The 138,979-nt window shown below is 52.2% G+C and overlaps 6 protein-coding genes across 8 annotated transcripts; 3 read left to right on the forward strand and 3 right to left on the reverse strand.

Moving 5' to 3' along the window:
- Positions 1 to 11,469: 11,469 nt before the first annotated feature.
- Positions 11,470 to 24,963, forward strand: AGTRAP (angiotensin II receptor associated protein). Its single transcript, XM_066375077.1, has 5 exons — positions 11,470 to 11,614; positions 19,904 to 19,938; positions 21,241 to 21,346; positions 22,177 to 22,372; positions 24,262 to 24,963. The coding sequence occupies exons 1-5, from the start codon at positions 11,588 to 11,590 to the stop codon at positions 24,375 to 24,377; spliced, it is 480 nt and encodes a 159-aa protein (XP_066231174.1). The 5' UTR covers positions 11,470 to 11,587; the 3' UTR covers positions 24,378 to 24,963.
- Positions 24,964 to 31,440: 6,477 nt separating this feature from the next.
- Positions 31,441 to 52,815, forward strand: C3H1orf167 (chromosome 3 C1orf167 homolog). Its single transcript, XM_066372625.1, is given in 23 exon segments — positions 31,441 to 31,510; positions 33,347 to 34,367; positions 35,258 to 35,417; positions 36,328 to 36,394; positions 38,340 to 38,390; positions 38,822 to 38,871; positions 38,921 to 39,009; positions 40,336 to 40,378; positions 40,380 to 40,512; positions 41,177 to 41,345; positions 42,384 to 42,523; positions 42,879 to 42,976; positions 43,085 to 43,238; positions 44,013 to 44,056; positions 44,058 to 44,181; positions 45,587 to 45,734; positions 47,305 to 47,530; positions 47,532 to 47,672; positions 47,675 to 47,730; positions 49,658 to 49,756; positions 50,161 to 50,239; positions 51,886 to 52,011; positions 52,013 to 52,815. Coding segments are annotated over 23 exon segments (3,327 nt in total). The 3' UTR covers positions 52,052 to 52,815.
- Positions 52,724 to 66,180, reverse strand: MTHFR (methylenetetrahydrofolate reductase). 2 transcript variants are annotated; one of them, XM_066375080.1, is made up of 12 exons: positions 66,063 to 66,180; positions 63,544 to 63,789; positions 62,215 to 62,453; positions 60,892 to 61,002; positions 58,427 to 58,620; positions 57,483 to 57,733; positions 57,077 to 57,211; positions 56,702 to 56,882; positions 55,870 to 56,052; positions 54,815 to 54,916; positions 53,983 to 54,102; positions 52,724 to 53,678 (listed from the first exon to the last, which is right to left on the reverse strand). In XM_066375080.1, the coding sequence occupies exons 2-12, from the start codon at positions 63,774 to 63,776 to the stop codon at positions 53,451 to 53,453; spliced, it is 1,977 nt and encodes a 658-aa protein (XP_066231177.1). In that variant the 5' UTR covers positions 63,777 to 63,789; positions 66,063 to 66,180; the 3' UTR covers positions 52,724 to 53,450. The 2 variants fall into 2 exon arrangements, with proteins under 2 accessions (XP_066231177.1, XP_066231176.1); XM_066375079.1 differs by lacking the exon at positions 66,063 to 66,180 and adding an exon at positions 64,060 to 64,200.
- A 116-nt stretch (positions 66,181 to 66,296) lies between these two features.
- CLCN6 (chloride voltage-gated channel 6) lies at positions 66,297 to 101,435 on the forward strand. 2 transcript variants are annotated; one of them, XM_066375078.1, is made up of 23 exons: positions 66,297 to 66,537; positions 67,318 to 67,377; positions 71,278 to 71,343; positions 71,666 to 71,731; positions 75,109 to 75,175; positions 78,285 to 78,391; positions 78,938 to 79,064; positions 79,668 to 79,735; positions 80,700 to 80,758; positions 82,623 to 82,755; positions 83,334 to 83,447; positions 83,696 to 83,862; positions 84,422 to 84,545; positions 87,466 to 87,592; positions 87,865 to 88,018; positions 88,225 to 88,384; positions 88,473 to 88,579; positions 89,616 to 89,802; positions 91,045 to 91,202; positions 91,378 to 91,534; positions 93,203 to 93,310; positions 93,439 to 93,564; positions 98,484 to 101,435. In XM_066375078.1, the coding sequence occupies exons 1-23, from the start codon at positions 66,451 to 66,453 to the stop codon at positions 98,562 to 98,564; spliced, it is 2,610 nt and encodes an 869-aa protein (XP_066231175.1). In that variant the 5' UTR covers positions 66,297 to 66,450; the 3' UTR covers positions 98,565 to 101,435. The 2 variants fall into 2 exon arrangements, 1 of the variants encoding a protein (XP_066231175.1); XR_010750180.1 differs by lacking the exons at positions 93,439 to 93,564; positions 98,484 to 101,435 and having other exon boundaries at positions 91,412 to 91,534; positions 93,203 to 93,306.
- A 2,414-nt stretch (positions 101,436 to 103,849) lies between these two features.
- NPPA (natriuretic peptide A) lies at positions 103,850 to 105,302 on the reverse strand. The gene is made up of 3 exons (XM_066372011.1): positions 105,074 to 105,302; positions 104,639 to 104,965; positions 103,850 to 104,129 (listed from the first exon to the last, which is right to left on the reverse strand). Exons 1-3 carry the CDS (start codon positions 105,194 to 105,196, stop codon positions 104,118 to 104,120), a joined length of 462 nt encoding a protein of 153 aa, XP_066228108.1. The 5' UTR covers positions 105,197 to 105,302; the 3' UTR covers positions 103,850 to 104,117.
- An 8,661-nt stretch (positions 105,303 to 113,963) lies between these two features.
- NPPB (natriuretic peptide B) lies at positions 113,964 to 115,227 on the reverse strand. The gene is made up of 3 exons (XM_066372012.1): positions 115,046 to 115,227; positions 114,603 to 114,837; positions 113,964 to 114,027 (listed from the first exon to the last, which is right to left on the reverse strand). The coding sequence occupies exons 1-3, from the start codon at positions 115,169 to 115,171 to the stop codon at positions 114,011 to 114,013; spliced, it is 378 nt and encodes a 125-aa protein (XP_066228109.1). The 5' UTR covers positions 115,172 to 115,227; the 3' UTR covers positions 113,964 to 114,010.
- Between the last annotated feature and the right edge of the window lie 23,752 nt (positions 115,228 to 138,979).

Raw genomic sequence — 138,979 nt, forward strand, 5'->3', positions numbered from 1 at the left:
GAAGTTCATGCCCCTTGAGAATCTAATGCAAACACGGACTCAAAACATCCACACGTCACCCACGTGCACCCACTTTGCTCCATCTTAGTGGTTCCCGGGGCTCCCAGAGACCGTGCCAGGACCCCCACCCCGCACTTCTGCCACAGAGCCCACTGAGGAATTGGGGGCACCTCTGAGGTTGAGGTGCTTGAAGCTAACCCCTATAGGCCTTACCCATGTTGCCCACCCAGACTGTTTGTCCATGCAGAGCTGGCTCTAGGGGCCACCCGAATCCCCCCACCTGACATCTCACACCTAGCCAACCTTCTGGTCCAGGGCAAACCAAATCTCAAATGACAAAAGCCCTACCCGTCCAAATTCCTTGCAGGCCTGAACAGCCTGAGAGGGAGGGGCCGTGCCCACAGGATGCCAGGGCTGTTTACTCCTCTGGGAAAATCAGTTGGGGTCAGGGGTCTGGCACCAAGGAAGGCAGACTCATCTAGCAGAAACCAAACACGCTTGCTCTTGTCTCCTATTCAAGTTCGATGGGCATGGAACTCTCGCGGGGTGGGCCAGGGAAGCTGAAAGAGATCAAAGCCAGCTCTTTGGGAACCGAGTCCCGTATCTGCCAGCGGTTTTGTCTGTTCGAGAGCAGACAACGCCTGCTGTGTGTGCCCCACATGGTGGCTGATCAGAGATTGTGAGAGGGCCCAAGGGTATGGCCGCAGGCGGGAAATCCAACAATCAGTCTGGGGGGCAGCAGGTAGATAGCCCTGGACATTAGCAACGGAGAACAGAAGGTTGGGACAAAGCTGACGGCCCCACGGAACTCTCACTGCCCACCAGGGGAGTTCCGTGGGTGGAAATTCGGGGTCTAGCTGTCTGTTTGCCATTGCTGTCTCCACGGGGCATCTACAAGGTGGGGTGGAAGTGGCAGTGGAATCCTCTTATCTCTGGAGTTAGGAATGCCAAAACCACTCAGTGTCTAACAAACCTCCCTGCCAGAAAGTGCTTCCTTAGGTCTATCTTAAGTTTCTCCTGCTGGTGCAAAAGGCAGTTTCCTCTAATCCAGCCTCAGCAAACTTTACCAGAAAGAGCCAGATACATATTTTAGGCTTTGCCCCAGTAAAACTATTCATGGATACTGAGGTTTGAATTTCATATAATTTTCACATGTCACAAACTACTGTTCTTCTCTAGATGCTCTAAAACACATTTAAAAATGTGAAAACCTCTCTAAACTTCTGGACTATATACAAACGGGCACTGGGTTGGGTCTGCCCCTCAGGCCACAGTTTGCAGACCCCTACCCCAGTCTACTAGTCTCAGCCTGGGCCGCCCCTTAAAATAATCTGGGGAACTTTCAAAGGCACTGATGTCCGGGGCGCACCGGCAAAGGCTCTGGTTTAATTGGTCTGGGTTGTGTCCGGGTTCCCTGTGTTTGCAAAGCTCTGCAGGTGACTAATGTGGAGCTGGACCCGAGCGCTGCTCTCGTCCCACTGACTGTGGGAGTGCAGCTAGTGGCCAGAGTTCTGCTCTGCCTCTCACCACCCTCATGACCTTAAAAATGCTCCTGAAGGTCTCTGTGCCTTGATTTCTCCATCTGTATACTGAAGACAGTAACTCTTCCTTCATCAGGGTATTGTGAGCAGTAATCGCAAAATCCTTAGAACATGCTTCAAACAGCGCCGAACACACAACAAGCACCCCGGGTTAGCAAATTTATTTTATAGGATAATTTTTGTAGGTGTTCTGTTCTTTGCTAATGATCCATCAGATATTCAAAGATCATTTCTAAGTTACCATTCAGACTCTTTTCCCAAAGTGTGTCCCCCGGGACACTGGGGCCAGGAGATGCTGCATTCGAAAAGAGGACAAGGGATTCAGTGGACAAAGAGGTTTGGAAAACTGCTCTGGACTCGGCTGGATGCAGCAGGCACAGCCTCTGGGCAGAGCTGCTGGCGTGTGTGGCTTTGAGATAATGGGTTCATGAGTTTTTAAAAATATACCCCAGTGGAGGGAGCTGAGCAGGGGCCCCAGTGGAAATCAATAGCTGCTGGGACAGTCACCTGTGCCCTCCTGCATTCCTCCTGGGAGTCTCACGGCCATTCCCCAGAGATACTCACCCTTCCCACGGGGCTGCCTTTCCATGATGTGTCTGGTGACACTAAGAGTGGCTGCAGAGGCTGCTGGGAATGCCCTGAAGGTCAGAGGACAGAAGGGCCAAGCCTCATGGGAAAGTGACAGCTTCACTCACACTTCCAGGAGGAACTGGGACAGGGTCCAAATGCAAAGCCATGACCCCTTCACACCATGCTCCACACACCCAGTGAAATCGAAGGTTGAGTGGTGGGCACACAACTCCCTGGAATGGGAGTCCCTTTGCAGCTGTAGATGGTGAAGATACATGCAGCCCTCAGGGAATACGTTAATAAAACAGAACAGCAAGGATAAATGGGTGCTGGGAGAGGTGGTGGGAGGGGCCCAAAAGCAAACCAAATTTTCTGCTCCTCCGGGGTTGCACAGGCTGGAAGGGGCAGCATCATCTCTATGATGACCTTCATTCTTGTGGCAGATTGTGAGGGGGATATGTGAGTGTCCATGTGCACCACGCGCTTGGGGAGGAGCCGGCAGGAACTAGCAGTTTACAAAACCAGGGGTGTCCATGGACAGGGAGTGTACTTTCTGTAATGTCAGGGTGGGTGGTGTGATTTAGAATCTGTGGCCTCTTCTGGGTGCAAGAGCCTCCCTAGTCCCTCCTTACTCCCTGTGTGCTCCAGGACCGGCAGTGTGGCATCAGCTGGGAGCCAGGTGAAGATGCAGGACCCTGGGCCCCACTTGCTGAACCAGAAGCTCTGGGGGGTGGGGCCCAGCCATGTGAGTTTTTACACGTTCTGGGGACATTTTTATGCACCGTGAATGGAGAGACAGTTCTAGGATGCAGAACTTTTTGGGCCAGGGACATTCGGATGATTCAGGGGCATTTACATTCAGGTGTGAGTTGGCAGTCCGGTTGGCCCAGTTAATAACCAGCAGTGATGAATTGCAGGCTCCGAGGCCCTGCCCCTAGGGCTGGAACTGGTCTTTATTTTTAGAGAAAACCATGTGGGGCACCTGGGCCTGGGGCCCTCCGTGGCTGGGTGTTCTGACTCTCCGGAACTTTCCTGGGGGTCTGCGGCTGCTCTGTGAAGTGGGGCAGTGGGTGGGGGGGGCGGGGAGGGCGACACCTTTGTAGTCCTGGGTTGCATGTGCTCTCCCAAGCTGTTAATAAAGGGGTGATGGTTAATAAGCTGGCTCTTGCGTCTCTCTGCGCCCCCCAAGGGTGTGGTCTGTCTGTGCAGGACATTTGGAGGGTCTCCAAGCCTAGTATCTCCCCCTCCATGTCTCACTCATTCACTCACACCTCTGAAGGAGTGCTGGCTCTGAGCCACTCAGTAAACAAGGCAGACAGGGTCTCTGCTCCCACCTGGGCCTCAGCCTGGCCCTCTAACCAGACTTATTGGGTAGGAGTTTCATATTTTTCTCTCGCTCCCCATTTTAGGGTTGGAGCAGCTAGGTCCCAAAGAGATTAGGAGGCGGATCACAGCAGGCTGGCCTCCTGGGGCAACCTCATTTCCCTGCACTGGGTGGCTCAGTGCAGAGAAATACAGACGCCAAACTCGGCAGGCGGGGGAAGAACAACGCTGGGCCTGTGCAGGCTCAGCAAGGAGGGTGGGCTGGTTTACCACCAGGAAGATGTGACATCTCCTGCCTCTGTGGCAGCTGTCGCCAGCACCGCTCAGTCCCCCTGCTCTCTTGGGACCCTGTCCATGCTTTTGCTTTTCGTGGTTTCAGTTACTTGCTGCCAACCTTGGTCCGAAACTATTAAGTGGAAAGTTGTAGAAATAAACAAGGCATAAGTTTTAAATTGGGCGCTGTTCTGGGTAGCGTGATGAAATCTCGCACCATCCCGCTCCATCCCACCCGGGACACAAGTCATTCCTCTGTCCCTGTACCCACGCTGTGTAGTATACTCCCTGTTAGTAGCCATCTTGGTTATCAGATTGACTGTTGCTATGCTTATGGTCATGTAACCTTTATTTCTCTGACTAGTGTCTCATTCACCTCCCTTCATCTCATCACGTAGGCACTGTACCTTCTCATATCATCACAAGAGGAAGGGTGGGTCCAGGACAAGATTTTTTTTTTGTACAGAGACAGAGTGAGTCAGAGAGAGGGATAGACAGACAGGAACGGAGAGAGATGAGAAGCATCAATCATTAGTCTTTCATTGCACGTTGCAACACCTTAGTTGTTCATTGATTGCTCTCTCATATGTGCCTTGACTGTGGGCCTTCAGCAGACCGAGTAACCCCTTGCTGGAGACAGCAACCTTGGGTTCAAGCTGGTGGGCTTTTTGCTCAAACCAGATGAGCCCGCACTCAAGCTGGCGACCTCGGGGTCTCAAACCTGGGTCCTCTGCATCCCAGCTGATGCTCCATCCACTGCGCCACCGCCTGGTTAGGCCAGGACAAGATATTTTGAGAGCAACCACATAAATTTTTATCACAGCATAGTGTTACAGTTCTATTTTTATTAGTTATTGTCATCAATCTCTTAATGTGCCTAATTTACAAATTAAGCTTTATCAAAGGTAGGTATGTTTGTATAGCAAAGAGCATAGTATCTATGGGGTGCAGTATAGACAGGGATCAGTACTATCCACAGTTGCAAGTGTCCACTGGGGGTCTTGGGACATCTGAGGAGAAGGAGAAATGGATAAGGGGAGACTGTACATGTTTAGAGAGGAAATGCATCTATCCAAGTACAACCCCAGCCTCTGTTTATTAGGCTGTGTCCACTGCATGAGGCATCCATCCTCTTGTATAGCTGGAAATTGTTGGACCGCGTTTTGCAGAGGAGAAAAACTAAGGCATCAAGAAAGAAAAGTCCACTTGTCAGAGTAGTACAGTAGTCACAGTGCTAGGGGCTCACCAAAGACCCTCCGATTCTAAAACCTGATTATGTTCACTGAACCCGTTACCTCTCAAGGTAACTGAGCACCTACTGGTAGTTGGTCACTATCCTCAACCCATCCCCACTCCCTCCCCAGCTCACCCAGGATTAACAAGATGGCTGTCGGGGTCTGCAAGGGATAGGAGCTCCTTCGGGCTGGCCCCAGCCTTGGCCTGCCAGACCCAAAGGTCATGCACCCACCTTCACACTGCCTCCTGGAGGGGCCCCCAGGTTTCCTCCCAGGGACTTCCCAGCTGGCGGAAGCTGTGGAAGCACCCTGCCAGACCCCACCACCTGCTTCCTCATTCTTCTCTTATCTCTCCCCACTTGAGCACAGGCTCCCATACTGCCCCCTGGGGGGGCCTGCACCCAGCCAGACAGGAGGCCGCCTGCAGTGAGCCAGCCCAGCAACAGCCTGAAAGCAAACACCAGGATAAACCCCCTGGCAGATAGACATCTTGGAGGGACTCTAGGCCTCGTATTTCCCCCAGGGCCCAGTGGCCATACCTGGCCTTGTTTGTGTGTCTGAGCAATCTCTAAGGCACAGCCTGAGCTCTCAGATGCCTCCCTCGGAATTCCAACGCCATCCACGCGGAGAGATGGGAGGCTGGACGGAGGGCAGGAGGTAGCAGCTTGAACTCTGACAGAAGTGGGACAGAGGGCCAGAACCAGGCAGTGGGAGGTGGGAGGCACCTATTTAGTGAGAGCCTGCATGTGTGTGCACGCACATACACAGGACAGGAGGAGGATTGCTGGGGTAAGATAAGGGGAATGAAGAAATGCCATAGGACAGAGTCAGAGAGCCACTGGGGGATGGGCTGTCTTTGCCTTGGGCAACAGCCTCTGAAATCCACTCTTTCTGGCTGGTTTCTAACAACTAAAGGTCACAGGCAGACTCCTTTTCTGCTTTTTCACACTCACCTAAGGGTCCTAGGATGTTCTGATGGGTTCTCAGTTGCTCAACTTGAGCACATAGGTCTCTGGAGGGGGAGGGTAATATCACTGAGTGTTTGGTGAGGACTTGCGAGAGGATGGGACTCACCAGAAGCAATTTGCATAGGACCCTGATGAGATGGTGAAGCCATAGGAAATTGGTTGCATTTGAAGGCTCAAGGAGGAGTATCCAAGGAGCCTGGCTGGGCCCAGAAAAGTCAGCAATGGATGCCGCTGTTTGAAATCTGTGGCTGTTGGGACAAAGAGTTCTGAATCAGTCCCTCCTTCGTTTTGGCTAGTCAAAAAAAGCAAGTGTGTCCTCTAGTGAAGGGGAATCTTGCGCCTCCCAGCAATGCCCAGGCTCCTCCAGAAAACCCAGGAAGCAGGGAGCAGCAGACTCGCCCACCTTGACTCCCTCCAAGCACCTGCTCCCCCCTGGATCCCGTCTGCTTCCTGCTTTGACTGAATGGTGGTACGGACACAGTGATTTTACTGACGAGTCATAATGTCGTTTGATACTTTCAGAATCTTGGCATCAACCAGAGAGCCTGGGCCAAAGGACAGGGGCTTAAGTCTGGGAGCCCAGAAGAGCCATCCCGACTCCCACCCACAGGGTTCTATTCTTTCTGTTCCTCCACTTCTGCCCTATTTCCCGCCACCTCTGTCCCCAGCAGCTGGCCTCAGAAAGAGAAAGAACGTCGCATCCACAGATACAAAGAATAGCATTGACCAACGAAATGCCAGGCCTTCCCCGACCCTGCCAGAAGTAAGGCCAAGGAACACAGAGCCACCGTGTTTGTGACAAGCTGAACAGAATCGCTGGAGGTCAGGTCCCCAGACATTCAAATCCCTGCGACATTCCCTGTGCCACCAAGAGCCAGGCTCTGCCCTCCAGACCCTCTCTGATGTGGACGGCCCGGCTTTCTGGCAGGCGCACTGCCTCGCAGACCATGTTTTGGTTATCTTGTCCGTTCCAGTTTGATTTACCTACTTGGGAAAGGAAGTGGCCAGGCCACATCAGAATTGTTGGGTGTCCAGTACTTCGAGGGACCAAAGGACAGTTGGAAATAATTTCAAAGCCTTCCATATTTGATGCCTTTCTGCCTCACACGTTTCTGGGCTTGACTATTACTGTCCCTATTTTCTAGATGCAGAAAAAAATTCAGAGATTAAGTGACTACCCAAAGTCACATAGATGCTGAGTGGCAGTGCCGGAGGTGTCAAGGTTGGAGACGCACAGCACGCTCAGATGCTGAGGCCTGTCTCCCAGGCGTTGCTCCTAGGAACGGGGTAGGGCTGGAGTCTTCTCTCCATCCAAGGGGCCTCTTCCCGCTGTTTGCTCCTGGCATTAATCGTGAGCCAGGAGGTGCTGAGAAACACTGAGTTTTTCCCCTTACCAGCAGGGCAGCAATTTGCTTAGTGAGCATTTACAAAGTGCCAGGAGCTGTGCCAGGCCTGCTGTGTAAATGATCTCACGTGATCCCCACCATCACCCAGAGACTAAAGAACTTGTGCAACATCGTTCTGCTAGGAGGGGACAAGGCAGGGATCCAAAAAATACCTTTACCTAAATGACGCATGTGGTTGCTCCATCAGCCATTTCCGTAGCCATCAGCATTGACCAGGTGACTTTCTGGACAGAGCCTGGACTGTTAGTGGCATCCTGATGACAAGCAGGGAGTTTTATGGCAGGTCTTCCGGGTGCCTGTGACAGGAGGAAGTGGCGCACACAAATGTGCTCAGTCAGTGGATATCAGTTCATTCCCTGAACGCCTACTATGTACCAGGCAAGGGTTGAGGTTGCAAGACTCTCCTAGGACTTATAGTCTAGGTAGATGCAGGCAGACAATAAACAAGTAAACAAGTAAATTGATAGGGCAATACCTTCAGATATTGATAAGCGCTACAAAAAAAAATACAACCAATTTGGAAAACAGTTTGGAAATTTCTTAAAAAGCTATATATACAACCACCATACTGTCCAGCCACTTCTCTCCTAGATATTTACCCAAGTAGGTGTTCAATAGCTATTCCCTAAGTAAATGAATGAATGAACGGATGAAGGAACAAGTCTATTCTGCATGTCAGTTTCTTTGTTGAAGGTACAAAGAAAGGCTGAGACAGAATTGATGAAGGGACATGAAAAACTTAAACTTGACTTCCAAAAGTATACACAAAAAGCATGGTCCTCCCCGAAAGCCTTGTGGAATGTGCTTTGTGGGGGTCCATTTTTTCCTTCCATAGTCATGAAGGGTCATAGCAGGAACTCTGGCTCCTTTGAGAATAGTTTTACTTTCCTTTGTTCTCTGGGTTCCCTCCTCACCCCAGCCAGCTGGGTCTTCCCTCCTTCCCCTCCTTCAGGCCTCTGGCCCCAGCTGGTCCGGATGAATGCAGTGTCCCTGGGTAAGCTGCAGGGACATTCCACAGACCCAGCCTCGTGCTTCATTTAGCTCCAATCTGTCCTCCCCTCCTTGCCTTCGTCCTTTGCTTCTCAGCCCTGGCAGTATTTCACTTCCCTGTGGGCAGCAGAGCTGGGTGGCTGAATGTCAGGGTCCTAGAGCCAGAGCTCCTGGGTCCCAGCACAATTTCGTACAACCGGTGACTTGCCTTTGGGTAAGCCTCTTAACTTCTCTTACCCTCAACCACCTTCCTGTAACTCTGGATAAAAATGGTGTCTACAGCATGTTGATGTTGTGAGCGTTTACTCTGAGTGCTTTTCCCACTGTCTGCCACAATATAAGTTTTTAATAAATGTCCACTCTGATCCCAGGAATTGTTTGCTTTGCATTTTCTGCCTACAAGGCCATTGCATTCTCATTACAGACCTACAGGCTTGGATTAAACACCTCTAGGATCTGGGGTGCTCAGGGTGGGGAAGATTTCTTAGAAGGAAACTGATAAGTAATAATCTAATAGCAATATTATAATACCCACCACCTATTGAGGAATTTATCTTTTCTAAGTACTCTGCCAATAACAATAATGAACTATAATTAACTAATCATTAATGATAAAAAATATAGCCAACTCTGATTTAGTCTGTCAGGCTCTGTTCTACGTGCTTTTTCATGTATTAACAAACCCCAACAACACTTTTGGGAAGATACTGTTATTATCCTCATTTTACAGATGAGAAAACGGAAGTACAGAGAGGCAAAGCAACTTGCTCCAGTTCAAACGGTAAGTGGATAAAGCCAGGACTCACACTCCTGTTGCTCTGGTCTGGAGTTGTGCCCCTGTGCTCTAAATCCCAGGAAATCAAGTTAGATGTGGCCATTTGGCTGGTCTCTACAGCTCACCAGTTCTCAGTTACAATGGCAGGTGCTATGTTCTCTGCCCTGGGCTGGAGGGCTGCTTCTGCATTTGGGGCATTAGATTAGGCCAGTGGGCCCTGCAAAAGTCCCTGCACCCACCCAGAAAAATCCTTTGTTTCTGGAGAGAGTATGTGTCTTGATATGATCTCAGGACCCACCCAGGCAGCTCCCAGGTTCCCACATGGATTTTCCCCTCCTGGAAACAAGTTCTCAAATGGACCCCAGGTGACTCTAAAAAATGATAGCTAGTATTCTGCAAATGAAAGTATTCTCTGGTTGTGGGTGAAGGATAGAGTGGGGAGGAGGATGGAGAGAGTGGGAACTGATGTTCCTTTTTGGGGGTGGTCAACAGAGTCTGAGATGCCTGGTGAGACAGACTTTTCTTTTTCTTTTTCTTTTTTTGTATTTTTCTGAAGCTGGAAACGGGGAGAGACAGTCAGACAGACTCCCGCATGCGCCCGACTGGGATCCACCCGGCACGCCCACCAGGGGCGATGCTCTGCCCACCAGGGGGCAATGCTCTGCCGCGACCAGAGCCACTCCAGCGCCTGGGGCAGAGGCCAAGGAGCCATCCCCAGCTCCCCTGCCATCTTTGCTCCAATGGAGCCTTGGCTGCGGGAGGGGAAGAGAGAGACAGAGCGGAAGGAGGGGGGGGGGGTGGAGAAGCAAATGGGCGCTTCTCCTTTGTGCCCTGGCCGGGAATCGAACCCGGGTCCCCCGCACGCCAGGCCGACGCTGTACCGCTGAGCCAAGGGCCGAGACAGACTTTTCTTTCGTTGATTTCTTGCATTCGTGGTTAAGGGAGGAAGAGGATATCAACAGAATCAGTCTTCTCCAGTCTTCTTCTTTCTGGAGACAGCTGTGCCCTGTAGGTTTCCTGCTGGTCTTCCAGCCAGATTTTTCTAAAACTTTCACTATCTTTTTTTTTTTTTTTTTGTATTTTTCTGAAGCTGGAAACGGGGAGAGACAGTCAGACAGACTCCCGCATGCGCCCGACCGGGATCCACCTGGCACGCCCACCAGGGGCAAGGCTCTGCCCACCAGGGGGCGATGCTCTGCCCCTCCGGGCGTCGCTCTGCCGAGACCAGAGCCACTCTAGTGCCTGGGGCAGAGGCTAAGGAGCCATCCCCAGCACCCGGGTCATCTTTGCTCCAATGGAGCCTTGGCTGCGGGAGGGGAAGAGAGAGACAGAGCGGAAGGAGGGGGGGGGGTGGAGAAGCAAATGGGCGCTTCTCCTTTGTGCCCTGGCCGGGAATCGAACCCGGGTCCCCCGCACGCCAGGCCGACGCTGTACCGCTGAGCCAACCGGCCAGGGCAAACTTTCACTATCTTAACTCGAGTTGGTGCCAACCATTGGCCCCTTGTGAATTGAAAATAACAGTATCTTATATGTACTGTCCATTTACTAAGTGCCAGTTTATTTTGACAAAAAACTTTATCCTTCACCAAATTTAGTTTGGCTCCTCTGAGTTCCCTTCTTGACTAGGTCTCCACCCGGCCTCTGTGTCCATCCTGTTCTTGCTGGGCCTGCATAGCCCAGTTTTAGCAAGAATCTTGACCTTGATGTCTGATCACCCCCACCCCCAGTATCTGATCAAGTATTCCCCCGCTCCCCCAGCACACACTTTGATGCCTCAGTCCTTTAAGAGAAATCCTGTCAGGTCAATGTAGCATAATCCTACCTGCCCCTGCCATCTCCCCTTAGTAATTTTCTATCCACTGATCCCCACACTCTGCTGCTTGGCTATAAAACTCCATTTGTTCTTCTGTGTTCATAATTAAGCTTAATTTCTTTCTGCTCTTGCAATCTCTCTAGTGCAACAGTCTTGAATGAAGTCTTCCTTACCATTTTAACAAATGTCAAAATAAATTTTCTTTAACAACATGAATTCATTCATTTATCCTCATAAGGATCCTATGAGGTAGGTCCCCGTAAATGTCTCCACTTTAACACTGGGAAGTAGAAAGGAGAGAGGACGCCCTAAGGAATGAGACACCAGCTGTTGCCACATCTGCAGTTTACACCTGGACACACACCCCCCCCTCAAGTTCTCCCGCTGCAGGTGGTCCCATCAGTCCACCTGCTGGGATATTAACCAGACAAACTATTGTGAGCCCTTTGCGACAGAAATCCTGGTGTTGTACAGGCACCCCGGGGAACTGCGAAAGCTGGCGCGAAGCGTGTGCAGCCCGACGCCGTCTCCTAGCAACCCGACAGCGGTCACGTGACCCGACCACGTGGCCGGGCGTTGAGCTGGGGTTGGAGCCCCAGCAGCTGGCCCCGCGGGACTGGCAAGTTTTCTTTCGCAGTTCGCCGGCCCGGAGCTTCCGCGTCCGTCGCGCAGGTGCCTTCCGCCTAGGTCTGGATGGAGCTGCCCGCGGTGAACTTAAAGGTGGCGAGGGGCGGGGCGGGGGCGGCCTCGCCGCAGGTGGGAGGGCGCGGGGCGGGTCTCCCGAGTGTGGGGGCGTATGCTTTTCCAAAGTAGGAGTGTAGAGGCGAGAGGACCGGGAGTTTGGGAAAGAAGATGGGAAAGGAAGTAGAAGGCGCAGACCCCAGGAGAGAAGGAGGCGGGCAGACAAACCGGGGCAGGGAGTGGGGTGGGCGGAGGGCACTGGAGGCGGTAGGCGAAGGAAAGGGCCCCTCCTTCCCGGACTCAGCCCTTTCCAGCTGGGAGGGTCAGCCCCAGAGGATCGCTTTGGCCTACACGCCCAGAATTCCGGTAGAGGAAGAGGAAGGCGCTGGGGAGGGGCCCACAGAGAGCCCGAGGGGAGCGGGGGTTGGAGCGGGACACCTTCCCTGCACCGAGAGCGAGAAAGAGCGACTAGATCTTTTACCTGGCCTCCCAGCACCGCCTGGTAGCCTCTTTTGTTTACTAAATCAGGTTAAGAAAATTAGATTTCCCAGAGAAGTTTTTTCCAAAATATATAAACCCAGGGTCCAGCCTGACCAGACGGTGGCGCAGTGGATAGAGCTTCCGACTGCGATGCGGAGGACCCAGGTTGGAGACCCCGAGGTCTCCAGCTTGAGCGCGGGCTCATCTGGTTTCAGCAAAGCTCATCAGCTTGGACCCAAGGTCTCTGGCTTGAGCAAGGGGTTACTCCGGCTGCTGAATGCCGGCGGTCAAGGCACATATGAGAAAGCAATCAATGAACAACCTAGGTGTCCCAACCAAAAACTGATGATTGATGCTTCTCATCTCTCTCCATTCCTGTCTGTCTGTGCCTGTCTATCCCTCTCTCTGACTCTCTCTGTCTCTGTAAAAAAAATGAAAATTAAAAAAACCCAGGGTTCTTATTTTTTAAGAAACATACCGTATTTCCCCATGTATAAGACGCACCTTAATTTTGGGGCCCGAAATTTGAAAAACAAATGTATTACATAAAGTTATTGAACTCAAGTTTTATTCATCATTAAACAATGAGTGCAAAGACAACAAGCACAAAAAAGTGGGAAATGCAAGTAAAAAAACCTACAACCACTGTATAAGACACATCCAGTTTTTAGACCCCAAATTGTTAATATTTTAAAGGGTGCTTCTTATAAATGGGGACATATGGTAAACTCCAGTAGAAGTTGCTTAAAAGCAGAAAACCCCAACTTTCACACTGTGGGCTTCCTGGGGTGTCTTCATTGCCTGAGCTCAGCTTCTCAGGAAGCCCTCCACCATTCTCCCTGCCCACCCCCAGCCCGCTGTGCTGTTTGGTTGTGTTGGCAACAGAAAGCAGGAGCTTTGGTTAAGAGGCTGTGAACCTTGGACCAAACCTACGGTGGGCCTCGCTGCAGTCAGTCTCCCTTGAGACTATATCCAGGAATAGTCACAAATGACAAAGCATTTAGCAGGCAGTCGTGTCTGGTACTAAAGGAACCCAGGCGATAAGTGACTACAAAACAACAGGTCCTGCATTTGTGGGTTATGAAATGTGGTCTGTGGATGTATGAGTTCACACAGGCAGACTTCGTAATTACACCCGCTTGAGCTAACCTCCTGCTTCCTGTCAACAACTGCGTGGAGCTCTGGCTGGAGCAAAGGAATGGGCTTGGGGTGATGTGTTAGCTAAGAAGAAATTTACAGGAGAGCAACTGAGCTCTGTCGGTATCCATACTCATTCTGTTTCCGGCTGGGCACGGTTAATGCCAACTGCCTGTTCTCTGATTAGAGATTTGCCTAAAATAATGCTGAGAGACAATCAGGTGACGGGCAGAGGTGCAGGAATTGAAAGGGGCATCTGTGGTATGCCAGGTTATTTATTTAATCACAGCAACCTTCCAAGAAAGCTGATACTGGCATCTCTTTACAGATGAACAAACCTCGGCTCAGATCAGGTAAATAATCTGCCAAGGTCCCACAGGGATTAAGTGGCAGAATCAGGGTTTGAACCCACCTGGTCAGACTTTAAAGTTGTGTCCTTCCTTAGCCAGTTAGTTAGGGCTGACTTCTGCCTTGGCAGTTCATGTCCATCAGAAGCACTTAGTCTGGTTGGGACTTTTTTTTTAGCAACTTTATGGGCCTGACAGGTGTGAGCTGTGGGGCTTTTGGTGCCCAGAATGAAATGGCTAGTCCTTCCCTCGACTTGGGAAATAAGGCCCCTGTCTCATAAGGGTCTTAGTTGCTTCTAATCAGGGACATGTAAGTGCTGGGACGCCCTGAGGGACTAGGGTTGCCAGGGATTATAGAGAACAACCAGTTGAATTTGTATTTCAGATCAATAATGGATAATTTTTTAGCATAAGTATATTCCAGGCAATACTTGTGACATACTAACAAAATATCCAGTATCTAAAATTAAAAATTAACTATGTGTTCTGTGTTTTTGTTGTTTAATCTGGCCACCCTATGGAGCACAGCTGTTGATTCCTTGTTCACAGGTACTTAGATGAGACATTGTTAAATCAGGGCCCCTGGGGAGCTGAGGAAGTGCACCCCTGTGCCCCTGCACTCCCTCCCTGTGCCCTCATTTCGTATACATGTTGAGCATTGGCCGAATGCCTGCTTGTGCTCAGCCAGATTGGGCAACGGTGCCAGATGAGAAGAAGCAGTAACCCCAGGCCCTTTGCACAAAGGGCAAATGCCCTCTCATGAGGTAGTTACCAAGCTGGAGGAATGATATTGTGACAGGCTTAGAAAGGACTAGGCGCCTGACTAGGCGGTGGTGCAGTGGATAGAGCATCAGACTGGGATGCAGAAGGACCCAGGTTCGAGACCCCAAGGTCACCAGCTTGAGTGTGGGCTCATCTGGCTTGAGCAAAAAAAAGCTCATCAGCTTGGACCCAGGGTCGCTGGCTCGAGCAAGGGGTTACTCGGTCTGCTGAAGGCCCGCGGTCAAGGCACATATGAGAAATCAATCAATGAACAACTAAGATCTTGCAAGGAAAAACTGATGATTGATGCTTCTCATCTCTCTCCGTTCCTATCTGTCGGTCCCTAACACTCTCTCTCTCTCTTAAAAAAAAAAAAAAAGGACTAGGCTTGGGTTCTTGAGGCCTTATTGGAAGAGGCCCTGGAATGGGTTCAGGGTAGTGGAGCATTAGGGTTAAGAACTCAGGACAACCTGACCAGGCGGTGGTGCAATGGATAGAGCGTTGGACTGGGATGCAGAGGACCCAGGTTCGAGACCCCGAGGTCTCCATCTTGAGCGCGGGCTCATCTGGCTTGAGCAAAAAGCTCACCAGCTGGCTCGAGCAAGGGGTTACTCGGTCTGCTGAAGGCCTGCGGTCGAGGCACATATGAGAAGGCAATCAATGAACAACTAATGTATCTCAATGAAAAACTAATGATTGATGCTTCTCATCTCTCTCCATTCCTGTCTGTCCCTGTCTCTCCCTCTCTCTGACTTTCTCTCTGTCCCTATAAAAAAAAAAAAAACAAAATAAACTCAGGACAGCTGGGTATCAAGGGCTGGCTGCCTGGTAGGCACTGTGTTGAGTGCTTCACAAACCTCTTCACCTCCCTATACCTCTAGATGCACACAACCCCATGAAATAGGAATAGTGGCCCTAATATACAGAAGAGCAAGCAGCAGTTCTGAGAGGTCAGGTGATTTGCCCAAGGTCACACAGCTTCTGCATCACAGATCCAGGATCAGACCCACATGTTTGGCTCCAGTGCTCTTGCAGTCAACCACTGTCTGATTCCGTCTCCTCTCTAGGGTCCCTTAGCCTCGGCCACCCTTGGGGCTCTCACTACCTCACGTAGCAGATTGTGTTTGCCTGGGACTGGTAGGAATATATTTCATATATTGACCTGTATGTTGATCTGCCGTCTGTCCACCACCTGTTTGGGAAGTTCTCCACCCCCAATTCTCCACCCACAGGTACCCAATCCCCCATGGACCCTCTAGTGGCAAAAAAAAGGGTCTAAGTCCAGATCCACATGACCCCTTGGTTTCCCCTTGGCCTTCCCTTCTCCAGGTTAAACCTCATTTCTACCCACCCATCCCTCACTCTTCTAGATCTTGACAGTGTTGCCCAGGCCTTGGGGCCAGACCTGCATTCACGGCCAGGCTTTGCTACTTATTAGCCGTGTGACCTTGGGCAGGTATCTTAACCTCTCTGAGTATCCATTTCCTCACTGTAAAAATAGGATAAAAGTAAACCCTACTCCTAGAGTGATAAGAGAAGGATCCAATGGTCCAGGAGGTGGCATAGCATTACATTTTTATTGACATAAAAACTCAGACCGATAGACTGACTCTGAGATTTGCATCTGGGCTCTCTTGTTTCTGAGTCTTACGGTTTGGGCCAATTTACTTCATCTCTCACAGTCCCAGTTTCTTCATTAGTAAAATGGGATTACTACTCCCCCATACAGTTGCAAGGGTGACATGGGTCAAGTGTTCCGGGCAGCGGAGGCACGTGGCAGGCAGATCCTCGTCAGTAATAGCAGCAGTTGTGTTGTTAATGCTGTTCGCAGCCGCCTGCCCCACACAGGTACTTGCGATTATGAAGTGGATACATACAGGGACCTGTCTCTGCTGTTGAGTCCCCTGCCCCCCACCCCCCGTGGGACACACAGGGGATAGGCATCGCCCCCATTTCACAGAGAAGCTACCTGGGGCTCAGACACAAAGGGGCCTGGTCCCTGGACCAGAACCTGGGCCTCCAGTTCCTGTTCCAGCATCCTGCGACGCCCTGCTACCTTGGCTCCTGTCCTCCCTGGTCTTCTGAAACACTGATGACACCCTCTAGAAAAGAGCTGGGCAGCCCCTGTGTGAAGCGTCCAGGAGCTCAGGTCTGTCCGCCCCCTCGCCCAGCCAGGAGACTTGGCTGCCCAGGCACATTCTCAGATGCTGGCCCCTCCCTCCCCCATTCTCTGTAGCAGTACCTGAGCATTTCAGGTGTCCCCTGGTTAATGGAGACCTCCCCCCGTGCCAGAAGATAGTTCTTTTGTTCTGAGATGAGTCACTGTTCTCCAGGGCTGCAGGGAAGGGCAGGGCCCTTTGGCCAGGTTTCTTGTTGGAGATGATCTGGATATAGAGCTGGGCGGATGTCCTTTCCCATTACAGAGATGGGTAAACTGAGAAAGAGAAGGCTTAGTCTTCTTTTCCCCAGGGCTTAAGAGAAGTAGTCAGATAGTGCTAAGTTTCTGACGTGCCTGACCTGTGATGGCACAGCGGACAGGGCTTCAAGGTGGAATGCTGAGGTTGCAGGTTCAAAACCCCAGGCTTGCCTGGTCGAGGCACATAGGAGTGGCAACTGCTATAGGTTGATGCTTCCCACTCCTCCCCCCCCCTCCTCTCTCTAAAAATCAATGAATAAAATCTTAAAAAAAAAAAAAGATGATGTCACACACAGGTGACTGTGCATCTTTTGAGGATCTGCAATATTTCTAGGTTACGCTCTTCCCAAAAGAGGTGGCATAGTTTTAAACCTTAGCCAGGTTCTCATTCCGTCTCACAGGCCTTTCCCTCTCTAGGAAGAATCTTGATGTCACAGGTAACACAGAGTGACTTCCCTGCAGGCTTCCCTGTGGCTCCCCTTTCACCTCACATGGGGCCATTTGTTAAAGACCTATTGTGTGCACCATCTAGACCTAGAAGCCAGAGCACAGGGACCGGCCTGAAACAAGCCAGCAGCGGGAAGGGTGTGGGGTTGATTTTCAGGGGGAAGGTGGTGGTGGGAGCCGCCTCGCCTGTGCCTCCTTCCTCCATGCCTTCTCTTAGTCTCAGAGCCAGACACCCGTACAGCTGTGGCTTGCCACATGGTGTGGCCTTTGGCAGGTCCCCTCTGTGGGCAGTGGTTTCTGTTAGACCTAGGGGACAGTGGTTGGCTCTTAAGATAAAGATCAGAATTCTTACGCCCCTGAGGCCCAACCCTGACCACCCCCAGCTTCCTGTCCCTCCCCTACTCTCCTCTTATCTTCTACTCACATTGGCTTCTTTTTAGTTTCCAGAATGTTCAAGATTTCCTTCTGCTTGAAATGCTCTTTTCTGTCTGCCCCTACTTAACTCCCTGCTCATTATTCTCATTTTGGCTCTCCTGTTGTGGAATGAGGTTTCTTTCCCATCGCTGTTACTTTCCTTCAGAGCAGGGGTCTCGTTGGATCCCTCATTCCTAGAGTGTGGGATTAGTGAGTGTCTCCTGCTCAGGAGGGCCAGGCAGGACAGGGCAGGGCCACATCTGCTCTGCTCACCATTGAATATAAGCAGGTATTAGGCATGTTGGGCTAAACCAGTAAATGTTTAAGAAACTTAGATGACTTCTTTTAAGCCTCTGGCGAAAGAAAACCATGGAAGACTAAGCCTTTCCTGCCTCAGTTTCCCCATCTTTGTAATGGGAGAGCCTAATGGTCAGATGACACCTGGCTAACAGTGGGGTTTGAATCCTGGCTCTCCTGCTGACCAGCTGTGACCTTGAGCAGGTTACTTACCTCTGAGCCTCAGTTTTCTCACCATGAAATGGTGCCTCAGAGGATTTTAAGGCTTAAAGGAGTTCGTGTACAGGAAGTACTTAGGATGGTGCCTGACCCATAGGAAGTGCTCAAGAATGCACAAAGATAGATGATCGTGAAGATTCCTTCTAGAGCTGGCCTGTGATGTACAGACCCAGCTCTTTCAAAGTCTCCGGCTCTTCTTAGAGTCGAGCGCAGCAGTCCTTACCAAATTCCTTTCCTAGTCTTCTGAGTTTGGGGGCCGTGGAGTCAGGCCTCTTCTGGTTCACGGGCAGGGGACACTGGGGTGAAGATGGGGTGTCCCCACCATCTGCTCCGGATTTCACCTCCCCCCACGTGTGGAAGATGTCCATGTTTGTTGCCAGCCCTGTGGATCTTCCAGCTAGAGCCCCCGGCCTCCAGCGTGAAGGTTGGGAGCCCTGGTTCTGGAGTCAGATGTACAGTTTAATCCTAGCGTTTCTGCTTGCCATTGGTGGGATCTCGATCAGCTTCCTGCTACTCTGGGCCCCGCTGTCTCATCTGCAGAATGGGACTGATAGCAGCATCTGTTCCAGAGGCTGCAGTGAGGCCCAGAAAAGGTGGCATGGGGCATTTGACACAGGGCCTGGCACATAATTGGTGTGCAATAAATAGTGACTCTTCTAGAAATGCTTTTCCTCCTCAGCCAGACTTCTTTGTTGCAGGTGACAACCTCTCTTTTCATTCTTTCAACAGACTAGAAACCTGGGTCAGTCACTGCAAATCCATGCCGGGTCCTCCCTGGCTCCCTGGTCCCTGCATGTGCCCTGCCGCAGGCCCTTGGCCTGCCACTCTTCCAGCTGGACCCCTCCTTAGGCTCTGAGTTGATCTCCCTCAAGGGCCCCGGTGCGGCTCCTGGGCTCCCCCAGCCTCAGTGCCATCCACACCCCCTCAGTGACTGCCCCGTCTTCCCCCTGCTCAGGGCTCTGGGACCTGCCTCCAGGCCTGTGCTTCCATGTGCCTGCCCGCTCTGGGACTCTTCGCTGTCCCTCCTGTTGCCTGGTTGACCCTTGCCCACCTGTAGCAGCAGCACCAGGGTTCCTTCCTCCTGTGGGAGCTCCGGCTGACAGCTGCCCTGCCCTCCATAGCGCCTGTACCTTCTTTGTTTGCTTTCCCATCAGCCTTTCTGATGTGCGGGAGTAGATGGAGACCAGTTCCCATCGAGAGGACTGTTACTCTCAGGACATATGGGACAATAGAAAGGGTGGACTATTACAGAAATCTAGAAAAAAGCCAGAGGAATGTTTTTCCCTTAACATCAATCATACCAAGTTGCTTCCTTGCAGAAGAGCCTCCGGTGACTTTCCCTCAGCGCACTCAGGATGATGTCCACGCTCCTTACCGAGGCCCCAAAGGCCCCGGCACCCAGCTGCGCCCCCACTCGCCCCGCACAACACCCTGCTCCAGCGTCCCAAGCAGTCAGCCTCTCTGAGCTCCCACCACCACCCCTGGCCACTTCCCACCAAGGTCTCCTCCCATTCCAGAGCAGATTCCCTGCTGCTCATAGGAGCCTCCAGCCTTTGGAAGCAGGAAGGGGTGTGGGTGTCAGCTGTCCCAAGGGACTAGGGAGCGGTGATATGACAGTGTCCCCTGGCCTGGCTTCTTCTCTTTCCCCAGCCCTGGCTTACTCACCATTGCTGCTGTTTCCTTTCAGCCGACATGTATGAAGCCCTCTTAGGTGCTAGGCAGAGGCCTCCTGTGTCTTCTGGCTCCTGTGGGCTTCCCCACCCTCGACATTTACAGATCTCTTCCCCTCACCCCCACTTTGTGCCGCAGGTGATCATCCTGGTTCACTGGCTGCTGACAACCTGGTAAGTGACTCCACAGGTGTCTGCTTCTGGGCCCACCTGTCCCCCAGCCACTTCCAAGACGGAAGAGCACCTTTGTCAAGCAGATCATCAGCAGGCTCCCCACATCCTAAGAATGCTGGTGGGGCAGACAGTTCCCAGAGCCGTCGCCATCACTGTCTTCTAGGAGCTTTGAGCCTTCATCCCAGGTGGCAAGGTCAAATACAGATTTCTCAGTCACACTCCCCTAGCTTCTGGGTTGGTGAGTCTGGGCTGTGGCCCCAGCACTTGCTTTCTTAAAACCCCCAAACAAGATTACTCAAAGACTATTGAGCCCAGCTGCATCCTACACATAACTGCTTTGCATGTGTTCTCTGGATGGTACACTTTAGTGAATGTTGTTTAAGTGTTTGAAGTGCCTCACTGCAGGCTGGGGCAGTTGAGGCCTAGTGAAAATGGTGGATAAGAGCATGGCCTCTTGAGTCAGATGGCCTGAGTTTAAATCCCAGCTCCTCCACTTAGCAGCTGTGGGATCTTGGGCAGGTTACTTGACCTCTCTGGGCTTCAGTTTCCTCCTGTGTAAAATTAGGGTAATAACAGTGCTTCCTTCCTAGAGTTAATACAAATGCACATGCATGAGTTAATTTAAAACACTTAGAAATGTGCCAGATACTCGCAAGAACTCCGTGTTCATTATTATTTTCATTGTGTTGACACATAAATAAACATATCAGTTAGTAGCAATACCCTGACAAATAAAATAGGGTGGGCATTGTGTTAGAAAGTGATGCGGCGGCATTTGAAATTGGGTGGTCGGGGAAGGGGTCGGAGTTAACACTTGAGCTGAGATTGAAGTGACAAGAAGGGGCCAGATGTTCAGGGTAGAGGGAGTAAGGGGGGTGGGGGCTGTGTCACAGCACCTCCCACAGGACCCCTGAGGCCATGGGGAAGAGTCTGTTTTATTTCAAGTGGGACAGAAAACTGTTGAAGGACATTTAGCAGAGGAGTGATGTCCCCAGATTAACATGACTGGTTGCTATTTAAAGAATGGCCTGGAAGTAAGGAGACCAGTGGGGAGGCTGGGCCTGTAAATCCTGGCAGGAGAGGGTGGTGGTTGGGACCTGAAGGAATCCATTTTAGAAGTAGAGCCGATGGGATTTTGCTGACGTTCCTGGCTCACAGCGGGGAACAAGTGGCCTGGCAGACTCTGGCCTCTTCTCAGAGGGTCCCTGAGACCCTGGAGCTGGAGGGAGGTGATCTGTGAGAGGGGGTGGGCCCCTGAGGGGCAGTCACCTGCCAACATGACGTAGGTGCCTCTTCCTGCAGGGGCTGCCTTGAGTTCTCAAACTCCTATGCCTGGGCTAACTTCACCATCCTGGCCTTGGGCGTGTGGGCTGTCGCTCAGCGGGATTCCCTCGATGCCATAAGCATGGTGAGCTGGGGAAGCCGTGCGGGGACCTGACTTCAGGATGACCCGGGGCCCCTGCTCTGTGTTCCCCTTACCTGTCCCAATCTTCTGTATGTTCCTTGAGCCCCCATTTTCCATTTTCTGAGCCTTGCAGATAAGCCCGCCCGGACTGCAGCCCAGGTTCGTGTTCATTAGCCTGGCCTGCCTCTCTGCGTGCCTAGCTCAGAGGCCCGAGTCTGCTCATTGTCCTGCCCCAGAAAGGCATGGGTGGGTCCCACCGCTGCCCCAGATTGGCCGCTCCCCGAGGGCAGTGGAACATGTACTCAATAAGCACCCTGCCTCTTTTAGGAGGGAGGGACTTGGCTGAGAGACTCGCAAAGAGAGAACCCCACTACTTGGTGAGGACAGAGTGGACACAGCCCAGCTAAGCTGTCCCTCTGCAGGGGTGTTCCAACATCCACTAAGCCCTTAAGGGTGGTGGCTGGGGCCTCAGGATAATTGAGGAGGGATTTCCTTGGTGGTGGGGACAGAGTGAGTGAACTCTGCAGTACCTTTCATCTTGGAGGTTCTAGAACAATCTTGGGCCTGCTCATAGCCTCCAAGGGCCCCGGTGGAGCTGGCAGCTGGGTCTGGACCTCAGGGAGTCCCTGTTCCATCCCTGTAATCCCGTTGGGCATCTGGTCAACAGGGTCCCGCCTGCTGGCTGGTTCTGTTTTCCAGCAAACCCTAAGGGTACCATTGGGCTCAAATGTAGCTTCCAGTCTGGTATATATGGCGGAGGAGCACGGGATATGACTGTCAGTGTGCTCGTAAACTCTGGTCACACCTGGGCCCTGGGCCGGCCTGTCTTGCAGTTTCTCGGTGGCTTGGTGGCCACCATCCTCCTGGACATCATCTACATCGGCATCTTCTACCCACAAGGCAAACTCACGGACACAAATCGCTTTGGTGCCGGCATGGCCATCCTCAGCCTGCTCCTCAAGCCCTTCTCCTGCGGCCTGGTCTACCACATGTACCGGGAGCGCGGGGGCGAGTTCCTGCTCCACGTGGGTGAGGCTGCCCCTCTGGCCGGCTCCCAACCCCCACCAGCCGGCCACGTGCCGGCACTGCGTCTCCCAGTCTCCTCCAGCTCTGCCTTGCCGGCTACACCAGGAGGGGCTTGACATGCGCACTGTGTGCTGGGCTAGAAGGTGTGCCTGGTCCCGGCTGCAGGAGTTCCACATTCCCCCAGCTGTTCCAGCCTGGTGTGACCTGTCCCTGGCATCAGGCTGTGAGCACAGTTGGGGGTGGTGGCCAGGACCCCACCCTGAGCTCAAGCTGGGGGGTGTGATGTGATCCCACAGGCAGCTCTGGGCAGTCTGCAACCTGAGGCTTGAAGGCACCTGCAGGGCCACCCTCTCCTCTCAGCTCCCGACCCCATTCCTGGAGCCCCCGCTCCTGCCCCTGGGTTCTGGATGGCCAGGGAGAGATGGTGCCAGCATGGCTAGGAGCCTCAGCTGAGGATGGCACGGAACCAAGGCGCCCACCCTGCCGGCGGCTCTCTGGCCTTAGCCCTGCTCCTTACCATGTGGCCTCGTGTTCTGTCTGAGATGCAGCGCTTATGGTGGCCGAGCCTTTTCCTTGCTCTCTCTGACATGTTCTCATTTCCTTTTATTTTTTATTTTATTTTTAGCGGGAGAAAGAAAAACATTGACTTGTTGTTCCACTTACTTATGCATTCATTGGTTGATTCTTGTATGTGCCCCAACTGGGGACTGAACCTACAACCTTGGTGTATTGGGACGACACCCTAACCAACTGAGCCACCTGGCCAGGCCTTACTTCCTCTCTCTCTCTCGCTCTCTCTCTCAGGGAGAAGTGGGGATAGGTGGGTGTGGGCTTCTACCTTTCACCTTTGAGCAGAGGCCCAGGGTGACCTGTGACCCTCCTGGGGGAGCAGCAGGGCCAGGAGCTGGAGTGGCACCTGCCTGGGCCAACCTCAGCACTGCCTGGGCCTGCCCTGGGGTTAGGGAGAGCCAGTGACATTCCTCCCATTGGATAGATGGGGAAACTAAGGCCCAGAGCCCTTGGGACTTGTTCAGGATCTTAGGACAAATGAGCAGAGTAGGGATAGGCATGCAGGGTCTGGGCACGGAGAGCCCCGCCGCCCGCCTTGTACCCCAGCCCCAGCTGTCTGGGCTCTGCAGCTGCCAGGCGCTGGGCCTCTAGACAGAGCTAACTGGTGCACTGTAAGAATTTTTAAAACATGCAGTACCTGACTCTTCAGTCAGAGGCACTGACCTCTTTTCCCTTAGATTATCAAATAAAAAAATGACAACAGCCAACACAACAATAGCTGTGCGGTATGAATGAATCAAAATTACATTTAAATTCTTTTGTCAGATGGGCAAAAAATATATTTTTCGGTGGGCTGCAGAATTTTAGTAATTAGTTTATGTGTACAGTAAGATGAAAAAGTTGAAGGTCGCTGGGAGAGAGTAACAGTGTCCATCCTGCCTGGGCTGGGAGCTGGAGGGGAGTGTGAGCCCCGGCCGGACGGCCCTGCGCCCAGACTCCTGAGCACACCGCTCGGGAAGCGCTGAGACACGGGCTCAGCCCCAGCTCTGGGGTCTGCGGGCTGCGTTTGAGTCCTAGTCCTCAGCTTGGAGCTGTGTAATCTCAGACAACTGAGTTCTTCTCTCTGACCCTCAGTTTCCTCACCTATAAAGTGGCAACAATAAAAATACCTGTTCTGTATGTAAGGTTATGGGAGGAGTAGACAAACAAGAACGTGCAAAGGGCTTGGTGCCTGGGGCTGTGGCTACCGCTCCTGTCCTGGGAGCCAGGACACCAGCTCTGGCTGCCTGGTGGCGGATGGAGTAGAAATCGGTTGGAATTCCATGGAATGTCCTAAGGCCTCACCTTTCCTTTTTCCTTTCTCTCCAACTCCGTGCCCCTAGGCTTCCTGGGACCTCCACAGCAGCGCAGTGCCTACCAGACCATCGACTCACCAGAGGCGCCCGCAGACCTTTATGCCAGCCCAGAGGGCAAGGGCTACACCCCACAGGGGTACTGAAGCCAACCCAGCTGCACCTTGCCCCTGCTCAGCGGCCAGAATGACAAAATATAGGGGAGGTCTGGTCAGCGTGGCCTTCCTTGTGCCCTGGACGTTGTTCTAGGGCTGCACCTGACCCCCCTTTCTTGGACCTAACATGGAATGTGCCTCCCATTCCCATCTCAGCCCTGTCCCAAGCTCCCTGAGGCCTCCAAGTACCCCACTGGTCCCCACTGCACCCCTTCCAGGTACCCCACTGGTCCCAGGCTGGTCACTTTCCTCACCTCTACCCACGGCTGCACTGTGCAGACCCCAGGCCAAGCCACTCCTGAGCCAGGCAGAGTCCAACCTCAGGACCAGCGATGGCCCCAGCCAGGGCTCCCCCACCATTTGCCAAGCCCTCCCGCAGAAGGTCTGTGAGCTTCGGGGTGTGCTCCGCCCCAGGAACAGTCTGGCATGGGGATGAAGTCCTTGTGCTTCTCATACCTGGTCATTTGGTCCTGGAAACCTGGGGCTGGAGGCAGGAGGTGTCTGCTCCACCTGAGACCCACCATGGCCCCCAGCTGCCCCTTTCCCAGCCATGGCATTAAAGTTTGGGAGTTCTGTAGCTGGGTGTGTATTGAGCCATGTTTAATATCCCAGTTGGGCTGGGCCTTGGGCCTGCCATTCCTGGGAAGGATTCTGTGAGTCCCCAGGGCACCTGGGCTTAGGTGCTTGTACTGTTGAGGCAGGAGGTGGCAGGGGCTCAGGACCAGCTGGGCCTGCCATGCTGAGCCCCCAGCAGAGGACGCTACTATTTTGTGTGGCACATGGATGTCTGTTTCTCTGAATCAGCTGGCTCAGGTTTGAATCTTGCTCTGCCACTGACTGGCTGTGTGCCCTCGGGCAGCTTAGCCTCTCTGACCTCCGTGTCTCCTGGACAAGAACAAATGCTGGCTGGAGGTGATGCTGCACGCAGAAGGGCTCCAGTGGCAGCAGAGCTTTAGTGGGTTTTCCTGAGCCTGTGATGATGTTGGGTCAGGGGACGACAGGCGGGCGACCTCCTCCTGGCTGACCCTGTGTCTAGGCCTCAGAGTTGACTGAACAGACACCTATCCAGAAACTGAGGGTCCCTTGGCCAGGACCCCACCCAACTTTGATTGGGATGGGCACTGACCACTGGGCCCCAGGTGTCCGGCCCATCTTGGCTTGTCCTCAGTGGGAAGAGGTCAGGACCTGGTGCGCAGCCCACCCATTCTCCTGTCTGCATCTGTTCCAGCAGCAGACTCTGAGTGCTCAGTCTGTGGCCAGGAGCCCTAGAAGAAGGGAACATGGCCTTTGGGAAGGGACTTCTGCTCTGGGGCCAAGGGATGCTGAGTGCGGCAGCCTGGTGTTCAGGAAATGGCCTCACTTTTGGGGACAGTCAGACAGACAAGCCATGGTACCTTCAATCTACTGAATTCACTGTTGGCAGTACAAGTGAATAAACAAGGTTTGTCTCTGTTGACATTGACCCTTCCCCCCCAAATGTGAATAGAAAAGACTGTACAATGGCAATTTGCAATAGGACAGCATTAGTGTGAATTTAAAAATCTCATCGTAATACCATGTATTTTTCTTGGAATGTAGATGTGATAAAATATAAGAGTGGGAACCAAAGGACCCACGTCATGTTCATGACTGTGGTGGCCATGGGTAGGGAAGGGGTGCAGCCTGACAAGAATGGGACTAAACCCGAGTTCCTGGCATGTGGGAGGCTTGCAGACTGTGTTCCTGCATCTATGCTCTGAACACGTCAGGTTTCCAAAGGCGAGGGAGGAGCCGTGGGGGACAGATTAATAGAGGCTGTGCCAAGCAGAGGGGATAGTATACTCAGACACCCCAGTTCTTCCTAGTCATAGAGCCCCACTGGTCAGATCTTTGGGGAGGGGGCAGAGAAAGGCTCCTGTCTTAAGGGCTGTCCCCAGAAACATACCCTAAGACCATGATGGCGAACCTTTTTATAAAAACCGCCCACTTTTGCAGTGCTGGTCAACCTGGTCACTGGTGGGCAGTAGGGGAGCAACCAAATGACTGGAATGCCCACTAGTGGGCGGGAGGGACCATGTTTTTATAAAACATGGTTCACCATCAGGGCCCTAAGATGAAGTATGTGACTTGGTGCAAAGTAAGGGAGCTGTGCTTTCTTATTAGTCAAGGGCTGCTGGGGATGGGGGTGGGACTTAAACTTCCAGGCTACTCAGGCTCCCTGACCATGGGGGCAAAGTGGCATCAGAAGCCTGAGCACCATCCTGTGAAGTGAGGGTCATCAGAGGCACGCAGAATCTGTGGGGACCCGCAGTGTCGCTTCCCCTTTCCACATAGCAGGTCTCATAGGGGGAGCTAACATTCATTCAACAAGCAATCAAGAGCCTATGGGAACTAGGCAATGTTCTGGGTGCTGGAGATACCACAGTGGTACCCGGTAGAGTCCATCTCACATGAGATGGAACAGTGCCCAGCATGTTGGGGGCACTGCCAAGAGGCCAGTGTGGCTGGAATCGAGGGGAGGGGAAAGGAATGAGGTCAGGAAGGCATCAGGGCCCAGTGGTACAGGGTGGTAGGTCATTTGGAGGATTTTGGCTTTTCTGAGATGGGCAGGGTTGGACATGGTCTGACTTACACTCTGAAAGGACAGTGTTGGTGGCTTGGGCCAGGAGGTGGAGGTGGGGTGATGACAAGTGGTCATGTGGAACAAAACACTATGCCCTGGTTGTCAGTCTCAGGGGGCAGACTCAGATCCTGCTGCCCACTGAGTCTTGGTGGTGGAGGAGCCAAGGGGAATGTACCACGCTGGATGGGCAATGCTTTACTCACCGAGAGGAGACAGCAAGATCAGCTTCAGTAGAGGGCATCCATCCCCCAAAGCCAGCAGACCTTCCCCAGGCATCAGACTTGGGAAAATTTGCTTACTCTCATGCCAAGGTGGAAGGATCCTGTCCCCTCCTCGAGGAAGACAGACAGGGCAGTGGGGCTGGCCAGGTGCCATATGACACACATGCTTAAGCAGAACAAAAGGGCATACATTGAGCCTGAAACGGAACGATGTTCCCATTCAAGGTGACCAGGTGGGCACAGGCTGTGTGGGCTCTATCTCTTGGTAAGGAAGTGTCCACATCCAAGGCCTATTATTATGCTGCCAGGTGGGGTTGGAAGGCAGCGTGCAGGAGGCTGCCTTTCCTAACAGGGCAGCTCCTGGATACTCTTCAAAAGCAGAGCAGCAGGATTCACTGATGGACCGGATGTAGGAAAAAGAGAGGGGTCTGTGACTGCAAGGTTTGGGGCCTGAGCAGCCAGGGGCCAGAGCTGCCACTAATAAAGAGGACAGCAGGAAGATCAGGTGTAGGGCAGGGCCAGGAACTTAGTTTCAAATGGGCCCCACGAGGTAATGGGGCTTCCAACTAGAACTTCTCACCACCATGTTCTTCAGAAAACACCAACTTCTGTAAGGACTTGGAAGTAGTCTATAGTTTATGGTGTCTGACATTCTAAAAATTAGCCCCAGGAAGCAAATCCCTCTGGCCTCTGGTCTCCTGGTGAAGAGAGCTGAGGTCACTTGTCTAGTTCATAAATACTGTATTTCTTGTGTTCACAAAGCTGAGTCTTCCCGATGAAGAAGCCAGAGAAATTGTCCCTCCATGGGGGAGAGGCGACATTCAAAAGAAAAATGGCAGAGAACTTTCCAAAATAGAACAACACCAAACCTCAGATTCTGGAAACCAAATAATCACCCAACAGAATAAAGAAGAAACCCACACTTACAGTCCTCACAAAGGGACTTCGTTCACCCACTGCTGTATTTTCCACACCTAGAACAGTGCCAGAACCCAGTAAGTGCTTCCTAATAGGGGCAGAATGAATGGACGAGGGAAAACTGCAGAACACCAAACACAAACATTAAGATCCCCTAAGCAGCCAGTAGAAAAGATCATCCTAAAAGGAATGACAATTGCACCAGCAACAGATGACTGTAACAGCGGCCTCAACAGACGTCAGAGGACAGGAATGTTATCTTCAGAGTGGTGATAAAAATAACTGTCCACCTAAAATTACGCACTAGCAAGTTAGCGCTCAGGGATGAGGGTGAAATAAAGACATTCTGAGAAATGATGATAGAGTTGATCACCAACAGAACTGCAAGATGGAATCGTCTAAAGAATCTTTTTGTGGAGGAAGGACGTTTTTCCATAAGGAAGAAGTGACGAGCATGAAGGAAATAGTAAACATGGCTTAGGGTTCACTACCTTAATGATATATTTCAGAAGGAGTTGACCAGACAGAAAGTCTTTTTCTTTTTGGTCTGGAAAGAGGCTAAATACTGGATTAACTTTAGACTTTGTCAAATTAAATACAGTACCCATATTAAAAGGTCTTAGAAATCACCACTGAAAGAACAGAAATAGAATATGTAGGTTCCAAGCCACTTATAGGAGGAAAATGAGCAAAAAAGGTAAAAAAGGAGAAAAAACAACAATGAAGTTTGACTACTAGCAAGCACAAAAACAAGATGGTTTGTATAAATATGTCATAATCATACACTGGTAAATGATTTTTTTAAAAAATTCCAGCCATATTGTGTTCATAAGAGACATACCTAAAATCTGTGGACACAGAAAGGCTGAATGTAAGAGGATGAAAAAGTTAAACCAGGCAAGTAACAACCCAAATAGAGCTGGTGTAGCTGAACTAGTTATTATCAGACCAATCTGACTTTAAGGCACAGGTATTACTGGAGAGAAAAGAGGGACAAGACCTGAATACCAAAAGGTCCAAGCCAGCAGGTTTAGGAGGAGATATTAGATGCACAGACTTCAGAAGGAATAATCACCCATCTCCTTCAAGAGTTGCTTTAGAGCAGGGATCGGGAAATTTTTTGGCTGAGCGAGCCATGAACACCACATATTTAAAAATGTAATTCTATGGTAGCCATACAACCACCGGACCGTGTACCTTACGCATTATCCAATAAAAATTTGGTGTTGTCCCGAAGGACAGCTGTGATTGGCTCCAGCCACCCACAACCATGAACATGAGAGGTAGGAAATGAATGGATTGTAACACATGAGAATGTTTTATATTTTTAACCATTATTATTTTATTCATTAAAGATCTGTCTGCGAGCCAGATGCAGCCATCAAAAGAGCCACATCTGGCTCGCGAGCCATAGGTTACCGACCCCTGCTTTAGAGTTTAAAATGCTTTCTGGCATTTGTTAAATATCTGACTCTTACATCAAACCAGAGAGTAGTGTTACTACTCCCCTTTTACGGATAAGGAGCAGGTGATTCAGAGAAGTTAGGGACTTGCCTAAAGTCACACAGCGGTAGAACCAATCTTGATCAGGTCTTCTGACTCCGGACCCAGTGCTCTTTTCTCTTCCGGCGGGTGTTTAGAAAGGAGAAACAACACAATCTAGACTGAGGAAGGAAAGGGCAGGGAAGGGTGCTGTGGGGAACCGAGTGGACAAGGGTTGACAGGTAGAAATTGCCTAGTGGGAAATGGAATTTGGTTCAAGCACACAGCGCCGAAAGCAGTGCATAGGTGGATTCCAGCCAGTTTCGGAGATCCTGAAGGCCGGCAGTCTCAGACGTCTTGCACGCACAAGAAGTTTGCATGCCTCCTGTGCTTTGTTACCTGATGCACAGTGCAGGGGCCAGAGCCCTGGGGCGGATGACGCGCACTCCAGCGAGCACACCCTGGCCACGCCCTCGGTCATACGCATGCGCAGACAGTGGCGGCCGCCTTCACAACTAGGAGGAAGGAGGCACCCTGTGTACCCCTCGGGGCAGCCGCGGGACAGTGGGCGGCACGCTCTCTGACGTTGCAACCCCTCCCCCGCCACCCTTTGGGATCGTTAGCAGTCCTGCTCTAGGTCCCCTCCAGGTTCAAATCCCACTGGGTGAAACAGGGCCCGTTGAGGAAGACAGACGCTGGGGAGTGCCAGTCCAAGAGGGCAGAACTGACTGCAATTTATTTTGTTGGAAGGAGGAGGGAGGCTCTGCTGTCCTTAATTGGACAGGTATTGTGGTAAGTTTACACGGTGACAGATTACTAGAATTAGTGGGGTGATCACATCATAAGATATAAAAATGTCAAGTCACTCTATTATACACCTAAAGCTAATATAACTGATATAAAAATGTATACCAACTATACTTTTTAAAAAAGTTTGCTGACCCCTGTCCCAGTTACCTGGCCCCTAGTTATCTTACCAACCTCATCCCTACTCCTCTTCTCTTTCTGTCTCTGACCCAAATACACTAGCCTCCTTGTTTTCTTCCAAAATGCCCAGTATGTTCCAACCACAGGGCCTTTGCACTTGCTGTTCCATCCCCTTCAACTCTCTTTCCTTCTCTCCTTCCTTCAAGGCCTGCCTCAAACATCACAGCCCTTCCCTGACCACTGTCTCTCAGACTATAGCATCCTCCCCACCTGCTCCTCTCTTTACTCTGTGAGATTTTCCTCCATGACTGAGTACCACCTAATGGACTGAAAAAATTTGTGTTTACTTTTCTCCCTCTGGTGGACTACAAGCCAGTCTCTCTCTCTCTCTCTCTCTCTCTCTCTCTCTCTCTCTCTCTCTTTCTCTCTCTCTCTCTTTTTTTTCATGCTGTATTCACAGCATATGGAATAGTTCCTGGCATACAATAGGGGCTCATACACTGTGGCAGGAACAGGACTTTCTTCGTTGAGCACCTGGAGCTTGGAGCCCATGTTTTAGAGAGGAGGGAGGGAGAGTGGTCTGGAAGTGGAGACAGGGAACAGAGCCTCACTGTTGTTGGGGCTGGGCAAGGACACTGGAAGACAAGAGAAAATGACTCTGGAAACAGGGTGGTATGAGGGACAGGGCGAGGAGACTCCAAGAGGGGGACTGCCTAGGACAGCTAGGGCTGGGCTCAAGGACAAACGGTGCTGGTGAAGGGTGGGGTGTGGGCCGGGGCTGAGCTGTGGCCTGGTGGGAGCTAGGGCACCCTGTCCTCGCCCTCATATCTCATCTGATCAAACAGGCTGCTGGCTGTGGTGTGGACAAGGACACTGCTGCCACCCTGGCTTTGCCCTGGAGCCCATGGAGCTGAGACCTGACGCCAGTCACAAGGAGAATGTGCCCCCCAGGCCTGCGACACCCCTGAGGCCAGGCAAGAGGCTTAGCGGGAGGACCCTTACTGAATTGGAGGTGGCAGAAGAAGGGTCCCCTCTAGGTAGTGGCCCAGATGCCCTTTCCCAGACAGACCATCCTAGAGCCTCGCTAATTCCAGAGATTAGCTGTATAGGGCCAGCTGGGCCAGGACAAAGTCTTCCCAGCCTGGGGCTCAAGGGAGGGTTAGGAAGCCAGGAGGGGAGGTTAGGAAGAGGGTGGACCAGGACAGGGCCTGGCTGAGACCCCTGGCTGAGAAGGGGCTCACACAGGTCAGTCTGTGCCAAGCACAGTGGGCTGGAGAACCTCCAAGCTCAGGTGCCTGGGGCTTCAAGAAGGCCACAGAGCTGGTGCGGACAAGGGTGGAAGCAGCACAAGAAAAAATTCAGATTCAGATTCACATGACAGTTTCTCTGTGTTCTAGCTGTGTGACTATGGGCAAGTTGCTTAACCTCTCTGAGCTTTAGTTCCTATCTACAAACTTTTATGGCCTATACTATACTAGCCAGGCCTTCCCAGGCATTGCACCAGCTCCCAGGAGGCCCTGTCTCCTGTGGAATGGCCCTGGGGGTTGGGGTCAATCAGTAGCCGCAGTCCCCAGAGCAGCTCACTTTCAGCTGTTTGATATGCTGGTTCTTGCTTTCATCTCCAGCTGCTGCCTCCGCCCCATCCCTTCTTTGGTCAAGCTGAAAATCAGGGACTCGTCCTTGACTCTTTCCTTTTCACCTTTTTCTTCTAAGCCTCCACCTCCACAGCGGATCTGAATCTGTCCCCTTCTCTCCACCCTCCCTGCCACCCCTGATCCCAGGCTGGGCTGTCCATGCCTGGGTCCCCTTAACAGCCAGCCCCCTGTCCATCAGCTTCCCTCTCCCCTTCTCCTTGCCTCTGACTCTGCCCCATCCCTGCTCCAAGCAGCCGGGGGCAGAGTCAGACCATGTCACTGCTCTTGGTCAAGACTCCCAGGCACTGCCCATTTGTCCACAGAGCTGACACATGTTACCAGAAAAGAGGCCTGGCCCTTTGGGTACGACTAGGGCCAGCTGGTAGCATGTGCGTTCTTGACTTTGTGCAGGACAAATTTCACAACACAAGTTCTGGTGATTTTTGAATATGTTTATTAAAGGTGGGGGCAGTGAAACAAGAAAGAATAGCATAGAATAGAGGAAGCAACAGGAGAAAGACCAGGCAGGGCTGCACTGGCCCTCTGGGAAATTTATGGGAAAGAAATGAGCGTACACTGGGAAGTCAGAGAAAAGGGGGCTTTGGGGACAGGTTTAGGGGGTTAGCCCAGAACGAGCTGCCGCTGCCCATTGTTCCCATGGTTGCAAGTCTTGTGTGTACCCTTAGCGTTTAGGACATGTACATCTGTGGGGGGAGGGGGGAAGGAGGGGGAAGAGAAAGGCACCAAATGCTCCCTGGGAGTTTAGGGGAGGATTTCAATAGAATATTCATCAGCTTTTCCAGGTGTGTCCTTTCAGGGTTGTGATCTCTACTGACTGGTCTGCCAGGCAGAGTCCTTAGTCGCTGCAGCTGGTTCTGAGTTGCCCACCTGGCTTTGCTCCTTTTCTGGCCTAGGTGTGATCTCTAGGAGGTCACCTTCTGCATCTGGCTATAAATTTCCCTGCCAGTTTGTTCAGTTATTTGTCTCAGTTTCCCCATTCTGCTTGCTGAGGGTTCTTCCCGGCTTTTTACTATCCTGCCTCAATACAGACCTCTGAAGTCTGGCTCGCTCCTCCTGCCTGGGACCCTGTCCCTCCCTGAGTCTGATGCCTAACAGGCCCCACCTGTCCTACGCACCCCATTCCACCCCCAGCACATAGCTGTCTAATCTCTCTAGAGCAACAGAGACTCCTGAAGAGCCTGGGTGTCATCCTGAGCAGTGGACATGGCCGCTGTGTGCCCAGGGCCCAGGCTGAAAGGAGAGGGCCTGCCACCACAACCTCCCCAAGGGCAGTGCTTCACCAGGCGCCCTGCGAAGTCCAGACCAACCTGGCCAGCCCTGGGCCCCGCCTGGGCCTCACCCGAAAGAGTGGGACTGGCCAGCTGACCAACTCAAGCTTCCGGCAGCAGAGCAACCTGCAGCCCCTGGGAGTCCTCCCCCAGGGGGAAGCGCGCAAGTTTGCTGTCCAGCAGAGTAACGTGAGCACAAGGGACACCAGCTTGGCTGAGTGTGGAAATCACAGCAGCCCCCACCTCTGGTCCAGGTCGCAGAAAGGCTTCCCACATCACATGATGCCCCGGGGAAGCCCCCTACCCCGAGGGCCACAGGCTCACCCAACCTCCTCCCTGAAGCGGTCCTGGCTGCTGACCATAGTCACCCCCTGCCCGGACTTCCGGCCTACTGTGCACTATGCCCCTGTCTATGGGCACACGCGACCAGGCCCCAGCTCCTGGTGTGGCGTGGGGAACTGGACCTCCCAACGCGTGGAGGAACCCCTCACCCTGGAGGACCTGGCCATCCCTGTCAAGAGCCCAGCTCGGGCCCCATCCCAACCTTCCACCTCTCAGCTGCTGGCCTCCGTGCAATGCCCGGAGCATGAGACAGCCCGCCTCATGTGCCAGTGGACCCAGGAGCCCCCAGGTCCCTCACAGCAGGAGCCCTGGGCCAGCAATAGCCAGATCCTCACTGTCTGCCCCCAGCCCAGCCACCCTGTTCCTGCTTCCTGTAGCAAGAGGAAGAAACACCCCCGAGGTCTCAGGGAAACTGTGAATTTCCCAGAGACACCAGGGGTCCAGGTTGGTCTCTCGGACTCTCAGGCCAGCAGCAAGCCCCTGTCACCACCAGAGACTGCTTTGGAGCTGCTGACTGGGGATTTCCTTGAGCCCAAGGAGGAGGTCCTTCCTGCCTATGTCCCAAGGTAAGGAAGAGTCCTAAGGTGAGGAGAGAGGCCTGCACACAGCAAGGGAAGAAGTGGGGGCTCCATTCCCTCGAGGAGTGGGCAGCAGAGGGACCAGACTCTGCTCCTCCACCTTCTCCAGAGCAGTCCGCAGTGTCCGGTGTCCTCCAGGGCAGGAAGCAGGGAAGAAGGCCCCGAATGGGCAGGTCGGCAGGGAGGAAGAGAGGGCAGCTTCCTGCCAGCCAGCCATGACCCCAGCCAGAAGTGCCCTGCAGGTGGGGGGCCAGAGGACTCTGGGAGTGGGATTTGGGGGGGCCCCCGTGGGCTGCTGCCTCTCCCCAGAATTCTCACTCCAAGCTAGCCAGATTTGTTACTACCTTGTCATTACCTTGGGCAGGCAAGCTGGGCAGCGGTGCCCTGTCCTGCTTGCTTCTTGGCCTGAGAGCTGCCTTGTCCATTTGTTTTCCAAGAACAAAGTCCGAAACACTGAGCCTGGAGTCTGCAGGACAGCCCGGTGAGGCTTGGCTGCGGGCTGGGGCAGCTCCTCTCCCATTGCCTGGAGAGGGGCTGGAGATGCGGCCCTTAGGCCCCACCCACACAGGATTTAAGGGTTGGGACCCCCTCCACACTGTCCCTGCTGGGGATGACAGGGGCATCCAGGGCCCCAGGAACAGGGACACAGGGACTTCTGCTTTTGGAAATTGTTACTGTTGTGGCATTCTCCCGTCTCTAGGGGCTATCCAGTCTGAGACTCCCAAACCATCAACAGAGGGAAGTCCTTTCTGCTGCAGCCTGGGGTGTCACCCCTGGCAGTGCTGGAAGGGTGACTGGGAGCTGCTGAGTCCCTAGCTATCCCTGGGGCTGAGGGGGCAGGCCCAGCCACCTGCTGATCAGCCCTGGTACATCCCTAGTCGGCAGCTGCTGTCCAGATGTTTCAGAGCCTGGTGGCACATGGTGCAGAGGTGGCGGGCTGCTGTGGTGGCGGCAGTGGCCCTGGGCTGCCTGCAGCTATTGCACAGGGGCCTGCAGGCACTGCGCTGGGCACTGTGGCTCCGGGAGGATCAGCTGGAGGTGGCATAGGACCGACACAGGAGGGCCTTTCTAGCCCAGAGCTTCCAGAAGGTCAGGGACCTCCAAGTTGGGTCACAGGGAGGAGATGTTTCTGGGGCTGGAGATTCTTCTGGGGGACAGGTTATCCCTTTTGAGCGATCACCAGTAGAGTGGGTGGTTGTCCGCCCAGATGCCTGAATGAGCTGTGCCTCTGTTCAAACCCTGCTTCCACAATTTACATTCACATTTTCTGGCTGTGTGGCTGTGGGCAAGTTACTTAACCTCTCTATGCCTTAGTCTTGTATCTCTAAGATGGGATAATAATAGTACATAGTTTTTAGGTTGTTGTCAGGTTAGATAAATAAAGGGACTCAGGACCCCACCTTGCACACAGCTAGCCCTCTACTGTTTGAGTGGTTGCTATTTTTCACTAGTGGTTCACAGGCCAGGACTGGGAGGGCACTTCTATGTTCTTTTCTCCTTGGGAAAGGGGTGTTCTGGGAGGACCCAGCTCCTGGTTTGGTCTCCCAAGAAAAGCCCTGAATCTTGGGCTCCATTTCTCCTTTCATTCATGCAATTCCAAAGAGGCAGGGTAATAATCTAATGGGTAAAACCACAGGCTTTGGAGTGTGCTACAAATGTCTGGCTACTGGTGCTCCCTCTCAGACCACATTTGAAATGAAGCCAACGTCCCTCTTCCCTTTCTTTCTTGATCCAGTGGTGAAATCTGACTCAGCAGCGGAAACAAGGGCAGCTCCACATCCAGACTGGGCCAGGACCCCCACCCTCGGGGGGAGGCCAGAGCCAAGACCCCACAGGACTGAAGCCACTAGTGGACTCTGCCCAGAGAAGCAGGTAGTTGGGGACACCCCAGGTTGGTCAGTGCGGCCTGGGCCTTCCCTCCTTGTCCCCCATTCCCTGCCCCCACAAGAGAATGAGGATGCAACCAGCAGAGGTGGTCAAAGATGTGTGCAAAAAGATGTCCATCACAGCATTATGTAATTTGTAAAAACTTTGAATTAGCCTAAATGCCCAGTGAGTGAGAAAATTATGGTTTAACCATGTGATGAATATTTGGCAACCATGCAACATGATATTTATGAAGCTTAAAAATCTTCTCCCCACTTTCTTTTCCTTTATTTTTCATTTCAATAGCTTTCATTTTTATTTCTGATCATGACAGTCATGCACATTTGATTTGAAAAAACATCCAAGGCCCTGGATGGTTGGCTCATCAGTGGAGTATCAGCCCAGCGTGTGGATTTTCCGGGTTCGAGTCCCTGTTAGGGCGCACAGGAGAAGTGACCATCTGCTTCTCCACCCCTTCCCTTCTCTCTTTTTTCTCTCTCTCTCTCTTCTCCTCCCCCACAGCCATGGCTTGGTAGGAACAAGTTGGCCCTGGGTGCTGAGGATGACTCCATGGCCTTGTCACCTCAGGCACTAAAATAGCTTTGTTGACAAGCAACAGAGCAACGGCCCCAGATGGGCAGAGCACCATCCCTTAGAGGGCTTGCCGGGTAGATCCCGGTCAGGGTGCATGTGGGGAGTCTGTCTCTGCCTCTCCACTTCTCACTTAAGAAAAAAAAGAAAAAACATTTAGTGTAGTTGGAAATTTTATTTTCCTCCCCATGTGTCCCCCTTCCTGGAAATATTTTTATGAATATTTGTATAGAATTTTTGATGACAAGGAAAAATGGTTATGACAATGTTAAATGACAAAAAAATAAACAAATAATATCTAAGATATTTTTTTCTATGCACCTAAAACAGCACATAAAAAAAAACAAAAAGACCAGAAGGACAAATACTAAAATGTCACACAATGTAAAGGACTTAATACTGCCAAACTGTCCGCTAAAAAATGGTTAAGATGGTAAATTTCTTTTTTTTTTTTTTACAGAGACAGAGAGTCAGAGAGAGGGACAGACAGACAGGAACGGAGAGATGAGAAGCATCAATCATCAGTTTTTTGTTGCGCATTGCAACACCTTAGTTGTTTATTGATTGCTTTCTCATATGTGCCTTGATTGCAGGCCTTCAGCAGACCAAGTAACCCCTTGCTGGAGCCAGCAACCCTGGGTTCAAGCTGGCGGGCTTCCGCTCAAACCAGATGAGCCCGCGCTCAAGCTGGTGACCTTGGGGTCTCTAACCTGGGTCCTCAGCATCCCAGTCCGACGCTCCATCCACTGCGTCTGGTCAGGCAAGATGGTAACTTTCTGTTACCTGTTTCTTACCATTCTTAAAAATAAAAATAAATGTCTTATCCCTCACCACTCTCTAAAAACTAAAAGGCAAATAGTGCTGATCTCTGAAACAGTAGAATTAAAGTTGGCTATTTTCTTAATTTCTCCTATTTTCCACTACCATGTACTTTTGTTCTTATTTTTAATTTAAAAATGCATTTAAAATAATTAAATAATATCTATTTTAATACATGTTTGTTGTAAAAAGTCTGAATAGTATTGAAGAGAATGAAGCCAAAGCAGAACGCCCCCCCCCCCTCCCAAGTCACATGTAATCAGGGATAAGTGAACTAAGTACCTGGAAAGAACATGGGGTGGCTAAGCGCCCCTTTGCTCCTGGGGCAGGCTGCATCTGCCCCGGGCTGGGATGGACAGGTTGGATCATGTGCCCTCCCTCGGCCCTGGGCATCAGCTTCTCTCTGGGCAACCTCACTCTTAGTCTAGGCAGATGTCCCCAAACTACGGCCCGTGGGCCACATGCGGCCCCCTGAGGCCATTTATCCGGCCCCCACCACACTTCCAGAAGGGGCACCTCTTTCATTGGTGGTCAGTGTACTGGAGTACTGTATGTGATGGCCCTCCAACAGTCTGAGGGACAGTGAACTGGCCCCCTGTGTAAAAAGTTTGGGGACCCCTGGTAGGGTGTCTGAGGGAGGAGACAGGAGCCGGCTGATTCCATCATGTTCTGGGCTGAGACCAGATGGAGGAGACAGGAGAGTCCAGATCCTGCAGGCCCTGCAACAACTGGCTGGTGAGATGTGGGGCCCTGGGGAAGCAGGGCAGACAGTCTGGGCAGGGCAGGTAAATGATTGTTTATTGAGCATCTACTCTGGCTGCTGCCTGGACACCCTCTCATCTGAGCCTCACAGTGACCTCGGCAAGGTGTTGTGCTCATTTCACTGATGCAGAGGGACTGAGGCACAGAGGAGTTAAGTGGCCAGCTCGAGGACACACAGTATGAAATTGTGTGCCACTGACGCTGGTCCAGGCCCAGCAGAAGCTTGAGGGTGAGATCTGGAAAGTCCCTCAGACATCATTCACTCACGGGAAAACTGAAGTCCAGAGATGTGGAGGGACTGGCCTGAGGCCACACTGCCTGGTGTCCCGGGTGTCGGTGGCCCTCCTGGCCCCGGTCCTCCCCTCTGTTCACCTCTCTCCTCTCTCTCATCCATCCCTTTACAGTCTTCCTCCTGTGGTGCCATCAGAAGGAATGGGCCAGGCAGGAGAAGGGGGTCCAGGGAGAGGCCTCCTGGCCACACTGAGGACTCAGAGCTTGGGGAGGTCCCCCCCCAGGGCTGGTGCTCTCCTACTGCAGATACAGCCCGGGTGGCCCCACTGGACCCCCAGCCCTGGAGAGCCTGGCTCCACAGGTAGGCGGAAGTGGGAGGGTGTGGAATTTCCCTGACTTCCCACTGTCCTGCCACCATACCATTTCATCCATAAATATTTCTGTTGCATCTCTGAAAGATAAAGGCTCTTTAAAATAACAGGACCAGCCTGACCAGACAGTGGCGCAGTGGATAGAGCGTCAGACTGGGACACGGAGGACCCAGGTTTGAGACCCCGAGGTTGCCAGCTTGAGCGCAGGCTCATCTGGTTTGAGCAAGGCTCACCAGCTTGAGCCCAAGGTTGCTGGCTTGAGCAAGGGGTTACTCAGTCTGCTATAGTCCCCCGGTCAAGGCACATATAAGAAAGCAATCAATGAACAACTAAGGTGCCGCAACAAAGAATTGATGCTTCTCTTCTCTCTCCCTTCTTATCTGTCCCTGTCTCTCTCTATCTCTGTCACAAAAATAATAAATTAAAAAAAAAACAACATAAAAAAACTCATGACCATAAGGCCATGCTCACACCAGAAAAATTAACCGTAATTCCTTAATAACAGCAAATATTTGGTCAGCATTCGAATTCCCCATTCTTTTATAAGCATATATCTTGTTACAGTGTTTTTGAACTGGAATCTAAATAAGGTCCCCATGTTGTAATTGCTCAAGAGGCTGTTAAAGTCTTTGTCATTGATGGGCTCCCCTGAATTTTTTTCTTGCAATTCATCTGTGGAAGAAACCCAGTTGCTTATCTGGTAGTTTCCCGCTGGGGTTTTCAATGAGAAGTTTTTAAGAAAGGGAGCTGACCTCCACTGGAGTTCAGTGGAGGTGTGAAGGCTGAGGGGTTGACTAGCGGAGGGAGAGCAGATAAGAGCTCCAGCCTCAGGGAACAGCATGTGCAAAGACCCGTGACAACAAAGCACAGAAAACTCAAAAAACAGCAGTCAAGTTCAGCCCTGTTAGTTCAGGGTGGGGGCTGCCGGGGGTGGTTTGAGATGCATTTGGGAAGGTGTGTGTGTGGTGATAGGGGGACTTGCAGGTTTGGGGAGGATTCATACAAGCAAGGGGGCTGCCACAAGAGGGTTTTAGCAGGGGAGTAAAATGATTTGAGATTTGAAAAAAAAAACCCTACTCTGTTTATCAGTAGGAACTGAATAGAGAGGGGCCAGGAGTGGATGTGGGCAGTCAGGTAGGAGGCTGCTAACGCCATCCAGGCACCCAGAGGTGATGGTGTCAAGCCCCATTTTACAGATGAGAGCTGAGGCCCAGAGAGGCAAAGTGACTTCCCCAAGTGGCGAGTCTGGCATGTGGCAGGCGGCTGTAGCTGCAGTGTTTACGATTAGCACTTGCGCTTTCTCTCAGCTAGTCCAGGTGCTTCAGAGCCTGGCAGTGTTTGGTGAAAAGCGGGACCCAGTGTTCAGGACCACTGGGCTGACCACCAGATGGGAAGCCCCAGGATGTGCCTGAAACAGTCAATGTGGGTGAAGCAGCTCCAGGCCTCAGCTGGGGCAAAGGTGACACAGCTGTCCCTCTGCCGGCAGAGGGCGGGTGAGCAAGAAGCAGACAGCGGGAGTTCTCTTCCCTCTCAGCCCAGCAATCTGCGGCATCACTTACACTCCTTCTGCTGGGGGACCAAGCTGAATTATGGATTGTTGTAATGGGAGGTGGTGGAATTGGGAGCTTTCCCAGGGGTGCAGCCCGGTGGGCCTAGGAGGGTCCAGGAGGGGTCCCTGGAATGTGTCAGCCTTAGTTGGACCTCGTCCCTATCATGAGCTTCTCTAAGCAAGAGAGACTTTGTTCATCTCCCGCCAGGAAGGGGATATGGTCCCTGGTCCTGGGAAGCTCCTGGGTTGAGTGAGACACATGGCTTCTGCCCCCCACTAAAGCCTGACAGGGGAGGACAGGGTCTTTGAGGTGTTCTGGAGAGGAGGGTTGGGGGGTGGGGGAGAGAGGAGGGTTGGGGGGTGGGGGGGAGAGGAGGGTTGGGGGGTGGGGTGTGAAGCACCCGTGAGGGCCGAGGGTCCCAAGGGGGGCCTGAGGCAGCAGCCATCAATGGCTTTGGGCAGAGGAAGGTCACGGGGACATGGCTGATTTGTCTCTTGACTGCTTCTCAGGGAACCAGGCTGGTGCAGAGGATAGAGCGCCAGAGTGGGATGCAGAGGACCCAGATTTGAAACCCTGAGGTCGCCAGCTTGAGCCAAGCCCTCTGCAGTTCAGCCCCTGGAAGAGCCACATCCCATGGCCTGGGGCGGGGTGGCCCAGGCCCAGGGGCTGCCCCAGGGGCAAGGCTAGGGTTTCCTGCAGGAAGCCTGCCCGAAACTGGCCCTCTGTTGTATACTGCTGCTCTGGAGGACAAGGCTCTCCCAGTGCCAGAGGGCCGAGTAGGTGCCCCCAGGCTGCGGCTGGGGGTTGGGGCAGGGGTGGGCACATGAGCAGTGCTCAGCACTGGGAGGATTGTCCCGTTTGGACCAGGCTACGTCCTGCTCCTCCCAGTGGCTCCAGCATGGGGCCTGGAACAATGGTGCCCAGCGGGTGGGGGGAAGGGGAGGTAGCCCAGGGACACTGAGACAGTGACTAAGCAGAAAGCTATGGGGACCGTGAGGTGGCCGGGGGCACAGGCACATAGTTCTGCCATGGTGGCTGGAACCCAATGCAGAGGTTGGTGTAATGCTCCTCTCCCTCCCCAGCCTCTAGAATCATCTCTCCCCGCATCTCCCGGCTAGATGGGAGCCTTCTGGTGGCGGAAACTGTATCTGCCTCCCAGGACCTTGCAGGTGCCCAGCCTGTGGTAGGCACGGAATAAATACTGTAAATGAATAAGGAAGGAGCCTGCTATGCCCCTGCCCCCATTTGCCTCATTATACAGCTAGAGGAACTGAAGTGCAGAGGGGTCAAGCAGCCTGCTTCAAATCACACTGTGAATCAGGAGCAAGAAGGGGGATTCAAGAAGGTGGTTTTGTGTGAGGGGAGTGGTGGCCTCAGGAGGGGCCAGCTTCCCTGACAGGATGTCGGGCAGAACATAAGCCAGAAGAAGTTGTAGGGTTCAGAATTCTGTCCTTGAAAGCCATATACCTAGCATCCATTAGTGCCACACCTATTTGGTCCACTTGGACCCTCAATCTCTTTTCATGCACTCTTGGAACTGCAGGGAAACTCAATTCATCATGATCCTTCAGAATGCACCTCTCCCACCCCTAGTCCATCCTCTGGCCTCTGTTATCAGACAGTAAATATCTCCCTGTGAGGTATCTTTGCTGCCTGATGGTCCAAGATGATTGTTTGGATCTCAGCTCTGCTGCTGTTTGGAGTTTGGGGAAAGCCCCCAAGCCTGTTTCCCTGTTGGTATTACTGAGCAGAGGCAGAAGTACTAGTGTAGTTATGCATGTGGCCTCTTGAGTCTGGGGTCCCTGGGCCTGCAGCCCAGTTCCATCCCTCATCATCTGCGTGGCCCCCACTGACCCCGTGAGCATGTCAAGGATCGGCCAGGTGATCGGCACAGGAGGAGTGGTGGTCTTGGTTTTAGCTGCTCAGGAGAGTCACCCTGAGAACTTTGGAAAAAGTCAGGAGGCTCAAGCCACACCCCAACCGTGAAATCAGTATCTCTGGGGGTCGGACCCTAGTGGGCATCGTTATTTCTAAGAGCCCGCCACCAGTGGTCCCAGGGTGCAGCTGGCTTGGGAGGCAGTGGTGCAGAGCTCTGGCCCCGTGTTTGGCACCTGGTGGTGCTCTTTTCCAGGGACCCAACTGGAGGTGGGCCCTGCTTGGCAGCCAATCTAACCAGGGGATGAGGCTGGGCCCAGGGACTCACCTGTCCCCTTCCTATAGCTCCTTCTTCCAGGGCCTGCAGCAGCAGAGGCCAAGGCACATCCTGAGAGCGTGGTGCTAGAGTGTGTGGGGTCCTGGCACCCCGTCAGCCAGTGCCAGGACTGCCTCAGCCCCAGAACCGCAGGGCGGCATGCCGGGAGGAGACAGCTCACTGGGCTACAGCACACCCTGCAGCTCACTGGAGAAGGTGAGGGGCAGGGGTAGGGATGAGCCAGGGTGAGTAGGGGACAGGTGGGGGGAGATGGTAGGGCTGGGTCGGGGTCGGGCACCCAGGACTCCACACCCCCTTCCCCAGGCTTCCAGGACCCCAGCCCTCCTGGGGACCCTTCAGCTGAGCTTTCTACAGGCAGCTGGGCAGAGGCAGCAGTGGCAGTGCCTTTTGCTCTGGAAGGTGCAGGCCCAGCAGTCCCAGGGTGCAGCCAGGTGGCACCAGTGCACCCCGCAGAAGCGGAAGGGACCCTTCCCTGGGACGGGTGAGCCATGTTGCCCACTACTCTGTGGACTCACTGTTTCCCAAAGGCCCCTTTCCTGTCAATCCTTGACCATCACAGCGGCATCCCCTTAGGGTCTGCATCCCAGGGGGCTCCCCTGTCACACCCCAGGCAATCAGCCACCAGACTCATATCATCTCTATTCCCCCTGCCCTCCTACTGTGCCCTGTGGAGGGGGTAGGACAGGGTGGGCACTCGTCAGGGCAATTGTTTCTCTCAGAGATTTCACAACTGTTGTTCGTTCATTCATTCATTCTTTCATAGCACAGTACTCGAGTCCGTCTGCCTGGGTTCTAATCCCAGCTTTGCCCCTCACTGGCTGTGTGATCTTGAACAAGTTACTTAACCTCTCTGTGCTCTCATCTTCCATTTGTATGGAGTAATAATAGTATTCATTACAATGGGAATCAATGAGATGGGGCATAGACATCCCCTAGCACAGTGCCTGGCATGTAGCAAACACTCCATTCATAGCACTATCTATTGTAGAGGTTGAATACAGGACCTGGCATTGGATGGAGGTCTGGGGTTCCATCTTAGCCCCACTACCTGTCACTGTGACCCGCAGAGTAGTGTTTCAGCCCTCCAGCCCCCAGCAACCCACTCTCCTCCAAGATGGAAACAGGAGAGGAGACAAGTCACCCCAGGACCCTCTTTGCTGCTGCAGGAGGGGTGGGCGAGTCTGGCCCCTGGTGGCAGTGACTGCTGTTAAGATGGACACTCCCTTTCCCAGCATCCTCCTCAGCTTGAGCCACTGGGCAACAGCACAAGGGGCCCCAGAGAGAGATGGCTGCCTGCTGGGCCTGGGAGCAGAGCTGCAGGGCTGTGCTGGGCCAATGGCGGCAGTGGCTGGAGCAGAGACAGCAGGCAGAGCAGGGGCCCAGGACCGGGCCAGAGACAGGTGCCAGGTGCCCTGCAGCTCTGGCACTCTTTTTTTTTTTTTTTTTGTATTTTTCTGAAGCTGGAAACGGGGAGAGACAGTCAGACAGACTCCCGCATGCGTCCGACCGGGATCCACCCGGCACGCCCACTGGGGGGCGATGCCAAGGAGCCATCCCCAGCGCACGGGCTATCTTTGCTCCAATGGAGCCTTGGCTGCGGGAGGGGAAGAGAGAGACAGAGAGGAAGGAGGGGGGCGGGGGCGGAGAAGCAAATGGGCGCTTCTCCTATGTGCCCTGGCCGGGAATCGAACCCGGGTCCCCCGCACGCCAGGCCGACGCTCTACCGCTGAGCCAACCGGCCAGGGCCTCTGGCACTCTTGCTGGCAGAGTAATTAGGGGATGGGGACAGGGCACCAAGGATGAGGAAGGGCCAGGGTCCACCAGGGAGACCCAGGAGTCCATAGCCTCCAGCACAGAGCCCAACAGTGGGCCCCCAACAGGGCATGCCCAGGACCAGCAGAACAGGACCTGGGGGCGTGGACACTCGTCCCCACCTCCATTCCCTGGCTGTATGGACTTGAAACAAGCTCCTTAACTTGAGTCTCAGCTTACTTTCCTGTAAAATGAGGATAACAGTAGTACCACCCCACTGGGGGCTGTAGGCATCCTGTGAGACAATCCCCCAACATGCTTGGCTCAGAACCCAGCACCTAGCAGGCTTCTTGTTCATCTTCATCCTCGTCATCCTTGCCTGGCTTTCAGAAGTCACAGGTCTGGACACTGAGTCATGGTGCTCTCAGCGCCCAGCACAGGAGGTGGCATTTGGGAGGCGTCCCACTATACCAACACCGCATGTCAATGGGCTGGCAGGTGGGGGCCTGCTGTTCTGGAGAGCTCATGTGCTATCCACAGGAGACAGCTGCTTCTCCAGCCCAATTGTCCAGTTGCCCAGAAAGGCTGGCCCAGTGTTGCCAGACCTTCTAGTTTTTTAAAGAAAAGCTAGAATTCTAGATTTTTATGAAATTCTCAGGATTCCTAAACATTGCCAAGAAATTAAAACAAAACAAAACAAACAAAAAAACCCTCTATGAGTTGGGTTGGCCTGGTTATCTGTAGAACACCTATAACCTAAGCAGTGTGTGTGTGTGTGTGTGTGTGTGTGTGTGTGTGTGTGTGAAAGAGAGAGAAGGAAGGAGGGAGGAATATAGGGAGGAAGAGAGATGAGAAGCATCAACTCGTAGTTGCGCCACTTGAGTTGTTCATTGTAACCAAAGCATTTTAACTTAGACAGTTAAGGTGGCCTCCTCTGTTCCCACGTGGGTAGAGGGCTGAGGGCTGGTTAAGCAGGGGCCCGCAGTCACCCAGGATGCAGGGACGAGGCTAGTGCGAGCACCCAGTGATAAGTCAGCGTCTCCCTGTCCACAGGACAGCAGTTCCCGCATGAACAGTACGGCTATCAGCGGTGGGAGCAGGGCCTCCAGGGCCTGCGGAAGGCCGTGTTCCAGAGCCGGCAGCAGGTGGCAGCTCATCTGACACACAGGGCAGACGAGCCAGAGTGGCTCCTACTGCAGAGGTAGGTGGGGCTGGGAGTGGGTGGCTGTGCGTCATCCACACCCCAGGAAAAGCAGGGAGAGAGCCCAGGGGCCAGGGTTATTTCTGCAGCTCTAGGGGAGCCCAGGCTAGAGGCCTTGGACCTGGGGAGTGGGGTACATCAAGGGAGACCCCAGTCTGGAACCGTACAGACATGACCACCAACCTTCCATTATCTGCTTTGTGCACTTCACCTCCTGGCCTGGCCTGTCCTTTGGTTTCAGAGGATACGATTAAGACAGAAATGAACACAGACATCTATCATAACCTGTGTTTTAACACTGCGTGGTGTTTGAGGAGTCAGCACAGGGGATGTCTGTGTACAGGGACCAGAAGAAGAGAGTGAAATCTTGAATAGAGCCTGACCTGTGGTGGCGCAGTGGATAAAGCGTTGACCTGGAAATGCTGAGGTCGCCGGTTCGAAACCCTGGGCTTGCCTGGTCAAGGCACATATGGGAGTTGATGCTTCCAGCTCCTCCCCCATTCTCTCTGTCTCTTCTCTCTCTCTCTGTCTCTCCCTCAACTCTCTAAAAATGAATAAATAAATTAAAAAAAAAAAAGTACTCAATAAATATTTTTTTAAAAAAATCTTGAATAGAGATGTTCTAATAAAACTCACATACCATCCTTTTTTTTTTTTTTTTTTGTATTTTTCTGAAGCTGGAAACAGGAATAGACAGTCAGACAGACTCCCGCATGTGCCCGACCGGGATCCACCCGGCACGCCCACCAGAGGGCGACGCTCTGCCCACCAGGGGGCGATGCTCTGCCCCTCCGGGGCGTCGCTCTGTTGCGACCAGAGCCACTCTAGCGCCTGGGGCAGAGGCCAAGGAGCCATCCTTAGCGCCCGGGCCATCTTTGCTCCAATGGAGCCTTGGCTGCGGGAGGGGAAGAGAGAGACAGAGAGGAAGGAGAGGGGGAGGGGTGGAGAAGCAGATGGGCACTTCTCCTGTGTGCCCTGGCCGGGAATCGAACCCGGGACCTCTGCACGCCAGGCCGACGCTCTACCACTGAGCCAACCGGCCAGGGCCCGCATACCATTCTTTAATGCACATTTAAATAGTAAAGGGCACAGATGCTGCTTCCTCCCACTGCTCAGTGACAAATTTGCAAACATTCACAGTGTCCCCACAGCCAGCAAGCTGATGGCCGCAGAGTGGCTGACCTCTGTGCTTTTGCATTTCAAGGTTGTGGGCATTTGTTGGCCCCTCACGGCGTGGGGGACTGTGTTCTCCTCACTGACCTTGTGCCCCAGAGCGGACTTACAAGGGGAGGCAGGGTGGCTGTCCACCAGTGGATCTGAGACTTGAACCCACAGCTTCTGGGTCGACATAGGCTGCTGGGCAGCATCTGCCCCCGAGCTGGAGTGTGTGTATGCACCAAGGTCCTTAGTGAAAGTGCTTTCCCCATTATGCATCGGTCCCTACATTTTTAAGGCACAGGGTTGTGTAGGTGAAGCCGTGTATAACCTAGAAGACTGTGTGTGTGTGTGTGGGGGGGGGGGTTACAGGTGTAATTTAGCAGCTGGGTGCCTCTCTGCTCCTGTTCCACAGCCATTTCCAGGCCTGGTGTGGATCTGTGAGAGATGCAGGGAAGCTCCAGGCCCAGTATCGAGCCTTCCAGGCTGGGCTGAGGAGATGGGCACTGGGGGCTGCATTCACTACATGGCGGGATGCCCAAGTGGCCGCAGCCCGTGCACGTGAGCATTGTGTGGCCCAGGCCTCCATTGCTACCTGGAGAAGCCATGTGCAGGAGGGCCAGGCCGACAGGCAGGGGAAGCCACGTGAGGAGGGCCCGGGCCCAGCAGGCCTTTGTAGCATGGCGAGTGGCCCTGGACCAGCATTGTGAGGCCCGCCAGCAGGCAAAAGAGAGAGCTCCAGCCCAGGCCCAGGTGGCCCTGTGCTGGATGCTGTGGGTACATGAGAGTCCTGCCTGCACCAGCTCAGCCCAGCCCACGCTGCCCGGAAGCTGAGCACCAGGTGAGTGCCCTCACTGTGCTTCCAGCTCAAGCCTTGGGCATGTTTTAGCAGAAGTAGTGGGTATTCGGTGGCTGGTGCCAGGGCTCAGGAGACTGGGGTGGTAGGAAGGGGCGGTCTTGGTCATCGCAGCTAGTCCTGGGATCAGATGCCAGCTCTGCACGCTCCAGCTGTGTCCCCTCTTGGGCAAGTATAACATTAAAAGTCAAAGGAATATAATAGGCCTGCTCTGCAGGGCGGCCCAGAGATTAAAGATAACGAATGTAAACATTCAGCTCAGGGCTGGGGCCAGACACAGAGATGGACACAGACACGGCTGGTGCTCAATAAACTGGGGTTCTTGTGCGGAAAGGAGAGGCCAAATGTAGCTGGCAGGACTCTCCTTTCTCTAAACAGGATGCTTGACCCTGTTTGGATAGCCTGCTGCTCTTCATGCCTATTTTAACCTGTTTTCTCCAGCAGAGGAATGGGGGGGGGGTGTAGGAGGAGGAGGTGCAGGGCTCTGGGATTTGCCTAGAGGTCTCCTCCTGCAGGGCACCAGCCAGGGCTGGGAAGGGCTCCCTACAGCTTCCATAGACCCTGTCACTGATGGCCTTGGGTGTGGGCTCCTCCCTCTCTCTCAGCCTCGGAGAAGCCTGGGCCCAGTCAGCCACCCAGGGCTGTGTCCAGCGGGTTGCCATCACCCAGCTCCAGCAGGCTGGGCACAGGCACCTGCTGCGGACCCACTGGGTTCAATGGGGATCAGCACTGCTCAGAGTGTGTCTGGAAATGCCCACGGAAGCCCAGGAGACCAGCACAGCCCTCCCTGGCCCAGGGCTGACCTCAGGCACTGGCCCAGGCTGGCCAGCAGGGGGTGCCAACTGGCACTGTTGAGCACTGCCGCCCCATGGGAGCAGGTGAGTGAGGTGGGGCCCAGGTGGAGTAGGAGGTAAATGACTGGGGGGCTAGCGACCTCAGAATCAGCTTGTTCCAGCCCATAGTGGCAAGTTTGGTTAGATGGTTCTCCAGGGGCCCAGTAGCCTGTGGACCCCACCCCTCCCGAGTTCTTACACAGCCTCCTGGCTCCGGAAGACGGCTCACTCCAGTCCATCGGCAGACATTTACTGGGCACCAACTGAGCAAAGGCTGGGGTCACAGTCTACGAAGCGCCTAAACTCATTATGTGTCATGGTGCAGTCTAGCATCAAGTTAGAAATATGAGATGGTAGCAATTTTTGTCGTTTTTATTTTCTTAGTGGAAAAATAAAACATGCTCGTTACAGAAATAAAAAAATATAGATGAAAAAAATTTTTTCTTTCATAACATTCTCTACCCAGAAGTCTGTCTCTCTGTCTCCCCTCTTCTTACTTAAAAAAAAAAAAACAAAACAAAACAAAAAAAAAAACAGGAACGAGGGTGCTGAATTCCAGGCCCCTTCCTTTGTGCCACATGGCCACACACGCCCAGGCAGCCCTCATCTGACATCACGAGCAGGTATTATGCCATCTTATGGTGCACAGAGTCCCTGGGAAAGCCTGGGGTCTGTGTGAACAGTGGCTGGAGGCTTAGGCTCTGGAGTCAGGCCACTCCGGAGAAGTGAGGCTTCAGGCAAGTGATTTAATTTTGTAAAGTCTAGGTGAGAGAGCGATGTCGGCCCTACTGGCCGCACCTGGTGCAGGTAAGCTCTGGCCAAGTGCTGGGTGCTACTGATCCACCCTGCTGCTTGCATCTCCAGCCCCAGGGGAGGATGGGGGAAGGGCAGTGGTGTGTGCTGATGGTCTCACTACTCTTGGGCACCTTCTCCATCTCTTCTAGGAGCCTTGGGCTCACAGGAGAACATGTGGTCACGTGAACTGTCCCACATGTGCCCACACAAGGAGGAGGCAGGAAAGGAAAGGAATCCTGGCCAAGCCCATCTGGTTCAGGTTTTCCTCTCTGGCTGTTTCCTAGGCCCACAGCTGCAGGCCACAGGGCACGGGGCCCATGCTGCCCAGCCCAGCACATCACAGCCTCGGTGGATGAAGTGGACGGAATCGTCCTGGGCTCAGAGTAAGGAGACCTGCCCCCGGGGAAAGACAACGTCTGAAGTGCAGGGGTGACAAGGCCACCAGCCCTCAAGGGCCTGGAGATGAGCTTTGCACTCCTTGGCTATTTCATCATCTGTATTTAGCTGTATTTTTCCCACCTGTTCCTCTTCTGGACTACCTCAGCTATTTTCTGAAAACAGTACGTTCTGCCCTGCCTCACCTGTTACTTCTCTATGCGCAGCAGCCCCGGGCCCCCTGGCTTCACCAGATGTGGTGGAGGGGGTGCACAACAATGAACTCAGCCCTTTTGTTCTCCCCTCTTCGTGTGCTCAGCTTCGAGGCATCTGCCCTCCAGAATGAGTGTGTTAACCTTTTCTGACTCGATTCCCCTTTCCAGGCAACAGCGCTGTCTGGCTGTGGATGCAGTGGCCTGGACGGGCGAGCGCTGGCCTCCTCCAGGACCAACCAGGAGAGGACTGCGGCTCTGAAACCAGTGCCCTCAAGGGCAAGGGTCCGGTGGATGAGAGGTGGCTGGGGTAAGCAGTGGAGTGGAGAGGGTGGGGTTGGGGCCCAGGGCCTAGGACCTTTTTTTTTTAAAACTGTTTTTAAATTTTATTTTTTTAGGGTATGCTATGTGATTTTATACATATACATATATATGTGTACATATATATATATATAAATGATTATCACAATTCATTTAACACATCCATCATCTCACATAATTATCATTTTTTTTGTTAGGTGAGAACTTTAAGTTTTCTCTCAGCAAATTTTTTTTCCCCAGGGCCTAGGACCTTGCCTGAGCTGTGGCCAAGGCTGGGCCTCTCTGGCCAGTGGTTATCCCCACGGGATCTTGGAGGAGCTGGCCCAGACGCATGGCTTGGCTCTTTCTCCTGGCCATGAAGGGGTCATGATGCTCTGGAACAGGCATCCTCAAACTGCGGCCCCCTGAGGCCATTTATCCGGCCCCCCGCCATACTTCCGGAAGGGGCACCTCTTTCATTGGTGGTCAATGAGAGGAGCACTGTATGTGGCGGCCCTCAAACAGTCCGAGGGACAGTGAACTGGCCCCGTGTAAAAAGTTTGAGGACCCCTGCTCTGGACGGTCAGAATGCACACAGGCCCCTCCCCCCAGGAGGAAGTACCTATGACACTGGCACCTGGAGACACTGCTCTGCCTGCTCCAGGGCTCCCAGCAGGCCGGGTGCCTGGCAGCGATGTGGCAGCACTGGGTAGATGCTCAGGGAACACGGTCACTGGTGAGTGAGGCGGGCCCCTCCTCCCTCCCCAGCCTCACACCGGTGTCCCATCTCATCCCAGTCTCAACCCTGACGCCTAGAGTGAAGTCTCCCAAAGTATGGTCTTAGGACCTCCTCTGTCTGAAACCTGGGACAGGCTGAGGATTCTGCATGTTCACACACCTCAGATGACACGCTCCTTGTCACATTCCCTTCGTTCTGATGCCACCGAGGGGCTGGGGGCTGCAGGGAGCACGGGTACCCAGGGCAGTGGTTGGCCCAGTTTGGGGCCTTCTCACCAGCTGTGCCCACAGCTCAGGCAGTGGCACCTGAGAAGGGCCTGGCGAATGTGGTGGCTACAGTTGGCTTGATGATTACAGCGAGACAGCAGCTGGGTGGTCCTTTCTCAGGTACGGGTGGGGCAGCCCCGGCTCTGAGCGGGCCCTTCCAGAACCAGCGCCACTGCTGGATGTTTCTGAGCTGCCGGCCCTCCCTGCTTGCCACCCAGGACCCCTTCATTTTCAGGAGAGGGCTGTTTGTTTAGAGAAAACAGCCTGGATTCTGGAGCTCCTGATATAGCCGGTAGCTATGTGCTTAGCCCCGACCTGTCACTCTGGTAACAAACCTGGCCTGTGGCACCGCTGCTACTCACATAGGGCCATGTAGGTTCTAGTCTCTAACTGCCCCTACCCTTTGTTCCTAGTATAGCTTCCTAGATCACAGGTCAAATCTATTCTGAGTCCACGTATGTGGCCTGGGGCAGAGGTAGCTGCCTGCTCATGGGGGTGGGGGGGAACCACCACGACCCCTTCTTCCCCTAAGGGACCAAGGAGCTGGGCACAGATGTTAGCCTAGCACAAACAGAAGGCCCTGGAGGGAACTGAATGTTCCCTCTCCTTCCTGATTCCAGGCCTTTGAGAAGTAGCACCAGAGCCTGGCAACCAGGCCCCCGAGGAGAGGAGCCAGCAGCCTGGGACCCAAGAAAGGTGGGCATCAGCCTAGGGGCAGGCCGGAAGCTGCCCGAGCCCGTGGGTGGTGGACTTGAGGTGGAGTAGGGGGCCCAGCTGCAGCTGTGACTTGTTCCCACAGAAAGAAAAGCAGAACTGAGCCCAGCCTTCCCAGGAAGGAGCCGCGCCCCACCGTCCAGAGCACGAGCGCTCAGGCCCCAGGGCATCACCCCAGCCGGTGGTGGAGGGGGACTCAGGGGCTGTGAATGACAAAACGCCCTCCTTAGTCCTGCTGCTCCCTGGCTCCTGGCCAGCTGCCTGCAAGAAAGGGAAGGTGTGCTCATAGGCTGCTCTGGGTTCTTTATTTGATTTTAGAGAGAGAGGGAAGGAGAGAGAAACATCAATTTGTTGTCCTACTTATTTATGCACTCGGTTGACACTTGTATGTGCCCTGACCAGGGATTGAACCAGCAATCTTGGTAGAATCAGGACAACTCTCCAACCAACTGAGCTAGCCAGCCAGGGCCACACAAGGACCAGGACCAGCCTATGTGCACCTGCCAGTCACCACCCTGGGCAGCAGGGCATGAGGGCCGATTCCTGGGGAGCAATGCCAGGAAGACAGATTCCAGGATGGGGTCCCAGAGGGCTGAAGCCACTGGCAGGCGGAGGTCCTGCCTGAAAAATAAGCCCGGAAGAAATAAGCCCTGCTCAAGCAAACCTCATCTTTGTCTTGACGGTATTGAGCAGGGGGACAAGGGGGAGGCCAAGGGCTCCACCAAGCACAAAGGTTCAGACACCTTGAACCGTTAAGAAGTACTTTATCTCGAGCCACCAGAATACAGAGACACTGTTTCAAAAGCAGCACAGCAAAGACGAAAGCCCTGCTGAGCTCTCAGGGAGGAAAAGGAGGCCAGAGATGCCTGTAACCAGGCCTTGGCCCGACCCACCCAGGCCTGGTGCCAGGGAGTATCTGCCCTTTCAGTCACTCCCTGAAAGTGCCCAGCCACCCATGCCTTGGAGGCAGAAGGGGGCAGCATCTTCACTCTGTAACAGCTCTTCAGCAATGCCGCAAGTGCCCGCTGCCCATGTTTGCCCTCCCGTCTTCCACAGGCCCCACCTCCAGTGCAAGGTCACCGGCAGTCCCGGGCTGGCTCCTGGTAGCTAACCCCAGTGCAAGGTCACCGGCAGTCCCGGGCTAGCTCCTGGCAGCTGCCTAGTGCGAGGGCTCAGCAATAGCCCGTCTCCTCCCTTCTCAGGGAGGACAGTGCTGCAGCCACCATTGTCCTCCATAGCATGGAGGTTCTCTGCAGAAAAGATCAAGATCTCCCAGCTGAGCAGGGAGCACCAGGCTCCCAGAGGGCAGACTCGGGTCCAGCCAGAGCCCAGAAGCCTCCCACCAGTCTAGCTGCCACCATATGCGGGAGAGTGGAGACCAGGGCTTGGGGAGAGACGGAGATAGGGGTCCCCAGGAGAACCAGTCCTGGGGAGGAGGGAGGCGGGACACAGCCGGCCCAGGTGAACGATGTCAGGGTGCAGGATCATGGTGCCTGTCTCCCTCATGCCGAGGTGGCCTGTTGAGAAGCTCAAATGTGTCTTCTACCACCTGCCACAGGCAGTTGTCCAGTGGAAAGTCATTATCCACCAGGTTGACGAGGAAGTAGTTGTCGTGGATGTACTGGATGATCGCACGGGACGGGGACTCCTCGTCATACAGCTTGCCCCACTGCTCGACCCACAGGGCGAAGGCTTCGTCCTGGACGTGCACAGGGGTGCATACACAGTCACACACACAGACACATACACAGGCAAGGGCTGCCCTTAGGTCAGACCCCACGCTCAGTGCCACAAGAGCCGCTGCCACAGCCCAAAAGGGCACTGCCAGGAATAGAGTAAGGCTCACTGCCAGTGCCACCCGCAGCACAGAAATAAACAGTGACTCACAGTCTAGGTGCAGCCAGGAGGGCCAGGTCTGCCAGCCCTGGGGCTGGGATTCCCAGCAACACTGCCTGCCCAAGTTTGCCAGGTGGGCAGGGCAGGCCCGCTCCCAGCCCCCTCACCTTCCAGAACATGAAGCTGACAGGGTCCACCACTGTGGGCTGGATAATCTCTCGCCCAGGGAAGATGCCCCAAGTGACAGCATTAGGCTGCAGTTCGGGGGCATTGGTGATGTTTTCTCCCTGGGAAAGGAGGAGGGGGGAGTAAGAGCAGACGGGACAAAGACAACTAGAGCCCTTACGGCCAGGGAGCCCTCTGCTCCACACCCTCCACCTGGCCCTCCCTCCAGCTCTGTGAACCCGAAACCTAGAGGCCACCCGGGCATTTCCTTCTTCCTCTGCGCATTTCCTTCTTCCTCTGCGCTTCAGTCGGCTCCACACCCAGTGGCTCCGCCTGTGTCCCCTCCGGTCCATTCCCTCCTGTCTAACCCAGCGGGCCTCTCTCTGTTACTAAGACTACCCCAAGGGCCTCTGGGCCCATTAGTCACCAGCTACACACTGTGACCTGCTTAAATAGAACACAGAGCCAAGTCACTTCACTGCTGGGAAAGAATCCCTCCTGCCTTCAGGGAAAAACTGAAATTCCAAGCAGGACCATGGCAACTCCCGAGGACCTGGCCCCTGCTTACCACTTCGGCTCCCTGCTCAGCCAGCAGTGTCCCCACAGGGCTGTGGACATCTCCTTTGCACGCCCTCCACCCTTTCCCGGAACGCCCTTCTCTTCCTTAGAGATTCAAGCCACACGGAACCCCTTCAAGAAGTGTTCTGTGACCTCGAAGTTTAGCTGTCCCTCCACTGGGTCCCCAGCACCCTGTACTGAACTGTACTGTGCTAATTGTCACGGGCAGGCCTCCCTCGCCGGGCCGGGTGGGGGAGCGGCCCTGCAGTGTCGCACCTTCACGTCCACAATGTGGTAGTTCACCCGCAGCTCGTACTTCTTCAGCACCTGCAGAAGCGCGTCCACTGTCTCCCGGGACGTGAAGAACTCCAAGTAGGCCTGTGGGGGAGGCAGGCACCCGTCGTGTCATCCCAGGACCCTGCTGGCCAACTTCTTGGTGCTCAGTGACACGTCAGATGCCTGCCCCCAACAGTCCCCAGGAAGGGCCCCACGCACACAGGTGTGACAGAACACGTAAGGCAGCAGGACTAGTGATGGCACGTGGACTGAGTCACACACTGCAGCTGGCAAATAAGCAAACAGGAGGAGAGCAGGGATGTGAGGATGCTCGTTCTGGGCAGGTCCCAGGGCCCCCGCCACCCCCTCCCAGTGGGCCAGGGATGGCTTCACAGAGAAGCCACCTCTGAAGCTGCAGAGAAGGCCCACGAGGGCTTGTGAGAGAGGCCTGCCATGTTCCACCCTCCCCACTCACTAGCTGGCGACTGTGGCATTGAGGGCTTCTCTAGCACTACCAGGCATTAAGCTGGGTTTATTCAAACTCCTTTGTTCTGACACTCACCATACTGCAGGGTGGGCCCCGTCATCCCTACTTCACAGGTGAGGAGCATTCAGGGAAGCTGAGCCCCCGAGCTGCTCTGGTGACGAACAGCAGAGCTGGTCTCGTCACACCCTGACTCTAACTCCAGAGCTTGGAGTTGCAGTGTAAGTGTGATTTTAACTCCAGCAGCCCGTGGAGAAAGGGGTCAGCTCGGACGGGTAGGAACAGCCCCAGTTAGAGAACGTTTCCTAGGTTCTCTCACAGGCTAAGCTATCCATGCTTTGTCCCGTTTCACCCCCAGAGCGTGACGTGATCTGTCCCCACTTGAGAAAGCTGAGACTCAGAGCAGTCGAGGGACCTACCCGCCCAGGTACGTATGACTTAAAGCGGAGCTCCCATCCACGGACCCACTGCCAATCAGAATGCAGGGGCCCCAGAGAGGAAGCTTCCCTGTCCCCATCTCGGGCTCCTGGGTGCCAGTCAAGGCAGGGTAGCCCTGCGTGTCCCTGCTTACCTTCTGGAAGACATAGCCCCCGCTGGGGCCCCAGCCCACGACCGGGTCGGAGGATGGCTTCCCGTTGACGTTGGGCTGGGAGTTGATGGTGAGGATGCCCTGCCGGTTCACTCGCAGTAGCTGCTCCTTCATCAGGCCGGTCTCGGCCGCCAGGGGCTCGTCGTTCCAGGGCAGGCAAGTAACCTGGGGGAGGGGGCGGGGTGACAATCGGACCTGGTCCCCTGGGCCTGTCCCTCTCATGGCCCGTCAGAGACGCAGCCTGCCTCTGCCTCCATAAACCCCTGCCAGGCCCCCAGGTGGGGACTTCTCTTTCTTTTTTTTTTGAAGCTGGAAACGGGGAGAGACAGTCAGACAGACTCCCGCATGCGCCCGACCGGGATCCACCCGGCATGCCCACCAGGGGGCGTCGCTCTGCCCACCAGGGGGCGATGCTCTGCCCCTCCGGGGCGTCACTCTGCCGCGACCAGAGCCACTCTAGCTCCTGGGGCAGAGGCCAAGGAGCCATCCCCAGCGCCTGGGCCATCTTTGCTTCAATGGAGCCTCACTGCAGGAGGGGAGGAGAGAGACAGAGAGGAAGGAGAGGGGGAGGGGTGGAGAAGCAGATGGGCGCTTCTCCTATGTGCCCTGGCCGGGAATCAAACCCGGGTCCCCTGCACGCCAGGCTGACGCTCTACCGCTCAGCCAACCAGCCAGGGCCCAGGTGGGGACTTGTCAAGCCAGCCTTCTTGCTTTGCTGAGGTGCCACGCCCAGAGCAGAGACGAGGCTCAGGGTGGGAAGGCCCACAGGGAGCAGGGGTGGGGGTGGCCAGGGTCCCCCCCCAGCAGCACTCACTCCACAGCCATTGTGGTTGGGCTCTCCCGAGAGGTAGTGGGCAAAGACTTCAAAGACACTTTCTTCGCTGGCCAGCTCCTGCCCCCACATCTTCAGCAGCTCTTCTTTCGGGGCCTTGCTCTTTAGGTAGAAGAGGTAGTAGTCCTTCAGCTCCCCGAAGGCTGGAGAGGAGGAATTGCCCCTGGCAGAGGGCGTGCCCAGAGGTCAAGGCGCATTCCTGACCTTGGGCTCCTCACCGGACAGCTGTCCCACACACCACCGAGGGGCCATTCCTGTGAAGCGGTCCGGTAGGGATCAAGTAAGTACGCCAACTCCTCCTGCCTCCCGCCTCCTGGAAATAGGACCCTTGTTCAAAGGGCGGTCTGCAGGCCTCACCAGCGGCCGTTGGGGAACTCATCCCACTCCTGGGTGCGGTAGATGTAACTCTTTGGTCTGGAGGCCCAGAAGATGGGGCGTACATCTTCCTCCCGGCGCTTGGGGTGGGCACTGACAGCCCAGGGCAGGGGCCGCCTGGGTGAGAAGGGGACAGGAAGGGTAAGAGACTGGCTAGAGGGAGAAGGAAGAGGAACCCACTGAGCCTGGGTTCTTCAGTCTGACTTGTAAACATTAAGGTGCACAAGGACTTCCTGCTGAGATGGGAAAGAACCCTAAGTGTGCCACCAGCTGTGGCACAGACGACCCCCACACCCTTGAGGTGGCCAGCACTGTGGCCTCTCTGACTTCCCTGCTCACTGACTTCCTGCTGGGGCTCCCAGGCCTGAGTTCAGGGCCACGGCCTCACCTGGGCTCCTCGATCCACATGCCCAGGCGCTTCAGCACCTCGGTGGTGGCCACACTGCGGTTGAGGGTATAGAAGTGCAGGCCTGGCACTGCGCCACTGGCCAGCAGCTGCTGGCACAGGCTCACAGCCTGCTCAATGCCATAGTTACGGATGGCAGCATCATTGTCCTTGATCGGCTCGATCACGTCCTTGATCTTCTGCGGCACCTCCAGTTTGGACAGCTTCACGAGCTGGCGCAGGGAGTGGTAGCTCTGTCCGAGACACCAGGGGGCTGTGGAGCCACGTCTCACCCTGTCTCTCACCCCTCTCCTCCCTCTGCCCCTACCAGCTCTCCTTGCCAACTGCAGTGAGACCCAGAGGGACCCAGAGGGTCAGACCATACTGGACGAGGGTCCTTGCCTGGTCCTGCTTTGTCCACTCTGCGGAGGACAGCAGCTGCCCAGAGCACGCCTGCCATCAGTCTGAGCCAGCCCTGTAGCCAGTGGTTCCCAGGACTCATGGGTCATCAGAATCCCCGGCAAAACTTCAGAAGTGACGTGTAAATCCCAGGCCCGCCTCAGATCTGCTAAGTCAGAACTTCTAGATATGGGATCTGGAAGTCCACCCTTTACAAAGCTTATCAAATGAGTCCAATGTCAGCTAGGTTTGGGAAACTTTAATAAAATTTAGGATGAGTGTTATAATACTTCCTTGTAACGGCACTTGTCAGTAAGCCAAAGTACAACAGTCCCCTCCAACAGGTACTGTTGCTGATTTTTGGGGGGGGAGGAGAGAGAAATTAGAAGTAACCAAAATGGGGCTGTGAGACATTTTACAAGGAGCATCTGACAGGAAATCCAAGGTGCGTCCAAGAACTTTACTGTGAACTGAGCACCACCCCCGGGGTCCAGGCCTGTATGAGGATGGGGTGTGGAAGGAGCCATCGGCCCTCCTGGGTCCCTCACCTGAATAGGGAAGATCCCAGGGAGGATGGGGCAGGTGATGCCTATCCTGGAACAAGCCGCGACGAAATGGAAGAATGTGTCCGCCTCGAAGAACAGCTGGGTGATGATGAAGTCAGCTCCTGCAGACACTTTCTCCTTCAGGTGCTCCAGGTCAGCCTCAAAGCTCTCCGCGTTGGGGTGGCCTTCCGGGTAACCTGTCAATAGGGAGGACAGCTGGGAGTGGCGGGTTCCACCGGCCCAGTGTGAGTGGTGAAGGAACTGGAGGGCTGGGAACCGAGTTCTCCGCCCACATGGCTCCAGCTCAGACCTTCCAGCACTATGGCACGGACGGGTCAAGACAGTGAGTGACGGGGCTTGCCACTGATGTGCCCCTCACCCTGGGGATGACCACTGATGAGAGGTGGTTTGGAGCCACCCTACTGAGAGTGGAGGCAGACGGCCCCTAACCTCCTGCACTGTCCCACCTCAGGTCTCCTGCACGCAGCCAGGTGAGCCAGGCCTGCGCGCTGCGGCCACAGAGGAGAGAAAGGCTGCCTTCAGCACAGTCCGGCAGCACCTGTGGTATGGTGCTGGACTCTGGGCTAAAGTGGTGCTTTTAATTTAACATTAAAATAACTCAGAAGTCCAAGATGGTGAAAAGTGAGACACCATGTGGCATGAGGAAGAACCAAACAAAAGTACAGAAGATGGTAACCACGTCTAAAAGGTGAAAGGTCCGTCACGGGGAAAATGGGTTTCCTGCGCTCCTGATGTCAGAACCAGGGTCGGTTTCAAAGGCTGCTGACAATGGACCGAGCAGCCCCACAAAATAACGAGCTCCTGGGGCAGCCAGGACACCCACAGGCCGGGGATACCACGATGGACTGGACGGTGGAACTGCTTGGGAGGTGGGAGCAGACGTTCCCTGGGCTCCTCACTAGCTCCAGGAACTCTTGACCACGCCCCTAAACCACTGAAGTCACTATTGGCCCTGCTGGCACAAGAAGACGACAGGCTCAGTGAGACTGCAGGCAGAATGCCGGCCTCCCCAGCCTGAGCCCAGGGCAGGACCCCACGCCAGGCGGGGCGGGCCTGAGCCCCAGACTCGTGGGAGGCCAAGCTGCTTCTCTGTGATAAGGCAGCTTTGTTCTTAAGAAACCCCCTAGTCATCAAAAATAGTTGTGAGAAATGGGAGGATTTAGCACCACAACACAGTGTGAATAACAAGGCTGTTTTTCCAAAAAGAATTCCAGAAACAAAGAGGTTTGAATAGCTGAAACTTTATAGCTACAACACCTTAACATCACCAAACATGTCTAGCATTTGCTGACCTTTAGATAGTGCTCAGTTTACTCTATTTTCTGTCATGGCCAACTTGGTGCTTTCCAACCCACTGATCCCCTTTCTCAGCCACTTTACAATGACCAATGCGCGAAACCCACAGCGACTGGATGTTCACAGCTCTGCTGGCTTCCCCCTGTGGCCTGTAATGTCCACTGCACACATGCACATTCCCCAGCTAGCTGACTGTACCATGGCCGGAGTGAGCCATGACCGCTCCGACACCTGGAAATACCTGCCATGTTGCTAACTCCACCCTGACTCATCCACCTAAACACCCCTGTTGACTGAGAAGAGTGGATGGACTTGTACATGGGACCTAGGACTAAGCCCTAAGTCACCTGCCACATGGCTTATTTTTTAAAGTTCAGATCACTTTGATATATTACTCTATAATGTGGCTGTGTTTACTATTAAAAAAATATTTCCCTCAAAATATTTGAGGAAACAATGTCATGCCAAGATGACGTGCCAATGAATCCCCAGATGTCCTGTGTCCCTGGCACACTGCCTCCCCACACCCAAGCCCCCATCTGAGAAGCTGGAGGCCCAACCCTGTCAGTGGGGGTAGGAGGCAAGGCCATACCGTCCATTTCTAGCAGGTAAACCCAGCCTCCTCTCTGTAGCCAACTGAACTAGAGTCGAGCTGATCTGATTCTCTCTCCCGAGAATCTGGAACTGACATGAGGCCAGCCAATCAGCCTTGGCTATCAGCTGGAGCTAACCAGGTGCTCTCAGGAGATGTGCAGCAGGAGGCAGAGCTGGGGGTTCTACGGCCACAGAGAGAACGAGGAAGAGCCTTGGTTTCTGACTGCTTCCTGATATTGGGTTCCGAGATTCTCTGCCTCTTAATAAATATTCCTCTTTTGTTTTCAAGAAGAAGAACAGGCTGGGGAAGCAGGCTAAGAACATGAGAAGGCAGGGAAACAGAAACTTAGGAGGTGGTGGTAGCCTGGGCGGGTAGCGGATGATAGAAGGTGAGTCAGGACATTGTTAAGTTCACCTCTACTCTGCCCTCCTCTGGCACGGGCCCAGGCCTATGGTGCACAGGATTACCAGACCCTGGACCGAATACAGGTGTCTCTCTGGGCGTTTCATTCCTTCCCCTCTCCATCCCCACCCACTGGGACATTCCAGGCACTCACCTGCCACACAGATGTCAAAGTAGTCACCAAATTCACTTCGGATATGCTTCACCAAGTCTGTTGCATGGTGGAAGCCTCCTTCTGCTTCCTCCCACTGGTCACCTACAGGGTCTGCAGGGTTGGTGAAGGTCACTGTCACAGGGGCTCACTGATCTCCGGGTAGCCTTTTTGTTCTTTCTCCCTACCCCTACACCCAGGACCATGAGCTCCTCAAAGGCAGGGCCCTCGTGTAATCCAAATCTGTGTCTCCTCTCCCTAGCACAGCACTTGGTACACAGTGGGAGGGAAGGCAGCGCCCAGTCTGCCAGACATTTACAAAGTGCTGGCTCTGCGGGCACGGGGCTGGTGGTGGTGAGCAGGGGACAACAGGGGACAGCTGCTGCTCTTAGTTTAGCCTGGAGCATCTGGGATCCCCTCTCACCCAAGCCTGGGTTTTCCAGGCACCCTCACCCAACCCCCTGCTCACCCTCCCACCCTCTTGGAGCTGTTGCCTCTTTTTTTTTTTTTTTTTTTTTTTTTTTTTTCATTTTTCTGAAGCTGGAAACGGGGAGAGACAGTCAGACAGACTCCCGCATGCGCCCGACCGGGATCCACCCGGCACGCCCACCAGGGGGCGATGCTCTGCCCATCCTGGGCGTCGCCATATTGCGACCAGAGCCACTCTAGCGCCTGGGGCAGAGGCCACAGAGCCATCCCCAGCGCCCAGGCCATCTTTGCTCCAATGGAGCCTTGGCTGCGGGAGGGGAAGAGAGAGACAGAGAGGAAAGTGCGGCGGAGGGGTGGAGAAGCAAATGGGCGCTTCTCCTGTGTGCCCTGGCCGGGAATCGAACCCGGGTCCTCCGCACGCTAGGCCGACGCTCTACCGCTGAGCCAACCGGCCAGGGCGGAGCTGTTGCCTCTCAAGAGAAGTTTCTACTCAGTGAGAAGTGGTCTTTTGGTGGGGGGCCCAAGGCCTCACAGCCCCACCCATTGGACTCCCTCTCCCACACGTGAGGCCAGAGGCACAAGCAGCTATTTCCACTCCTGGGACAAACGCCAGAACTGCACCCTTGTCTGGGCCAAGAGCTGGGTGCAGCCAGGGATCGATGAGGCTGGGTGGTCAGGGCACAGGTTATCAGGCACCGGCTGCATTCCCGACTGAACTCCTGTGTTGGAGTCAAGAGGTTAAGAGGTGGCCCCGTCTGGGCAGTGCCTACTGATGCTGCCAGCCAGGACGGGGCCCCGAGTGTGCTCAGTGTGGGACCCGGAGAAAACTAAAGGACCGTTTCAGGGACAGAAGGACCTTCGGGAAAGCAAGACAAGAGAGCAGTGTTGGCGCCATACCTCCCCTCAAGGCCAAGATGTTTTTCACGCCCAGCCGCTTGGCCTTGTGCAGATGCCCCGTGATCTCCTCCCGGCTCTGGCGGCAGCACGTCATGTGCAGGATGGTCTCCAGGCCACAGTAGTTCACAGCAGTGCTGGCGATCACTATGGAGGAAGTCTCCTTGTCCGAGCCAGGGTCTCCGGCTGCGTGCCAGGTCACATCTATGAAGAGGGGGCCGCCTGCCCCCATCTGGTCAAACCTGTAGGGAATTTCTTTCTGAAGAAGAGTTCCTGGGAACCCACCACCCTTCACCAGCTTCCCATGGAGTCTGGGAAGATGCACAGCAGGCTGGAATCAGACTGACGGTCACTCATATCCCGGCTTTGCTACTGACTAGCTGTGTGATCTTGGAAAAACTACTTAATTTCTCTGAGCCTGTTTCCACACTTCTGTAACACAGAAATGTGACATAGGAACCTACTTGATAATAACTCTAAGAATATTATGATCAATGCCCTACAACTCTTAGAACAGTGCCTGGTACACAGTGAGCTGCTATGATCATGATTACAATTCTTGTGGAGATAACAAACAGCGCAACCATTTTGAAGTGTCTGTAGACACTTTGGTGAGTCGAGTTCAATGGCTAAAGGTTGGGGAGCCCTCCGTGGGGCAAGTAGATCCTCCTTCTAGGAACAGGAGAAAAGAAGGTCAGCAGGCACACATGTCTATCATGTTCACCGCCCCCCCCCCCATCCCGTAGTTTAGGAACCAGACTCAAGAGGCACAGGATTGCACATGCGCTGTGTTACAAGCTCCTTAACGGAATATTTAAACATGCTGGTTCCTTAAACTTTAAGCGAAACATGAGACGTGCAAATGGTAAAAAGCATAAACTTTAAAAAAAAGGAAGTGAGATTCATAAAGTGCTAACGTAACTCAGTTGGCATGTCTAGATTTCAAGAGGCATAATCCAAATTCCTAACTTGCTGAAAATGTTCTCCAAGCTGCTGCTGCGTTGTGACTTCCTAAACTGTATTCACGATCCAGCTTTAAGTTCCGCCAAAGAAGGCTGAGAGAAGCAACATTTTTAACCCATTGAAGAGTGTGTCTAAAAGTCCAGATGCTTGGGAGGACTTTTACTGACAACTAAGAAGCTACAGATCAAATGACCAACCCTGTATGGACTCTCCCCCCCCCCCCACCTACCACCCCCCTTTCCTCCCCCCCCCCCCCCTGCCTTTCCTTCCGGGTCAAAGTGACCTGTGTGCAGTGGGGCTAATGTTCACCTTCTCCTCCCACCCCCGCCTCCTAATCTGACCCTACTCCTCAACCTGACATCAACTCACATTGAGATGAGATTGACAGCTCCCTGAGCCGTCCGAGGAGGGAAGAATTCCAGGGAGAACCACTTGTCACCAGATTCCATCCTCCGCCTCATTTTCTCCCTGAGTCTGTCATGCTGCTCGGGGTCCAGCCCTGGTGACGAACATCTTGAACTATCCTTGGAGCTCTCGATGCCACCGCTGCTGGCCTCCAGGCAGGGGTTGGGGCTGCCATTCCCTCTGGCTTCGTTCACCATGGCAGAGTTCCTCCTGCACGGGATGCGGGTGTCAGAAGCCAGCAGGCAGCCAACCCCAGAGTGTCAGGGTCAAGTGACAGTTGCTGCATTTTCACGCAGGATTAAGGCTGCTGAGGGCAGGGTGACAATGCCCCTACCGGCTGGCTCTACACACCACAGCTACAATGGACTGCACTGCCTTACTCAGAGCTCTTCCCTCCGCTGCTGCCTGGCTCCAGGTATGACAGCCCCCACCCGTACAGAAATATGCTCCTTCAGCCCACGTATCCTCAGGGACAGCTACCTGAGGGAGGGTGGCACTGAGAACCTCACGATGCCAGCCTCCAAGGCCCGCGTTCCTAGGGAGGAGAAGCAGTGCCTGGCTGGGAGGACCTCAGGGTTTGTACGGTCCATCTCTGTCAGCTTAGACCCAGAATGGGCTGGGAAGAAACAGGAAACTTCCCCTGCGGGTGTTTCCCTCATGGGCGGAGCAGTGACAGAGAAAGAGCTTTGAGTGTGGCTGGGGCCTGGCCTGCGGAAGGGGGAGGGAGGCGGGGGCAAGGCCTCCAGGGAAGAGGGAAGGCAGGAGAGAGACTGCAGGGGTTGGTGCAGAAGAGGCCAACAGATATCAGAGCCACTAGGTCCCTCTCCAAAGAAGAACTAGCTGGGCCCGGTCCTGCCTGGAACATCTGTTGCTCGGCACAGTTTGTGTGCAGAACGGAAGGGGCGAGTGCTTGACAGAGCAGCTAGATTTCTCGTGTGTTCGTGCTACTCCAAAAAGACTTGACATTGGCTGGGTTCCAAAAGTAAGCAGACCCAAGTTCAGTAAGAGCATGATTTTCGTCCAACTCAGAACAAAGGCTGCCTTCCAGGCATACCACCACTTAGACACACCACCAAAGTCAGTTAAAGTAATTATAGTGACTGCAAAGCCACCACATCCGCAGCCCTAACCATGGCAACCACAGGCAGGCCAACACAGGGCACAGCGCCAGGGGAGGGTTAGTGGGAAAAATAAGACAAAAACTTAAAACACTTCTCTTGCACAACTATGTACAAACACAGTCCTGAAAATCTGGTATGTGGTGACATGGAAATCAAAGGATCAGGCCCAAATTGGTTCCTATCAGGGAACGTCCACAGCTAAGCTGGTGTTCTTAACCACTTTGGGGTCCTAGGTCTTGAGAAACTGATGAAATCCAATGCTCCTCTCCCCCAAAACACACACAAGGGCACATAACACACAGTGACACACCCAAAGTCAAGGAGTCAAGACCACTAAGAACATTTGTGCCAACGTTTTCTCTATCTAGGGATGCCCATTTTGATTATGACATAAAACTCCAGCTTCTCAGTGAGGGTGGCCAATGGGGTGAGTGTCAAGATCAGCCTAGCTGGCCTTTCTCAGGAATTCAAGAGGAATTAACTGTCTGCTGGCACAAAATCAAGAGAGAGGGAGGAGAGGGAACCACTAACAATGATCTGCCCTTTCTTTTGTTCAAGAAAGCCGTACTGCATTCCTAGTAGGTGCCAGGCACACGCCCTCTTTCTCATTCCACTGCTTATCCATTGGAAGCTGGGCTCCCACAGCACCCTGGGTTGTAATTGTGGGTTCACAGGTTTGTCTCCTCTCTTTCCCCTCCGGAGTTCCAAGACCAGGGCGGTTTCCTGCCTTGACTGGTATTCTAGTATTTCAGTGATTGGAACAAGGTAATGTGACAGCCAGCACTGAGTGCTAACCGACCAGGCGTTATCACTCTGATCTCAAAAGAACCCTCTGCCATTTACTGAGCACTTACTTAATCGATGCCAAACACCGAGCAGTGGGGGCATATGGAGCCCACAACCGTGCCCAGCCAGACGCAAGGCGCACCGGGGGCAGCAATGCCAGCCGGACAAGGCTCTTCTCCAGGTGCACAGTGGGGAGGTAGGGTAGGTTTACATGGCTGAAGTCGGAAAAACGCCTCCCACGCTCATGTGGCTCGAGGGCCGCGAATCGAGTCACCGGGTTATTGGGCCACGGGAGAGGGAAAGTGGACAGAGGCCGGGTCCCGGGGAGCTGGGTCACCACCTCCGTCTCAGAGCCGCCTCATCACCTGGCCTCTTTCCAGGCCGGGGCTTTCGCTTCAGGGTTTGGGGGTCGCTGGGCGTGACAGCTAATGCGGGTTACACTAGTCCCACGAATAAAACGCACAGAGGTGCAGGCCGGCCTCGATGCTCCCCGCACACAGGTAAGTCCCCGCCCCACGTGGTGGTCCCCGGATGCCGGGTCTCTACCCGACGACCCCGGGCCACGCCGTCACTCACCCTCTTGTTGCAGGTGGCTCAGAGCTCGCGCGCTAGCTCAGCTACCTGGTCGCTGTGGACGCGCGTGCGAAGGGGGCGGGACACGCGGGGGAGGGACGCAGCGCAAGAGTCTGTTGCTAAGGGAGGCGTGACCAGAGAGCGAAAACCACCCTGACAGACGACCGGAAGCTCCGCCCCCAACATGGCCGCGCCTAGCGGTCCCTCTTGAAGCCTTTCCACTGCCGTCATGTGACACGGGACCTCGCCCCACCCGTCTGCAGCCACTCCTAGTCTCGGTCCTTAAGCTCCAGAGGGCCACGTGACCCTCCGAGGGCCAGTCACGTGAGGCGCAGATCCCGGGTGGGAGAGGGTTGGCACTAGGGGTCCGGAGTGGCAGTAAAAGAGGAAGATGGCGGGGTGCAGGGGGTCCCTGTGCTGCTGTTGCAGGTGGTGCTGCTGTTGCGGTGAACGTGAGACCCGTACCCCCGAGGAGCTGGTAAGGAGCGGGCGGAGCCGGCCTGAGGAAGGGCGGTTGCTAAGGGACGTTGAGAGGCGTTGCCGAAGGTGGGGCTGGACCCAGCTGGGCCCGCAGGTGGCAGCGGGTGGAGCCTGGGGACCGTATCCTGGGCTCTCGCAGCATCTGCCTTGCTTCACGTGCCCCAATCTGAAGTCTTTTTCTCATAACTTCTCCCTGGAATCTAAGAGAGAATCTAGGCCAGCTCCAATTAATCCCAATCATATTTTCTTTTTATTTCCATCTGGAAGGAGTTTTGAATGAAACAAGCATTTTTGGAATAAGCCCTTTCACTGGACTTTATGCATATCACGCAACTGGCTTAGTTTCTCCAGCCCTTTCTCACTCTATCTCTAACCCTTTCTGGGTCATTGACAATCCAGCTTTTCCCTGCAAAGCACCCTGGGAAAACTTGAGTTGCTGAGTTCCCAGAGTTGACAGGTCCCATTTGATTTCAGATTCTGCACATTGTCAGATGGAATGTGAATTTTTTTTCCCTGTTAAGCTGGCAATGGACATCTTTGACGTTCCTGAAGACAAGAGTGGTTATTTGGAGAATGTGTCAATAGAAATGAAGTGCTCAGCTGGATCCCTACCCACATTACCTCCTATCCCAAAAGGGTTTTTATTGTGGTCTTGTTCTCATTGATGATAATGGCTCCAGATGACTTAGAAACTAGCAACGGATTTCAGTAAACAGTTCTGCCTTCTTTCACTTTTAGTCATTAAAATGGTCTTCCTTCTGTGGATCTGTTTTTCTAGACCATCCTTGGAGAAACACAGGAGGAGGAGGATGAGATCCTTCCAAGGAAAGACTATGAGGTGAGAGTCTTAGTTGCTTTTTGAGTAACAAAAGCAGTGGTTGACCTGGTCCTTTAAGACTGAAGCATTAGGATTCCAACCAAAGGTGCTCTTTGACCTTCTCTCCAAGAGAATAAGTGATAAAAGGTAACGTCCCTCTGGGAAAGGGCTTGCTTAGCAAGTCCTTTTCTCACCTCAGCTGCAAAACAAGGTCTGGGTGACTTCATGCTTCTATAGAACTGTGGCACCTTAACCTGAATAGAATATGTATTTGCCATTAAACAGTTTGCTTTTATAACTTTGAGATCCAGAGACAAAGCCACTGACAGTGTATGTTCATAACAAGTGTGGGCCAGTAGACCTTGCTTCTCTTCTTTTTTTTTCTTTTGTGACAGAGAGAGAGGGACAGATAGGGACAGACAGACAGGAAGGGAGAGAGATGAGAAGCATCAATACTTCGCTACGACACCTTAGTTTCTCATTGATTGCTTTGCTTTCTCATATGTGCCTTGACCGGGGGGCTACAGCAGACCAAGCCAGTGACCTTGGGCTCAAGCTGGTGAGCCTTGCTCAAACCGGCTGAGCCCGCACTCAAGCTGGTGACCTCTGGGTTTCAAACTTGGGTCCTCCACGTCCCAGTCCAAAGCTCTAAACACTGTGCTACCGCCTGGTCAGGTGACCTTGCTTCTCTTCTAAGAGAACTTTTCAGAAGATTGTTTCCTACTCAAGCATCTTGTCTCTGAAATGTTCTTGACTATAGTTCCTGATTTCAATATGGGACTCAGGGAGAGAGAGAGAGTGTGTGTGTGTGTACAGCCAACACTGGAGTGAAACATAATATGATCAGTTCATGATGACTTTTGAAATGACCAAAAAGCCATGGTTGTGATAAAGAATTCTTAAACTATTTACAAAAAGAAGCTAGAGAAAAACCCATAACCCGTTCATTAAAAGATGACTATTGCTACCTTAATAAATATCTTTTTTATGCTTACATACATGCTTTTTTTAAATAACAGAGGTAAAATTTTACTAAATATTTTAACCTCTTTTTCTCTCCTTGATAACAATTTTTGTATTGCTAGGTACTTTTCTATAATATCTTTTAAAATAGGGAAATATTTTTAAAGTGCATTTTATTGGGGTAACACTTGTTAACATAATTATACAGGTTAAGAAATACTACCTTTTTGTGCCACAGTTTATTTAATCTGACTTTTGCTCTTGTGAATTAGAAAAAGACACCCTTCGGAGAAAAGGAGTTAGAATAAAAGACCTACCCCTCTGGGCCATAGCAACATCTCAAGTTCATGGTCCACTGAAGGTGCTTTGTAGGTGAGCACTAGGTGCCCTTCCTGGCTGAATTTGGACTGCATTTTAGCCCCCACTTGTCCCCTTGGCCAGTTGCCATTTTGCCCATAACCACAGGCAACAGCCCTGCAGGACACTTGTAAAATTTTTTAAAAAGTTATTGGGCCTCCAGACCAAAGAGCAACATATACAGCAGAAATAAAAGGAGGTTAGTGGCCTGACCTGTGATGGCGCAGTGGATCAAGCGTCGACCTGGAACACTGAGGTTGCTGGTTCAAAACCCTGGGCTTGCCTGGTCAAGGCACATATGGGAGTTGATGCTTCCTGCTCCCCACCCCTTCTCTCTCTGTTTTTCTCTCTATCTCTCTCTCTGTCTCCTCTAAAATGAATAAATAAAAATAATTTAAAAAAATAAAAGAGAACTGTTTAAAAAAAGGTTTGTTAGTCATGGAAAAGGAGAAGTAATAAAACCTGATTTTAATAACAGATCAGCACAGCCTGACCTGTGGTGGCGCAGTGGATAAAGCGTTGACCTGGAATGCTGAGGTTGCCAGATCGGGACCCTGGGCTTGCCCGGTCAAGGCACATATGGGAGTTGAGGCTTCCTGTTCCCCCCCCTTCTCTCTCTCTCTCTGTCTCTCTCTCTCTCTCTCTCAGTCTCTCTCTCTCTCTCCTCTAAAATGAATAAATAAATAAAAATAATAACAGATCAGCACATATTTACAGAATGTTAGGCTCTCAACTGATCGATTTAAAAAAGAAAGGTTGATGTCTGGCACTACATTTTTTTCCTTTTTTCTTTTTTAAGTGAGAGGAGGGGAGATAGAGAGATAGATTCCTGCATGTCCTGTAACCAGGATCCACCTGGCAACCCCCATCTGGGGCCAGTGCTCAAATCAGCTGAGCTACCCTCAGCTCCTAGGGCCAATGCTCAGACGAATTGAGTCACTGGCTGTGAGAGGGGAAAGAGAGAGAAGGGAAGAGAAGCAGATGGTTGCTTCTCATGTGTGCCCTGACCAGGGATTGAATCTGGGGCGTCTGCACGCTGGGCTGATGCTCTATCCACTGAGCAAATAGGCCAGGGCCTGTATTTGTAAATGCCTCTAAACAGCTTTATTCAGGGTTAGGGTTAGCATATAATTCACATACTATACAATTTACCCATTGATTTATTTATTTACTTAATGTTATTAAAATATTTATTGATTGATTTTAGAGAGAGAGGAAGGAAGAGAGAGACAAAAACATCAGTCTGTTCCCATATGTGTCCTGACCGGTGATCAAACCCGCAACTTTTGCACATCGGGACACTAGTCTAACCAAGCTTTCCAGCCAGGCAACAATTTACCCACTTAAAGTGTAAAATTTAGTAGTATGCTTAGTACAGGGGTCAGGAACCTTTTTGGCTGAGAGAGCCATGAATGCCACATATTTTAAAATGTAATTCCGTGAGAGTCATACAACGACCCGTGTACTTTAGGCATTATCCAATAAAAATTTGGTGTTGTCCCAGAGGACAGCTGTGATTGGCTCCAGCCACCCGCAACCATGAATGGTAGGAAATGAATGGATTGTAATACATGAGAATATTTTATATTTTTAACGTTATTTTTTGTTTATTAAAGGTTTGTCTGCGAGCCAGATGCGGCCATCAAAAGAGCCACATCTGACTCGCGAGCCATAGGTTCCCGACCCCTGGCTTAGTATATTCACAGCTGTGCAACCATCACTAAGTCAATTTTAGAACATTTTCATCACCTCAGAAAGAAACCCAGTACCATTAGCAAAGTCACTGCCCATTCCCCTTGTCCCTGACCCTAGGCAATCATTAATCTACTTTCTGCCTCTGTAGATTTGCCTATTGTGGACATCTGAAAACCTTTTAAATATTTGTGGAGTCATGGCATTATTAGACAAAACAATCAAGCAAATAATTAATTGGCCAATCATTTCTAATAAGTACTGTATTTGGTATGAAAGGTATCCTCATTTTTCAACATTTTAATTATTTTCCCTGTTTGATTTTAGAATGTAATGTTATTCACATGATTAAAATATTTGTTATACATAATTACTCATGCATGAGTTCAATTTCCCAGAATATTTTTACTGTGGTTTTTTAGTTTTGTCAAAATATAATGTTTTTCAGATACAGAAAGTACACCCTGTTTGTTGTGAAAATTTCAAAGGATACCCAGATGTGAACACCTCCTAAAACACCACCTCAGAGATAAACACTGTTAACAGATTTCCCAGATGTTTTTGCGTTATATATGCTGACATACAAATAATCTTTTTTTTTTTAAATTTTATTTATTTATTTATTCATTTTTAGAGAGGAGAGGCAGAGGGGGAGAGAGAGAGACAGAGAGATAGCGAGAGGAGGGAGAGACAGAGAGAAGGGGGGAGGAGCTGGAAGCATCAACTCCCATATGTGCCTTGACCAGGCAAGCCCAGGGTTTCAAACCGGCGACCTCAGCAATTTCCAGGTCGACGCTTTATCCACTGTGCCACCACAGGTCATGCACAAATAATCTTAATTATGTTTACTCAACGTGGGATCACATTATACTATGTTATGACTTCTTTACTCACACATCCCTTTTTCAGAGTTTGGATTATGATCGTTGTGTCAATGACCCTTACCTGGAAGTTTTGGAGACCATGGACAATAAGGTGAGTCCCTTATTAATCTCTTAGGACTGAGTAGGTCTGATGATAGCTCCTTTACCTATACCCCTTGCGCTTTTAACCCCTTTCATGAGATACTGGCATTTATTCCTCGACCTTCATCCTGCCGACCAGAGTACCCACTGACCCAGCCTCTTAGAGTTCATCTTTCCTGCATTGTGAAGCACCCTCTGTATTACACATCATCTTTACCACACTTGTTGTCCTTGTGAAACTTACTCTAAAACTGGTTGGCCAGGATGTGTTCCTTCCCTGACACCAACATAACCCTGTAACAAACTGAGTCATTCTTTTCCTGCGTGCACAGAAAGGTCGCAGGTATGAAGCGGTGAAGTGGATGGTGGTGTTCGCCATTGGAGTCTGCACGGGTCTGGTGAGCAGGCGGGGCATGAGGGGGTGGGGGGGCGGCAGGCCAGAGGGCTGGAGGGGGCTGGTCATAACAGGGACTACCTTGTCTTTTTTCCTTTCCTTTTTTTTTTTTAATTGATAACCTGCCACTGTTTTTTTTTTATACTTCTCTTTTGCTTGCACTTTATGAAAGTAAGCCACACAACTGTGGTGTTCTTTAAAGCAATGGTCCCCAACCCCCGGACCGCGGACCGGTACCGGTCCATGGGCCATTCGGTACCGGTCCGCAGAGAAAGAATAAATAACTTACATTATTTCTGTTTTATTTATATTTAAGTCTGAACGATGTTTTATTTTTAAAAAATGACCAGATAGATTCCCTCTGTTACATCCGTCTAAGACTCACTCCTGATGCTTGTCTCAGTCACATGATACATTTATCCGTCCCACCCTAAAGGCCGGTCCGTGAAAATATTTCCTGACATTAAACCGGTCCATGGCCCAAAAACTGTTGGGGACCACTGCTTTAAAGCACTGAAAGGTTTGGTCAAGCCCTGTCTCTTGTGATAAGGTATGGGCCAGTCAGGTCGAGAACATGGAAGGGAGAGCACTCCGTGGATGTTGAGGTCACTCTGTAGGGGAAAAGCAAAGTAGTGAGAACAAAACCGTAAACATTATGCCTTTAACATAATGTGCCAGTAAACAGGACACCGTAGACTTCAGTGCGCTTTTTGTGCTGTCCTGGGCTGCTTCTCTGCACATTGCTCATTTTTTCTAGAAAGTGGAGCTGGCAGTTATGGACAGAGGAATATCCCTGAATGCACACGGTTCTGGGGTCAGCACATTCACAGATGAATCACCAACAAGAAAAGATTATGAAGCATTACCAAAGAGTATAGTAGCGCAAGGTCTGGAACCATAACTGCCAGCTTACCCTGGCTAAACCTGGAGAGGAAAAACTGGAAAAGTTAGCAGTCAATCAAAATGATAGCTGTCAAATCTGATTCTCGCTCAATACGGTGGTAGAATAAGGGGGTGTTTCTGTCCATTTTGGCTGCTATAACAAAATTCCGTAGACTGGGTGGCTTAAATAACAGACTTATTTTTCACAGTTTTGGAGGCTGGAAAGTCAAGACAAGTTCCAACAGATTAGTGTCTGGTGAGGGCCTGCTTCCTGGTTCATAGATGACCCTCTTTGTGTTCTGTCTTCACGGAGCAGAACGGAGCAGGAGAGCTCTCTGAGGTCTCCCTCTTTTTAATCACGATACTATGCTATAATTCTGTATTTGTATACACTACATAGTGTTCATTACTATAAATCTATTATAGTTACCTCTATCACCATATAGTTGATCCCCTTCACCTATTTTGCCCTCCCCCAGTCCCCTTTCCCTCTTGGGGTCTCTTTATAAGGGCACTAATCCTATTCACGAGGGCTCCACCCGTATGACCTTATCACCACCCGAAGGCTTCACCTCCAAATACCAACATACTGGGGGTTAGAATTTCACCATGAATCTGGGGTAGGGGACAAACACAAGCATTCAGTCCATAATAGAGGTTATATATATTCCTAAGCATCAGTCTGTTTGTCACTTTTCTCTAGAATTGACCATAAGTCTCATACTTAAGTCTACACGATATACCCATAAAATGGAAACACACACTTAGTATAATATAGCCACAAGGGCTGACCACAGTTTTTGTTTGTTTTCATGGTACTTGGCAGATTTTTACTGTGGTAAATTCAGAGGTCAAGTAACATTTTACTAGTTACAACTAATGGCATTCAGAGGTCACTTTGGTAACAGTCTGATGGATACCCGTGTGGGGTAACTTGGGTTTGTTTAATTGTTTTATTGAAATTTCAGAGTACCAAGGTTGCTGTATATGATTCTGATTGCACCCTGTAATAGGTGTAATCATTAGCCCCTAATTGTTAGTCTCCCTGCCACTTTCATACCAAACTCCTTGAAACACCATTTATCAACACTAGCAACTTTATCTTGCGCCCTCATGTTATAGAAAGGCAGACGTGCCTTGCTAATATAGCTATTTGTTCCTCTTGCTACTGGCTCTTTTCCTTTGATCTGTCACCAGTTATTGCTTTAATATTTAAAAGCCTCTGGCATTGGCCTGAGGGAAGTCTGGAATTCAAAGCAAAAAGTCTTTGATCCGGAACCTACAAACCCAGAAGTCCTTCCAGTTCTCCTGTAAGCCTAGAGCAGGGAATTAGGAGAGTGGGATGGTGGAGTATCAGGGGTTTTCTCTTGTTGCCAGGGTGATCGTCGACTATATAGGACAGTTATAAGTCAAAATAATGACTTACATAAAATAGTAAGAACAAATATGCAAAACCATGTATATCCAAATCAGCGATTTTCAACCTTTTTCATCTAATGGCACATATAAACTAATTACTAAAATTCTGCAGCACACCAAAATATATATTTTTGGCCAATCTGACAAAAGAAAATAGGTATAATTTTGATTGATTTACCAAAAAATAAAATACTAGTAGGCCCTGCCCAGTTAGCTCAGTAGGTTAAAGCATCATCCCGAAACACCAAGGTTGCAGGTTTGATCCCCGGTCAGGGCACATATGGGAAGTCACCAGTGAGCACAAAACTAAGTTGAACAATAAATGAATGCTTCTCTTCTCTCTCTCTAAAATCAATCAACTAAAAATAATAGTAATCACCTACCCTTTTTTGCGCCAAAGTGACTTAAAATAAATCAGGTGTGCCAGTTGCAAAAAATAAGGGAGTTCTAGTACCAAGAATTAACCAATCAAACACAACCTTCTTATGGGACGTGAACAATAAGATGCAACTCTATCATGTGAGCTGTATATTTATGATTCAAGACAGGGCATTCACACCAGATGGCTATTGTTGTGTTGGCTATTGTCATGTTTTTATTTAACAACCTAAGGGAACAGAAGTCAGTACCCCTAACTAAATAGTCAGGTATCTATGTTTTCAAAGTTCTTGCGGCACACCAGTTCAAATCGCTGATCTGAGTGGATGTTGTCACCGTCAGTAATCTAAGCTAGGCGCTCTTCCAACTGGACATCACTGAAGACACATGGTCTTCCTGGGTCTCACATCTTTTCCTGCACCCTTTTTTCTCTTCATTTTACTCTCTTCTCTATCTAGCTATACCTCATTCTTTTGTCCTTTGGTGGGCAGTCGGGCCAGGCTGGAGCAAGCCCTTCTGGAGAGCCAGAGTGACTAGTGAAAGCCCATTCACCCGGGGCTGGTCAGTACCACAGTGTGCATGCCCAGCCGGTGTACGCGCCCAGTGCCGTAAATGCAGCGGGGGTGTCTGTGCTTTTGAGGGCGGTGCCTGGAACACCACTGGGAAACGCTGTGTGGCTGAGGGCCCCCTTGCTCTCCACAGGTGGGTCTTTTTGTGGACTTCTTTGTGCGCCTCTTCACCCAGCTCAAGTTTGGAGTGGTACAGACCTGTATCCTTTCCACGGTTCTTGGTGTTCCCGGAGGATGTCAGCCGTTTCTGATTTTGCTTTCTTGTCTAGAAATGAGTTTAACAGTAGAATGATCCGTGAAGAGCTATTTATTGGCCGTTCAGCTTGAAGGTTTTTAATTATCATTGAAGGACACAAAGGGAACACTTTAATAAAGAAAGAGATACTCATGGTCATGGTTGGTAAGACACAGACCACCAAGATGCCTGCTTTTCCCAATCTATCAATTCCATGTAGTTCCAGTGAAAACACTAATAGAAGTTTTCACGGAACTTGAAAATTCTCTTCCTGAATTTGTTTGGAAGAGTAAAGTAGTTGACACAGTTTTGAACAAGAAGCAGGGGCATTGCCTACTAGATGTCAAGACTTCTATAACTGAAGACAGAGTAATTGAACATTTCACATGGTGCAGGAACACCCAGTTAGCCACCAAGAAATACAGAGAAGCGGAAACTGGCCTGTGTGGGTATAGGAGGGCAGTGAGTGACAGTTAGTGCAATAAACCAGCGAGGAGAAAACGGATGATTTAATAAAGGATGCTGGCATGTTGGTTATCCATCTGGAGAAATATAAAATTAGATTTCTGCTTTGTACTAGAAATGAATTGCAGACAGACTAAAGAGATAAACAGACATAACAGACCTTTAAGGGATTGCACGATGTTGAGAGTAGGGGATCATTTCTTAAAACACCAGAAGGCACACAGTGAAAGGGGAAAGATTAGAAAACTCAACCACATAAAAGTAAGTATTCTGCCCTGGCCAGATGGCTCAGTTGGTCAGAGTGTCGTCCCAAAGCGCAGGGGTTGCCGGGTTCGATCCCTGGTCAGGGCACATACAGGAGCAGATAGATGTTCCTGTCTCTGTCTGACTCCTTTTCTCTCTAAAAGCAATAAAATAAACAAAGAAATGATTACCTTATAGTAAATATTCTATTTATACAAACAAAAAAAGGTCCCAAAACAACAATATAAACAAGTGAAAAACAAGTTCACAGCCTCAGCGAGGTTCTTCACTGCGTTTAAGAGACAGATAATTTGTATTCAGACTATAGAAAGAACTAAACTCTTAAAAAAAAAAAAAAAGCCCAAACAGCCCAATAGAAAAACTAGCAAAGGATTCAAACAGGCAGTTCCCAGTAGAGGAAAACGGACCCGCCAGTAGATAAACCTGTGGAAAAGGGCTCACTCGGCACTGATCAGGAAAACGGAAATGTCGTAAATAGGAAACGGCACTTTGCCGTGACTCAGGAACTCCTTTCCCAGCTGCGGACCTTCGACAGGTACAGACATGTTCATTGCAGCTTTGTGACTGCAAAATGTTGGAATCACACTGTTGGGGGAAACCCCAAAAGTCTAAATTTGGGATGGAGTCCAAATAACTGACACACAGCCTTATCCAGATTCATAAGAGCTTTAATAGGAGAACTTACATACATGGGCACAGCAGCTGCTTCCTCCCGGTGGCAGCAGGCAGAGCAAAATCCACACCCGTCCCAAAATGGGGGTCCCTTTTTTATAGGAAGTTAACAGCAAAACCATAGGGTGGGTAGTCTCGTAGACCACCAGAAAGGACAGTGTGCTTCTTAGTTAAAAGATAACATCAGGCAGTTGTTACACTCTGTGCACTCATTCACCTCCCTCCTGGACATGACGTTTGTGACTGGGTGGCGGCATTCTGGCTTTGGGGCAGTTGGCCCAGCATGAGGTTGCAGAGCCACAGAGAGCGCAGACCTTCCCAGAAGCCTTTGTGGCTGGAGCCATATGGCAGCTCTATAGTAAGCTTCCCTAGACAAACCAAATGGGGAAATGGAAAAATCATGGTATGTTCATTTGATACAATTTTGAACAGAAGTTAAAATGAACGAACCAGAACTGTGTGTGTCAACATGGCTAATTCTCAGAAACATAGTATCAACTGAGGGAAAAGGAAGTTGGAGGATGTATTTAAAATACTATATTATTATATTAATTTTAGAAACATGTAGAGAGAGCAACCCAGATACATTTGAAAATATACAAGTGCCAACCTAAAATTGAAAGGCCGAAGTGAGAGGCAACCAGCATTTACTCTAAATTCAAAGAATAGCTGTTGGGAAGGGTAGATTCAGGCAGAAGCCCAGATAGTGTTGCAATCAGGAGGTGAAGGCAAAGGGTGTTTATAAGAAGGGGAAGGGGAAAAATTACACGAGGGGAAGAAATGCCTTTGGGTGTTAGTAAGCTAAGGAAGTAATTTCTATAGGTGCAGGTAAGCTAACAAGTGATGCCAGCCTTAGTCACAATGTCTGCTTTTTTGTTCTCTGCAAACTGTTGTTGAAAAACTGCTTTAGGCCCAGTCCAAAGGTTAATTTGCCCAGTTCTGACATTACAAAGGGTTGAGCAGTAATACGTGAGATCCTCTGGGATGGCAGCTCTGACTCCACCTTAAAGTGGCTCCATTTATATTTTCACAGAGAAGGATGCACAATAAAAAATATCCGGAGCAAATAATGGCATCACGTTGCATTTACTAAAGCTAGGGCTGGGAGGGTACGGATGATGGTCATTTATAACCATTCCGTAGTTAAAAGTGGTTTCCAGCGTAGACGACAGTTCAGGCAGTTTTTATTGTTCATAATATGGAGACATGTTTTAGAAGAGGAGAAGCCACACTGTTTCAGGGGGTTACAGGAAAGCCCTGTTTGGTGAGCACATTTTCCTTTTTTTTATTTTTTTTTTATTGAGTGGTGGGAGGTAGAGGCAGACTCCCACATGCACCCCTACCAGGATCCACCAGGCAAGCCTCATGCAGGGTAATGCTTTGCCCATCTGGGGCTGCTGCTCTGTTGCTGGGCAACCAAGCTATTTTAGCATCTGAGGTGAGCCCATAGAGCCATCCTCAGTGCCCAGGGCCAACTTGCTCAAACCATTCAAACCATGGCTGCAGGAGGGGAAGTGAGAGAAAGAAGGGGGAAGGGTAAAGAAGCAGATGGTCACTTCTTCTTTGTGCCCTGACTGGGAATCCAACCCAGAACTTCCACACTCTGGGCCAACACTTTACTGCTGAGTCAACGGGTCAGAGCGAGCACATTTCCCTTAACCCACTTTCCATAGCGGTGGAGGAATGCAGCCAGAAAGGGTGCCTCGCCCTGTCCCTCCTTGAACTCTTGGGTTTCAACTTGATCTTTGTCTTCTTGGGGAGCCTTCTCGTCCTAATTGAGGTAAGGGCATGTGCATGCTGCTGTTTTGCTTTTGAGGTTTTGGGTCCTGCGTTCCTTATCTCCCATCGCCATTACTGGAAGCTCAGAACACCGAGTTAGACTTGGAATATCGATGCCTACAGAAAGTGGCCTCTCGTTCACTTAGACATGTTTCTGAAAGTAAAGGTTTTAGCCTCTGCTGAGCTTAAAGTGCAAACACCTAGGTTAGGAAGGTGGTTTTCCCCCTTACGGAGCACATTAGGATCCCCTAGGGAACTTTAAAAATGACTTTTACTTGAGTCCCAGCTCAAATGAATGAGATCAGAATCTCCCAAAGTGAGGTGCCTACATGGATTGTTGAATGGCTCCCCAGGTGATGCTGAAGTCCCAGGAACTTGGTAGAAATGCATGTCCTCCTATCCACTCCCACGCCTGTTGAGTCAGAAACCCAGGCCCACCAGCTGAGGCTGAGGCTGATGTAATCGGTCATCCCTCTGTTGTGAGGGTGATGAGGGAAGGCCAGGACCGATGGATTTGAGTGTATAGGTGTGCCTACTCTTCCACCAGCCAGTGGCAGCAGGTTCTGGGATACCCGAGATCAAATGCTATCTGAATGGCGTGAAGGTGCCCGGAATCGTCCGGCTCCGGACCCTGCTCTGCAAAGCCTTCGGAGTGCTGTTCAGTGTGGCTGGAGGTAAGGAGGGTCTTTCTGGCTTTTACCGTCAGGTCTTCAAGGGGTGTAAATGAAGCTAATCTGGATGGGAGGGCCCTTCCTCAAACAGCTCTGCACTTTGTGTTGATGGCTTATTTCTTTAAATGCAGACAGTCTTAGTAAGTTACTTCTCAGAGGCTCTGACAAAGTCACTGTTCAGTTTTCAAGTAGACCAACCACCCAATTGGTTTATGGAGTTGGCTTTTAGCAAAGTCAGCGAGTTTTTTTGTGTAAACAGCTGGACACTCAATATTTTAGGTTTTGTGGGCCAGGAGGCAAAATAGAAAATATTATTTAGGTACTTAACCTTACATAACCATTTAAAACATATCCAGGTAAGATTGTAAAAGTTATTCTTAGCTCTCCAGCTGTCCAAGAACAGTCAGCGAGCTTGCTTGGCCCACAGGCTGTGGTTTGCTGGCACCTAGTGTAGAGTTTAAAGAATGTTTTCTCTTACTTGATGGGAATTTGACTCACGCTTTCTGTTAGTCATTCGATCCTCTCTGTTCTGTAGTTATCAGGAGGAGGGCTTACACAGCAGAGGGCTCCCTGACTCACGGTCTCCCCTTCTTCCCCTGTCCCCAGGGCTCTTTGTGGGGAAGGAAGGCCCCATGATCCACAGTGGAGCGGTGGTGGGAGCTGGCCTCCCTCAGGTACGGTCAATGGGTTGGAAGGGTGAGTCCCTCACAGTGGTCCCCCAGGCAGGGGCATTCTCTGGTTCAGTTTGGAGTAAAAATCCACTAGGAACACCCTCACATGGCTTTGGAATCTGATGTCAGTGTGGTTGATGAGAAAACTATGTGACCTGTCCTCCGAGAGAGCGGGTAACGGGCACCTCAGAGTTCCAATGAGGCTCTGCTGAGTCCTAGGAGCAGAAATGGGACAGAGAGAAAGCCCGTTCTAGTGGAAGTCACCTGGGGCCCGCAGCCACGTCAGAGGTGGCTCCGGGCACAGGGCTGTGCTATGGCCCCAATGTAGCACAGGACTAGTGTCGGCCAGGGGTGCGGAGCTGGCTCAAGACTCCGAAGCCCCCATCCTTACAGGCTGTTCCAGATTCCAGTGGCACGCTGGAGACGGCTCTGTTCCTTGTGGTCTGCCACTTGTGGACAGACGTGTTCCTCACGTTCTGAGGGGCAGGAGAGACTGGCAGTGAGTGGTCGAAGCACAGGAGGGAAGGCTGTCTTGTCCAGAGCCTGTCTTCTGACCTCTCATCCTCACATTCAGCCTACGGCCTCCCAGAAGTGAGCGGGGACGGGGTGGCCACGAGTCTTTGGTGGACAGGTCGGAAGGGGGCGCTCAGCCCTTCCTGCCGCCGTCCCGAGCAGGGCGGACTCTTTCTGCTGCGGCAGCTTCCATTTCCTCCCAGCCCTTCGCTGGGCTCTTTCCTTTCTCGTTTTCTCTTCGACTATTGACTGTGTACAACATACACTTTTTGAAGATTGTCAAAATTTAAGTGCAGGAAAGGAAGTTCCTCCCAAAGAGAACTTGTTTCCCGGCTGCTGCTCTGGGCTCCCCTTGCAGCACCTTTGCCCAGGGGTGCTTAGGGGTCCTTCGCCCGGGGTTCCTACAGGGCGGGCCCTGGGGGCCCCCCTCCGACTGCGTTTTCTCTTGTTTTAGTTTCAGAGTATCTCCTTCCGGAAGATCCAGATTAACTTCCCCTATTTCCGAAGTGACAGGTATGGAAAGGTTAGGAATTGGATTTTCTTTTTCCGCTTTTCTTTATTTTTTTATTTATTTGGGTGACACCGGCTAATAAGACTATGCAGGTTTCAAGAGTACATGTCTATGATATGTGATCTGTATATTGAATTGTGTGCCCATCATCCAAAGTCAAGTCATTGTCACCATATACTTGGCCCCCTTTACTCCTTACGACCTCCCCCAACCCCTTCCCTCTGGTAACCACAATCCTGTTGTCTGTGTCTATGAGTTTCAGTTTTATATCCCGTATATGAATGAATGAAATGTGGTTCTTAGCTTTTCTGACTCATTTCGCTTAGCATAATATTCTCTAGGTCCATCCATGTTGTCACAAAGGGCAGTATTTCATCTTTTCTTATGGCTGAGTAGTAGTCCATTGGGTATATATACCACATCTTCTTTATCCAATCCTCTATTGAGGGACCCTTTGGCTGTTTCCATGTCTTGGCTACCGTAAATGCTGTGATGAACAGAGGGGTGCATATGTCTTTGCGAATAAGTATTTTCAGGTTTTTTGGGTATATTCCCAGAAGAGGGATTGCTTGGTCATGTGATAGTTCTGTCCTTATTTTATTTTATTTTATTTTTTTACAGGGACAGAGAGAGAGAGAGTCAGAGAGAGGGATAGACAGGGGCAGACAGACAGGAACGGAGAGAGATGAGAAACATCAATCATCAGTTTTTCGTTGCAAGACCTTAGTTGTTCATTGATTGCTTTCTCATATGTGCCTTGACCATGGGCCTTTGGCAGACTGAGTAACCCCTTGCTCGAGCCAGCGACCTTGGGTCCAAGCTGGTGAGCTTTTTTGCTCAAACCAGATGAGCCTGCGCTCAAGCTGGTGACCTCGGGGTCTTGAACCTGGGTACTCTGCATCCCAGTCCAATGCTCTATCCACTGCGCCACCACCTTGTCAGGCTGTCCTTAATTTTTTGAGGAAACAACAGATGGTCTTCCATAGTGGTTGTACTGGTTTACATTCCCACCAGCAGTGAACAAGGGTTCCTTTGCCTCCACACCCTCTCCAACACTTGTTATTACTTGTTGGTAATAGGAATTAGATATTCTTGAAAAAATAAACTGTTCATTTACTGCCCCTCAGACCCGATACTCGCACTAGCCAGTTCACCATCTCCTCTGCTGGCCGGGCCGCGTGCGAAGCCTGGTGTCAGAGAGGAGATGGGCTTTGAGCTGCTGTCCCGAAATAAGTAACAAGGGCCTGGCTGGTGTCATGGCTTCAGTTCTGTCATGACCTAAGGCCTGGAAGCCCCGCACCTCGGGCAGTGGGGATGGACAGTATGGCCAGGTCAGTCCACAAGCATGCTGTGGAGAGTGTGTTTCACATTCCAAAGCAGCGTGGTGCGCCCCTCTCTCCGTTGGAAGGTGCCTTTCTTGGTACTTTTTTGACCTGTGGGACTTGTTTGTGTTAGACTGTCCAGCACAGAAGGGCCTGGGAATCAGGCCGTGGGTCCAAGTTGTGGGCCACCTTCCCATCTTGGTATTCCTGCAGGTCCTTGTTACCTGCTCCTCTGTGTGTAGCCAGCGCATTGGCACGTCCAGCGTGCTCTGGGGAGACTGTGGCTCAGCAGGGACTGAGCTGGTGCTGCAATTCCATGTTCAGGGACACTGACGTCAGGAGATCCCTGCTCCTGGGGGAACTCGGGCTTGGGAGAGCTCTCAGATAGACATATTTGCTGCCCAGTCAGCCTCACCAGAGACCTGCCCGCAGCCCTGAGTTCAGGGGTCCCGTGAGAAAGAGTTGGCAGATAAGGAAGGAAAAAGTGCCTTTTGCGGTCTGAGGGCTCTTTCTCCAGTAAACTGCTCGGCTCTTCTCTCCTCAGAGACAAGCGGGACTTCGTATCAGCAGGTGCTGCTGCCGGCGTGGCTGCGGCTTTTGGGGCTCCCATCGGGGGGACCTTGTTCAGCCTGGAGGAGGGCTCGTCCTTCTGGAACCAGGGGCTCACGTGGAAAGTGGTGAGGAAGACCCTCTGTGAAAACCTACACGTAACCACGCTCCCAGATTTAAAGTATAGTTCTGATTGGACCAGCATGGTTTGACTCTATTAGAAATTCCTTCGCTTCTGACGCCATAACTGCCAAACTGTAGACTTTTCTATACTTTTCTTGGGCGTGCCCTCACATTCCCCACACCCATCTGCCATTACCCTGTCTCGATGAGCCACCCATCGTGGACACGTGGAACTGGCCATGGCCATCAGGTGGCCACAGCAAAGCCCGACTTGAAGCCCCGTCTCCTACCTTGGAGTGGCATGTTCTTGCTCTTAGAATTTCCGTTCCTTTTGGCACAGGATCTGGAGTGTGACTGGCTCTTCATAAGTGGGTTCTGACCCCGGGCTGTTGAGGTGAAAGCTTCCTGCAGCCAGCTGCGCCATTGCCCACACTGGGGGCTCTTCCTGTGGGGCCCACGACATCCCCGTGTCTGACCTGGCATTCGCAGGGTCCTGTGTGGAGCAGCAGGTATCATGAGGAGGGTCAGGGAGAGAGGAGGACTTGTCACTATTGAATGTTCTTGTTTTGTCTCCTGTCCCTAGCTCTTTTGCTCCATGTCTGCCACCTTCACCCTCAACTTTTTCCGTTCGGGGATTCAGTTTGGAAGCTGGGGCTCCTTCCAGCTCCCTGGCCTGCTGAACTTCGGCGAGTTTAAGGTATGTTTGGTCCTCTTCCCTCAGAATCTCTTGCTTGACCCACGACGATTGCTCCGAGTACAGTACCAGAGAGGAGTGATCAGAAGGGAAGGTGTGGCGTCGCGTGGGGCATCCCTGGCCTCTGGTCTCGTGTGCACGCGCCTGCCCGGGGCAGCATCACCCCTGTGTCTGTTTGCTCCTCTTCCGTCCCTTCCTGTTCTCATGGGCATTGTGGTTTTTCTCTTTCCCTCCCTCGCCCTGTCTCTCAGTGCTCTGATTCTGATAAACAATGTCATCTCTGGACAGCTGTGGATTTGGGTTTCTTCATCGTGATGGGGGTCATTGGGGGCCTCCTGGGAGCCACATTCAACTGTCTGAACAAGAGGCTGGCAAAGTACCGTATGCGAAACGTGCACCCAAAACCTAAGCTTGTCAGGTACCTGAGCGACCGCCTCCCCCAGCCTGCCGGGGCTCCCCGAGCTTTGTGTGGACGGGCCCTCTCTCCTGGGGGAGGTGATCACGTGAACAGACCCTGCTTCCCACTCCCGCTTGATGTCACATCTGAGACTGAAAATGTAGATGGGGTCACAGATCTACTGTCTTTGTCAGACAGGCCGAAAGGCTAAGGCTGAGCTTAATTTATCTCATAGTTGCTGGTTGACTCCCAGCCTCTCCTGATTTAACATTGGGACACATGATAAAGTCAGAAGGATCCGTGAGACTCTCACCCCTGGGACCTGAAATGAAAGGCCATTTTGTTCCTCAGAGAGATGCTGGGGACACAGCAGCCATGTCCCTGACCACCCACTTTTTACAAAGGAACTGCTGGGACACAGCAAGTCGCTGACAAATTCTGCACATGTGCTGACTGACTGGGGGCGACTGTGCATGCTCTTTGGGGGAAGGGGGGTGAGGGTTGGCAGGCTTGCATGTTTGAGCTCCCAAGACCAGGGTGTCTGATTATTGCCTAATAGCACCTGTCCTGTGCTTCCTAGAGTCTTGGAGAGCCTGCTGGTGTCTCTGGCAACCACCGTGGTGGTGTTCATGGCCTCGATGGTGTTAGGGGAATGCCGACAGATGTCTTCAAGTCAAATCGGGAATGACTCGTTCCTGCTCCAGGTAACCCCAGTGCACCTGCTACCTTTGTCCTACACCCACAAGAAGGATTCAGAACTGTGCGATGTGCCTCGTTTAGAGCTAATGAGTGTGCCGGGTTCATTGTTCCACACTTGATCAGATTGCTGAGAAAGGAATGTGTGGTCGCCTTTTTACCGGAGCGATTTGCACCTGCTTTTCCAATGTTGTGAATAATCCTGGGTATCATAGAGGGGAACCTCTTCCTCCCTCCTGCTTTCCCTCTCCCCTCCCCTCTTATTTTTCTCTTTCTCTTACAAAACGAACTGGGAACAGAAGCTCAGGAAGTGGACCGTCTGCCTCTTTTCCAGTCCCTCGTTTACTCTTCTAGCTCCCCACGCCTGAAATGTGCCACCAACCTCGCCCCCCGGCCCCCATGACTGAGACCATCACCTTGAGATGGGGAGAAGGGAGTGCCTGCCTCAGGGCACCCAGCGACCTTGGCGGTGGATCACTCACTGACACACGTCTAGTTTGCATCTCTCCTTCCCCCTCTCAGGACTGTGTGGCGGTGGGTCACTCACAGGCACATGTCCTGTTTGCATTTCTCCTTCCCCCTCTCAGGACTGTGTGGTGGTGGGTCACTCACAGGCACATGTCCTGTTTGCATTTCTCCTTCCCCCTCTCAGGAGTGTGTGGCGGTGGGTCACTCACAGGCACACGTCCTGTTTGCATTTCTCCTTCCCCCTCTCAGGACTGTGTGGTGGTGGGTCACTCACAGGCACATGTCCTGTTTGCATTTCTCCTTCCCCCTCTCAGGAGTGTGTGGCGGTGGGTCACTCACAGGCACACGTCCTGTTTGCATTTCTCCTTCCCCCTCTCAGGGGGAGTGTGCGGTCCTTTCCAGACCCTCTCCCTGAAAGGGCGAGGTCACTGACGTAGGAAGCAGAGCTTACTCGAGCCTGTGTTTTTGGTGCAGCCTCGAGGTGGGCCTGAGAGCTGAACTGTGGTCGGTCACCTGCATGGTTCTGGCCTGTGGGGCGGGGCATGGGGACTGCTGTCCCCTACCTGTCTTCTTGTAGCCCCTGAGTGGCCAGGTGTCCCTCAGACCCCCTCTCAGGCCTTTGTCTTGGTTGGCTTCTTCAGTGTCCCCAGGACCAGTCCATGAACAGCTAGACTGTATCGGGTCAGGGTGGGTAGACTGTGGCTCTCGGGCCAAATTGGGCCCTTGGCACCTGCTTGTTTCTGTGTGGCCCCCAAGCTGAGAATGGTTTTTACATTTTTAAAGAGCTAGAAAAGGCAAAGAAGACTATGCGACAGAAACTATATGTGGCCTGAAAAGGTCTAAATATTTACTATCTGCCTCTTTACAGAAGAATTTTGCTGACCTGGTACTAGTTATTCCCAAGGCCACCAACTCATTACCAGACTGGTATTTGCTAAAATGTGTTCCAAGAAACGTTGATTTATATGATTTAAGAGTTATGAAGGTTTAGAATGCTTATTGTACCGGATAGTCCACAGACACTTTGCATACCATCTTTGCCACTACCGTGTTGGCTAGTTTTGTTATCCCTGTCTCACAGAGGGGAAAACGGAGACAAAGTGAGGTCTTGACCAAGATCACTCAGCTGGTATTATATAGCATGAGGTAGGGATTATTCCCATTTTATAGATGAGGAAACGGAAGCATCACAAAACGAAATACCTTTCCTAAGGTCACTAAAGAGTGCCACATCTGTCTGATTATGGAGCCTGTGCTCTGCCTTTAGTGAACACTCACTCTGATTTCCAGCAAGTGGTCTGGAGCTTCTCGGTGCATTTGGCTGCAGGACTCTCTCCAGGGAGCCTTCAGTACTGGTATTCCTCCAGATGAGTTTCGGAAACTCCACACGTTGATTATTGCAGTTTGTCTCGGCTTGTCCACAGGTCACTGTTCTGCACACATTCCTCTTTCCCTGCCAGTAGGGGGGCACTGTCCTTCCTGTGGCAGCTTTATCCAGCGGTACAGCCCAGCCAGGTTCACTTGGTACAATTGTACAGACCCATCACCTAGCATCATTACAGTGTCATCGTTACTTGAGGGCATCTCTACAGTGTTATCAGTAGAAATGAGTCCGGGAAAAACCCATGCGCTTAATGAGCTCTGTAACAACTCTATTTGTGTGCCTAGCGACAGGTGTGAACTACACCCCCTGTACTGTCGTACACCATCAGCTAGGAAACAAGAACTTCCATAATCCACACACCCTTTCCCTCTGATGAGTTAGGCAGTCCCAGAATTTCGTCCTGCTACACACAATGATGGAGAGAATGAGAGGTCTGAAATGTGGAGAAATAATCTCTTTTTCCAGTTGGGGTTTTTTTCAGGCAAATAGAGTTTGTGGGGAGGCAGCTGGTAGACCTGGGCAGGGGGGAGCAGTTGGGTAGAGCCTGGGAGGAGGCAGCCGGGAGCACAGTCTCTGCATCAGGCCTCATGCAAAAGCAGTGTCGCTTCTGCAGCAAATTCAGGGCGGAGGTTTCTTCCATCTGGAACCAAAGTTGGGGTATTAGGTCAAGCTGTTCCCTGGACGCTCCTGCACAAACCTGTCAACTCCCAGCCACTTGTCTATCACCTGTCTCATCTTCCCCAGTCCCTGGGGTCTTGGGCCGGGCTTCCAGGGGTATCACACAGAAAATTAGCACTGGGAGAAAAGGCAGGGCCAAGTCCATGGTGAATCACGCTAGTAATATTCTCTTTATGAGTATGGATGAATGAGGGCCCATATCCTGATTCCTTCATTCTCAAAATGCAAGGAATATGATATCAGTTGGCTGCTTTTGGGTATAGATCTGTTTTTTGCTCCCTGTATAATTTACGGGAAAAGCTTGGATGCCCGAACTCACTGGGGACCTCCCACTTGAAGATTCGAGTGCCCTGGTCAGGTATACTGACCTTGTGCTGACTTTGATTCCTGTTTCTTAGGTCGCATCAGAAGCTGTGAATTCAAGTATCAAAACCTTTTTCTGTCCCAATGAGACCTACAACGACATGGCCACGCTCTTCTTCAATCCCCAGGAGTCTGCTATCCTCCAGCTCTTCCATCAGGAGGGTGAGTCCCTGCATGCCGACCCGTCCCTGCGTGCAACAGGTAATTCTCCCTCTGCCCCTCCGTTGGGCCTTGGACACAGCCGGGCTTGCCCTTGTTCTGAGCAAGAACAGGACTTTCCTTCGCAATACCGACCCAGATGAGATTAGCGTTTCTGCCTCCTGTGTTGGAGGGGAACTGGTTGGGGTATGGAAGGACCTATTGGGGGCCAAGGCAGCCTGGAGGGCCGTGGTGGGCATCGGGTGGTGGGACTCAGGCCTGCACTTGCCCTGCAGGTACCTTTAGCCCCATCACTTTGGCCTTGTTCTTCGGCCTCTACTTCCTGCTTGCGTGTTGGACATACGGCATTTCTGTTCCGAGCGGCCTCTTTGTGCCTTCTCTGCTGTGTGGAGCTGCTTTTGGACGTTTGGTCGCCAACATCCTCAAAAGGTACAGTGTGTGTGTGTGTGTGTGTGTGTGTGTGTGTGTGTGTGTGTGTGCAGTGTGTGTGTGTGTGCAGTGTGTGTGTGTGTACGCGCGCATGCGCGCGCCTGAGCTTGCTCACGTGTACATGGACACAAGTGTGCGAACCATGGGCCCTGCCCCTCCACCCCCGTGTGATTCTAAGCTCCTTTCTCATTGTCTTTCTCCACCAGCTACATCGGATTGGGCCACATCTACTCAGGGACCTTTGCCCTGATTGGCGCTGCGGCTTTCTTGGGCGGAGTCGTCCGCATGACCATCAGCCTCACGGTCATCCTGATCGAATCTACCAATGAGATCTCTTACGGGCTTCCCATTATGGTCACTCTGATGGTGAGCGCTCCCCTTCTGGGCTTCTTTCAGGTTCAGGGCCAAGTTCACCCCCAGCAGCTTCCTTTGAAGTGTTCACTTTGTGTTTCAGGTGGCCAAGTGGACAGGGGACTTTTTCAACATGGGCATTTATGACATCCACGTGGGCCTGCGAGGAGTGCCGCTTCTGGAATGGGAGACAGAGGTGGAGATGGACAAGTGAGGCCATGACGTCTCTTGACGTCCCAGTTTTAGAATTAGGAACCCCAGGGCCCAAGGGATGGGGGTGTTAGGGTCGGAAATGGTTATTTAGATTCTTTGGATGGAATCAGGTGAAACAGTAAATAACGAGAGGTCATTACAACAGCAAACACATCAGGAACAGTTGAGCGGGTCAGTGTGGCTGGGAGCTGAGGCAGGGCAGGGGACAAAGGGGCCGGCTGGGCAGGCCCGAGTTGTGGTTTTGTTTGGTTCCTGTGGTATCTGGTTACACAGGATGTGAGGGCTCTGCACAAGGTCTGTGTTAGGACTGGATGTCTACACTGAGGGTCTGCTCAGTCCTGTCTGGAAACTAGCCTGTCCCACGTGGGCCTAACCAAACCGCGTCCTGTCTGTAGAGATCATGCTGGGCGTGTCACCGAGTTCTCCGTCAGCCCGCAGATAGTGTGGGCCTCCTGTCTCTGGACATCTGTCCCAGGAGCCCTTGTAGTCTAACGTCAGGGTCAGCCAGCTTCTGTAAAGGGATGGATAGCAACCGTTGTCAGCTCTGTGTGCCATGGGGCAGCATCACCGTGACCCAGCTCTGTCCCTGTAGTGCAGAAGCAGCCACACAGTCCATAAACAGGACAGATCTGGACTGGACCGTGGGCTGCAGGTGCCATCCCTAGTCTGAAGGGGCACCCAAACATTTGTTTTTTATTTTAATTCCAATAGTATAGTTGGCATTTTAATGGTGATTCATGGACTGTGCCATGGAGCGCTGAGAAGGGGGTGCCAATCCATCCCCTGGGCAAGCGGCTGGGGTTTGGGGTGAGGGGACCTTTCATATTGAGCCGAGGGGTGAGTAGAAGCCCCCCGGTTTGACAGAGTAGGACAGGGTGGCACGGGCACGGGGAAGGGCAGGAGCAGAAGAGATGGTTCAGAAGAGGCACCCCAGGTGGCCCAGGCAGTCGGAGAACCAGTGCAGCCCATCACGCTTGCTCCCAGGGTGCCGTGGGCCCTTGTGTGAGGCTGGGTGGCTTCCCTCCGTCCTCAGACTGAGGGCCAGTGACATCATGGAGCCTGACCTGACCTACGTCTACCCGCACACCCGTATCCAGTCTCTGGTCAGCATCCTGCGCACCACGGTCCACCACGCCTTCCCAGTGGTCACCGAGAACCGTGGCAACGAGAGGGAGTTCATGAAGGGCAACCAGCTCATCAGTAACAACATCAAATTCAAGGTGAGAAAACAGCCTTAGAGAGGTAGGTGACAGGTGACAAGTGGTTTTTTTTTTTTTTTTCTCGTGGGAGAGATGAGAAACATCAACTCATAGTTGTGGCACTTTAGTTGTTTGTTGATTGCTTTCTTGTAAGTTCCTTTACCAGGGGGCTCCAGCCAAGCCAGTGACCCCTTGCTCAAGCCAGCGATCTTGGGCTTCAAGGCAGTAAATAACCTTGGGCTTCAAGCCAGCAACTATGGGATCATATCTATGATCCCACGCTCAAGCCAGCAACCCCGCACTCAAGCCAGATGAGTCTGCACTCAAGCTGGTGACCTCGGGATTTTAAACCTGGGTCCTCTGCTTCCTAGGTTGATGCTCTACCCATTGTGTGACCACTGGTCAGCTGACAAGTGATTTCTTAATATTCACACTGACTAGTGCCTGTCACGCCCTACAGATGAGGTAGCTGTGGTTGGCTCTTAAGGAGAGTCAGCATTCTTCATTACGTGAGACAGTGAGCATAGACCTGACGAGTATGGACTCTGTTAGGCCATCAGAACGTGTCCATTCTCCTAGGAAGCACGTGGACAGATTTGCTTTTAAAAAACAGTCTTCTGGATTCATTATTTACAGTTTGCAAGTTGCATCAGGGAGGGTTCAAGAGTTGCCAACAACAGAAATGGACTTAGGCCTTAAAAAGAGAATTCTTCTACTTAAAAAGAAGACTCAGTTGGAAGCTACAAAACCGACAGGAAAGCTGGAGGGCCAGAGCAGCGTGCCCTGGGCATGCAGGCGGCTATGGACACTCCAGGAAACCATAAAGCCTCGGAGCTGACTGCCCTGTCCTCGGGATGCTCCTGGCTTGAAATCAGGGCAGGAGAGTCCCACTGCCGGGGTCGTGTGCCCACCCCTTGGCTTTGGAGGCTGAAGGACACAGAAATAGTCCCAACAAAACACGCCATGAATGAGGGTTTGGTCCCCACTACAGAACTGAGGTGCTATTGCCAAATCAGTGAAGCAGGGATGTTGGGCCGGCAGAAACCAAGGGCTCTGCAGCAAGCCCTGCGGCCCCAGTGGGTTCCAGTGAATCACAGCCCCTGAGCCACTGAGATTTCTTGCAACTCCTGTCCGCACATGCTTTGGACCCTCACCACCACCCAAATCCTTAGGCCAAGTAGATGCTGTGTTGGTGTGCCCACGTGCAGCCATCACGGCCTCTCTGGTAGAAAGCTGTACATCATCACCCCTCCCTGTCTGTAGAAATCCAGCATCCTCACCCGAGCCGGTGAGCAGCGCAGGCGCAGCCAGTCCATGAAGTCCTACCCCTCAAGTGAGCTGCGGAACATGTGTGACGAGCACGTGACCTCAGAGGAGCTGGGGGAGAAGGAGGACCTCCTGCAGCAGATGCTGGAGCGCAGGTGAGCGCACAACTCCTCCCACTGCGCATGCGGCCTGCGGGGTGTTCAGGAAGGGTCCGCCCCCCCCCGTGTGGGCGTGGTCAGGTGGCTCTAATTGGGGGGAGTGGGCTGGGATGTGGGTGAGACGCGATCCTGCTGAGGGTGTGCTAGGCAGCATCTGGTTTTTATGTAACAGATACACTCCCTACCCCAACCTATACCCTGACCAGTCCCCAAGTGAAGACTGGACCATGGAGGAACGCTTCCGTCCTCTGACCTTCCACGGCCTGATCCTTCGGTCGCAGCTTGTCACCCTGCTGGTCCGAGGAGTTTGCTATTCCGAAAGTCAGTCAGTAAGTCTCTCTTCTTGTCCGCCCTGGGATTCTGGAAGGCACGAGGGTAGGAGCACCGCCCTCCACCTCAGGGAGAACGGGACACTGGGAGTCCGGTGCCAGCGGCTGCTGCCAAGGGCACATGCTGCCCACGGCTCCCTTGCTGCCGTCAGCGTCCTCCAGTTGGCGCTAAGCATGGCGTGGATCCACCCAGTCACCCTACACTTAGTCTCTGAACCTGTTCTCTGGTGTCTCAGCTTTTAATCTAGTTTCTACACTTTAGTTTCTGGAATGCATGAATCTTCTTACAGGTGTTGTCAAAAGAAATACTATTCTTCCCATGAATTCCCCTGTGGCTTCTTTTTCCTCTTTCGTTGTTTTTTCTAGAGATAAGCAGGGGTAGGGGGCTGTGTTGTTCCAAGTGGTCTTTGACAACCGGAGACCCACTCACCCTCACACACTTCACCCCTTTAGCTGGAACCTGAAACAGTTGCTTAGAGAGCTAGTTTGTAAACTGACTCTCCAGGTTTGGGTCTTGTCCATGGGAGGTCAGCCTGAGGTCATCTGTGGTCCGGCTGGCCTACAGGAGAGCAGCTGACATGGGGCAGGACAGAAAGGCCCATGGGTGGAGAGGCGGGTGGTGAGGGTGTGGTCTGAGGGGGGCCAGCCTGGTGGGAGTGGGTGGAGGTGATAAGTGGAGCACAGGGACAAGGACAAGGTGGTTATAGATGTGAAGTGGGTCAGGTGACAGGCCTTCCCTGCGTGGAGAGACCAGCCAGTGCCAGCTGGACGCAGCGCTGGGGGTCCAGTGGTGGACGGAGAAAGCTGTGTGCTAGTGCAGTGAAGGGGAGGGAGACTGGGAAATAGCAGTGATCAGTACTTGTGGTCACTTGTGGTGGCCCCGGTGCCCAGTGACAGCAGCTGTGAGACGGGGAGGGGTAGTAGCACAGCTCTTGTATGAGTTTCCTGTGGCTGCCATATTCAGTTGCCACTAACAGCGGTTTCAAACAGCAGTTTACTCATAGTTCTCAAGGCCGGAGCATAGGTCCAGGCGCTGCAGGGCCCTGCTTTCGCTGGGTGCCCCGGGGGGGGGGGGTCCTTCTTCGCCTGCCTCCTTTGTGGTGGTTGCCAGCAATCCGTGGCGTTCCTAGACTCTGGACTTACCCCCCCCCCCATATCTGCATCCTCATCACATGGTCTTCTCCCTGTGTGTCCCCTCTTTTTATGAGGACACCTGTCACTGGATTTAAGGCCCTCCCTAACAGAATATGACCTCATCTCAACTTGATTACCTCAGCAAACACCGTATTTCCAATAAGGCCACCTTCACAGGCCCCACGGGTTAAGACGTGGACATATCTTTTGGGAGGACTCAAGTCAACCCACACAGTTACTCTTAGCACTTTTCTCATTTAAACTTCAAAATAACCCCTGTCCGTTTTGCAGGTGAATAAAGGGAAGTTGAGGGGGATTAGGAGACCTGCCCAGGTGACACAGCTGGGAACAGGCTGAGAACTGGCTTTGGGTCACTGTGTCTCGCCTCAAAGCACCTGTCCTGGCTACTGCTTTGCGCCGCCATGCTCTTGGGGGCGTGGCTGGCGGATACAGACAGAAAGAGGGAGGGGCTCTACAGTGACCCTGCTGGTTGCTGAGCTCAATGTAAGGACAGTGCCTTGGTTGGGGTTGCAGAGCGCCAGCCAGCCGCGCCTCTCCTATGCCGAGATGGCCGAGGATTACCCGCGGTACCCCGACATCCACGACTTGGACCTGACACTGCTGAACCCACGGATGATTGTGGTGAGAAGGGCTGTCCCTGAGGGACTGGGGCGCCGGGGACAGACTGCCGCGGGCCTGTGCTGGGTTGTCTCTCATCCCGGTCAGGGCACCACTGGCCGCGGTTAAGTTGCGTTGTTTTTCCTCTACAGGACGTTACCCCATACATGAACCCATCACCCTTCACTGTTTCACCTAACACCACTGTCTCCCAAGTTTTCAACCTGTTCAGGACAATGGGGCTGCGGCACTTGCCGGTGGTGAATGCCGTGGGAGAGGTGAGTCTGGGTCCTGGGGAGGAAGGAAGAGTGCATGCGTGCGGCCGCACCTGCCTCCTCCACCCACCCACCGTCCAGAAAGGACTCTAACCCCAGCACTGTTTGTGAGTCAGGGCTTTCCGGCACAGAGAGCACAACAGAACCCGGCAGGGAGGTTTCTAGACTGAAACCTCATCTGAAACCCTCAGCAGGAGTGAGGAGAGCGTGGGCAGGTGGGGCTGGGGCCGCTTCAAACACCTTCCCCCTGCCCCTGTTTCTTGTGCGCTATTTTCAGCATGGCCACCAGATGGCGCCAATTTGCTGTGGCCTAGAAAAGCTTAGGGCCATCTCTCTCAGCATTGATGGGGTCGGGGGGTTGTGTCAGTTCCCCACCAGTGATGGGCATGTAAAAGAGAGATTTCAAGCAAAATACTTGGAAGGTTTGAAGAGATGAAACACCTAATAATTATTGCTGCAGAATTTTGCATTTTTTCTTCTTAGAACTCCTTTTTTTCTTATTACACAATATCACTATTTGATTGTAGAAAAATAAGAAAATATAAATAAGCAAAAAAAACAAAAAGAAATACCAAACCCTTATCTCTACAGAGGTAGCCATGTTCATTTTTCAAAGTATATTCTTTATCTTTTTTTTCTGCATCTAGAAATAGAGATTTTATATACTGAGTTTTGATGAAAATGCCATCACTGTTTATCCTGCTTAATACCCGAATACTCTGCTTAATCAATAGAAAATGACTTTCCGTGGCAGACACATTCACTTAAGATACTTGGTGGCTTGAGGCCCTGGCCGGTTGGCTCAGTGGTAGAGCGTCGGCCTGGCGTGCAGGAGTCCCGGGTTTGATTCCTGGCCAGGGCACACAGGAGAAGCACCCATCGGCTTCCCCACCCCTCCCCCCTCCTTCCTCTCTGTCTCTCTTCCCCTCCCGCAGTGAGGCTCCATTGGAGCAAAGATGGCCCGGGCGCTGGGGATGGCTCCTTGGCCTCTGCCCCAGGTGCTAGAGTGGCTCTGGTCGCAACAGAGCAACGCCCTGGAGGGGCAGAGCATCGCCCCCTGGTGGGCGTGCCGGGTGGATCCCGGTCGGGCACATGCGGGAGTCTTTCTGACTGTCTCTCCCCGTTTCCAGCTTCGGAAAAATACAAAAAAAAAAAAGATACTTGGTGGCTTGATAGCATCCACTCCCTGGCTGAACAGTTGCTCCTCAGTGGGCTCTATTGTGGAGAACGTAGTTAGCTTTCTCTGCAGTGGGCACCTATTTGAGGGGGTTTTTGGGGAGTTTTGTTTTGTTTTGTTTTGTTTTTTACAGGGACAGAGAGAGAGTCAGAGAGAGGGATAGATAGGGACAGACAGACAGGAATGGAGAGAGATGAGAAGCATCAATCATCAGTTTTTCATTGTGACACCTTAGTTGTTCACTGATTACTTTCTCATATGCACCTTGACCGCGGGCCTTCAGCAAACTGAGTAACCCCTTGCTCAAGCCAGTGACCTTGGGTCCAAGCTGGTGAGCTCTTTTTTTTTTTGCTCAAGCCAGATGAGCCCGCGCTCAAGCTGGCAACCTTGGGGTCTTGAACCTGGGTCCTCCACATCCCAGTCTGATGCTCTATCCACTGCGCCACCACCTGGTCAGGCTATTTGAGGGTTTTTATACATGTCGCCAAGTCACCCTCCAAAGAGCGACTCATCGCCAAGGTCAGATGTCACAGCACAGTGCTTTCCGATGCAGGTTATTGCTTGGGTCACACTGTTCCTTACAACTGTACTACCAGTCCTGGCAGTTTATGGAGTTTGTGGTGTTGGGTGACCACCGGGGGTGAGTCACCACAGCAGCTGTGGAAAGTGGCCGTTCCTCTGCACACTCATACCCTGCTGTCTGTCTGTCAACAGCTGGGCAGGGTCCCTCATCTACACCCTTCTGTGGCCGTCTGCACGGCAGTTAATACTCTACATGGAGAGAGTGTCGGGTCCCTCAGGTTAAGGGCACACGAGACCGTCCCTCCACCTCCACTTCTGGTGGCAGTGAAGGTCCCCATGTTGCCTGTGCTTCCGACCTGGCTGTAAATCGGGTTTTCACAGTCCCTGATCACAGAGCTCCGGAAGACCATCTGCTGACTGGATTGCAGGTTTATTGTGAGAGGGTGCGGCTCGGGAGCAGCCAGATGGAGGAGCTGCCTAGGCAGAGCATGTGGGCACAGGTGCCACGCAGCGTGTCCCCTCCGGCGTGCGCCCTCCTAGCACCTTCCATGTTTGCCAGGCCGGGAGTCCCCCGAGCCTTGTATTTCATAGATTTTAGTAGAGGTTTCGCATGATCGATCACATCACTGACCATTGGTGATTGATCCAACCTCTACCCCCCACCCCAAGTAGGGGGCTGGGGCTGAAAATTCTATTCTCCTATTCACATGGTTGGTTCCTCTGGCAACCTGCCTCCATCCTTAGGGTCTTTTTAAAACAAATTGTCAACATACACTCAGGTATGGTTAAAGGGGGCATATTAGGAAAAATAAAAGATCCTTATTACTTTCATCACTTAGGAAATTCCAAGAGTTTTAAGAGTTTTTTGGAGGAACTTGGATGAAGACCAAATATATGTTATTATAAATCAGTATGACAGTGACTCGGGTGGTTCTGAAGATGGAACTTACAAGCTGTAGAGTCACAGCCTGTCAGGAGCCCTCATGGGCTCTGCCTCCCTTGCACGTGCGTGCAGCAGGCACAGGTGGTGGGAACAGAGAGCTGGAGAGGCAGGTGCCTGTTTAAAAGACAGGCAAATCCAGGCTGACCAGGTGGTGGCACAGTGGATAGGGCATCAGACTGAGATGCAGAGGATCCAGGTTTAAAACCCCAAGGTCGTCTGACCTGTGGTGGCGCAGTGGATAAAGCATCGACCTGGAATGCTGAGGTTGCCGGTTCAAAACCCTGGGCTTACCCGGTCAAGGCACATATGGGAGTTGATGCTTCCTGCTCCTCCCCCCTTGTGTCTCCCTTCTCTCTCTCTCTCTCTCTCTCTCTCAAATGAATAAATAAAATCTTACCCTGGCCGGTTGGCTCAGCGGTAGAGCGTCGGCCTGGCATGCAGGAGTCCCGGGTTCGATTCCCGGCCAGGGCACACAGGAGAGGTGCCCATTTGCTTCTCCACCCCTCCCCCTCTCCTTCCTCTCTGTCTCTCTCTTCCCCTCCCACAGTGAGGCTCCATTGGAGCAAAGATGGCCCGGGCACTGGGGATGGCTCTGTAGCCTCTGCCTCAGGCGCTAGAATGGCTCTGGATGCAACAGAGCGACCCCCAGAGGGGCAAAGCATCGCCCCCTGGTGGGCATGCCGGGTGGATCCCGGTCGGGCACATGTGGGAGTCTGTCTGACTGTCTCTCCCCATTTCCAGCTTCGGAAAAATGAAAAAAATAAATAAATAAATAAATAAAATCTTTAAAAAAAAACCAAGGTCGCCGGCTTAAGTGCAGGTTCATCCAGCTTGAGCGTGGGCTTACCAGCTCAAATGTGGGGTCACTGGCTTGAGCATGGGATCATAGACATGACCCCATGATTGCTGGCTTGAAGCCCAAGGTCACTGGCTTGAGCAAGGGTTCATTGGCTTGGCTGGAGCCCCTGGTCAAGGCACATATAGGAGAGTAATCAATGAACAACTAAGGTGCCACAGTGAAGAATTGATGCTTCTCATCTCTCTCCCTTCCTGTTTGTCTGTTCCTGTCTGTCCCTCTCTCTGTCTCTGTCACACACACACACATACACAAAAGACTTGCAGCCTGACCAGGCGGTGGTGCAGTGGATAGAGTGTCGGACTGGGATGCGGAGGACCCAGGTTCGAGACCCCTAGGTCGCCAGCTTGAGTGCGGGCTCATCTGATTTGAGCAAAGCTCACCAGCTTGGACCCAAGGGGTTACTCAGTCTGCTGAAGGCCCGCAGTCAAGGCACATATGAGAAAGCAATCAATGAACAACTAAGGTGTCGCAACGAAAAACTGATGATTGATGCTTCTTATCTCTCCGTTCCTGTCTGTCTGCCCCTGTCTATCCCTCTCTCTGACTCTCTCTCTGTCTCTGTAAAAAGAAAAAAAAAAGACTTGCAGATCCAGATGTTAGCTGCCCCGACTACAGCCTGTTTTGGAGCTAAACTTATCCCTTTGACCTCCATCCAGTTTTATGAGCCCTAGTTACCTGTGCGTCTCATTCCGTCTAGACCAGGGGTCCCGCCTGACCAGGCGGTGACACAGTGGATAGAGCATCGGACTGGGATGCCGAGGACGCAGGTTCGAGACCCTGAGGTCGCCAGCTTGAGCGCGGGCTCATCTGGTTTGAGCAAAAGCTCACCAGCTTGGACCCAAGGTTGCTGGCTCTAGCAAGGGGTTACTCGGTCCGCTGAAGGCCCGCGGTCAAGGCACATATGAGAAAGCAATCAATGAACAACTAAGGTGTCGCAACGCACAACAAAAAACTAATGATTGATGCTTCTCATCTCTCCGTTTCTGTCTGTCTGTCCCTGTCTGTTTCTCTCTCTGACTCTCTCCGTCTCTGTAAAAAAAATAACAATAATAAAAAATTGCTTTATAGACCAGGGGTCCCCAAACTTTTTACACAGGGGGCCAGTTCACTATCCCTCAGACCGTTGGAGGGCCGCCACACACAGTGCTCCTGTCACTGACCACCAATGAAAGAGGTGCCCCTTCCGGAAGTGCGGCGGGGCGGATAAATGGCCTCAGGGGGCCGTAGTTTGGGGATGCCTGATCTAGAGATCAGTTAGCCTTTGAAATGAGTGTCCTGATGATGTCAGGTCCTGCGCTGCACAGAACCCGGTTGTGTCTCCTCCACATCTCGGGACAGACTGGGTGAGCTCTGTTTGGGCCTCTTCTTGCCCCACTGGGTTTTGCTCTGCGGTGACTTGGGTCTTTTCCTCCTTGTCCTAGATCGTTGGGATCATCACCCGGCACAACCTAACAAATGAATTTCTGCAGGCCCGCCTGCGGCAGCACTACCAAACCATCTGAGGGCCCGTGCAGCCGGCCTCATGCCACGGGCCAGCGCCCGCTCCCAGAGCTCGCTGGGGAGGCAGCTCGCTGTTCCCACTGCCTCAGCCCGCGGGGGGCTGTCCACAGCATGGTGGATCCCGTCACCCACTCGCTAGGAAAGCCTCGTCCTCGAACGCTTTGCTGGTCAGAGATCCTGGGGCTGGTTTGACCCAACCGAGTTTGGACGTGTCTGACTTTCTCAGCAAGTGGCTTCCCATTTCCTGCTCCCCTAGTCGCTTCCGTTCAGTGTCGGCATGGGCCCCAGCCCTCCACCCCACTACCACTCGGACCAGAGAGGGTGCCAGCTCTCCCCCGCTGGAGGGTGACCCCCAGAGCAGCGTTCTTGACCCTCTTTGCTCCTCTTCTGGGAAACCCAGCTATTGCCTTAAACCATAAAGGGAGGGCCTGTGGTCAAGGCAAGCGCTGGAGGATGCCAGGTGCAAAGCAAAGTGAGTTACTAAATTCAGGAATTGGGCACCAAGAAAATGGCTCATGTTTCAGGGAGGCCACCCTTTGCTGGGCCTCTCAGCTCAACGTCTGCAAGTGCATTTTCCGGGGAATGTCCACTCCCAGGTGTGAGCGCTGGTGCTCAGAGCTGGCCCCGTGGTTTCCATCTGCTTAGAACCCTGCCCTGCTCAGGAACACAGCATTACACTCCCGCTAACGGTCTCCGAGCAACCAGTCCGATCACACGGTCAGAGTTACTGACCCTGGTTTTTAACATCCTCTCTGTCTCCATTTCCCACATGACTCATGGTCCCTCGGTGACACGTTTTTACCCTGATTCGTCCCTGCTGCTTTTCACCTCCACTCAATTACTAAACTTTCCATGCATTTTTACTTGTGTTTTCCTGGTGAAAGAGCCACAGCCTGAGTTGGCGGTGTCCCCTCCCGCCCCGAGTTTACTAAAAGGGCACCCCAGAGCAGGGCACCCCAGGTAAAACTGCTTGACTCCGGAGAATGGTACGATTATTTGATGGACAGGAGTGAGGGACTACTGAGCCAGCCACCACTACAAGGTACAGGACGTCGCTTGAAACGTCCAAGTGTTGTGATAAAAGCAGATGGCATGTTTGAGGACGAGGGTGTCTGCCCTCACACACCCGTGTCACTTCCCTCTGCTACCATCCTGCAGCCTGCTCAGGGGCTTAGGGATGGAAACTCTGGAGGGTCAGTCTGGAGTGGGGAGGAGGGCTCCCTGCCAGGACGTGCCCCAAGGCTGGAGCGTCAAACAAAGGGAGCCTCCCTCTGTCTTCCTGTGACTGGCTTCTCAAGGCTGGCTGGGCCTCTGGACGGGCCCCTGAACTGGACATTGGGGATCGGGCATTTGCTCTTACAGCCCTCTCACTTCTGTCCTTTCCACATGGCTGTCGGCCTCCTGGGCCCCTCAGGCAGCTCCGGGGCAGGTGTGCTTTGGGACTCAAGATGGCGTCTATTGGCGTTTAGCTTTCTTCTGCTTTAATCACGGCAGCTGCCCGGGGGCCTGTTCTTGTCCCCGCCCTGCATTGACTTGGATGCTGAGACCCATTTGGCGGGGGTGGTGTCAGTTGGCTCTGCTGCCTCAGTGGTGTCAGTTGAGCTCAACACACTGGAATGAATAACTCCACTTAAGTGAGGGGCCGCTTCAGGGTCCTCTCCAGCAGACCGTGTCCCCTCCTTTCTGCTTTTTTTTATCTCTTTGACCAAAAGTACTTTGGTCTAGGTTTTTCAGCTTCCTTGGATGCACTTGGTTTGTGAAATGTGGATGAAATGCCCACTAAATTGTTCAGGAAGCAAGGCAAGCCCTTCTACATGTGATTGTGTTCAACCAGCTGCCACTCTGTTTTAAAGCAGCGTCCAGAGCTTGATCACATGATTTCTTCCTTTTATAAAGAAGGTAGCCAGTTGCACAAGTCAGGAGAACGGTGTGCCTGCCCCTTGCAGGAACTTAACCCCCTTGCCAGCCCTCACTGAGGCTGGCAGGGCTGACGTCCTGCGGAGGACCTCTGGCGTCCAGGGGCTGGGTCGCCAGGCGCCTCCCTCAAAGCCGCCCAGTACACATGGTCAGAATTCACCCCTCGTGCACAGTACGTCACCAGGTACTCCGTTCCCATCAGTGTAGCCCAGACATGGATGGCAGAATACGAGCACCTTCCTCCTCCTGAACTGCTGGTGGCTACGAGGGAGGGCCAGGCCCAGGCCCCGCTGGGAAGGCACACGCCTGTCCTCTGTGACGTCTCTCCTTTCCAGACAAGCCCAAAGACTGCCCACTTGTAACAAAATAACTGTTAGCCTCACTCCTTTGATTTCTGTTAGAGACCTGTGTTTTCCACCCCCTGGTACCACCCAGTGGCGTGGGCCCTCCCTAGATAAAACCACAGAGGGGCCCTGGGCTTGGCTGGAGGTGGTTGTCTTTTCTCTCCAGCTTGGTGTCTCGTGGTTCTCCAGCTGAGGTATAAGTGGGGGGTTGAGTCCCCAGAGCTGGGGGGCCGCTGCACTCTGAGGGATGATATGCTCATGACCTTGTCTAACTCGCAGCTCCAGGCTAGAGTGGACACTTGCCTGACCCAGCCGACCACATGACATTTCTCGTGTAAGTCCGCACACTGACGCCCCTGGGTGACGAGGCACCTCCGGAAAGGCCAGGAGTATCCACACACAGTATTGCCCCACAGCTCCTGTGGACCTTGGTCATAACAGCTTCCTCTTTTTCTGTTTGCACTGTTTGTTCCAGTGGTAATGTAGCTAATTCCACTGTGTATATAAATTGTATTTTTTTAATTTGTAAAATCCTATTTTTATTTGAACTTTTGGAACTCGGAAGTTCTCCTTATAACCTTACCGTGTCAGAATAAAATGTCTTCATCTGTCTCCTTTCGCCTTCTGTCTTCACGGTGTTCCTTCTTTAAAGTAGTGCTTGGATTTTATTCTTCACCTCCTCTCTTACTTGTATATAAAAATGGCAGAGCTAGAGAGAAGTTTTATAGCCTCAGCTCTCTCATCATTTTCCCAGCAGGTTTCTCCATTCACAGGGGTCCACTCACTACCGTATGTATTAAGAGCTGAGTGAACACGATAGGTCCCGGCAGAAAACCCAGTGTTATGCCCCCTCGATTTCTCCCTCCATGCTGTCACTGTCAGAGCTTGTTTACTGATCATTTTCCCCTGTAAAAACAGCCCGTTCCTTCCAGCGGCTGCTTCCTGTAGTAGTTAGGGGAGGACCCATCGTGTTCCCCACAGTGTTGTGTTTAGGAATTTGTCCCTCAACTCCCCTGAGCCAACCAGAAGAGAGGAGACCAGTGCTGAGTCTGTAGCTGTGTAGACCCTGTGGCTGGCGTCTGTTGATGCCGTGTGTCATTGCTCTTTGCTCAATTCTGCTTCTGCCAGAAGCATGACTTCTCTCTAACCAATCTGCTTCAAGTGGCCATTCCAGCGGCGGTAGAAAGTCTCAGGCTTTCAGGCCCCTCCGCCCATCCCCAAGTTTCCTAAGTTCCAAGGGTATTTTCTGTGTATTTGTCACTTTCAGGCTACCCACTGTCACTGTGGCACCTTGGGAGTGTGACCAGCTCATCACCGCCCTTCCCTCCTAGCATCTGCCACTCCCCCAGTGCCTGACCTCGGGGGCCAGGTTTGGACCGGGGCGTCTTACTCTCTCTGCCCCCGTCCATGTGAGTGAGTCCTCCGATTCTTAGTCCCCACCCCCCCTTCTGTGCTTGATGTCCTCATGAGGCACGTTTTTATTGGAAGTGGTTAGGTTAGAGTTCTTTCCCTGTCTCCACTCCCTAACCATCAATTCCCTTTTGGCTTCCCTGTCCCTCTACAAGGAGTGGGTTGCTAGTTTTTTACCTCTTTTCCCAATTTCTGTATCACACCAAGACAGTTTGACCCACATTTATGGAGCATTGACCATGCCGTGTGCTGCCAGGGATGCGGAAGGGGGCATTTACTCTCAAAGAGCCTGAAATTCTGGGACAGACACAATTGTGCACCGAGACAAATTGTGCCCTATTATATAATAGTTGTACACACGATACTGCCAGTGGAGAGTTTAATTGGTACTGGGCACATGGAATCAGGGGTGGCTTCAGGGAAGAAGTGGCATTCACAGCGAGCCTCAAGGAAGAAGTAGATGTTCTTAGGAGCATTGGATACAAGGTCTTCCAGGAGGAAGGAACAGCATAAACCAGGGCACGGAGAAGCGACCACGTAGGTGTAGGGGAGTCTCACAGAAGCTGATGCAGAGAGTGGAGGCACATGGAGGCAACGGTGGGAAATAGGTTAGAGCTACACCCTGTTGGAGTTAAACTTAGTTCCTGGTGGGCCCTGCTTAGGACACCTGTTCAGGAGCAGATACAAAGAAACTGTCTTCTGCAAGGGTTCCTACCTCAGTAAAATCTACAAGTCCAGGCGCCTGGGACCTACCTCAGGGAACGATAATGGCTATTTTTTTAAACACACATTAGTACCCGAAAGATGCATAAACTTGCAGTTTGTGAACATAGCCAACATTTCCTTCTTCACTTTGCTCAGCTTTTAAACCCCAATTCTTCCCCTATGCGTCTTTAAAAGCGCCGATCACTCAGCTACTGCAGCTGTCTCAAACTGTATCAGAGAAAATTTAGCACCCTCATTTCATAAATGTGCCTTTAAAAAAAAGAAAAGAAAAAAAAGCTTGTAACCAAAATGTACAAGGTATGCAACAAATGTCTGTCACATACAAGCTATATTAGGTATAACTGGGGGGATAAAAGCTTAGGTGTTTTTCTTTTTAATAAGAGCCCTGAATATGAGCGACTCTAAAAAATAAAAGTCCTTTCAGTGTCCTTGGGCTTTTTCAGAACCTGTGATGAGCCTGGAGTGAAAGACCAGGTTGAGAACTGCTGTTTGATCTCTAAACCCCAGCAAAAAAAAAAAAAAAGGAGGAGGAGGGGGAGGGAGAAGAGAATTTGTCCAAAACCACAGAATGTACAACACCGAGAACGAACTCCGTGTAAACTATGGAATTTGGGTGCTAATGATGTGTCAATGCAGGTTCATCAACTAACAAATGTGCCGCCTGGTGGGGGCGTTGATTGGGGTGGGGGAGGGATGAGCATGTGAGTGGGCAGGGGGACTATGGGAAATCTGTGCTTTCTACTTGATTTTACTGGGAACCTAAAATTGCTCTAACAGCAAAGCTTATTATTAAGGTAATAAGGTAAAACGTTAAGAGATACCGGCTGACTTCTCCCCTCCACCTGGGAACCACAAAGAAAGCACACCAACAAGGAGGGGGTTTGCTTCTGTCCATGGTGCTGAAGTTTATTCATTTTTCAAACCTCTGTCAATCACAGGTGAAGGTTTACCCTAAATTTTAATGCATGGGGTGGGAGAGGCAGGAAAGCCACAGTTAAACCACTTTATCTACATTTAGCATAAAATGTGAGAAATGTTGACAGGCAGCTGCAGCTTGAACAGGGTGCTTGTCACAACTCGATGGCAATGAGATGGGACAACATTGAGTCAAGGACCCCAGGGGATGAAGGGCTCTGGAAGTCTGCCAGGGCCCGGCCATTATCTTCGGTACTACAAAGAAAACACAGACACGTTTGGCTTGTTGGCCTGGCTCTGCTGGAAAAGTCAGCTTCGTAGGATTGGACTCACTTCCCACCAGCCTCCACTTCAGCCTGACACCCTCTGAGCTCCATGAGCTGATAAATGAGTTGCTCATTAGAAGCTTATAAGGTCAGTCCTGGTCATTTTCAACTGACCTTTGGGATCTGACAGTTCTGGGGAAGAACATGACCTCCCAATCAGCAGTATGACAGTGACTTGGCCCCATGAATATTTTAAGTACCCAGTGCTCATGGCGGTAACATTTTTTCCCTCAGCATTTTCTCAGCAAGCTGTAGCTAAGGATGATGCCATTGTCCCTAGATTCATGGGACAGCCCCCAAGCTGAGGAAGAAATTTCCAAGGGAGTGGGCTTCTGTGCAGAAGGCATCCCCTGGTGGTATTCTATGATGACACGTGAGACTCAGTGGGACCCCAGTTGCCTCCCTCCCCATCCCATTTCCATTCCCAGTTCCTCTTACCCGGAAGCTGTTGCAGCCCAGTCCACTCTGAGCTCCAATCCTGTCCATTCGGCCCCCGAAGCAGCTGGACCGCCTCAGGCTCCGGGGGGCAGCGAGCAGCGCCCTCAGCTTGTTCTTCAGGAGGGCGGCTCTCTCGGAAGACTCCCAGGGGCCACGCCCAAGGGTGCCCACATCTCTCTGGGCTGGGTTCAGCTCCCCGGTCCAGGGAGGCACCTCAGGGAGGGGGCTGAGGGCTGCCCCAGCATCCTCATTCTGCTCACTTAGTACTTGTGGGGGCATGGCCTCATCTTCTAAAGGAATCTTGTCCTCCAAATGGTCCAGCAAATTCTTTACAAAAGGAAAGCGCAGGTAAAGAAAGAGAGAGGTCTCAGGGATGTGCAGAGTCTCACATAAAGTCCCCTGGCCCCAGACCATGACCCCTACTCCTGGCCCTACCTTGAAATCCATCAGGTCAGCGCTGGACACAGAGCCATACACGGGGTTCGCTCCAGTTTGCCCCGGGAGCTGAAATGCCAGAAAGAGGAGGAGGCTTGCAGTGATGGTGGAGAAGGAGCCCATGCTGGTGTCGGTCAAGAAGTGGTCTGCTGCTTGCTGCCCTTTCTCTCTCCTCTCTGGTGTCCACGCCAACCTCCCCTGGTCCCCTCTGTCTCCCAGGTTCCCTGCGCCTCCACCTTTTATAGCCCCCCAGCTCTCTGAGAGCGCAAGAGGGACAGAGCCCTCCCCATTCTGTCACTTGCAGCGATAAAGCATCTGAGTGAGGAGCCAGCAGAAGATGCCCTTTTAAAGTTATCGGTCCAGCTGAGCTGTCACAGCCCCTCCACCTTGAGCAGCCCAACCACCCCTGGGGCCTAGGCTGCGAGAGCCACATTCTTGTTGATTTGCCTCAAGAGGTTCCCACTTCAAAGGTGTGAGAAGAGCAAAAAAGAGTCCTTGGTTATCTCACAGTGATGCCTCAGGCTTCTCTCTCCTCGGCAACCGGACCCATGCCGGCAAGCAGAGGGTGACGGCTCAGTCATCCAGTTGGTTTGCAGCTCAGCTGTCAGGGGCCCCAAATAAGGGTGGGAGAGGAGGAGGAAATGGCAGGCAGCCGGCTGCTAGCGACAAATTAGTCCAGATGCTGGCGCCGGCCTCACACCCGACTCACCAGCAGCAAGGGCAGAACCTCTCCCTCCAGCAGGGCTGTTCTCACTTTGGCCGTTGCTTTCAGAAGTCAGGTGAAGAGGGAGCTATTTTTCATAGTACGAAGTCAGCCGGGAACCAAATGCAATGAATGTTCCAAGAATTCAACTCCCAAATATGAACACCAAGAACACCTATTTTCATTTGCTATTTATAGAAGCTCAGATTCTTTGAGTTTGAAGCTTGTAATGTCACCAGGAGGTGGGTTGTGTTGTTACCATTTACAGAGGAACAGAAAGGAGACTAAGAACTTAAGTCACTTGCCCAAGGTCATAAGCAGCAGAAGCGGGACTTGAACCTTAGTTGTTATCCTAATGCCTATGTTCTTAACACATTTCATGGATACTGCTGCTCCTTAGGTACAGTGCCCAGTGAAATACACCCCTATTCCCTGCCTCTCAGATTGCCTCTGAGCAGTATATCACCTTGTCCCTGCCCAGGGGCTGTAGCTTTGCGTGTCTGGCAAGTGAGTGTGTGTGGACTGTCTCAAGAGAGCGCTACATCCAACCTCTGTGACCTATCGACATACCTAATGTTCTCCATGGAAGCCCAGGAAATGCAGGCTGATGACCAACTCCATTCTGGCCAGACCCCTACCCAGTTCTGCTCATTCTTTGGCTAATCAGGCAACAAGGCTGTTGTTTTATATTTCGAGAGGGCAGAAAATCAGGAGTATGTGGCCAAACATCACATATGTGTGTGCCCTGATCTGGGATTGAACCCACAACCTTTGCATCTTGAGACAACGCTCTAACCAACCGAGCTATCTGGCCAGGGCCACGGTGATTTTATTCTAAGGCAGAAGGAGAAAGAAGCCCTCTTCAGTAACTGATTGAGGTCAGCTAAACTCAACCTGAAATTGAAACGGGTGCAGTTCTGAGTAGGAGCTCTGGGGGCAGAGAACCATTGCATCCTGACGAGTCCCTGGAATACGCTCAGTGCTTAATGGCTTGGTTGGCAGGGTTATTATTAGCAGAGAGGATTCAGTGAGCAGCCATGCTGGGAGGAACGGGTGCCCATGCTGCGTGCGTCACACTGCCCGTCTCCTGTAGATACCCTTTAAGACAAGCCTTTGATGCTGGCGAGCCCTTCTGGAAGGGCATCATGGCGGGTGGCCTCTGAGGACTAGTGCTGCCCCTCTGTCCTGAGCCACTTCTGAAGTCTGTAGGTGGCCCAAGGAGAATTTCAGAATTCAGCTAGAGTGGGGCATGAGTGTCATTTGTTGAGTTTCTTGTTATCCAGGGTTCTTTTTCTTTTCTAATTTATTAAGATTAGAAATAAAGGAAGGGAGAGACAGACAGACTGAAACATCTTTACATCTCAGGACGACGCTCTAACCAACCGAGCTACTGGTCAGGGCTCATTTGTTTGTTTGCAGAAGGGGCTGTCAAGGGAAAGAATATTTCATTTTGCTGCCCTGAGGACTTTGTATAAAACCAATACCACCTCCAGCACTAACCAGACCCCGAGAAAGCACAGACAATTCCCAAATACACGTATTACCAAGTCCTGTTAAAGCCTTTGACCTGAACCTGGAATAGGAAAATGGCTCAACGTCTCTTAGTTTCATGCTCCTGCTCAACTTTGCGCGGGGTGGGTGGGGGGGAGGGCGTGTATGGAGGAATAAATATTTTTTTCACAGGACACCAAACCCACCCCCACTTCCACCTCTCCCACCAGCAGATAAAATTGAAAACCTTTCTTTTCCTATCATTATAAAGCAGTCGTATTTGTCATACACGTAATGAGTATTGTAAATGGGTGGGAGAATCCGGATTGGAGTATCTCCAGTTTCTAGCCCAGAGTTTGGATTCACGACCCTCCATGGGGATGCCGGGGGCTGCTTTGGGAGCCACAAGGTTCAGCGATGTCACACATGTGTGCATAACTGGTATGAACAACCCATCATGTTCAGGGCATGAGTCTATCAGACCCGAGAGGTCTGAAGCAGACACCCCAGCTGGGAAAAATGGGTAGGACACTGTTGCATATTAGGGATGGTTGTTTCTGACTTTCAAAACAATGTTATGTTTCTTTGGTACAATATGGAGGTCCCCAAGACAGGAAGTGGGAGCAGGTTCCCTGGAAAACAAAGCCCAAGGAAAAATTCACTTGCTAAATCTTTATAGGAGTTCCGGTTCAAGGGAAGCAAGAAAGAGGGGGGTAAAGGGAAGTGAGGTAGTGTATCAGTTAACTATTGCTGCATAACAAATTGCCCCAAATGTTAGCAACTTAAAACAGCACCCCTCTGTCATCGGATAGTTTCTGTGCATCAGGAATGTGGCCCCACTTAGCTGGGTGCTCCTTGCTCAGAGTTCTCACAGGCTGCTGTTAAGGCACTGGCCCGGGCTATGGTCACCTCAGGGCTTGGCTGAGGGATCAGCTCTCAAGCTCACTCCTGTGTCTGCTGACCACCTTCTGGTCCTTGCGGTCCTTGCTGGAGGTGTCAGTTCCTTGGCACGTGGGCCTCTATAGAGATGCTGCTGACTTTCTTTAGGTAAAGAGAGAGAGCAATTATGTAAACCACAGTCTCTTTGTAGCCTCATCTTGGCATCCCATCATTTGTGTTGTACTTTGTTTATTGGAAGTAAGTCCCCAGGATCAGCCCACACTAACAGGGAGGGGATTACCAAGGGCAGAACACCAGGAGCTGAGCATCCCTGGGGCCATCTCAGGGGCTGCCCACCAGAGGTAAGGCGAGAGAGAGGACCTATGTGAGGTGATATGTTACCAACCTGACCACAGTTTTGAAAAAACACCTTAGTGGCTGATTGGTCATGCTGTCCATCTCCAGAGAGCTTCTTGCAACAGTCTATGAGGTGAGAAAAGGATGAGGGTTCTGCACCAAACCCCTAACGAAGCATCACCAGCCAGGTGACTTAAAGCAACAGAAATGTACTGTCTCCCAGATCTTGAGGCTGGAAGTCTGCAGTCAAGGTGTCAGTAGGGCCATGCTCCCTCTGAAACCTGTAAGGGAGGATCCTTCCTGGCCTCTGGTCACGCCAGCCCTCCTCAGTATTCCCTGAGTCACAGACGCACATGCCAGCCTCTGCCTCCTTTGTCACACTGCCACCTTTCCTGTCTGTGTCTCTCTCTACTTTTGAGGACATCAGTCACATTACGTTAGGAGCCCACCTTACTCCTGCATGACCTCATCTTAACTAATTACATCTACAATGACCCTATTTCCAAATAAGGTTGTTGGGGTGTAGGAAAATGGCTGGGAATTAGACTGTGGACCTGAGACAAGTCTTTGGTGCGGACTTTAGAACGCCAAGTCCTGCAGGGGCAGAATGCTGCCCTGCAAGCCCGGATAAGATTGTTTAAAGCAGGGGTCTCAAACTCGCGGCCCACGGGCCACATGCGGCCCGCTGAACAATTTTGTGCGGCCCGCAGACTAGTCCACGAAGATCAAAATATTTTGGATAAAATTAAGTAAGCCTAGGGGCCTACTTGTATTTTTCATTTCTCTAGCATCCTAGCTAGATATTAGCTTAGTTAACAGCAGTTGTGATGCCGAACGGCTGTGATCTTGCTCTGCGGCCCACATGCTGAGTTGAGTTTGAGACCCCTGGTTTAAAGGAAACAGCTGACCCCTATGACCTTTCCCTACATACCTGAAAAGTATTAGTTAATTACCTTTCTCTGCACCTGAACCCAGGCTCTGCTAATTTGCTTGATGAGCAAAGAGACCAATAAATACGATGAGGCTGTAGAGAGCTGGGCTCTCAGTCCTAGAGGCTGGGAGTCCCCTGGACCCATCTTTTCTGTATGTTGTGTCTTGTGTGTTTTTCTTAAGTCCTGCAGCACCGCCTTCCTTTCGTGCACACCACTGCTGAGCTGGTCTCAGCATTGGGGTTTGGACGTCAACATATCTTTGGGGAGAAAATAACTCAATCCACAACAAGCACTTTATCCATGGGCTTCTCTTCCTTTCCTCTCACTAGTCAAAGAGGTCCACCCCACCCTCACTCCACCCCCACCAGACCACTGACTCCCCTCCACTTCTGGGCTGTGTTACCCAGTCCCCTCAGGCAGTAGTCAGGGCCAAACAGACTCCCCGGGCCAGTCCACGCATGAACTTGCTTGGCAATCTCTGCCTGCCAGTTGATTCTGCTCAGAGGACGAGGGGTGGTGTACGAGGTGGAGGGCGGCGCGGATAGCGGGCGTAAGAACCAGGTCAGCCATTGCTAAGGCTGCATGGGCTAGGAAGCCAGAGGCTGAGCAGGAACGAGGCAGTAGCGAATCAGCTGCAGGACCTCCTGCACCCCAGCACCTAGCACAGAGCTGGCTCGGGCTGACATTTTAGAAAATATGTTCTGAATGATTGGATCAATGAGTTTGCCTTCAGTGTCTCTCCTATAACACCCCCCCCCCACCTACAGTGTATATATCTGAGTGCCCAACACTGCACCTCGCCCTCCCTGGGGGCCTCACTGAGAGGGGGAGTCACCCTCTGGCGGAAGCATGAAGGTTCTGCTGTCTCCCCAATGCGGGAAGAACCACGGTGGGGATGCCGGTGCGTCATTGTGCACGTGAGTGGTGAGGGTCTACACCAGGGGCGGAAGTGAAGAACCCTGAGCAGGAGAGGCTGGGAAGAGAGGTGGGGTGAACCCGTTGCCCTCCTGCCTGGGCGGTTCCGCCGAATGGAGCCAGGAAGCTTCCACGGCTTTAATCATCAAGGGTGGGGCCCTGGCAGGAGGTTTAATCATTCAGGAGTGTCTCTGCAAAAGTAGCTCCTTTTGGAGAGGATCCCAGGAATCTTCAGGAGAATGGGGAGGTGACCAGGTTAAGGAGGAAGTCAGTGACCACCTGGAGCGATTGGAGCTTAAACTTCCTTCCCCGCAGAGCACTCTGGGAAGCAGGAGATGGGTGCCACCTGGGAATCAAGGGTGTTGGGGTCTTTAAATGCCAAATTCCTGCAGGATGTTGGGCTGCTCCTGGGCAACGGGAATTCCCCAGCACTTCCTGCCAGCCCACGGGGCTGCCGGGAGGGCCGGGTGGGGGAGCGCACCTCCATGCTGCTGGATGGAATCACAGCTGGGTGCCCGAGGCAGTGAGCACAGGGACTGTGCATGCCTAGCAGAGACCAGAGGGCTCTGGGTACAAGTCTGGGAGTTCGAGTCCCAGGGTAGGCAAGGGTGTGAGTTTAGCCATGCTCCAGGACATCCAGGCGGCTGTATGGAGCTGGCTCCCGACCCTATGGGAGAAGCAGGCCACTTCGTGGACTCGGACTGACCATTAAAGCCAAGGCAGTGCGTGAAAGTCCTACAGAGACAGGGCTAGAAGGCTGAGAACCACACCACGACCACAGACAAATGGCAGACTGAGTTTATGATTTTGTTTAGACCTGGCTGGGCAGGAAGAGAAATGTGGTTTGTTGTTTTTTCTTGCCTCCACTCATTCTCAGAAGGGTCAAAGCTGCCACAGGGATGGGACGGTTCGGCATGCCTTGAGAATCAGCAAGGAGATGACGCTTGCAGGCCCAACACTGTCCTCACTTCCGTAGCCTTAACATTTGAGACCCAGCAAAGCCTGTGAACGCTCATCTGAACCTCCTTCCCGCCCTGAGGGAAGCCCGGCTAGACCTCCTCGGGTCTGTGTTCACCAGCACATCTGTCTGGGAAGACTAAAGTGGCAAACTCCACGGGGAGATGTCACCTGGCAGCTTCTTTGCAGGACGAGGTTGGTAAGGGAAGTCAGGGAGGTCCAGGCCACCACTATAGCTACGAAGGGGCATGTTGGACGGGGCCAGGGTCCCAGATGAAGGAGGCTGGTTTTAAGGGGCATCCGCAGACAATGTGTGCACTGCCATGCTGCCCACAAACACCGAACACAGAGGGAGCGCAGTGAGATGTCACTCCCTGAGGAACATCAGGCCACCCAGTCCCCATCCCCCAGCAGTCACATTTGGCTCCTTCACAGTCACTTCAGGATCCTCTTTTCCTGGAAAAGCCCAATAACAGGGCATATCTGCATCGTACAGACTCCAGCATCTGAGCCCCATTACTGCGAGAGCAGACTCACCGGGAGGAATGGTGCAGGCCTGGCGGGGTTTGGGAATGGGTGATCTTCACCACCTGAGCAGAGAGGAAAGGTTGCCGTGGCAGCAAATGTTGAACTGCCTAATGCCATTGGGAGGGAAGACTTCCATCCCATCAGCAAGCCTAACCCACTGACTTGGGGGAGGCCAGGTGGTGCAGTGGTTAGGGACCGGGGTTGCTGCTGGGTGACCTTGAATCCTATCTCTGCCACTTACTAACTTCGTGACCTCGCCTGACCAGGCAGTGGCACAGTGGATAGAGCATTGGACTAGGATGTGGATGACCCAGGTTCGAGACCCCAAGGTCGCCAGCTTGAGCATGGGTTCAATTGGTTTGAACAGGGCACACCAGCTTGAGCCCAAGGTCGCTGGCTTGAGCAAGGGATCACTCGGTCTGCTGGAGCCCTCCAGTCAAGGCACATATGAGAAAACAATCAATGAACAACTAAGGTGCTGCAACAAAGAATTGACGCTTCTCATCTCTCTCCCTTCCTGTCTGTCCCTATCTGACTCTGTCTCTGTCACAGAAACAAAACAAAACAAAACAAAAAGAACTCCATGACCTCGAGAGAGTTACGTCGCTACTCTGTGCCTCGGTTTCCCATCTGTAAGATGGGAAAGGAAGATAGTAAGATTTCTTCATAGAGTTGCTATCAGGAACATTAGGCAATAGATGACTCACGGTTTCATTGGAAAATATACATTGCGCCTAAAACCTCATTTTTTAAATCGCAATAGATCATGTTAGATATGCATAATCTCTGAGGCAGGGCGGGTTCAAATGTGAAACAGCACAAAGACCCACTGCATCTGGTGCCCTCTCTCTTAAAGGAACATCAACAAGATGGGTGAGCAGAGTGGCGTGAGAGTGAACCCCAAGGCCAGGAGCTCCAGGAAAGATCACAGGCTCAAGAGCCACTCGGATCTGCACTCAAATCCCAGCCGGGGCCCTGAGGGCTGCGTGCTGACAGGTGGGATGCTTCGTGTTGATGCTTCATGTTTCTGGGCCTCAGTTTTTTCACGCATAAAATGGGGATGATAATAGTCCTGTCTCCTTCGTTGAGCTGGAGCATGAAAGGCACGGCCCTGGCGCCTGACAAGCAGGAGCAGGTTCAGCCTGGAGTGCAGAATGCCAGAGAAGGGGGACCCCCAGAAACCAGGGCAGCGACCCCTCCCAGGGCTCCCTGCTGACTAAGGCCGCACAGCAGGACTCCGGTGCTTGTCTCCTTTTCCCCTTTAAAATAAAATGAAGGCTTCTCTCTCTCTCTCTCTCTCTCTCTCTCTCTCTCTCTCTCTCTCTCTCTCTCTCTCTCTCGGCCAGAGAGGAAGTGGCAACACAGAGCCCAGGGTGGGGCACCCTGAAATGCTGGGCCTATTGTCAACACTTCTAGACTTGTGTGTTTGGGAAATGAAAATACTTTAAAACTCGGGGGTTTGAAGGCTTCTTCCAGATGACATCAGGAATGCAAGGCTTGAAGTTGAGGTTTGGGGAAGAATGGAGGGCTCACCCCCATTTAGGAGTACAGATGAGCAGGTGTGCCTTGGTACTTGTGTGCACACACATGCACACGCATGCACTCATTGCCCCCAGTCTTTGAGATTTTGGCTTAGACCTTCTGGAAACAACAAATGCCAGGGAGTGTGCCCCTAACAGAATTGCAGGCAGAGGAAAGACTAGTGGGTGAACTCTTGGATGCACCCTCACGTGTGTGTCCAGACCAGCTGCTAGGCTTTGCAAACCAGCTTCTGGAAAGTGTCTCAATTGCTTGAGGTATTTCTTGACGTTTTCAGAGCATGAAAACCCTTAAAGAAAAGAAAGCCCCCCCCTGCCCCACCCCTGCTTGATGCTGTGTCTCCACTCCTTTGGGACCTCTGAGAAAACACAGTTGGGGGTTTGTTGTTGATGTTTTTGGTGGGTTTTTTTTCCCTTCTGGAAATGATGAATTATTTGGAATGCACTGAGACAAATCAGTTTCAAAAGAAAAAAGTTTTAATATCAACTTTATCTCATCGCAGAAAATGTGTGCCCAAAGGAAGGAGCCATCTTATATAAAACAATCAAATAAATTTTAAAAATAATAAATAAATAGGAGTTGCTTCAAAGAGGACCAGAGGGTTGATGGCAAGTCAGCCTGCCTCCAGGGCTTCTCTTAATGCCTCTTCAGCACTGTGGGGGGAGGGAGGAGAGGTTGATGATGGTGTTAGGGCCGAGACAGAGGCAGGATCTGAGCTTCCCCCACCATATGCCATCCCTGCCACGGCCCCCCACCCCCATCCTCATCTGATCTGGATATGAGGCTTTGGAATAACCCGTCTCTCCGTGCCTCAGTTTCCTCATCTGTAGATGGGGTTGTGGCCACCCTGGTGATCCTACCTTCTGTGGACAGTTGAGGGGAAACCAGGAGGAAAATATTTAGGGTTCTTTCTGCTCCAAAGAGGGGCTGTCAGACTTGACTGGATTCCACCTTAAAGCAATCCTGCACTTTTGATAACAGATGCAGGAAGAGGATTCAAGGTGGGTGGGTCTCATGGGCTTGGTAATGAATGGTGTCCACAGTGAATATTCCCAGAAAAGCACTCCTTGGCCCTGAGGACTGTCAGTAAGAGGAAGTGATGCCCAAGTGTCCCTTTCTTAGAGTGTGGTCGCCAGAGACAACAAACCCAGAAGTGACTCTAATGGTGGGACTCATGGGAATGGACCCATGGGGTGGGTGTGGCCAGGGTGGCAGGGAGGGAGCTCACGTTTGCAGCCCAGGCCACTGGAGAAGCTAATTCGGTCCAGCCGCCGCCCAAAGCAGCCCGAGTCACTCATCTTCTTAAGGGTTTGTAGTCCCTGCAGGGCCTGGCCACCACCAGTGGAAGCTGCCTGCCTGGTCTCCCGGGCATCTGTGGAACTATGTCCTGGCAGGAGGAGCTTCGGGGTCACCTGCTCCTCCTGCAGCTCCCCAGCCGAGCTTGGAAGACGGTCCAGCAGTTCCTGCAGTGGTGGAAATAGCCCGAGCCTCAGGAACCCACACCTGAGCCCAACCACCCTCAGTGGTGCCCAAGTGAACCCACCGCACTCCCAATCTCTCTGCTTTCTGATTTTCCAGGGGCCCTCTTGTAACAACAGCAGATGGAGACCTGTTCGTTGCTGCTGCCCCGTGTCCACTCCTGACGCGTTTACACAGTCCCACAGCGCTCACCTGTACTCCAGACAGTTCCAAGCTGGGGCCAGAGCCACCTAGCGGGTGCGAATGACCTCCTAGCGGCCACAGGTGCAAGAACAGAAGGAGCGAGAGCGCCCAGGACAGCCCCATCTGCAGGTCCATGTCACTGGAGAGGCGGGCAAGAGGTTGCTGCTGCGTTTGGGTTCACGTCTAACCTCCTCCGGGTCCGCGGGCGCTCTCCTGGATCCCTGGGTATCCACCAGCCTTTTATCCCGGGCCCGGGAGCCCGCCCGCCCTACCCTCCAGGGTTATCTCTGATTTATCCACCGCATTCCCGCCCGCTGAGGTCAGGGCGGGGAAATGCACCCCTCAGACTCCCCTCAGCGCCTGCGACCAGTTCTTGCTAAGGGTGGAGGCTGGGAGAGCAGGCCTTGTATAGCAACGGGCCTCACGGGGGGGGGGGGGGGGGGGGGGAGCGCGCGGGGGCGAGGGGCACCACAGGTCCCTCGCCTCCCACTTTCTTCTTTCCTGCAAAATTCCTGGCATGGCGCTTTCTCTTCTCCTCCCCAACCCCAACCATTCCTGGAGAGGTAAGGAAGAACTCCAGTCTACTGAGGACTGACGTAAGTGCGGGGCGCAAGGGGTGACTCAGAAGGAGGACAGCCCCAGGCAACACTCCACCACTGCAATGCGTCTTTCCTCCAGCTCCAGTTTGCTCACCAGCCTGCCGGGTCTCCCCTACGCCCTGATCGCTGTCCGTGGTTCTGATCTCCCTGAGCAAACTCAACGCAAGAGGTCTTGCTCCAGCAACGCGAGTCTAGCCAGACAGGCAAGTGCGGTGCAGGAGCGAGACCTCTCCTCACCCTCCCACAACCCCCCTGCACTCGGATGCTAATTCTTCAATGTCACCTGATTAAAAAAGCCTGAGTATGACAAGGAATTTCTGGAATGCCCACCCCGTTCCCAACCCTTAAAGGGTAGAGCTGCTTTCACTGGAATTTTGAGAGGCAAGGGCTGGAGATGAAGTCATCCAGAAATGCCTTCCGTCAACTCTCCCCCAGGTGCCGACACCTCCTCTCTGTCACCAAGCCATTGAGTAACGGAAAAGGCAGGGATTACTGGGAGACAGTTATCTACAGTTCTTGGTGGGACAGCAGAGGTGTGAGGAGTGCCCTCCCTAATGCCTCCTTCATCTGTTCATACGTGACCTATTTCTCATTAGCAGACAGTCTGGACCTCTCACCTGTGACAACAAATGAGGCCCCAAAGAAAAATGGCCCTAGGAAGAGACACAGCAGATTAAATCCACTAGAATGTGTACGTGACCCAAGTCACAACCACTTCCAGATAACCTGTGTTAACAAGCAGCAGGATAAGGAAGCAGGGTTGTCCAGGAAGGGAGATGGGTTATGACAGACGTAGAGAAAGGGGTGTGAATGGGGCAGCAGCTGTGACTTCTAAGCAGACCTTGCCTAAAAAATAGCACCTGCCAGGTATGGAGTGAAAAAAATACTGTTATTGTTCCTCACTTTTCCAGATGAGGAAACTAAGCTCAGAGGCAACTACCTTGGAAACAAGTTGTAGCAACAAGTGTTGATCGTATTTTTTCCCAGAAGCGCTGTTTTCCTATTGAGGCTGCCAGCCAGCTTTTGTGTGTGTGTTTGTGTGTGTGTGTGTTTGTGTGGGTGTGTATGACAGAGACAGAGAGAGACAGAGGGACAGATAGGGACAGACAGACAGGAAGGGAGAGAGATAAGAAGCATCAGTTCTTTGTTGTGGCACCTTAGCTGTTCATTGATTGCTTTCTCATATATGCCCTGACCAGGGGGGCTACAGCAAACCGAGTGACCCCTTGCTCAAGCCAGCGACCTTGGGCTCAAGCTGGTGAGCTTTGCTCAAACCAGATGAGCCTGCGCTCAGCTGGCGACCTTGGGGTTTCAAACCCGCGTCCCAGTCCACTGTGCCACTACCTGATCAGGTTGCCAGCCAGCTTTAACTCACTCAGTTTCGAGCCCCCTTCCCTGTAGTTGGTGCTGTTAACTTTGACGTCCCAGATCTGAGCTCAGTATTGAGACACATGGGTGGACTTGAATGTTCTGAGACTGATGTTGCCTATGAACTCTGTTCTTCTCCCCCCCTTCTTCCTCTTCCCCCTCTTTCCTTCTTTTAACTCAATCTTTTAAGCTTCCTTCACCTGTTGCTCCCACCCATGAACTTGCAAGGGCAGAATAGCTCTGTTGCAATTTGGTGTTTGAGGCTCATAGGTAATTTGTTGGTTGCTGTGTTTTCTCTCTTAGTAATGTTGAAGGTGTGGGTCATGTACGGTTTCATTTGCATTCTTTGTTGACCTTATGTGTGTTTAAATGTATTAACTCGGTTCATCCATTTGATGGACACATTTCTTTGGTTACTGATAGTTGCCTTTAGTGCCAGAAACCTTCAGATCCACCCTTAATCCTCTGCACCCTGCTCAGGGCCCCTGGAGGCTAACATATGGCTTATGTAGACCAGCTTGTGCATTCTCCAGCTTCATGTGGGATCCAACCAATGGTAAGGGAGCAGCAGAATTCAGAGGGAGTAAGAGAAGAGAGGGGGGTCAGGGTACTTTTCTGCCAGCTCCACTCCACCCTGTCACTTGGGGGTGACGCCTACCTTTTTTTTTTTTAATTTTTATTTTTATTTATTCATTTTAGAGAGGAGAGAGAGAGAGAGAGACAGAGAGAGACAGAGAGGAGGAGCTGGAAGCATCAACTCCCATATGTGCCTTGACCAGGCAAGCCCAGGGTTTCGAACCGGCGAACTCAGCATTTCCAGGTCAACGCTTTATCCACTGCGCCACCACAGGTCAGGCCGGTGACGCCTACCTTTGCCACTACTCTCTCTATCTCAGGGTGCTTCAGGCTTAAGAATGGTAATAAAGCTGTTGCTCCTTTCTCTGGGCACAAACCCCAGTGGTTTCTCTCTATGCCCATTCTGGACACATCATTTAAATGGGTCATCCACTGTGACCTTCTGTGTCTGGCATCTCTCACTCAGCACACTGTTTTCAAGGTTGTAACATTATGTCTCAGTATATCATTCCTTCTTGTCACTGAGTAATATCCCACTCTGCGGACAGACCACACTTTGTTTATTCATTCATCCGTTGATGAGCATTTGGTTGTTTCCACTTTTAGGTGATTGTGAACTGATGATCATTTAGTAACTTTACATTCAATCATTTGAGAAATTCATATCTATATGTAATTGTATATAATTATATATACAATTTTAATATACTTCTCAATACTGCTAAAGAGTTATAATTTTATAGTCCACCAAATTTAATATTCTTAATATGATTACACTGCTCACAAAAATTAGGGGATAGTTCATAGCTTCATATTCATTTTGAAATATCCCCTAATTTTTGTGAGCAGTAAATTTTCTAATTTCATAAATAGTGCCTAGATTTTTTTAAATTCATTTTAGAGGATAGAGAGAGAGAGAGCGAGAGAAAGGGGGGAAGAGCAGGAAGCATCAACTCCCATATGTGCCTTGACCAGGCAGGCCCAGGGTTTTGAATCGGCGACCTCAGCATTCCAGGTCAACGCTTTATCCACTGCGCCACCACAGGTTAGGCTAGATTTTTTTTTAAACTGAGACAGAGACAGAGTCAGAGAGAGGGATAGATAGGGACCCCAGACAGACAGGAATAGAGAGAGATGAGAAGCATCAATCATTAGTTTTTCATTGCAATACCTTAGTTGTTCATATGTGCCTTGACCGTGGGCCTTCAGCAGACCGAGTAACCCCTTGCTCGAGCCAGCGACCTCGGGTCCAAGCTGGTGAGCTTTGCTCAAACCAGATGAGCCCGCGCTCAAGCTGGCAACCTCGGGCTCTTGAACCTGGGTCCTCCGCGTCCCAGTCTGACGCTCTATCCACTGCTCCACTGCCTGGTCAGGCAGTGTCTAGATTTTTTTAAATTTAATTATGTTGCTATAAAAATCTTTATAAATATGTAGCCTTTTTGTCCTTTTAGATCAGGGTTCCTCAACCTTGACCCTATAGATTTGGGACCAGATAAATCTTTGTTGGGGTGGTGGCAAGGGGCTGTCCTACATACTGTGCAGCATTCTTTCTGTTTTTCTTTTTTTTTTATTTTGGTGACAGAGACAGAGAGAGACAGAGGAACAGACAGGAAGGGAGAGAGCTGAGAGCATCAGTTCTTTGTTGTGGCACCTTAGTTTCTCAGTGATTGCTTTCTCATATGTACCCTGACCAGGGGGAATATGGCAGACTGAGTGACCCCTTGCTCAAGCCAGTGACTTTGGGCTCAAGCTAGTGAGCCTTGCTGAGCAGCATTCTTGGCCTCTATACCCCTTCACCCAAATTGTGACAACCAAAAATGACTCCAGACAAGAAGCGCCCATTTGCTTCTCCACCACCCCCCCTCCTTCCTCTCTGTCTCTCTCTTCCCCTCCCGCAGCCAAGGCTCCATTGGAGCAAAGATAGCCCGGGCGCTGGGGATGGCTCCTTGGCCTCTGTCCCAGGCACTAGAGTGGCTCTGGTCGAGGCAGAGTGACGCCCCGGAGGGGCAGAGCATCGCCCCCTGGTGGGCATGCTGGGTGGATCCCGGTCGGGTGCATGCGGGAGTCTGTCTGACTGTCTCTTCCGGTTTCCAGCTTCAGAAAAATACAAAACAAACAAACAAACAAAAAACCAGAGGCAGAAGTTGGAGTGATATGTCTATGAGCCAAGGGACACCAAGGATTTCAGGCAACCACCAGAAGCTGGAAGAGGAAGGAAAGGATCCTCCCTGAGAGCCTTCAGAGGAGCATGGCCCTGCCGACACCTTGATCTCAGACTTCCAGCTTCCAGAACTATGAGAGAATGAATTCCTGTTGTTATAAGCCACCCAGTTTGTGGTGCTTTTGCTACAGGGAAGAACACAGCCATGTTGTATTTGCAAAGAGTCTTTGGTCTGGGCTCCTGTGTCCTTTATGGGCAATACCATGTAGTGAGGCAGAGATTGGGGTCCTGGAGTCAGCCTTCTCGGGTTCAAATTTCAGTAATCCTTCTTACTAGCAGTGGCAGATTGCATCTCCAACAATGGCTGCAAGATCTCCCAACCAACATACCCTTCCTGTGATGGGTCTTTGACTCTCCTCCCATCTAAAAGTGGGTGCAGATTCCCTCCTCTTGAGTCTGGACAAGCTTGTGACTATGGTAGAAGTAATGCTTTGTGATGGCTTCTCAGGCTGGGTCATAAAAGGTGAAGTGGCTTCTGTTTTACTCACCGGAACATTTGCATTGGAGCCTTGAGCTGCCTTGGGGCTACCATGTTGTGAGGAAGCCCAACTAGCCCACCCAGAGATGCCCTGAGGACATATGAAGAGAGAAATGCCTGGTCAGACCCCACCTGTTCCAGCTCCAGCCACTGTCTGACAGCAATAACTAATTTGTTATGCAGCAAGAGCTGACTAATACAGTTAAATACTATTATCTCTATTTTAAAAATGATAAAAAGTAAGGCATTCCTTCATCCCTTCAACACTATGCATTAAATGTCTCCTATATTCCAAGCACTGTCTAAGCATACATACCCCACCAGTCTATTTTGCTCTCTCCTACTCTTAGATGAAGGTCATAGTTAAGTCTTTTCTTCTTGAAACCACATGGTCCCTGGTTGACTTCAATCCCGGTTCTGTAGGAGGTGTCGTCTACTTATGTTCTAAAATTGGCCACTCCCATAGGCCCACACCCTTCTGTCTGGGTGACTTGTACCATTTTGTTTTGTTTTAATTGATTTGAGAGAGAAACATTGATTTGTTGTTCCACTTATTTATTCATTCATTGGTTAATTCTTGTATGTGCCCTGATAAGGGGTTGAACCTGCAACCTTGGTACATTGGGATGATGCTCTATCCAACTGAACTACCTGGCCAGGGCTGTCTGGGTGACTTTTAAGTTTCATGCCCCCTGGGTTAGCCCCTGTCACCACCAGTCAGCTCAGCTGCCCTCACTCTCAGAAACAAACAAGAACGCAGTGGACTTTAAAAAGCATGCATTTCCAGCTACGTTGTTTAAATAGAAAAAGAACCCGAGGCCCAGAGAGGGAGGCCATCTGCCCTGATCACACAGCCAGCTCCTTGCCTCCCTCCTTTCCTGCTGTGGACGGACGTCCTGAGCCCAGTGAGCACAAGGGAGGCCCGCACGGCAGGCCCTACAGACTCAGAGACTGAAAGGAACCACACAGGATGCGCTGAACATAAAAACTCCTAACTGAAAGCCAGTCATGGCAGAGTCACATCCGAGGCCTGTAGCTTCCCTGACAAAGGTCAGTCTTCACCTTAGCTGAGCCTGCTCATTGTCTTTTTTGCGTGGAAGGTAACATACTTTTGAAATGTCAGAGTGATTTCCTTTTCCAGACCCCTCAGGGAACAACCCCTGCCCAGAGCAAAGACCGCAGAACCTTGTTCCCTTGCTGTTCCTCACATACCATCTCTGTGTGCTGTAAATGTTCATTCTTAACTGTTCTGCACCCAGCAATGTAAAAGATGTATTTGTCTCTCTTTTTAAAGTTGATTCTTTTTTTTCAGAGAGAAAGAGGCAGGAATTGGGAGAGAGAGGGAGGAGAGAGATGAGAAGCATCAACTCGTAGTTGCTTCACTTTAGTTGTTTATTGATTGCTTCTCATATGTGCCTTGAAGGGGTGGGGGAAGGTTCAAGGCGAGCCAGAGATCCCTTGTTCAAGCCAGCGACCCTGGGCTCAAGCCAGCAACCTTGGGAATCATGTTGATGATCCCATGCTCAAGCCGACAAGCCCACACTCAAGCTGGCAATCTTGGGGTTTTAAACCAGCAAACCAGGAACCTCAGCATTCCAAGTTGGCGCTCTAGCCACTGCGCCACCACCAGTCAGGCAGAAGTGTTTGTCTCTTCATTTCATTCTTTATCCAATCCCAGAGATTTCCCCGCTTTGCTTTCTCCTGCCCCCTTAATCTACCAACAGTGTGTCTCATACAACCCTCCTTACGCCTCCTGCTTCGATTCTAAAGTATAAAATAAGCTGTAAAATTGACATTCTCTGGAGTATTTTCTCAATTCATTGAGATTTTGCTTTCCGGCAATTGTCCTCTGTTTGGCTCAAACAAATTCATATAGATTCTCTACAGGTTTGGATGTTTCTTATGTCAACATCTCCTTCCTGAGCTCAGATCTACACCAGGAGGTTTCTAAGAGCCCTGTAAACAAGGCAGTTACCAAGCACATCCCACTTGGCATGAACGCTGAAGGCAATGATCTCGCTCACAGCGAGGGTGAAATGAGCACTCCCGGGCTCGTTAGCTTTTATGTTTATGACTCTGGGGCGCAGAAAGGCCATGCACCTTGCCCAAGGGCCCTGGTGCATACCTGATGGTGTCAGCGTCGGTGGTCTCACCCGCCCCCCCACTGCTCAGTCCTCGAGGGCTGGGTCCGTATGAACCAGCAGGCATTGCTGGGCTGGACCTTGAGATGCTGCCCCTTCAAGTGAGCTTTGCAGCCTGGGGCCTATGGTGGGCATGTGTGTAGCCCCTCCCCTGCTCTGTCTGGAGACTCATTCTAGGGGCTTCGGTGGGGGAAAAGCCAAGGCCCTGTCCCTGAGACCTAGGCCAGTGCAGACAGAAACCTCAGGATCTGCCTGACATGAACCTTGCATTATAGCTATTGAAAAGGCTTGTGGGTGGGGGGAGGGGTTGGGGGCTGTCACCCCAGACTCTGCCCAGGACAAAGACAGGGAGGGCTCAGGGAATGTTCCAGGGCTCAAGAAGCCCAGTTCCCTGCTCAGGGCTGTTGGGTTCTCAGAGTGGGGTGTCTCTTCCTTTCTCATTCTCTTTGCCATTGAGCATGTACTATATGCCAGGCATAGAGGGCCACTGGAAAAGTTCTTTCCAAGGACATGACATTTAAGACTTGGAGAATGAGGCCTGACACCAGCTGGTGGCACAGTGGATAGAGCATCGGGCTGGGATGTGGAGGACCCAGGTTCGAGACCTCGAGGTCACCAGCTTGAGCGCGGGCTCATTTGGTTTGAGCAAAAAGCTCACCAGCTTGAGCCCAAGGTTGCTGGCTTGAGCAAAGGGTCACTTGGTCTGCTGTAGCCCCACGGTCAAGGCACATATGAGAAAGCAATCAGTGGACAACTAAGGAACCTCAAGGAAGAATTGATGTTTCTCATCTCTCTCCCTTCCTCTCTGTCTGTCCCTATCTGTCCCTCTTTCTGACTCTCTGTCTCTGCCACACACACACACACACACACACACACACACACACACACACACACACAGACTTGGAGAATGAGGATGCCTGTAGGCAGCAAAGGAAGAAAAAAAAAAGACTTGAGCCTGGCCTGTGGTGGCACAGTGGATAAAGCATAGACCTGGAATGCTGAGGTCGCCAGTTCAAAACCCCCAGCTTGTTGGGTCAAGGCACATATGAGAAACAGCTACTATGAGATGATGCTTCCCATTTCTCCCCCTGACTTTCTCTCTCTATTTTCCCTCTAAAATCAATAAATAAAATCTTATTTTAAAAAAAAAAACTAAAGAATGAGGAAGAGCCAAGATTCCAGGGAAGAGTGACCCCACAGCGGTCGGAGGAGCTGGCACCAGTGGGCTGGAGCAGGGAGGGGGGAGGCTAATTAACAGCCCCCCACAGATGCCCACATCCTAATCCCGCCACCTGCGAATGTCACTTTAGTGGCAACAAAAGGACTTTGCATATGTGCCTAAGTGAAGGATTTTGAAATGGAGAGATTATTTTGGATCATCCAGGTGGGCCCTAAATGCAATCACAGGTGTCCTCAGAAGGAGGCAGAGGGAGGCTTGGCACATGCAGAGCTGAGAAGGCGCCATGACCAAGCAGACAGAGGTTGGAGAGGTGCGGCCACCAGGAGCAGGAAGACATAGGAGTCTCCCCAGATCCTTCCTGGGAGTGCGTCCCCCGAATGCACACCTTGACTTAAACTCAGTGATAAATTTTTTTGAACTTTTATTATTGACTTTAGAGAGAGAAAGGAAGTGAGAGAGAGACAGAGGGTAACATCGATTCATTTCTCCACTTATTTATGCATTCATTGGTTGATTCTTTTCTTATTTTTATTTTTTTAAGTGAGAGGAGGGGAGATAGTGAGACAGACTCTCGCATGTGCCCCAACCAGGATCCACCTGGCAACCCCAGTCTGGGGCCAATGCTCGAACCAACCAAACTACTTTTAGCACCTGACACTCAGACCAACTGAGCTATCCTCAGTGTCCTGGGCCACCCTTGAACAAATTGAGCTACTGGCTGCGGGAGGGGAAGAGAGAGAGAAGGGGGAGAGGGAGGGGCAAGAAGCAGATGGTCTCTTCTCCTGTGTGCCCTGGCCAGGAGTCAAACCTGGGACATCCATAAGCCAGGCCGACACTCTATCCATGGAGCCTGCTGGACAGGGCCCATTGGTCGATCCTTGTATAGAACCACAACCTTGGTGTATGGGACAATGCTCTAACCAGCTGAGCTACCAGCCAGTGCTAGGCTAGTAGCACTAAGTTTGGACTTCTGGCCTCCAGAACTGGGAGAGCTCCATTGTCTTAAAGCAGCAAGTCTGGGGTGGTTCATTCCAGCAGCCACTGGACACTAACGGCGAGGGCTTGAAGGGGAACTGCAGAGCCAGGTCAGGGCGGCAGTGGATGAGAAGGAGTTCGGATTTTGTTCCTGGCATGCGCCCTCCCTTACCCCTTCTCTCACCTCCTCCCTTCTCCTTCTGATGCACCCCAATACTCCTCAGCCCCTTCTCAAATCATTTAACTTGTTGCGGTAAGCAGGCATCCGCTTTGAAACGGTAAACAATGTTAAATCTTTGAAGGAAAGAAAAGTCAGAGGGAAGCAAGCCCCTCAGCTCATCTCTCTCTCTCCTTCTCCCCGCCATCCCCAACTCTCCTCAAATGTCGCTTCAAGGTGCACCTCCCGCCCTGTGTGGGAACCGGAGGCCCCGAGCTGCAGCCCTGCCCTGCCCAGCTCCTGGCTGTCTGTCAGCACCCTCGGCCAGCACAACTCCAACAGCTGATAAAGACCCACGACCTGCTTGTCTGGAGCTTGGGCCTCTGGTCCTGATAAGTTGGGCCTGTCAGCGCCGTGTCTACACCTGCTCCTGGCCAGGCCACCCAGAGGCCACCCCTGGTCTGTGCTTCCTGCTGACTGTTTACAGCCCAGCCCTGGCCACCGTGCCTAGGTTAGGCAGCAGTCACCTTGAAATGGCCCCAGGGAGCCAGGCTTGAAGCAGCAAAATTGAGAAGGACAGTTCATTCAGGCTGTGGAGTGGGGCCACTGGGTGGAGATCTTCTGCGCAAGTGCTGTCCAGGCTACTATTTCTAGATTTGTCCCTGCGGGATTCCGGTCACCCACGAGGCTCACAGCATCCTGGTCCCCTAAGGTAGCCAGCCAGACTGGGGTTGGGGAGAAGGGCGGTGGGTGGACAGATCCTGACCCCTGGGAGGTATTTGGCATTACTGACTGTCATAATTAGGGAGGGGGTGCTACCTGCCGCTGATGGGGAGACCAGGGACACTGTTAAACATCCTATAGTGCACAGGACACCTCACAACAGAGAACTGTCCACCCCCAATATGTCAACGTTGAGGAGGGTAAAGAACTCGGAGCTGGAGAACACAAGAGCAAGCCTGGAAATGGGGCACCTGGATGCCTCACCCAGGGAGGCAGAAGCCACGTCTAAGCACCTTAAGCCTGGGCCTAGACCAGAGCCAGGCGCAGCCCACCCTCGGACCTAACAGCTAAGGAAGTCCAGACTCCCCAGCGTCTCCCCAGGCTGGCTCACTGCAGCCTGCCAGGCCCTGCCTGGCCCTTCCCTGCCTCCCCTGCCTGCAAACACCAAATGCAGGTGCCTCCTGACCCTGCCGCCTCTCACCTCAGGATGCCACAGGAAACAGCCTCGGTGTTCCTGAGCTGGGCACTGTGCCAAGCGGTTATCTTCCTCGTGGTGTTTCTACACAGCAGGTTGGGGAAGGGAGAGATAATTACCAACCCCATTTTACAGACAAAAAAACTGAGGCCCAGAGCTATTCACTAACTTACCCAAGGGCTCTGTTATGGTCGTATGAAAGCCCCAAACATCAGAACCTCAGAATTAGCCCATTTGGAGATAGGGTCCTTCACAGAGGTAATCAAATTTAAGGAAGGTCATTAGGGTGGGTCCTGATCCAATAGGAGTGGTGTCCTTATAAAAAGAGGAGTTTGGACAGAGACATGCACACATTCGAACAGGAAGGCAGAAGCCAGGGTGATGCTCCTACAAGCCAAGGACCCCAACGATTGCCAATAAACCCCCAGAAGCTGAGAGGGGCTCAGTAGGGTCTCCCTCTCAGTCCAGAAGGGACCAACTCTTCTCACACCATGCCCTTGGAATTCTAGCCCCCAAGCTTGTGAGACAAGAAATTTCTGTTGTTTAGCTGCTTGGTTTATAGTTCTTTGTACCTAGCCAACAAATACAGTTGCGTAGCTGGTAGTGGTGAGCTCTGGGTGGAGCTCAGACCTATCCAACCCCAGACAGTCTCAGAGCATGTCCTAGCATTCCTCTGGGCCAGCCACCCTGCGTGTCACAAGTCCTCATAAGTAAGGCTTCAGCTTCCAGAAGTTTCATTTGGCTGCTGCTCATAACACCTGAAAGAATGCTGTAACTACCACATTGGATCAGTATAAGCAAGCACTATCCAGGCTGTACAGTGGGATGTGTTTTACTTAAGGGATAATTAGTCTGGGCCACGTGGCTGGTGGTAAGTAGCAGCTGAGTTATCAGGAATAGAACCTGAGCTCTGGAAGTCTGAACCTCTGGCTCCACTCCTGCCTCCACCAGCCGTATGATCTTGGGAGAATCACTCATGATCCTCCAGCCTCAGGCTTCCCAGTCTGTAAAATGGGTATAATAATTGTGTCTACACCACAGGGTCCTCATGAACATTAAATGAGATGATGCCTGCAAACTGCTCACTTGGCACATTATAATCCCTCAAAACTGCACTGTTAGTATGATTGCTGCTAATATGATGACTCTATCTTAAACCTCATTAAATATCATCTCCCGGTCCCCTCTGACATTTTTCAGCACCCTGCCTTGTTTCTCAGAGCTGAGCTCTGGACAGCTTGGAGAGTCAGGATAGGGGTGCTGGGGCCCACCTGGCACACTTTTCTTCTTGAGTCCCCAAGGAAGTCACATGGGTGATCACACTCAGAGCACGAAGGGCTGTCAGCAGCCCTGCCACATTCCAGGGATGCTTAGCTGTTTGAGTGGATGAGAGCCTGTCTGCCATCCCACGGGATCTTTGCCCCGAAGTAGGAGAACCTAGACCCCGCCCCGGCAGGCACCACTAACCGCGCCTGAGGCTATGGCACCAGTCCACCCAAATCTGTTCCACAAAGGTCTCCTGGTAGGAGACCTAGAAAAATTCTCCGAAAAGATGGAAGGGCAGCCAAGGACGGGCACCCCGAAGCTATCCTGCAGGTCTCCCGCGTCTGAGAAGTCCGGCTGGCCTGCCTCCACTCCTCGGGTCTCGGCACACTTCTGCTGACCCTGACCATGAGCCTGACACTCTGCTGGGCAAAGTGGCCCTGCCCTGGAGGAATCTGTAGTCAAGAAGGACGGAAAGACTAATACATTTTTTGTGGTTATATTTTGCTTTGCTGTGCTATTAATGACAAAGACCAGATCTCACAGTTTCCCACCAAAACACAGAAATAAGCAATAGAAAAGTAACAAAGGAGAGGGCCGCATCGTCACATGATAAAACCTGGGTGTGCGGGCGATGGGACGGGGAGAGTGTGGTAGACAAACGGCTTTTTGTTTTTGTTTTTCTTATTTTATGTTTTGCAAAAAAAAGTAAGACATGTTCAGAGTAATAAAAAGGAAATCATAGGGCCCTGGCTGGTTGGCTCAGTGGTGGAGCGTCAGCCCAGCGTGTGGATGTCCCAGGTTCGATTCCTGGCCAGGGCACACAGGAGAAGCGCCCATCTGCTTCTCTACTCCTCCCCCTCTCCTTCCTCTCTGTCTCTCTCTTCCCCTCCCGCAGCTAGGGCTCCATCCAAGCAAAGTTGGCCCGGGCACTGAGGATGGCTCCATGGCATCTGCCTCAGGTGCTAAAATGGCTCCGGTTGCAACCAGAGCCACGTCCTGGATGGCCAGAACATCACCCCCTGGTGGGCATGTCGGGTGAATCCTGGTCTGGAGCATGCGGGAGTCTGTCTCTCTGCCTCTCCACTACTCACCTCAGAAAAATACCAAAAAAAAAGGAAATCAAACTTCTGAACCGGGTGCACCCGTCCGGAGCCCCACCCTCGGTCAGCGCCCCTCCCAGCCGGGCACTGGTCCAGCCCGCACAGCTCCTGCGTGGACAGCCCACCCACACCCAGCACACACGTCTGCCTGGTTGCACTAAGGAAGGAAACCCCCGCCCCCAAACCAAGAAACTTCAAGGATATTTTATGTTTTAGGCCAAACGTTCAGAGAGATTTTGTAAAGGACACCTTTGTAACTGTTGAAATTGTATGACTTGTACTGTTACTGTAATGTACTTCATTCCCTGCATTGGAATGCCTGTGGTACAGACAGCGAAGCAAGCAAAAGGGGTAGAATGTTGGCCAAATAAGTTTGTAAAATATGATTTTTATACTTTTGTGTGATTTACAATGAGGGCTAGGCAACACCAGCTAAAAATGGTCAGTGAAGTTACAGATTGCCTTCCTGCTTGGGAAGAGCTATTATTTTGCTAATGGAGAGGTTTTCGGAATAGAAAGTTTGAAAGAAAGAAGGAAGGTGAAATCAGACCTCCCCCCTTCTCCTCCACTGAGGAGGAAGAGAACCGAAAAGGAATGCAAGGAGAAGGGAGCCCACAGATTATCTGAATAACCCCTTCCTCTTTCTTTTTCTTAAAAGTTTTTAAGACCTTAATGGGCCAATGCTTATTCTCTGACCTCACCTAAACCTCCTCCCATCCTGAAGTCCTGTGATTGACGTGTGTACCTCTAGACACAGGGATCACGGGCCCCTTGCCTGTAAACCTGTGTTCTATAAAGGGTATATAAGATGTAAGAATCTAACTTCGGGAAGCACGTGTTTGACTTACCTCTTTTGGAGTCATGCTGCCCCATTAGCTAATTAAATCCTACTTCCTTCATCAGGTTGTCTGGGCATTTTTGTCTTCCTTTGATTCTTGTAATAGCACAACCAGGATTTTGCATATTTCTACTTTTTTATGTTATTAAGCTATTCAGTTACTAAATTGCTATAATTAACTGAATAATCTTAGAGACAATCCTATGTGAACATATATTGACTTACTAGCATAATCATGTAACATTAAGTCCAAACCAGGATGCTTTTGAGCACGGAGCGGGCGATGTTAAAAACCAGGCAATGGACGTAAGCCGGGATGGCCAGGCGAGCGTGCTGGGGGAGCAAGCCAGGAGGTGAATATAGTTTAGCAACTGCTCACATCTTTTTGAGTGTTTCACATGTTTTCCAAGCATGTGACAGGAGGCTCCAGGGTGCAAAGCACCTCGGGACAGGTTCTGTGCCCCCACAGGCTCTGCGTTGCCGGGCCTCACATCTGAGGGACTCCCAGGGAGACGGTCTGGGGTTCAGAGGGGACCGTGAGCCCGGCTTTGGGGAGGGCATGCACATCATTTCCCTCGTGGCTTTCTCCTACTTTCGCTTCCAATTCCCCCTGAGAGTTGACTCCAGCCCACATACTCGTCCACTCTAGTCTCAGAGTGTCTCCAGGACCCAGGCTGCGGAGCCAGGACAGAGAACTGTGTTGGCCAGTAAGCGAGGAGTCACCCCTGTGACACTGCCCCTAGGCCCTGTGGCAGATGCGAGCGACCCTTCCTCCCACTCCCCCTCACACCTGCCTCGGTGGCCCAGTCCTCCTTTGCCCCGGCAGCCTGTCTGCAGAAGACACAGCCATTTCCCCTGATTTTCAGGCCCCTGTTGCCCAAGGGTGACCATGGCACTATCTCCTCAGGCCCCGCTCAGCTCGACCTGACGTGTTTCTGAGCACCGCTATGTGCCGGGCACCCCTATGCACCAAGCACCGCTATGTGCCCGGCACCCCTATGCACCAAGCACCGCTATGTGCCCGGCACCCCTATGTGCCCGGCACCCCTATGCACCAAGCACCGCAATGTGCCCGGCACCCCTATGTGCCCGGCACCCCTATGCACCAAGCACCGCTATGTGCCCGGCACCCCTATGCGCCCTGCACCCCTATGCACTGAGCACTGCTATGTGCCCGGCACCCCTATGCGCCTGGCACCCCTATGTGCCCGGCACCCCTATGCACCGAGCACCGCTATGTGCCCGGCACCCCTATGCACCGAGCACAGCCGTTACAGCAGTGAACAGACAACCAGGTTTACCTGGAGCTTCCACCCCCATGGGGAAGGTGGGCACACAGACACGATGAGTGCCAGCAAAGGGCAACAGTCCTGGGGATGGATGCAGACAGGTGTCAGCCTGGGGAGGCCTTTCCACAGAAGTGGCTTTGAAGTTGCCTGAGGGGGCTCAGCTGTGCCAGGAGTTGTGCAGCAGCAGGTGGGCAGGCCTCCAGCGAAGGAACATGGCGTGTTGGAGAACAGAAGACTGTTGTGCAGCTGAGGCATGGGATGGGGGATGGGGGGAACCGGCTGACCTTGGGGGGCCTTCTAGACCACTCCCCCAGGCCATGAGCTGTGATCAGAGGAACTTAAACCAGTATGATAACAGGATCTAATTTGCCACCCTCCCCCACCCTGGCAAACAAGTTGGGGTAAGAAGAACAGTAAATGACAAAGTCCGAGGCCCAGGCCAGGGCCTGGAGGGAGCGCTGAGCCGGAGCAGAGTGGTGGGACTGAGCGCTCTCCGCCCCCCACCTCAGGAAGTCAATCTCATAGGAACGTTCTGGGTTCCCTCCGGGCCGGGTCCCTGAGGGTTGGGGTGAACCCTAAGGACTAGGGGAGACGACAAGGAAAGTCTAGTGATAGGAGTCTTCTGTGACCCTGGGGGGCAGGGCCAGAAGCCTAGGCCCGCCTGGGCGGGGACACCTGGCCCCACCCTGGGAGCACCAGGCTTCAAGGTAGCCACTTCTTGTGAGCCCCCCTCCCCACTAACACCCCCACACACCCTAGAATGGAGCAGAAAGCAGGGGAGGCAAAGAGACAGTCAAAAAAGGAAAAACTCAGCGGACAGGAAGGGCAGGCTACGCCAGGAATGGGCGGATCTGGCCCCACACCTTCCCTGCTTGCTGGGCGCAGACGGGAAGCTGTTGGAACTGCTTCAGAATTCTGCGGGAGGGGCGGCTAGGGGCGATGTGCCCATGACCACCGGCCATTGGGCAGTCCCATTGGCCCTGCAGGCTGACCTCATTGCCCAGGCCCGCGGGAGCCCTTCCTGGGGTCACATTCCGCGCTGAAGAGCCCCTCTCCAAGGCCTTGGTTGGCGCCAATGTCTTTTTAGGAACCAAGGGTCTAATTTTAGTGTCCCGGCGGCCTTCGACACCTTCTCGAAATAGCTCCCTGTTTTCCCTCTTGTTCCTGCCCCTCCTTGAAGAAGGTGAACCCCCTATGTCCCCGTGATCTGAGCTGGTGAGCACAGGCCCAAGGCCTTCTATGGGTTTGGGTGGAGGGACCTGTGTCCCGAACGTGTGTTCCGTGTGAGCACACTCGCCTTTCGAGAGGGCAGCTCACGGAGCCCACCATGCCGGGGTGCCACAGCAAAAGCTCCCGCCCCCTCCCTGGCAGTCGGCCATGCTCAGGGCTGGCACACCCTCATGGGGCCCAAAGTCAGGTCCCTGCCCTGGAAATCACGTCTGCACCTGTGGGAATCATAGGTCAGCTGACACCTTGGCCCAGGGAGCCTCTATTTGCCATGTTGCAGGTTCTGTACCATTTTTGTATCAATGATAACAGTTGCTGGGCCTTTCTTTTCTGAGCACTTGCTACCTTGCCAAGTGCTTTGTGGCCTTGCTTTCACTTAAGCCTCTGTTATTGTCCCCAAGGTTGCGAAGCCACCAAGGGCGAAACTGGGATTTGAACTCAGGGAACCTGACCCCCAGCCTCTGCTCCCTTTGTTCGCGTTGTGTCAGCACACGTCCGTCCTCACAACAGTCCTCGCTCCGCGGCCTCTGTCCCGGCCCCTTCCCCAGAGTGCTCTGCTCAGACTCCTGCAGGCTCTCTGAGTGAGCAGGCCAGAGGGATCGGCCTGCTTGCCTGAGCGCGCTAGTGGCGGATGAAGACACCCTGCTCCAAAGTTCTAAGATCCAGGTGGCGTTCCTGGAAGGAGGCTGCAGCCCCCCGAGGTGATGGGTCTGAGACCATATGTGGGTCCATTTCTACATAAGGAAGGTGGTCCCGGGAAACAGCCTGGTGTGGGCATCTGGGCCTGGGCACCACTGTCCTGCAGGGAAATGGGCACATCACAAAGGAGAAAGGCCAGAGTGGGCCTTCCCAGGCCTCCTCCTACTACCATCAGAGCCCAAACCTCGTATCCAGGGGCTCCCTGGAGGGATCACAGGAGGCACAGGCCCCCCACTGGGGTCCTGCCTGAGGACAGGCTTCTGTGATGGGCTCCTGCCCTGCAGCCCGGGTGTCTGATCGTGGGACCTGGCTCTCCAGAGACCTGGGTGGGGCTGGGGGAGACAGAGATGGCTCTGTGGGGCAGGATGGCAGTGCGCTGACTCAGGTGGGATGGGCCCACTCCACTCGCCACAGCACAGCACGTCAGGAACTTGGGGAGTTCCTCCAGACCCCCAAAATGTCTCAAACTGTCTAAATTGGTCCGTGCAGCCCTCAGCTGTCAGGACGGGAAAGTGCAATGTATTGTCTGAGTGGATAAACAGCTTCTCTTCTGCAGGGAGCCAGAGCCAGCAGCTTTCTTAAATGTCACCAACCTCCAGAGTCAGTACTTGGTGCCGGGCGGGTGGGCACACACAGGGCTAGAGGGAGCAGCGGGAAGAAGTGGGAACGGTTAGAGAGGTGCCAAGCCTCGAGGTGACCAGAGGGACGGACGATGACAACACTATACTTCCCATGCACAGAATGCACAGGTTGAAAACTCAGACACCTAGAGCGGCCACGTGTCCAGTGTATGGAGCGGAGCAAGCCACCTGGCAAATAGCTCCTGACCTTTGACCTAAGCGTTGGGGACATCACAGAGCATGCAGAGGCGGACCTAGAGAACTTTGAAGGGAGCGCTCAGTGCTGTTTTGGGAGAGTGTACTTGTATTGTCAGCTACAGAAGTAAATTTAAAATCTTCTGTAAAAATCTGATTTTTAAATCTTGGCCAAAAATTTTTAAAAAGTTTTTATTTTGCTGTTGAGAGTTTCTTTATTTTTTTTAAGGACTTAAAAAATTAATTTATTGATTTTAGAGAAAGAAAGGGGGAGAGAGAGACATCAATTTGTTGTTTCATTTATTTATGCATTGATTGGTTGATTCTTGTATGTGCCCTAAATGGGAATCAAACCCACAATCTTGGCATACTGGTATGACACTCTAACCAGCTGAGCTACCCAGCCAGAGAATGCTGAGAGTGTCTAATAAAACGTGTCTGCAGGTCACTGAGTTCTCAGGTTCAAATCCCTGAGGTCGCCAGCTTGAGCGCAGGCTCATCAGCTTGAATTCAGGGTTACCAGCTTGAGCATGGGATCATAGACATGACCCCATGGTCACTGACTTGAGCCCAAAGGTCACTGGCTTGAAGCCTGAGGTTGCTGGCTTGAGCAAGGGGTCACTGGCTCAACTGGAGCCCCCTCCCCCGTCAAGGCACATATGAGAAAGCAATCAATGAACAACTAAAATGCCACAACTACGAGTTGATTCTTCTCATCTCCCTTCCTGTTTGTCTGTCTCTCACTCTCACTAAAAAAATTAATTAATTAAATTTAAAAAATAAAAAAGAGAGAACTCTTTTGAAGAGAAAGGGGCCTTGTTTTTTTTAAAAGAAAGTATCTGGCCCTGGCCAGTTGGCTCAGCGGTAGAGCATCGGCCTAGCGTGTGGAGGACCCGGGTTCGATTCCCGGCCAGGGCACACAGGAGAAGCGCCCATTTGCTTCTCCACCCCTCCGCCGCGCCTTCCTCTCTGTCTCTCTCTTCCCCTCCCGCAGCCAAGGCTCCATTGGAGCAAAGATGGCCCGGGCGCTGGGGATGGCTCTGTGGCCTCTGCCTCAGGCGCTAGAGTGGCTCTGGTTGCAACATGGCGACGCCCAGGATGGGCAGAGCATCGCCCCCTGGTGGGCAGAGCATCGCCCCATGGTGGGCGTGCCGGGTGGATCCCGGTCGGGCGCATGCGGGAGTCTGTCTGACTGTCTCTCCCTGTTTCCAGTTTCAGAAAAAAAAAAAAAAGAAAAAAAAAAGAAAGTATCTATAGGTGTATCCAGCTATGGGGAGGCTGGGAGGCAGCATTTGCTATGGGATTGTGCTTTTCTGATTTACAAAGCACACTGTCACCCCGACCCTGTGAGCAGATGGGACAGGGCTGCTGTGCCCATCTGACAGACTAGGAAACTGAGGCCCAGGTGAGTGAAGCACTTTGCTAGTGCCCCACAGCAGTGTTAGAGCGTGGATTTAGACTCGGGTCTCTCTGATCCCAAAGAGGGGTGCTCTTTCCCCTCGGCGATATCGAGGCTGTGTGGTGGTGGCGAGGGGCTGCCTGCAGGGGCGGGAACCACTGTGCACTTCCGCACCAGGAGACCTGTCCCCATCCCGGTACCTGAGCTCCTGGCCCCCTGCTCTCAGCACCCCGAGAAAAACTAAGGGTGGAGATAAGGTTGCTGGGGCGCTGATGGGGCATGTGACATGAAGATTTCTGCGGCTCCAAAGACAGCCCTCCCCTCCCTGGGGTCTGGCTGGGTGGAATGCAGAAAAGAAGGGTCAGGTGATGGACAGGGTGTTGGTGATGGACAGATTCCAGTGTCAATCTCAGGAGCTCCAGGCTGAGACCTGCCCCAGCTCCCAGCCACCTCCCCATCCGTGGCTCCCTGTGTCTCACCCGCTCTGGCTCCACGCCCTCCAAAGGGTCCTCTCACCCTGACTGCCTCTTGGGGTCCCGCACCCCTGAGTTCTGAGATGCCCAGTGGGGGACAAACCACCCAGAGGCCTCCCACAGGACAGAAGCAAACTGGTTTGCTGTGGACCCTGCCCTCAAAGCCAGTGGCATTACTGGTGCCCTAAAGGAGACCTAAGAGAAGCCACTTGGGACCAAAGACAGCCTTCCCCCGCTGGCTCAGTCCGCTGATGCAGGAGGCTCCGGCCTCTGAACAGCCAGGACACGAAGAACACACTATGCAGCTTCCCTGACTCCAGGATCCTGGCTCTGCTGCCCAGCCCTTCCCTGGCTGAACTGCCGCTTCCTGGGCGCTGGTCTGGTCTGGAGTTTCACCATCCTCCCCTCTCCCTGCTAGATGCTCTGGCCAAACCCTGACAGTCTGTAGCCCCCGCTCAGAAACACGTGCCCCAAGGTTTGCCACTGGGGCCAGACCAGGCTGTTTGAGGGAACTAAATCAAAACTGCCGCCTCCTGGACCGGGTTTTGCTGCTTTTAAAAATCCCTGACTAGGCCCTGGCCGGTTGGCTCAGTGGTAGAGCGTCGGCCTGGTGTGCAGGTGTCCCGGGTTCGATTCCCGGCCAGGGCACACAGAAGAAGCGCCCATCTGCTTCTCCACTCCTCCCCCCTCCTTCCTCTCTGTCTCTCTCTTCCCCTCCCGCAGCCAAGGCTCCATTGGAGCGAAGTTGGCCCGGGCACTGAGGATGGCTCTATGGCCTCTGCCTCAGGCGCTAGAATGGCTCTGGTTGCAACAGAGCAACGTCTCAGATGGGCAGAGCATCGCCCCCTGGTGGGCATGCTGGGTGGATCCCGGTCGGGCACATGTGGGAGTCTGTCTGACTGCCTCCCCGTTTCCAACTTCAGAAAAATACAAAAAAAATAAATAAATTCCTGACTTTTTGCCTGACCAGGCAGTGGCACAGTGGATAGAGCGTCAAACTGGGACCTGGACGACTCAGGTTCAGAACCCTGAGGCCTCTGGCTTGAGCGTGGGTTCATCCGATTTGAGCACGGGCTCACCAGCTTGAGCGTGGGGTTATAGATATGATCCCATGATCACTGGCTTGAGCCCAAAGGTCGCTGGCTTGAGCCCAAGGTCGCCAGCTTGAGCGCAGGCTCATCTGGTTTGAGCAAGGCTCACCAGCTTGTGCCCAAGGTCACTGGCTTGAGCAAGGGGTCACTCACCTTGCTGTAGCCCCCTGGTCAAGGCACATATGAGAAAGCAATCAATGAACAACTAAGGAGCCGCAATGAAGAATTAATGCTTCTCATCTCTTTCCTTTCCTGTCTGTCAGTCCCTATCTCTCCCTTTCTCTGCCTCTGTCTCGTCAAAAAAAATAAAATTGAAAAAAAATATATATATATATTTTTTATATATATATATATATATATAATCCCTGACTTTTTATAGTTTAACATCTCATACAAGTATGATGATGTTTGCCTAGCCGGGCTTTATCTAGAAAAGCAAATTAAAAAAATAATAAAGTAGAATTTTTCCTCCAGCCTTATTGTGAAAGAAGCAGGGGGTATTGGAAAATTGGGGTGATGTTTCCAAGTGCCCCAGATGGGGGGCAGATACGAGTGTGGCTGTTGGCGGAAGCTCCCTGCCTCGCCCTCAGTTCTGTCCGACCAGGAGCCCAGCTCTGTCCTTGCTCCTGGATGAAGACAGAGAGGGACACCCTGGTGGAGCTGCAGATCTGGCTCCCAGCACATGTGTCAGTTTGGCTCCAAGAAAAATTTTATAAAAATTCTCCAAAAATAAATAAAGAAAGAAAGATACATCCCCTTGCTGGGCTCAAACTGCTGCTAGGGCCACGAATATTACGCGCATGGCTAGAGAAGAAACCAACACTCATGGACCACCTGCTATGACTGGGTGCTTTTACATAATGACACACTTAACCCTGCCACTAACCCAAGCTTTGGGCATCATGACCCCATTTTACTGAGGTGAGTAAACTGAGGCTCAGAGAGATGAAGCAACTTGTCTACAGTCACACAGCCCCAAAGAGACAGAGCTGGGATGTGAACTGAGGTCTGGGTAACTGCAAGGTCTACGCCCTTCCCAAGGCTCTGGGAACAGCTCTCTGGGGAGACAGTGAGGTTGGCTCTGACCACTATGCAGCTGGTCCCGCTCAGCAGGGCGCCAGGCCCTTCGTCACAGCCTAGAAATGCTTAAACAAGGACTGAGATCTCTCATGGGAGCTCCGGGGCCTCGCCTGCTGGCCTCAGATTGAGCCACTGCCCAGTCTGGCCCACCTGCTCCCTCAAAGCGAGAGGACACAGCAGGCACGGTCACCCAGACGAAGAGAGAGCCTTTAGCGCCACCTGCTGGAGACAGGGGAGCAGCATGTTCAGTGAGCCCTGCTTCAGGTCCTTCATCCCTGACCGCAGGGGAGACTGGTTAGACAGGACAAAGGGGAGGGGCCAGGCTGCCTCTCAGAAGATTAGCTCCTACACTTGAGCCTATAAACAGGTGTCAGTACCTTAGAAAGTTGCAGCTGCAGAATGGATGGATGGACGGACGGATGGACGGGTGGACGGATGGTGGATGGGTGGATGGGTGGATAGGTGGGTGGGTGGAGGCACATCTACTCCTGAGGTCCAGGTTAGGCTGTAGACTGGCGAATTGCTGTAGCACGGAAGCCCGGCCATGTCCTGTGGTTTTCTGAATACTTCCCGGGCTTTGGAAAAAGATCAGAGGGGCCAGCTGGGGCCTCCAGTCATTCCTATTTCTGATCAGCCCAAAATTTTCATAACAATCATGACCATTAGGAAGCCTGTGACTGCTGTCACTATAAACCTCTCCTTTCTTTCCTCTCCTGGCCTAACTACCCACAAGCTTCCGTTGAGGGGGCCCTGGGGTGACAGTGGCCCCGGGAAGCCAAGAGAAGCGGGCAGGAGGGCCCTAAGGAATGTCTCTCATCCTGAGTTTGTCTGATCTTTTTCCTCTCATAGAAGATACTTCTTCCTTCGAATTTAACTTGTTCCTACATCCTCAAACTTCCTGTAAACTGACATCAGATTGCAAGCCTGATTCGATACGGGTTTGTCATGTTTGTGTTTTTATATTGTCTGACATTCACTATATTGAACAGCAGCTTTTCATCCATTTCACAGGGTTGTCGGGCAGGGCGGAGGGCGGTAAGGAACAGAGCATTTCTGGGTGCCTGGCGCACAGCAAATACACATGAATGCTAATTGCTGTCCTTATGATCATTTACTCAGTTACGCCAGACAGGAACACATGCTGGTTGAGTCCAGACTACGGATGTGTCTGATCTTGTTTCTCAGTTTTGAATTAATTCCCAATGTGTAAAAAGCTAAACTTGTTGTTTTTAAAGAGACAGAGAGAATGATAGACAGGGACAGACAGACAGGAACGGAGAGATGAGAAGCATCAGTCATTAGTTTTTCGTTGTGCATTGCGACACCTTAGTCGTTCATTGATTGCTTTCTCATATGTGCCTTGACCGCGGGCCTTCAGCAGACTGAGTAACCCCTTGCTCAAGCCAGGGACCTTGGGTCCAAGCTGATGAGCTTTTGCTCAAACCAGATGAGCCTGCGCTCAAGCTGGCGACCTCTGGGTCTCGAACCTGGGTCCTCGGCATCCCAGTCCGACGCTCTATCCACTGTGCCACCACCTGGTCAGGCTGTTTTTGTTTTTTGGGGTTTTTGTTTGTTTGTTTATTTGTTGCAAAAGAGAAAGACAGAAAGGGAGAGAGGGAGAATGATGAGAAGCATCGACTCATAATTGTGTCACTTTAGTTGTTCATTGATTGCTTTAAATACATGCCTCCAGCTGAGCCAGTCACCACTCGCCCAAGCCAGCGACCTTGGGATCTTGTTGAGCCCAAGAGTGGGTGGGGCCCAAGAATTTGC

Source organism: Saccopteryx leptura, chromosome 3, assembly GCF_036850995.1.
Source record: "Saccopteryx leptura isolate mSacLep1 chromosome 3, mSacLep1_pri_phased_curated, whole genome shotgun sequence".
Classification (NCBI taxonomy): domain Eukaryota; kingdom Metazoa; phylum Chordata; class Mammalia; order Chiroptera; family Emballonuridae; genus Saccopteryx; species Saccopteryx leptura.

Bases quoted from the DNA above. Each gene is read 5' to 3' on its own strand.
- AGTRAP (XM_066375077.1), top strand. From the start codon at position 11,588: ATGGAGCTGCCCGCGGTGAACTTAAAG. The intron at 19,939-21,240 runs GTAAGTGACTCC...CTCTTCCTGCAG, and splicing joins CACTGGCTGCTGACAACCTG to GGGCTGCCTTGAGTTCTCAA. The intron at 22,373-24,261 runs GTGAGGCTGCCC...CCGTGCCCCTAG, and splicing joins CGAGTTCCTGCTCCACGTGG to GCTTCCTGGGACCTCCACAG.
- MTHFR (XM_066375079.1), bottom strand. From the start codon at position 64,169: ATGGACCGTACAAACCCTGAGGTCCTCCCAGCCAGGCACTGCTTCTCC. The intron at 61,003-62,214 runs GTATGGCGCCAA...CCAACCCTGCAG, and splicing joins CATCTTGGCCTTGAGGGGAG to ACCCTGTAGGTGACCAGTGG. The intron at 57,212-57,482 runs GTGAGGCCGTGG...CTTCTCACCCAG, and splicing joins ATGTGGATCGAGGAGCCCAG to GCGGCCCCTGCCCTGGGCTG.
- CLCN6 (XM_066375078.1), top strand. From the start codon at position 66,451: ATGGCGGGGTGCAGGGGGTCCCTGTGCTGCTGTTGCAGGTGGTGCTGC. The intron at 88,019-88,224 runs GTACAGTGTGTG...TTTCTCCACCAG, and splicing joins GTCGCCAACATCCTCAAAAG to CTACATCGGATTGGGCCACA. The intron at 91,535-93,202 runs GTAAGTCTCTCT...TTGGGGTTGCAG, and splicing joins GCTATTCCGAAAGTCAGTCA to AGCGCCAGCCAGCCGCGCCT.
- NPPA (XM_066372011.1), bottom strand. From the start codon at position 105,196: ATGGGCTCCTTCTCCACCATCACTGCAAGCCTCCTCCTCTTTCTGGCA. The intron at 104,966-105,073 runs GTAGGGCCAGGA...CCTTTTGTAAAG, and splicing joins CTGACCTGATGGATTTCAAG to AATTTGCTGGACCATTTGGA.
- NPPB (XM_066372012.1), bottom strand. From the start codon at position 115,171: ATGGACCTGCAGATGGGGCTGTCCTGGGCGCTCTCGCTCCTTCTGTTC. The intron at 114,838-115,045 runs GTGAGCGCTGTG...CCACCACTGCAG, and splicing joins TGGAACTGTCTGGAGTACAG to GAACTGCTGGACCGTCTTCC.